This window comes from Fukomys damarensis, unplaced genomic scaffold, assembly GCF_012274545.1.
Source record: "Fukomys damarensis isolate Sample0158 unplaced genomic scaffold, DMR_v1.0_HiC HiC_scaffold_21, whole genome shotgun sequence".
Classification (NCBI taxonomy): Eukaryota; Metazoa; Chordata; class Mammalia; order Rodentia; family Bathyergidae; genus Fukomys; species Fukomys damarensis.
The window spans coordinates 28,212,901-28,328,866 of NW_022900933.1; the positions used below are offsets into that span (position 1 = coordinate 28,212,901).

The window sequence follows — 115,966 nt, forward strand, 5'->3', positions numbered from 1 at the left end:
TTTTTTTTTGTCTGGGATCCAAACTATCTCTGATGAGAGTCCACAAACTAAAAGCATCCACGGGTAACTTGCTAGGTCCGTGTGCAGCATAATAACCCTGTAATTCTTTCCCTACCCTACTCCAAGTATCTAAGTTTACAGTGCCTCCTTCAGGGAACCAAGGACAAACCATTTCAACAAATTCTAAAAAATTGCACAATTGCTGGTGCCCTACTCTAGCACCACCAACACACAATAAATCTTTAAGCATATGTACAAAAAGTATGCAACTATTGCCGGCTCCCATTTTTAATATTTACAAGAAAATTCACTGCTCCTTACCTTTTTGTTGAGGCCTCGTTCTTCTCTGCAGTGTCCTTCACTGGATCCCTCGATCCTCAGGTCCCTGTTCAGGTGCCACTTGTGGCGGTCCAGCCGTCACAACACAAACATGCCTGAGTTGGGGAGTGAGGATTGAGAAAGGAAAGAACACTCAAGCCTGAGTGGAGACCAAGAGAAGTCTGATTTAGTTCACAGAAACAGCTCCTTTTAAAGGCACATCAACAGGAAGCACCTGACTCCTACGGATAACGTCAAGATAACGTCAGATCTTTAACAGGAAGCACCTGACTCCTACAGATAACATCAGATCTTTGGCTATCTCTTCGAGTTTCTCCCATGCAGGGTCAAAAACAAGTTTAACACGTGCAGTCCTTAAAAAGGAACAAATGTTAACAAATGCTAATTAGGAACATCCTGACCACACATTGTGTCAACACCTTGATTATAAAGAAAGAAGTGATCTTTCAAGTGTCAAATGCCAGTGGGCCATGACTGGCTCCCACAGTGGTTAATGCCCTGTGATAAAGTCTTTCTACTAAGCTTAACCTGGTGTTTTCTGTCTCCTGACCAGACTCTGACTGATTCAAGAACCTCACAAACTCTTTCAGAAAAATTAAGGAGGGTACATTTCCTACTGATTTTAGACCACATCACCTTGCTCCCCAAAACAGACAAAGAAATAACAAGAAAATAAAACTAGACCAACATTCCTCATGAGCATGGACACAAATGCCCTTTGCCAACTGCTGACAAATGGAATCCATAAATCTGTAAATAGCATAACAGACCCCATTTGGTCATGACTAACCAGGAATCTAATGTTTTACCTAAGAAAATCAAATAATATGACATATATTGCACTAACAGAATAAAGGAGAAAGTCATATAACTATTTCATTAGATGTAGAAAAGCATTTAACCAATCCATTACCTATTCATAATAAAAATCTCAGCAAAATGGAAATGGGAGGAAACTTCCCAGATAAAGGAATCTATGGAAATAATCTAGACTATAACATTAATTGTGAAAATATTCTTCTAAAATCAAGAACAAGGTGTAGATGTATGATCTTGTTACTCAACACTGTAAAGAGACCAGCCAGTGGAATAAGTCAACAACTACCTCAGAAATAACTACCTCGGCAGACATACTAGAACAGAAATAAAATTTTCTGCCTTCACAAATAGCATGTATCAGTCAGTATTTACTGGAGAAACAGGTATATCACTCGATATATAAATATATAAGAATTCACAAGATTAGCTTACAACGGCCACCCACAGAGTCGAATGAGGAAGAGTCCAGAGGGTCTGTCTGCATACTGGAGACTGAAGGATTTAGTCGAAGGTATGAAGCTCACTGCAGTGTCCCCAGCAAGGGTCCCCTTAGCAGGAAGCCAAAGGGTCTGTGACAGAAGGCCAAGACTATACCACTGGAAGGAAAATGAGTCTACACGGGAAGTCGAAGGATCGAACTGCACGGGAAGTGGGAAGTGAAAGAGTCTGCCCACCAGGCAGGAGATAACACCCAAGGGAAAGCGGGGAGGAAGCCCTTCAAAGGAATGGAAGCAGCCACATCCTTCCTCATTTCTCCTTATACCATCTAGGTGAGAGCCCTACAGTGGATTTCCCATGCCCTAGGGTGGAGATGCTTAGTTGATTTAACTAAGCTTCTCTTAACCAGACTTCTCAAACTGACACAATCACTCAACCATCACTTGGCATAAATGTATACCCTGAAAAGAATTTTTAAAAGAAAAAAATGCTAGAAAAAGTTAATTTCGTAAAGCAGAAGGATTGCAGGCCAATATATAAAAACTGTATTTCTATGTATGAGCAAACAATTTAAAAAAATAAATAAAAACAATTTACAGTAGCATCATAACATAAAACATTTAAAGAGAGCCAGGGATTTAGGGCAGCAAGGCCCTGAGTATGATCCCCGTAAAAGGAAAAAAAATTAAGGATAAATTTTTTAAAATTTGTTCAAGATTTGTACCCTGGCAATTACTGAAATTATAGACCTTAAATGCATGAAGAAACATAACTGCTCCTAGACTGAAAAGTCCTTATTAGTGATATCAGTTCTCTCCAAAATGACCTGTACTTAGATGAACATAACAATCAAAATTCAACAAGCTCTTTGCAAAAATAAAGAAAATAATTTGTAAAACATTGATTTAAAAAAAAATCTGTATCTGGAATATCTAAAGAGCTCTTTCCAACTCATTGAAAAGATATCATAATTTTTAAAGGAGAAAAATATGTGGACAGAAATTTCATAAAGCAAATTACATGAATAGCCAATGAACCCCATGAAAAGACACTCAACATCTTTAGTCATTAGAGAAATATACCTACTATACAATCACAATTTAAAAATAAAATTAGAAAGAATGATAAAATGAAGCATTGATAAGAATATGGAGTAATTGAAACTCAAACGGTGGTGGGAGTACAAAATCATAATCGGTTTTGGAAAACAGTTTGGTGATTTCTTATAATAAAGTTAACATAAGACCCAGCAATTTTACTCCTCCGTATTAAACCAGAAGAAATAAAAATATATGTTCACCTGAAGATTTGTGTGAAAATGCTGATAGTTGTCTTTCTTTGTAATACCAAAAACTGGGAGGAGAAAAAACAAATTGTAGGAAATCCATACAATGGAATACTCTTCCAAAACAATAAAGCAAGCCACTGACACAAACATGACAAATCTCAAAAGCATTATACTTCGTGTGAAAGAAATTCACATATGCTACATATTATGCCACTTTTATGCCTGGTAAAAAGAAAACTAACAGATTGGAACCATATCAATGGTTGCCTGAGATTGGGAGTGAAAAGAATTGGTTATATAGTTAAACAAAAGAACTTTGTGGAGGGATAGAAATATTCAATATCTAATTATAATGTTGGCTGCATGGGCATATCCATTTATCAAAACTCACTGAACTGTACACTTAGAGGGAACATTCTATTGTACATAATTTATACATATATTAGTTTTTTAAAAACATTTTGCAATCTGAATCAAAAAATCACTTAGATTTGGCTTTAATTTAAAATTTTCCTCTATAATCTGGTTTATTCTAATAATCAGGTTCTCGTCTTTAAAAGAAATAAAATACACATCATCACTTCTTGGCCTTTTGGCTACGATCAAGTGTAAAAGAAATACTTCACTGTAGCTTCACCTATGTTACACTATCACAAATTCCTGAGTACTAGAACTAGTTCCTGAGTAATTATTCCTTTTAAAGAATTCTATGCTTAATCACATAATTGATTTGCTCCTAGGAACTATGTTAATGCTCAGATATAAACCACACTAATGAGAAACATGTTCATATGTAAATACACACACACACACACACACACACACACACACACACACACATTGAGGCTGTAAAAAAATGCATCTTAACCATATAAAACATTAGATGAGGGCTGGGGTTTTAGCTCAGTGGTTCCACCACCTGCCTCACAAGCACAGGGTTTTGAGTTCAACCCCGGTAAGAACAAACAAACAAAAAATGAGATGATCCAATTCTGTGAGCTGGTAAAAGCTAAGTGTGTTCCCCTCCTTCTGCATATAAGGAGATAAAAGCATTTGGTAGCTGTTTGATCTGTTCCCAAGGCAACATGTTAGGGCAGACCACAAAAGTCACAGTGAAATGAGGCCCGGGAAACCTGCTACAACTTTGCCTCTGGACCCACTTACAGCACTGGTAACAATGAGAATTCTTCATTCTTGCAGGTACCCATGGAAATATTACCAGGAAGTTCCAAGTGTTATGAAACTAAAAGTTGGAATCAAACAAATTAAAGAATACAAATAATCTCATTAATTTGTTATAATTTATTATTGCAGAAACAATATTAGAGGTAGTTTACTAAAGAAGCATTTTTCAAATCATCCTATTCATCATTCAAAAACCATCATTTTAAAAATTAAAAAAAATATTAGAGTGTAAGGACAGCATGTTGAAGTAGTTTTCAAAAGCAACACTTCATATTCTTCAGCTTTCTCTACGGTAGCATCATCCTATGATGAGGACATGAATTCACTTGGTCACATGGAGAACACTCCAAAAAAACTCCAACAGGACCAGTGAAGAGTCTGAATTTTATGAGCCATATTGCATGATGTTAACAATGTATATTCCCTTTGGAATTATTTCTAATACAATCTTTCTTAGGATCAAGCAAAAATATATCTTTCTCCCCATAAACTCTTCCTTATTTTTAGCCTCCAAAGGCACATCTAGCAATCCATAACACACAAATTGGCTCTGAACCAAATCCAAAAGGAAGAAAATCAGGAGTGTTCTGAACAAGCTGTATTAGTGTGAGACTTCCACGTGAAAGTTGTCAAACTGTGCAAATTCGAATGAGCGAGTTCCAATCGCAGCCCAGCCATTCTTCGGGTATTTCACATGGATATTTTCCCACAGAACCTTGCCATTCAACTTGCCAGAGGATACATTACCCTAGAGTAGAGAGAAAACACATCTCTTGAACATACATAGAAATGACCCTCCAAAGTCTGTTTCTTAACAACAAAGGGTCTACATAAGTAGTGGGGTAAATGTCTTTCTCACTCAAGATTTACAACTGTGAAACAAAATTCTGCAAGTTTAAGCAAAAGAATGAAATACAGGAAAATTTTTCTGGGCAATCTAGTAGGAACTACCTATTTAAATAGTTTCCATGATATAAGAAATACTCCCATATCTCCTTGTGCTCCACAAAAATGTAAAACCTACAAAAATGCAATACTTTTGCTAACATTATTATAGTTTTAGATGAAAGCTCACTAAAATTTTAAAAAGAAGAAATGTGTTATTTTTCTGAGGTACACATACAGGCCTGTGGCTAACAAGCATCCACTCTTCAGATATGATTATATTAAGGCCAAACATTGGACTCTTCCTCATTATTTAAGATTTCCATTAAAGACCCTTCACCTAGCCCAAAAGAGAAGAGACCAGCCTTACTATTATTGTTTTGTCCCCATTTACAGCCATGTCACTACAAAGCCATATGGAACTCCTATTCTTAAGTTAGAAAAATAGTAACCATCAATTAAAATGATGATGGGGCAGGTATAGGTGTGTGGAAGGAGGGAAGTATCCATAAGGTTTGATTAATTGGTCACTGACAAAGGACAAAAGGAATATACTCACAGCACACCTACTCCATCTGAACACTGAAAACTAGCTCTTCTTAAAAGGTGAATGGCTGGAGATTCAAAGTACTAGGCCCCCCAAATTGTTATGTTTTAAAATTATAATGCAATGGGCCATAATTTGGTTCTTCTCTTTTATGAGCAGAGATGCTGAATTTTAACAAGATTAAAGCTCAAAGACTCAGATATATACACCAGCAGAGCTGAGACTTGAATTCAAGCTGTCCAACTTCAAATACTAAGTCGTTATTATTGCTACACACCTGCATGGCTGTGTTCAGCTCTGAACGTGCTTACTGAACATCTTTCTGCACTTACAGGACAGTGACTACGCACACTGAGGCAAAGAACTCACACACACAAACTGTATAAAGCACATCCACTCATTTACCTCTCACATATCTCTCCTTTCTCATTAAAACAGCACAGCTGAGCAGCTACAACAGGGATCACAGAGATTTACCATCTGGTCCTTTACAGAAAAAGGCTGTCAACCCCTGTGCTAGAAGAAAATGTGCTCTGTGGAAGCAGGAATCTGTTTGTCTTCTTCAAAGCTGTGTCCCTAGCCCCCTGGAAAGTGCATATAGAGGATCACACCTGTAATCCCAGCCCTTGGAAGGCTGAGGCAGGAGGATTGCTGTGAGTTCAAGACCAGCCTGGACTACACAGTGAGTTCCAGGAATGCTTAATAAAAATGTGCTGATTATAGCAGCACAGTTCGTAATAGCTAAAACTTGGAAACAGCCCATCTGCCCATCAATTGGAAACTGGATAAAGAAGAAAAAAAATTAAAATAAAAATGTGCTGAGAGCTGGGCATGGTGGCTCACACCTGTAATCCCAGCCCTTGGAAGGCTGAGGCAGGAGGATCGCTGTGAGTTCAAGACCAGCCTGGACTACACAGTGAGTTCCAGGACAGTCTCAACTACATAGTGACACCCTGTCTCAAAAAAACCAAAGAAAAAAAAATGTGCTGAATAAAAAAATGAAACACTTAAAACAACCATACAGAAGTTATCTCCACTTTACAGATAAAGAAATAGAATGTAAGAGACATAAAATTATTTGCTGGAAGTCTCAGTAATAGAGGAAATATGAGTGCTGGTATGTCTGGTCCCAAAGGCTCTACTCCTGGAATTTTAACTCGATTAATTAAGTGCTTATCACATCAGATACTGTAGCAAACTTTCGTGTATATTATCTTATTTAATCTTCATAAGGGTTTCTCTGTGATATTCTGGATGAGAAAATGTTTTATTTCATTTATGCAGGAAATATATTCCATGTCCTGGGAATTTAAGAGGAACAAGACAAGGTCTTGCTTTTATTACACTTATATTCTCAAAGGAGACACACAAACATATACACAATAAATAACACACTAAGTAGGATGTAAAGAATTAAAACAGGTTGATATGCTACATCCCAATCAGATCTTCAATATTTGAAAAATGAGTATTGTCATTTGGGGCCATTGAGTAGGAAGAGAAAATAAATTCAAAAGTTATCTGAATTTTAATTTTGATCACAATCTAAACAAGATTCTGAGAGGACTGTATTGAGAGAGAGCAGCATATTACACAGAAGATCTCTGTAGCATCCTTTGAAAACTCTCTCAATCAGTAACTCATAATCAACCGTTGCCTTCTATGACTACTGTGAAACTGCCTCTATGCTCTGATTATTCTGGTATCTTCTCTAACAAAAATACTCACGGAAACCAGCTTCTACAACACTGTGCTTCCAGGTGATGGTCATACTGCTCTAAACCAGAGACAGCAAGTGTTTTAGAGCTTTCAGTGATACAACCTGCCCACTGAAACACTGTTCTAAAGTGTCCAAAATAAATTTGTGTGACTTTGCATGTAAGTTTTGTCTCATGTAAAAAGAAAGATACTGCACCAACTGTACCGTAGTTCAATTACTGATGTTACCAATTATTCCTCAGTTTAAAAGACAAAAAGGAAACTTAAAAATAATAGTCTGACAAAGTGAACTCGTTATGTAGGTTACTGAGACATCTTCATCCTATGGACAGTGTACTACTGGTCCTATGATGCAGTCTCTCTGACTCGTCATTAACATATTTTCCCCCACTTATTTTATAACACAAAATTCTAGAAAGATACAAGAATGCTTTTCTCGAGGCATTCTGATCAGCAACACTTACCTCAATTGTTAATGTAAGTGTGTACCATTTTTTTGCTGTCACTTCAACATATCCTGAGGAATATATGATCCATCCACCTGTAACACAAAAGATTATCCTAACAGATACTTTTTAAAGTCTAAATCACAGAATCATATCAGTGGGGTGCTCACGCAGCATTTGCATATAGTAAAGTCAGTCTTAATAAAGAACTACCCCTTCATTTCCAGCTCTACAACTGATTCAAAATTCCATCACACATTCCAAAAGCATGTACAGAGCATGTATTGAGCTCTCATTCTGAACCATAAACTTTTGTGAGTTCACAACAGAACTAGTGATATAAAGCTAAAAACTAACTCATAGTGTAATGAGTTGATGCCTATACTTCAGAGTACATTTAAAACTTGCTTAGACTGAACACAGACAGTAAGAGCAAGCAGTTCAAGACTGTCAGACTTCCAGCTGGTAGAATTGCTTTGATGGTAATAGTGTTAACTTAGATGGAGAACAGGATGAGTTAATTTTTAGATTCAGTATACTTAAAATACCTGAGCAAAAGCCAGGAAAAGATATCAAGCAGGCAGTTTGAAATACAGAACAGTGAGGACTGAAGATACAGATTTACATCCTAGTTCTAATTCTGCCACTAGTTTTAAGACCGAGTAAATCAATTAACCTCTCTGGCTATCTGTTTTGTTCTGGAAAATCAATGATAAACACCGTAGATCAGTCTTGCTATAGGTATGCAGTTGCTACTCTGATGTCCATACCACCTACTCCTTTATTTTATATAGTGGTGCTTCGGCTGAACTTAATTTGTTCTATGATTTTAGAAAAGATGACCACATTTGTGTTTGTGTGGGAAAGATGGCACAGTCATGTTTGTCTTCTGATGCAGTCTGCAAACAAAAGCAAAACTGTGCCAAATGTTTCTGTTTGCAAACCAAATTGTTTGCAAACAAAAGTATTTGTGAACCGAGGTGTGATTATGTGTTATTTTACAGCCAAGGCAAAGAAAAGCAAACCATAAAAAGGAGAAATTTTTAAAATTAATGCAAGGTGAAGCTCAAGTGACTGAGAATGAAGAAAAGTCACCACCAGAAAGGTCTGGTTTCAACAACGGAGTGGGCACTAAACCCAAAGGGAACTGGATGCAGTTTCACTTTAGCATACCCTGAGCACCTGCTCTACAGTAAGTACAGTTCTAACAGGACAAATACTATCAAGATGAATGAAACAGTCAAATTCTTTCAAGTTTTAAGTAAATTAACAAAGAATGTCTCCATTTTAAACATATCAGTCCCTTTCCTTATATCTCAACAAGCCCCATAGCAACACTCTTATATCTGCTTTTCTTCATGGCATTCCCTTAGCATTCTCTCTATCTGATCATTACCTCACTCAAATCCTATGCTCATCCAACAATACCTAAAACACTTTGCATAATCATGTTTTCATTTTTCTGAGCCACACATCTCTTAAACATACAATAACTATAATTCTCAATTGTTTGGTATTTGCTTACATGTGTTAAATCTCTTCCCAATTAGATATACAAGCATCTTGGCATGGAGCTCTTTTATCGCTTCTACCAATGACAAGCAAATGTCCAAAGTAACACATCACATAGTAAGTCATGTGCTATTAAAAAAAAAAAGTCACCTACCTAGATCACCAGTAACTCTATACAATCCATTTGCAAAAATCCAGAAGAAAACTCCTCGGGCAACTCTAACCAAGAGACCACCTTTACTTACTCTCCCTGCAATGAATACACCTCCCTTCTCAGGGGTTTCTATGTAAACATCGCAGCTGATAGTCAGATTGGTCCTGCAGAATAAAACACATAATTAGTACTCTTAAATTAGACTCTGCAAATAAGCCACATCATGGCAAATGCTTCCAAACTTCTAACTGAGGCAGAAAGTTACTTGCCAGGCTTGAGCTTACAGCATAAACAGGACTCAAGAATTTTCACTGATGACAATGGTAAGGTTTATGTGACTTAACTCACTTTGTTGCTTCTTTTAATAAGTTACAAGACAATGTTTATGATTTCTAAGATCAAGAGCATACTTTCTGTCTCTTTATAATAAAACAACTTGTCATGATCTCAATTCCCAATCCCCAATTGTATTTCCCTCTCACTATGTAGATTTTCCCACTCCCACAAATATTCTTTCAAACTCAACCACTAGTCCTTTTCTCCAGCTATACAAATAATTTCAACAAAGTCCAATCTTCTGTCTGTTGATCATCTACTGATATTTCTCTTTGCTCTTCTCTTCTTACTGACTTATCCTCTTCCTTTTTCCTTCCCCCCATCCCACATCCCAGTCTACCTGTCAGTAGAAGTAAAATACAGTTTGTATGGGCCACTAATAAGATAGTGAAACTGATACCAAAAAAGTTTTAATGTATGTGATGGGCATGACTGATCTATACCTGGATTTGCTGATGCTGATATAACTGGCAGGGATTCTCTCCTTGCAACACAGAAACCAGGTCTGACCCAATTACACTGAAGAAGTAGATAAATACTAAAACACAAACAAAGCCAGCATCACATCACTGAAAAGCAGAGCCAAAATAAAGAGAGCTCCATACTAGCAACAACGTCTTACAACTCTAACTGATCCTCAGCCCTCAGCATAAGAAAAACAAAACAACAGAAACATGAGAAAACTACACAACAAAAGACCTCCAGAAATTCCCCACTCACCCAAAGCAGATACAAGGGGAAGTGATGGCAAGTAAATTAAAAAACAAATGTTTGAATTACACAAATTTTTTTTTAAAAAAGGCAAAGTAGATTAGTAAAGTGTTTTAGGAGCTGAAAGATGACATAACTAAACAGATAATAGATTTAGTAAACAAAATGATGGGTAATCTTAAAGAAGACACAAATTAAAAGGTAGCTGAGCTAACCAAAATGATTTCAAACATAAATAACCAATTTAGTAAAGAATTAAGAGTTCATGAAAAGGTTCCAAACAGAAATCCAAGAGATAAAAAATTCTATGGAAAGTATGGGCAGCAGAAGTGACCAATGTGAGAAGACAGCATCAGAACTAGAAGATGGGGTTCCCACAGATGACCATATACCAGAGATACCTCAAAAACATCAGGAGATCCATGGGGAGTGGATCCAGCTGCTAGATGACTCAAAGAAGATTAACATAAGATTATCTGGAATAAAAGTTAGAAGGTGGCATGGATGGCATTAAAAAGCATCTGTTCACAGAAATAATAAAGACTTTCCAAATGTGAGGAAAGAATTCAATATATCTAAGCAATGTATACAGATTCCCACAGAGGTACAATCAGAAAAGAACTTCTCCATGAATCATCAGTCAAAATCTCAGAAGTCCGATACAAGTACAAAATCTTAAAAGCTATTAGAGGAAAGCACCAAATCACTTACAAAGGCAAACCCATTAGATCACACGTCTCAACACAAATCTTGAAGGCCAAGAAAGCTTGAAGTGTTTCAAGAACACTAAAAGAAAACAACTTTCAACAAATACTAATTAATACATTCTCCAAAACTATCCTTGAAAAGTGATGAGGACATTCCACGCCAAAGAACCTTAAGAAATTCATGACTATCAAACCAGCACACTAAAAACTTTTCAAGAATATCCTAGACTGAGATAATAGAGTTAACAACACCAAAATAACTAATGGAATGAATACACAAAACAGGATTAGAAGTTAAGCAAAAGGGAAAAAAGAAAGAAGTCAGCAACATTTTTAAAAAACTGCAGTCACCAGAATAAGTCAATACTTATCAGTAACTGATCAATGTAAATGATTTTAGCCACCTAATCAAAAAACAGATTAGTAAATTTAATTAAGGATCTAAACCAATGTGTGCTACCTACAACAGACACATTTTAATAAAAACAATCATAAACTAAAAACCAAAGGATGGAAAACAATATTCCAAGCAACAGGAGCCCAAAAGCAAGCAGGAGTAGCTATCCTATTTTCAAACAAAATGGATTTCAAGACAAAACTAATCAGAGGAGGAAAAGGTCACTACATATTGGTTAAAGGAAGAATTCACAGGAAGAGATAACAATTGTAAATATATACACCAAATACCAACACATGCAAGTGCATAAAACAAACACTACTGTACATAAAAGATCAGATCAACACAATCACAGTGGGGATCTCAAGACACTATCACAAATAGGTCAATTAGACCAAAAATCAACAAATAGTAGAGTTGGATTACATACACCTTTGAACAAATGGACTTAACAAGTGTCTACAGAGTGTTCAACCCAACAAGGTGAAAGACATAGGCATATGTCTTTGTGAGCCTTTCTGAGCAGAACCCAAATTGCACAAGAAATAACACAACAAAGGAAACAAGCAACAAAGTGAAGAGGCAACCTGTAGAATAGGAAAAAAAAACCACACTGCCTGCTATACCTTGGACAAAGAACTAATATAGAGAATATATAAAGAATTAAAAAACAAATTACACCATCCCCCAAACAAAAGACCCAATTAAAAAAATGAACAACCAAAATGAACAGAAGTACTGAGGCAACACCAGAAGCCTCTGGGAAAACATTAGCTACTTTGGAGCCAATTTTTACATTTAAACCTAACAAGACTTAAAAAGCCCTCAAAATAAGATCTAAAGTCTTTCTCTGAAAAGTGAGGACTCCATGTTGCTTCTGCAGCAGGGCTTTACAGACCAGAGCAATTAAGATCTGTTACGGGTCCAGAGATTTAGCTCAGTGGTTCCACCTCCTGCCTTGCAAGCTCAGGGACCCAAATCCTATACCCGGTACCAAAAAAAAAAAAAAAAAAAAGACCTGTTAACGTGCACCCCACCCTCACCCCACTCCTCCAACCACTCAATCCATCTGGGATGGCCCCTGAATGTGCAGGTCTAACAGCTTCCCAAGTCATGTTGTTGTTGTCTGTCCCATGCTTCTCGGTCTATACTGGGGCAATGAGACTTTGCTTCTAGGCTCCCTGACTCATAGGAGTGTGTCAAAGGAGCGGAAAGATTCAATAAACCAGGGACTATCAGAGCTTTGACAACGAGCTCACCTCTGTGTTTCCTTTTAAATATACTATCAGATACAACATTTTCTTTCTGGGATAATAACCAACATGATCTCTGAAAAACATTCACTTTCTATTCAATATCTAACTGCTCATGAAAAGAAAAAAGCACTTGCGTCTCACCGAGTACTAAAGCTAGTAATCTATCTAAAGTAAAATTACAAAAAAATATATTTAGAAAATTGGGGAGGCCAACATTAGATCTAGAATTATGTGGTCTTCGCATTCCTCTGAGTTTCTTGGAGAATTTTGCACAGTGGAATTGTATTACATAAAAGAAGACAGCTAGATGGAGGGAGCATCTATAATAGGCACACATTCAGAAAGATTCACAATTAATTACCTAATTACAGCTGGGCTGCTTTACAGGAAGATTAAATAAATACTAAGGAACTGAAGCCAGTCTCTCCACATACACCAGAGGAAGCTTTTCTCTCTATAGATGCACCAAAAAGCCACTAAGGGTTAGCACTGTCATGTAAATCCCCCACCTCTTTTCTGACTCATCAGAAGTTTGATGATTCAACAAATATTGCCAGTGCCATAAACTTATTCTATTTACAGCTGGAATAATAGAAAATGAAACATCTCTTTTTCCAGAATAAGTTGATTCTTGCATCAAAACCTGCCAGGCAATTTTGTAAATAACATATGAAATAGAACAAAAACATGGTTTATTTTTCCACAGCCATAATCTCTCAGTTATGCTGAGGGAATAAGAAACAGCTAGTACATTAAGAAAAGTTGATCAAAGGGATGGAGAGGTCAGACGCATGCAAGGGAAGATCATTTTGTGATTTTTTTCACACTGTAAGCAGAGCTTACTAACATGATAGAAATCCTCAAGTAGCTTCAGCGTAGTCAAATTATTGTTCTGGTATTCAACAGAAGTTAAGTACAGGAGGAGAGAAGGTTCACCAACACAATTCCATGAACTACATACTATTACTGTGCATGCTTAAGAACTGATTTTCTAATATAGCACTACAGAGACACTAACTCAATTTTCCCTTGCCTACTTTAGAAAGAAGACGATGTTTAAAATGAACATGGGTCTGTATGGTTCTCTGAGCAGATGTGGCTGCCTCAAATAGGATGAAGTATTGTGAAAAAACACAGAATAAATAGAAGAGACCAAACTACAAAGGATGTTAGAAGTCAGCATAGCAGTATGGAACCGATTTGGTAGCAGGAAAGAGACACATATTCCTGGACAATGGAATGTCGTGGTGAAATGGAGTTTAAGAAGATAAAAGCAGTCCTTTCTGTAGGCATCACTGCTTTCCCGGGTTCTTTTTCTTCAGAATGTATCACTCTTCTCTATCAACACTCCCCCATCTCCCTCTTCCTCACTTCCTCACCCTTTGTTTGTACTCTTCCATAGATCACGGTCAAGACTGAATATTACTATTTAAGAAATGTAAAATCTTTAAATATATAAGGAATTCCTTTGTTGTAAAACTTTGGACGGTGCTATATCTCATCTCTTTAATACAATTAAGGGGCCTCTCGATTGTTCTGGAGTCTCAGAACAGAAGTCTTCAGAATGTAAGTCTGGAGTCCTCAGAATACAGAAAGCTCGAGTTTAGAAAGAGTTCTCAACAAGAGAACTGTTCTCTACAAGAACTGGGAGAGAGTTCTGTTCAGAGGAACAGAGGATAGGTGTTGTCACAGAAAGGTTAGAGGTTTCTATGGTAGCTGGATTTCACACTGATCTTCAAAGTAATGAGGCCTATGGTTTGGAAACAAACCCAGTCCCATCTTACAAGACTATTCACCACACATGAAGAAGTCACACATTCCACTGCCATGATCAGAAAGCTCAGGAAAAGTGTCTCCCTTACAGAAAGTGTGATAAACAATATTTCTGTTTTGTAAGAAGACAAGCTACCACAATGCACCTAAATTACCAAAGAATCCTTCACTCTGCCTCAGTAATATTCCAAGGTGCCATAAAGGCTTGAGACTCTGGATAACTCAGTTTCTCAAGACTTATGTCAAAGCTTGGGACTCAAATAAGGATTTATAACTGGGAGTGAAGAAATATATACAGGAAAAAGATGGGAAGCTGAGGCAGGAAGATGGTGAGTTCAAGGTAGTCTGAGTAACATAAGAGACCTAATCTCAGAAGACAAACAAATAAGTAAAACAGAAGGGGAAAAGACCTGCTGTAGCGTTTGGTAGACAGGTAGTTCAAGAATCTTTCCAGATTAATTGTCTCATCCTTGCCCAAATTCCAAGCTTCAGATATGTCTGTTTGGTGCCTTGGAATTATTTATTATCTTTAATCCTAGAATACTTGTGCGTGTCTACATGACTGTATTTCCAAAGTGAAATTATACTAATTATAGAGAAAAATGGAAAATAACATAAGTCAGCACACTGGTTTCATAACTAAATTGAAACAAAAAGTGAAGATCTGGTATTACATTTTCAGTGAATAAGAAGTACAACTTGCCTCTTTACTAAACACGTACAGAAAAGAGTTGAAATCACTAGCCAACTAACACTAATTTGCTTTTTACTATTGCCATCTCCTGTTACCTGTTAAGTAGATTTTCTATGAAAGCTGAGAGTGTAATTCTACTATAGATCCAGCAGGTGGCAAAACTAGATCAACCCATCAACTCTCCAAAAAAACAAATACACATCAGCCTGTAAATAAATATCAAATTATAACTCGGTTAAAAATCTTCAATATTTAAATAAAAATCAAATTTCTCGTATAATAATAGCTATTAAATTGAGTAAATGTGAAGGCAAGATATTGAGGCAGCAAAGCAACGTGCTGACTTGTAACTAGCTAGGATACTCAAGGTCTGCCACATGGGGGTTGCATTCTTACACAAGGAGGACTCCAGAAAACTCTCTGCTTCAGAATGTACCTGACAACACTACAAGGCTACTTCAGCCAGATCTACACTGAGGACATCGATCTTACACACCACTGGTAGTCTCCTAGAATGCTGATCGGGCTGGAAGCATCTGCAGCCCAAGTAATAGGTCGCTGATTGAGAACCTGGCGTAGAGTGAAGCGATGCTCTCCAGGGTCTTCGAGGTTCATGTAATACTCAAATACACCAGTCTGGTCAGCAAAATTCGGAGCTTCACTAAAAAATGGGTAATCTGTTCAGAATACAATAAATGATCTGTTTAGTAACAAAATTGTCACAAAATCTCTCTCTGATATCTTAGGGGATATTTTCAAATACGTTGAAATTTTTAAAATACATAAATAATACTTATAATCACCGTTTAGAGTTTAGGTCTAACAGCCTGATTTCTGGATCATCTCATCTTCGCCCTTTGTTATATCATTCTATCTTCAAACAGTTGAGGAGACTCCGGTACAACTGGGCTTTATACGCCAAGCAGCTGGAGGATCATTTCCTCGGAGAGGAAGCTGACGCCCTGTAGCAGTGGCTGGCAGGGACAGGCTGGAGTCTCTAATCTTGATGGAACAATCCTTCCCACCATCCAGCCGTAAGAAGACTGAACTTGCTCCCTAGCAATACCATTCCCTTCCTATTTACTCTCCCTACAACTACAAACTTTAGGAGCAGGTTACAAAGCCACCTGATCTGTCTCTGAGGCAACTAATTCTATATAACATCACTTATGAATCACAAATTTTGTTGCTTGCTACATGATCTAGAAATACAACCACAATGACTGCTTTCTAACTTTTCAAATGGTTTTTCTAAATTATCTATAATCAAAGCTTTTCTAGCAGCATTAGCATAGATCTTCCTAACCTCCAGGAAAGCTGTAGTATAAAACTCCCAGGCACAGCTTTGGGTACATAACAATTTGGGTTATCCATATATCACATAACTACTTCTAAGCACCCAATTCACTAGCACCATGGAAAGACAACACATTTATGTGGCTTAATCACCACACAAAAGGAAAATGCCAGTAAGGGATACCAATCTTAACTTTCACTGAAAAGAAGTTCAATTAACAGTCATTGTAACTATGAACTCTATATTTTTTTCTAGCAGTGAAAAATACAGAGTCCTAGTCAGGCATGGTGGGGCATGACTGAAACTCCAGCAACTTGGAAAGCAAAGGTAAGGGGATCTTGAGTTTGAGGCCAGCCTGGGCTACACAGCAAGTTGGAGGCCAACCTAAATTACATAGTGAGACTCTGTCTCAAAAAGGTCAAAAGAAAAAGAAAAAATAGGGCCCACAAGTTGAGATGTACCTTAAAGTAATACAAAGGTATCATTTGATCACCAAGATTTGAGAACTAAATGACAGCATTTCTAACAGCCATCCCATCATGTATCCAGTCCCATGGACAGAAACGGACCTACTGCTGCTGCTATGGGTCCAGACTACATAACATGTTAGTGAGGAACACTTACCAACATTGAAATTATCCTTATAGACATGTGGGAAAGGCTGGGATTTGGGAGGCATTGGGTAGCTTCCTTTGCGACCTGTGGTGAGGGTAGTGAGTGTAAACAGCTCGTCCTCTTGCAGTTCCAGGGTGAAGGTGCCATTGCTGTCAAGGAGCTGGAAAAGAAGACACGGCTGCAGTCAGGGCCACACGCTATGGCTCACCCTGGCTAGAGAAAAAGAGCTCTTAAAAAGGAAACTTAAAAGCCCAGCTCGTTTCTAGTAGGACTTTTAAATACTTGTGAAAGACACACCAATAAGGCCCTTTGGATCTTTTTTTCTTAAGTGTTTTCATAAAATTTCACTATAGAAAATATTTTTAAAGAATTCCACTTCATGGAGGAAAGGGCCAGATGATCCCCTCATCTATTTCTATTAGCCTGTTCTTTCCCATTATACTTTAAGCTCTTTAAAACTTGTATTCACTTCATGAAAAGTGACATGCTTATTTTTCTTGCAGGAATTTACAAAGGGAGAAAAATCCATGCAATCTCACTCTTGACTCAACTTCTAATCACAGAAAATCTTACAATTAAGAAAAAACCCTGTTCATGATATGTTCTAATATTTCAATTAGCAAGTTAGGGCTGTTACATTTATTATCTTGGCAACCTAATCTCTTTAACTTTTCCCCCTTATCAATAAAATGAAAGGGAAAATATATATACACTGTAAAGTTGCTGGGAGGATTAAACAATATAATGCTCTCTTTTTATAATTTAATATGTAGTGGGTAATTACTGATGGTGACTAGTTAATTATTTGAGCTTTAATAATTATCAGAAAAAGGAGCAGATTTGTGTCAGAAGTAATACCCTAGCTTGGGACAACTCAAGTCTTTGAAAAAGAGCCTTTCTTGAGTAGGCTGCTGTGCTATAAAGCTCACTAAGGTTAGGTGTACAATGCAGTGGAAAAGGAATTCAGCACATAGTTCTAGGTGGCCAGCCATGGAGAGACAGGGGGCAGAAGCTTCAGAGGAAGCGACACAGAAAATGAGTTTTAAAAGATGACAAATATATGAAGAGAAGCTATTCTAATAGAAGGAAAAAGCATGTGAAAAATGCATAAAGTTTAGTGAGTGAGGAGAGGCCAGTTTAACAAGCCATGTATCTGGGAAGGAAATCCATCTTCCACCTTATGAGGGGTAATGAGGGCCATGTGCCGTGCTAAGGAATGTGAACTAACAGCAGAACATTACTGATGCCTTCTGAACAAGGTATTACGACAATCAGATCCACATTTTACACAGATTACATCTAGTAGTAGTGTGATAGCTGTTCTGGAGGGAGTCCAACTCGAGGCTGGAAAAATGGGAAGTAGTTTGAGAAATCCAGGAGAGCAATAATGAGGAAAAACAGGCAGCCACAATGGAATGAAAAATAAGGACTGAGTAAAAGAAATATATGATGACTAAACTATCTGTGTTGATCACCAGTAGAACACAGAGGGTGAGTGAGAGAGAACATGGAGTAAGACTTGAATTTCTCACTTGGGCAGACAGGTGACGACAGCATGCATGAAGACAAACTAGCATCTGAGAGCAAACATCTACGAACAGATGGACTTCTATAATGCCACAAAAACGTTCTATATAAAAGAGAGAGGGCAAACGTATGGTTCAGCCATAAAATCCTACAGAAACTAAAAATCCTTATATCATTAATCAAATTTCTGTTCCTTTTTACTACTTTGCTGTTGTAGTAACTAAAATATAGAAAGTTATTTTAAAACTACCCATAGAGAATCAAGTTGTTTAAAAAGAACTCTCTCGGATGGTTTTCCGAGTTTGGTATACCACATCTGTAGCACTGGTATTTCACCCTGGGGAAAAAAATACAAGAAACAATGATTGACTAATTCATCACATTCTAAGGATCTCCATAAGCAGTTCCCAGCAAGGACAGAGCAACAGCAATGCACACTCAATTTCTATTTACCAAAAGAACCATCTCGAATTTTAAGTAGCAATATTTCTGGAAATGGGAAGACACTCTCAAGCAAAAATTTTATTTCCTATAAACACTATACTGGAAAATGCTAAAAGAGAGATTTTAGTGTCTTTGCTTCAAAAATACTCATTATTGAACACATAAAATCTTTTTTAAGAATTCTCTGGTATAAAAACAATTAGTATGACATTAGTAACCAGAAAGGATATTGCATTTTCTTAGTTGAACTATAACAAGTAGAAAATAGCAAGAGCTGGGGATTTAGCTCAGAGGTTCCGCCACCTGCCTTGCAAATGCAAGACCAGAGTTCGATCTCCAAAAAAAAAGAAAAGAAAAGAAAATAGTAAGAATATGGCAGTTTGGGGGTTTTATTTGTTTTTTGTTAAGTATAGAATATTCTCAAGAACAATGCTTAAAAGTTCCTTAATGTTTACACCACCAAGAATAATTTTCTTGTAAGTGTGTTTCATAAGTATTCCTCAAAGCCACAGAGAGCTCTACTTCCTACTGTCTTCTCCCTGATTAACAAAGTCAGAAGACATCAGGAAAGGTGTCCACTCATTGGCAAATTATTATTAGTTCCTAATACAAGACTTCACTTAAAAGCTGTGGGCCTGTGGTAGAATATATAAATTCCCAAATCAAAATGAAGGCATATATCTGTACTTACAAAAGATCCCTTAAGATCAAAGGTAGCCAATTGTGCGGACACATTGTAAAAAGGAAGAAATGGTCGAATACACTTGGAATGTTTATGACTCTGAGGAGACAAAAAAAAAAAAAATACGCAAGCTATTTTAGAAGGGAAAAACTTATATAACAAATACCTCAAGATTAATGGAAATGCTATACATTAGATAACAGATATGAATATATTTCAGATGTTAAGACCTTTTCTAATGTAACTTTAATGAATGTATATTGTATGCCTACTCAAAGCAAATCTGTGACTTTTTAAGTGAATCAAACTTCGAATTTACAGCTAAACTCTAGAGATATTCACCCTTGGAATTAGTTTTTTGTTACATTTTCCAAGTAAGATACATCAAACAAAAAAACAAAAGCTTTGATATTTTCACTGAAAAGGCATCTTAAATAGTCCTCATAATGCTGTCATCTTTTACTGTTGTAGTCATTGTTGTAGGCTGGAATAGAGGTAGGTATGAGACATAATTCCTAGTACTTCAGAGGATTCAACAATCACAGAGCACATACAATATAAGGTTCTATCCTAGGCTTTGCAGACAATTAAAAAATAACTGTCATAACTTCACATTTCAATACTGCTAAGGATGTAAGCGATTTGGACAACACTGTCAAGTAATTCGCCTTCATTGACATATACAGGTCACTCCATCCAGCAACGGCAGAAGGCACACTCTTTTCAAATGCACATGGAGCACTGACCAAAGTACACCACAGTCTTATCCAAAGAAGTTTCAATAAATTAAAAACAATCAAGTAACACCAAATATATTTTACCGTATTAGGTTAAAATGGAAGTGAGTAACAAAAAAAAAAAGTGATGAAACCAGACACAGCTCTCACAAAATAGTAAAAGGAGTACATCATACTGAAAGCAAGAGACACCAGAAGGCAATTCAAATTCACAAACAAAACATATTGGTAATGACAATTATGGAATTATAAAGATGAAACCAGACAGCTCTCACAAAATAGTAAAAGGAGTACATCATACTGAAAGCAAGAGACACCAGAAGGCAATTCAAATTCACAAACAAAACATATTGGTAATGACAATTATGGAATTATAAAGGGTAATTAAAATGTGTATTTCTTTTCCCTTCCACTCATAACAGATTTTGAAAGCAGTTTTTAAGACATATATTGTAACCATATTGTTGGGCTTACAAGACACAGATATAGAATACCACTGCCAATAGCAGCAAAAAGGATTCAGAAGGGAAAAAAACTATATTTGGAAAGAAAAAAATAACACTAGACAATAACTCAGATACATAGAAATGAAAAGAATGATAAGAAAAAAACACAGTATATACACTTTTACCCTTCTGTTTAAAATATATAAATGTGTATATAAAGTAATAATTTAACAATGTTTTGACAGGTTTTCAACACATATGACAAGTACAATAATAAAAGAACAAAATAAGAAAAGGGACTAGAGCAACATAAAAATAATTTTTCCAGATCTCATTGAATTCAGTTAATTTAAATCCAAAGTGATTCTGATAAGATGTGTGTGCTCTAGGACCATCACTAAATAAAAAAAAAGCCTCACAAAAATACATTGAAAAAAATCATTAAAGGAACTAAAATGTCACATCCAAAGTAATTCACTTAATGCAACAGAGAACAGTAAAGGAGGAACATGGAAAAAAGTGAAACTTACAGAAAACAGAAACTAAAAAGACTGCTCTACATCCAACCTTATCAGTATTAATACTGTTAGTAGATTAAATAATCCAATCAAAATATATGATTTTCTTTTAAAGCAGCGAGATCCAACATATGCTATTGAAAGGAGATATACTTCAGATTCAAAGAAATAAGACAACTGAAAGTAAAACTGGGAAAGACACAACAGAAACCACAGAAAGTCATAATGGCTAGGACAATAGCAGACAAGGCATATTTTAAAACACAAGGAAAACTAAAACTAGAGGTAGAGCATTTTATAAGGAACAGGTCAATTCATCAGAAAAATGTAAGGGTTATAAATATATTTACAACCAGCAAGAAAATCCCAAAATAATATGAGACAAAAAAAAGATGAACCATTCAACAATAACATAACAACTGCAGAGTAATATTTCTTATAAATGGGCACAAAATCATTATAAAATACTCCAACTCCAACAAAAACTAAAAAGGATTATATGTGATCATAAAGTAGGCTTTATCTCAGGAATACATGAGTGTTTCCATATATAAAATTCATGAAACCTATTATACCATCTTATTAGAATAAATGGCAAAATCATGTGAGCATGTCAATAGAGGCAGACAGCATTTAAAAGATTCCTCAAACTCTCAAACTAAGACTAGCAGGAAAGTTCCTCAATCTGAAGTTTTCATCATTTACAAAAAACAAAAACAAACGAACAAAAAAACATAGCTGGCATTATATTTAATGGTGTTTCTCTTTAAAATCAGAAACAGGAAGACAATACACAGTCTCACTATTTCCATTGTACTAAAGATATTAGAATGGACAATTAGAAAATGAAAAAGAAAAGCATCTAGACTAGAAAAGAAGAAATTAAATTATTTTTATATATAGGTGACACATTCATACATAGAAAAAATATATAATTTTAACAAAAAGTAAAAGATACATTTACTTAAAACTACAAAATGTAGAAGGAAATTAAGGCAAAATGAATGGAAAGGCAACCTATATTTGTGCACTGGAAAAAAATGTCTGATACGTTATTTGTTTTCTTTTTTATTTTCTTTTTTCTGGTACTGGGGATCAAACTCAGGACCTTGTTCTTGCCACGCAGGTGTGGAACCACTGAGCTACATCCTTCAGCCCAATATCTGGTATGTTAGAATGGCAATACACCCCAAATTAATCCACAGATAAAGTAAAACCCCTACCAACTCCTGATTGGCCCCTTTTCAGAAACTGCTAAGTTGATTCTAAAATTAATTTGGAAATGCAACGAACCTGAAATAGCCAAACAATCTTTAAAAAGAACAAAGTTGGAAGGCTTACATTTCTGATTCTAAAATTGAACACAGACTACAGTAATGAAGACAGTATAGCATTCGTCTAAGAACAGATACACAGACCAATGGAACAGAATGGAGATTTCATAAATAAACTCTCAAATTTATTTTCAACAAGAGTGCCACATAATTCAAAAGGAAAGAGCAGTCTTTTCAATAAATGATGCAGGAACATTTGGATACCTACATGCAAAAGAGTGAAGTTGGACAAATATCTAACATCCATTAAGAAATTATATGGATCTCGGGCTGGGGATTTAGCTCTGTGGCACCGCACCTGCCTCACAAGCACAAGATCCTAAGTTTGATCCCCAATATCAAAAAAAAACAAAAACAAAAACAAAAAAGAAAAAGAAATAACATGGATCAAACAAACATCTAAATGTAAGATTTTAAACTATAAAGACTATTAGAGGAAAACGGTATAAATCTTCATAGTGTTGGATTAGGTTACAGTTTCTGAGATAGAATACTAAAAGCATAAGAAAGAAAAAATAAGCTGGACTTTATCCAAAATTTTAAATTTTTCCACTCCAAAGGGCACCATAAGAATGTGAAAGACAAACCAAAGAATGGGAGAAAATTATATGCAAATGATATATACAATAAATCCAATGATACTTTTATACAGTATATTTATGTTTTATATTATCTATTATATTATCTATATTATATTTTATTATTTACAGTCTATTATAAAACATAGTATATATTATATCACAATAATATATATTTTAATATATTATAATGATATATATTTTAATGTGTTATATATTTTAATATATAATGATATACATTTTAATAATATGTTGTTTTATATTTTATATAATTATATATATAAAGAACCCTTGCAACTCATCAATATAAACACAAACATCCCAATTTTAAAAATGGGTAATGGGTATAAATCAACATTTCTCCAAAAGATATATACCTAGCCAATTAGCCCATGAAAAGAAATTCAACATCACTAATCACTAGGAAAATACAAACCAAACTACAGTACAATAAAGTACTACCTCACACCCTCACACATGCTGGTGATGTAATGCTGTTAAAACAAAACAAAACACAACACAACACAACATTCCTTGCCCTCACCTGTCCACATTCAGATGAGCAGGAAAAAAGGCTTTGATTTGACTCTTGCATGAAGTGGGTTTTGGGTACCAATTAGTTACAGATTCTTTTCCCCTCTGGGACAATTGTTCTTGTGTTTGTTTCCATTTGTGTATGAACTTAGCTTGACATTTTGCCTGTCAGAAGTCTGTAAGTTGTCACTTTCATTTATGCATGTACCCAAATATAGGTTATGGGAGACCCAAGAATACAGCCAGTCTGAAGTGTGGGTTGCGCCCCTTTTGCAATTAGTGTAATGACTGTTGCCAGCTCTAAGTAGGAGAATATCTGTCATTCTTTCTTTTGCTGTCTTTGGGCATGGTCTTGAGTCTTGGGAGGGCTGCTTCTTTTTGTCTGCTTTTATGAAAAGTCCTCTTTGGTCCATGGAAAGTCATAAAAGGCTTAATTTGATTCTAACTCACCTGTCAAATATCTTTGGTTTTAAAAAAGTTGAACACTACCTGCAATATTTACTATTTGTTCTCACTGAAGGCTAATTATAAGATAGTCTCAGATTGTTTTTTTTTAGTATTTTAAAAATATTTTTAAGAGCTCTATGGTCAGGAGTTAGCCAAATTGTAGGCTGATGTTCAGATAGGAGATACATACATGTTTAAGGCTTCTGGGTTATATGGATTGGATCTTACTTCTCCCACAGGAACTTCTTGGACACCTGAAACCCTCTTCTCAAACCCTTTTGACTACACATGCTGCAGCTCTGTTCATCTTCCTCTTGTTTGAACTTCACTGACCTCTTTAAGAAGCTCAAGACCTCTCCAAACTGGTACCTCTAAGACCTTTCCATTTGCTTCTGCTCCTTCTTCCTGCTTTTATCACCATTAATCTTCTACTTTCTCCCCTATGTCCTTAATATGCCCCACTCCAAGCCCTTACCTTCTCCCTTCCTTTTACCTTTCAGAACTTTTCCCTTCCTGCTATAGGCGTGGAGCTCTTTGAACTTTAGAGACCTTTCTTTTAACAGACTAAAATCCCCACAAAGCAACTACTGTACGTGTGATAAAAATGGAAAAAGCCACAGTCTACATGAGATTATGTATCAGTGCAAGCAAGGGGAAGTCCTGAAGGTCTCCTCCACATGTATTTGTAAACAGGTAACTGATTTTGCCCCATTTGCCAGAAATACAAGTAGAGTAAAGATGACAGCTAACTGTTTTATATAAACCAGTGAGTTGTAATGCTGTATTTTACTGGCTCATGGCTAAAATTTTAAAACAAAAGCTGTAAGACCATGGTGTGTGTCTGTGTGTCTGTGTATGTCTGTGTATGTGTATAAAACCAAAAAATAAATGGGTTCTGTTTTGTATTATTCTATGTTTCCAATACTAAAGAAGTGAATTAATCCAATATCAACAAAAATTTACCATAGTTTCAACGATGACAGTGAGGTTACCTAAGCCATCAGTCAGAGCTACATAGCTTCCTCCTTTCTGTAAATGGCCAACTGTCTTCAGGTAATACCAACCTGGTTGCATAAACTGAGTTGTATGAGCTACAGAAGAAAGGGAGACAAAAGGGGAGGGGACGATAAGATAAATAAGAGGAGATGAAAATGGAAATGATAAGGTTGTTTTAAAAATAATACCTATGTACCAATTTTGAATCTGATAGACTCTAACAAGCTATTTTCTATATGGAGAAAAATATCTGCCAAACTTATATTTCAATTTTCAAATAATCAACCTAGTTAAATGTTGAAACTACAGGAAGGTTCTTCAAATGACAGACAAAATACATCAGAAGAGTGTATTACATATCAGTTCACCTATGTAAGTGGGACCAACAGTTTCAATCCTTAAGAGGTTAATGATGCAAGTCCAACTCAACTTTTCTCTGCATTTGGAAGAACAATTTAAGAAATTAAGGATAATGTCACAATGACATAATTAATATGATTACAAATCTCTCTGAGAAGGACTACAAAAAATGGGTTTAAAATTAAAACAAGTTTACTTAGAATTCATAATTTTTTTCTGAAAGCATTAACATTTTATCTGTAAAGAAATGTTTAAAGCTCAGATTATTATTTTAAAACAAAAGTCATAGGTTGTTAATATTTTTACCAAAAATGCAGGAAATTATTCAATTAATGACAGGTTTTAATCTTTTATTTAAATCACACCATTAACATTATATTACTTCATGAAAAAGTGAAACCATGTCATCAATTGTATGATCTCAACTTCCCTTGTGACTAATATAAGATGCTGCTGAAAATATTCTGTTTAAATGAAAATGAATGTATTTACAAACTTGTCTTTGAGCTGTGTAAATTATGTCTTGTCTAACCAACATTCAGTTGACTTCCTCCTCCTTATAAGAAACTCAGCTTGTCTCCATTTATAATTCATCTCAAATTTCTTTAATCCCTCAAATTTGTGCTGTGCTAAATTTTTCTTTGAATTAGTTCTAACATCTGCCTGGTTCTTTTATATCACATGAGTAACAGAATCTTCAGCATGTGCTAATTTTTATCCATATGAGTCATGATTTCATTATTTTCTGAAAATTAGCCTATAATAACACATACTAGTAGATTAAAGCAATAATCTAAAGCCATGAAATTTCACATCATACTTATAATTACTTTATTATATAATGATTCAATAACTATATTTGTTAATCATTTAATGGTTGTCATTCATGAGCCTTAATTTTGTTAGCTCATTCTTCTAATCAATAAATCGTGCTGGTGTTAAAAAATAAAGTGCCTCCAAGACAAATTTTAGATACTCTGAGTTAGGAGTTGCAATGAATCTTTACAGATTACACCATTTTGTTAGCAATTATCCTAATCTGTGACTGCAAACCTAGGTGATTATTTCTATCTCCATCACTTGACACTCCATGTCCCTCCTCCTTTCCTTGTATTTTCTAAGGGTGTGGTCTTAGAATAATCAAGTATGAAACACAAAGAACAGTCTAGTTACACAAAATATTCTTCTAAAGCATGGGCAAATCTCACTTAAAATATGGACACACACACACACAGATTTTGCACAATCTCTTCTACAGGTTTTCTGTCTTGTCTCTTAGGAATTAAGGGAAGATGGAATCTGGACTGTACCTGATACCCAGATAGGAGATTCCACGACATAATGCCCACTCCATGGCTCCTGGGCTGTCATCAATCCACACCGCCCAAAAGGCAACTCTTCATAATAACTAGCCACCAAATTCCAAGCAATCGTGCTGAAAGATTTGTTTGATAAAAAGAAACACCAAAACAATTTGTGATGAAAATGCAAATGCCTACCAGCCTAGAGTAAAAAGTCTATATCATAATTAGATATGTAAATGACCACAAAATGACAGTTCAAAAGTGAGAAAACAAAAGTTGCCTTAAGATCACTCACAATGTAAAACTAAAAAAAAAAAAGACACAAAAACCAGCATTGTATACATCTGAACATTTTTATGCTGACTCACATAATGAAAAAACTACATATGTATTTTTTAATGTAAGGTCCTATAGCCAGAAGAGGAATCACACCCTATTCGTACCAGACATATCACAAATTTGATCAAATAAAAGCTGAATCCATACCTGCTTTCCTTTTGACAAGTCAGGCTTATTAATGCCCCAGTCTCATGACATAATTTTAGGAACTTGACTTTGAACTGTTGCAAAGTTTTACAACTGAAAACTCTTAAGAGTAGACTGTGTGGATTCAAATCATGGTTCCACCACTTGACCTCTCTGGACCTCAGTTTCCTCATCTATAAAATGAGGACATTAATTGTACCTACCTAGCTCACCAGGCTGTTGGAGGATTAAATGTACTACTATGTACGAAGAATATGAGACTATGTATTCTATAATTTTATTTCAGTTACAACTACTAATTGCATCAGCTGGTGGTCTCTTTTTTGGCCCTAACAGTCCACAGCAGATACTGAACCCTAAGATTCTGACTCTATCGTTCTCAGAAAATCCAAGCACAGACAGCAAGTTCCCCTATCTGGGTGGCTCACAGCTTAAAAAATAAACAGCTTATTCATGGAATTTCATTTTCTGATCAGTCCTTATCTATCGAAAAAAAATCAGACAGGTATTCTTAGCAAATCAAAGGCTTCTAATTCTCTCAACACAAAGTAGATACAATAGTCTGTATTTAAAAAATATATATCAGCAAATCTACAAGTTCTCATGATTTTGTTCAGTTTGCAAGATGTCTGGTATCCTCTCTAGCTAGTGGAAGAAGTATAAATGGAGAAAAGCTTTCTGGCAAGCATTTTCTATAACATGTATAAAAACCTTCCAAATAAATATTCCAAACATTTCATTTGTAAGAATACACTCTAAGAAATAACTGTAAATGTATACAAAAACAGTTGTACACAACTGATGCTTTCAGTTTGTATTAAGCTATTAACTAGAAACAACTTTCACTTGTAGCAAAAGGAAAATATTCAGAGATGTATTTTCTACATTGCTGTTTCCCAAACTTTGGCAGCATCAGAATCATCTGCAGCACTGATTAAACAAACAAAATCCCAGATGCCTTCCCTATGGTTGGTTCAGTACAGGCAACTGCCTAGGAATCAGCATCACAAGCAACTCAAGTGCTTCTTTAAGGCAAAGCAAATTTGAAAAATACTGCTTTATTTACAGAATATACATATGCAGGAAAAATTATGAAATAGAAATATACTTCTATATGAGGAAAATTTCATAATGCCATGTTAAGCTTACCTAACAGATTATACAGTATGGTCTAATTTTTTACTAAAAATATATTCGTGTAAATGAAAAAAGTATCAATTTTAGAGTCAGTTACTTCTGGATGGTAAGACTATAAGTGATTTTATTTCATTTTTTTGGATTTCTGTCTGAAGAGTTTCTAAATTCTCCACTATAAATACACATCATCTTAATTTTAAAAAAGGACATGATAAGCATCTTTTCTTTCAAAAAGAAAAGGAAATTTCACAACGTATAGGTCAATATGCTTTAATATCACAAAAGTATATATAGTGGTTTGTTTTCGGAACTCCATCATTGCTTTAGAAGGTTAATTTGAATCTAACCATAATTAATGTGTTGTCAAAGCATTTAAGAGAGTCATCTCTCAGAAATAACAAGTTATTTTCTACCTTAAGAACATGTTTTATAAACAGTTCAACAAATTAATAGCTACCATAAGAAAGAAGTCAGACAGACAAAATGAAAGTGGTTAGTCCATAAGACAACTGGTCTAGTCTTTCTGAAAGGTCGCTATCACACACACACACACACACACACACACACACACACACACACACACACACAAAGTGGTGAAGAAGGGAACTACTATACATTAAAAAATGACTTGACAGCCATAAATTTTTCCCCTGGTACCGGGGGTTAAACCCAGTGTGCCTCACACATCCTAGGCAAGTACTCTGCTACTGAGATACATTTCCAGCCCACGTTTTGCACAGTGGCAGTATCGCAGCCAATGAAGTTTATCAAAGGCACAATTATTGCTAATTGAAAACTTTTCCAGAGCCCAAGGGCCATAACTTCTAAATGCAGTGCTTGTGTTTGACTATATATTTCTTTTTTTAAAAGGAGGTGCTATAAATGACATTTTGAAGGACAGTTATGAAAATCTAAATACAGACTAGATGTGAGAGTATTTTTAAAAGCTCATATATATGAACATGACATTATAATCATGTAGGAGAACATCCTTTTGCTTTGAGGACACACAATAAAATGTTTAGAGGGCAGCGCCATGACATATAAAGTAATTTATTTATAACTGTTAAACAAAATACATATAGTGTTTCAAGATTCAGGTAACTGCATGTATTTTACCATATAAAGTATATGTAAACAAAACCCAACATTACTTAATATATAAGTATTACAGAAACAAGTATAGATTTGATGTAAAGTAGGTTTAGATAAAGGGATAATTGAAGCAAAAAAGATAAAAATGTTTAGAATTATTGAATCTAGGTTGTGAGTATACAGAAATCTACTGTACTTTTTTAATTGTAATTCTAAAAACTTGTTAAAACTAAAAATTTTAGAAATTTATAAAAACTCAATGGTTTTTAGTAACTTACGAAGTCATATTGCCATTGACATAATTCTGATTTAATATGCGCCCCCAACAGCCTGCACCATCGTCACTATTTAAAGTGCTAAAATCTTCAGAAGACCAAAGTTTCTTCTCAGTCAGCTTTGCACGCTGTGATACACGGGTGCCGGGATAATGAGCCCTAGAAAACAGGGTAAAGGTAAGCAGGAAAAAGCAAAATATTTTACAACAGTAAAATAACTAAATAAATAACTTGAAATGTAAAGGAAGTAGGGAAATTAACTTTAGTAGTATATTTTGTTTAATATATCCAAAATTATCATCCAATGTATAATCAATATAAAACAATTTTAACATTTTACTTTTTAAATATCAAATCTTTAAGATCCAGTGTGTATCTTATAAGACCACATTTCCAGAGCTCCTGTAGGCAGACACCTGTGGCCACTGTCTACTGTACTGGTCAATACAAGCTAAGGCTCTACTTTCAGGAATGGTAGAGGCTGACCATGGAGAAGAGCTGTTCAAAATAGAATCCATATTGAACGAGGGAGCAACATTTAGAGTGAAGGAGTGAATACTCAACAATAGGAATAACAACAGCATAAACAGATCCCAGAAAGTATGCACAAAAGAACCTATGACACTGTCCCATTTAAGCACGCACATGATGAATTGGGCAGGCAGGGAGGTATGTTTCTCGATGGAGGTGGGAGCCACAAGGCCTTAAGTATCTCCTGAGTAAAAGTCCAATGCACCACAATGACAAGAACTGGAAGCAACTCAAATCATGACACATGCACATGCACATGCGCGCATGCACACACACACACACACACACAAAAAAAAAAAACTGAATGAGGTCACAAGATTCCTTATCAGGGAAAACACATGACAAGAGTCTACAATCACCTAGGTCATTCTGACCCAGCAGGGTGGTTTCTGCAGCCTGTCTGCTGCCAGAAAACATAATAAACAATCTCAACAAAAACCTTTCCTTTATATCACAACTCTCACACAACATATTAATATGTGACTATAACTTCTTGTTACCAATAATTAAAGTCCCATGCTGTTCTTGTCATCCAATACAACTCTAACAACCAGTTTGCCTTCTTTTCTTTTTAATTTATAAAAACACAATTATAACAATCAGTTCACCTTTCTTTTTTTTAATTTATAAAAACCATACCTAAACTTGACTTTTAGGCCGATGTTGTTATTAAAGAATAGACTGATAAACTGGTATCTTCCTATAACTGAGTGCTAACCAATTAACAAGACCTACATCTATCTGACAACAGGAGTTAATCTTACAAATATAATGTTGGCTAAAATAACAGATACCATAAGATGCCATTTTAATAACGTTTTTAAACAAGCAAAATTAGTCTATGGTGTTAGAAGTCATAGTAGTTACCATTGGGGCAAAAGTGAATAGAAGGGTTTCCAAGGGAAAGTTTCCTGTGAACTAATAATTTTCTAGGCGCTGGTTCAATCAGTGTGTTTATTTTGTGGTAATTCACTCATTTGATTTGGGTGTGTATATATGTATGTATGTATGTATGTATGCTGTACTTGATTAAAAACTTTTTAAGGAAGTGAAATTTTTTAAACAGGGAAATGAGAAACTAAAACAAAACTTATTTTTAAAAAGAGAAAACATATTACAAGACTAAAAAATTTATTTTTATTTTGAGGGTGGTACCAGGGATCAAACTCAGCACCTTGTGCTTACAAAGCAGGCAGTAGAACCACTGAGCTAAATCCCCAGCCCCAGGATTAAAAAGTTTTAATAGAAAGAACACAAAATAGACACTAAGTAAAACACAGTAAGGGAAATACAGAATATTAAGGGTAAAATTACAGAAAATCAAACAAATACAGAGATTTTTGCAAACTATGAGAAATACAAAATAAAGGCATATGGAAAGGAGATCTACTGGAAATCCTAAAAAGAAAATCAAAATAATGGGGCAGAATAATTGATAGGGCATATAGTATTATCTAGGCTTAGTAAATGGTATAAACTATCAGATTTAATAGATAAATAAAAATGCTCTTTAGACATAATGGGAATTATGTCACATTACCTATCAAGAAAAGAAACTTAGCCTGGATTCAAATTTAATGTAAGTAACCAATGGAGTAAATTTATGATATTGATTAAGGATTATATCTAGCCAAACTATCCTTCAAGGATAAAGGATACAGAAAAGCAGTACTAATGAACATTAAAAAACAAAAAAAGACTGTTTCTATGATAACTTTCTCAGAAACCTAGTAGATATTAAGCTTATAACCCAAGAAATTAAGAGAGAACTTCAGCAAAAGATTCTTAAAATGAAAACTAAGTATATTTAATAGTAGAGCTACTGTAAAAGAAAGAATAATTAAATAGCATATGCATAGTACATGTCTGACTAATGTACAACTAATACAGCTGAAACAATAGAAAGGAAGGGGGTAAAATGTCAAGTAAGTCTGTCAACCAGACTGTCTAAAAGTAAAAGCTTCTAATTTATAACTGACAAATCAAGACAGTAGAAGCTTATACTCACAGAAGAGCATAAAGGTTAACACTAAGATAATTATGCAAATTAAGATTCCATAGTAGGAGAAAGAAAGCCAGGAAGTAGTTATCAAATAAACTGAATCTGTAGTTATCAAATAAACTGCTTTCATAAACCACCAGACAATATCTAAAAAAAAGAAGAAACAGACTATTAATTTAAAAGTTTCCCAACTTCACCACTACTGACATTCTGGGCTGGATAATTTTGTAAAAAATTAAGAAAAGGAAACTATCCTGTGTATCAGAGGAATGTTTAGAGGCATTCCTAGCCTCTAGCTATAAGATGCAAACAGTACCTCCCTATCTAATTGTGAAAATTAAAAATATCTCCAGACACTACCAAATGTCCTTAAACTAGAACACAGAAAACAAATCACACAGCAAAACATTTTGCATTAATAAATACATACACCATGCAATAGCAAAAGACATCAGGGTAACAGAGAACATAAACATTTTATCAAAAAACAGAAATAAGTTTAATTCATTCATTAAAATACAAAGATTTTTCAGAGCAGCTTTAAAAAGAAAATCTAATTCTATGCAAGCAAAGCACCTGACACAAAATGTCCTTCAAAGAGAGTGAAAGGCAATATAAATGAAAAGAAGTAGGAGTCTCTCAATCAAATACAAAACAGTATGCAGTCCAAGAAGCATTAAATGAAACAAAGCATGAAGCATTAAATGATATTTTCTAATGATAATAGTTAACAAATCATAGTGAAGATAACACATCCTTGTTTTCCTTCAAGACGTGCTATTTATAAAAGTTGTAATGATAAAAGCAATGCATTTCAATTTTAATGTTTAAAATCTTTAAATATAAATGCAAAAACATGTTATTTCTCTTGCCAAAAAAGAAAAAATAAGCCCATATCTAATCTAATCGTTTCTCTACCAATTTCCAGTAAGGACAGGATAGATGGAACATGTTAAATTAAACTGCAAGGATGAAATTGGTAAAATTTTAAACTGTGAGAAATTTTACAACAATCAAGTTTCTTCAACAAATAAAAGGGGAAAAAAGAGCAACAACTTAAAAGACAAGAATTTACTTAAATATCAACCAACATACAAACCCTAACTGGCTCTAGATTCAACTAATAAAATTATAAAATAATAATTGTAGATATCTGAAGATGTCAATAACCTATTACATTTTTAGGTATAATAAAGGTACTGTTGATGGCAAAAGAAACTGTTATCTTTCATTAAATTGAATTATCTTTCACTAAAATGTGGTAAATTTTTATGGAGAAATAATATTTGAAAATTGTTTCAAATTAATGAGGGGAGGGAGGAAAAGGGAGAAAATTGGACAGATGTGCAGATGGAGAACTGGCCAAGAGATCTTAGATTTTTCAGGTTGGTATTCACTGTATTAGTCTACCTATTTTTCTGATACTTTCAAAATTTTTCATTAAAAAAAAAACATTCAGAGAGAAAACGAGTCTTCACGTGGGAAAAGACCAAATACCATGCATATAGGTATTGTTTTTCAAAGGTTTATAAACTTAGACAGAATGGGTAAAATACAAATTCACTTTTAAAAATATTGCTGAGTCCAGTGAGCTCAAGGCCCAGAGAGCTGAAAGAAAAAATGGAATAAAGAACAGGGTCAAATCTATGCCACCCTAGGGATACATGACAAAAGTCAGTCAGTGGACATATCAAACCAACTTAGGAACTAATTTCGCAAAACTGCCTTTATAATTTCTAAAGTTAAGTATTACTCTGCCGTTAATATAAAGAAAGTCTTATTTTATCACTCCAAACATAAACACATTTTTTAAAAGTTTCGTTTTCATAAAAAGATCCTCAAATACATAATAACATTTCAAAGAGAAAGCAATGAATTGTGAGCTATAAACGCTTTCGTTTAGTAAATACCTTACCAAATGAGCAACAGACAAAAACAAAACACGGTCAACACGAGAGCAACCAGAAAACTGCTAGTTTTAAAGCATGCCTTACCCAATAACATCAATCACCTTCGAGAGTTGAGGGTCGCGTAGCATCGATGATGAAATAGGCTCCCACAGATTATCACTTGCTATGATTTTCACTCGCTGGAGACCTTGAGAGTCCAGCATCTCCCTCAATACCTTTTGACAGATACACAGAACACAGGAAAAGTTACAAAGGAGCACTTAGCTACTGAATTGTGATTAAAAAAGCTAACGCATCTTCAAAATCAGTATTCTAAATGATGTTTTCAATATTTTCCCAATAGAAACTTGTCTCACAGGGGTTGTTAGAGGGATTTTCCCTCTTACTTTAAAATTATATTTAACCATAGAAGTTAAGGAAGAAGAGGAGAGAAATGTTAAGTTAAAAATAATCAAATAGTACCACTAAGATAGCAACTGTTATTTTGGTGTGCTTTCTTACAGTTTTTCTCTGCAGTCACAGCAATAAAACTGGGGTCATATTATATACAACATTTGCTAAAATATTTCAACTTATCATTTTACTTTACATAATTCTCAATGTCTTTAAGTATTCTGTCATTATTGGAAATACTGTAGTTCTTAATATTTTGTACCAAACTATGGATAGAAATTAGAAATATTCCATTCTTACTATCCAGTCTTTGGCATTTATAAAAAAGATAGGAAATCAGGGGCAACCCACTTTCTGGTCCCCTCTTCTGTCTGTCTCTCTTAGGCAGAAGCTATCTTTCTCTCTATAAATTCCTCCTACTCAAAAAAAAAAGAGGAAATCCAATCTATCTATAAAACTGTTTTCTGCAAAAATTAAAAGAAAGAAGCTAAGTTCTAACAGAAAATAAATTGATAAAGCGAACATTGATCACCTTCACTGGTACTTAGTACTACCCAGGAGCCCAGCAGGACTCAAAAAGAAGCATAAGAGGGAGTCCTCACCCTTAAATGGCAAATACTGTCAACAGGACACTTAAACTAACAGGGGCAAATAGAAAATCAGAAAGTAGGTACAGTACATATCAAAATATAAAGATTATCTATATGTAAAACTAAGGCAGAGAAAAGGACATCATTTTACTCAGGATCAAAAGAATCAGATTTCACAGCAGAAGTAATACTTGATAATGGATATAAATAAGGTCCTTGCCTCAAAAGGCCCAAGTACTTTAGATTGTCTGGAATATGGCGTCAGATGCTCAATAACAGGAGTTGAATGAATTAAGCAAAACTACACATTCTAAATTTTCTGAACTACAGAAATTTTCAACTGATATGCTCTTTTAGGAGGCAAATAAAAGCTTTAACTAAATCCATGTTACATTTTACAATGGATGGTTTCTTAAAACTGATGTATATTTTAGAAAATGTGATGAGAATAAGTAGGAATCCATAGTCATCTTTCAAGCAAAATCAATTTAGTCCAAGAGTATGCTGGAAACATCAGAAATAGATTTTAATAGTAGATATAGATGAACTCTCAAGATTCAATAGGAATGAGAATCTCTATCTCTTTATTAGGAAATCAACTTCTGGGAAGATGGTGGAGTGGTGAACAGCAAAGAAACAGCCTCACTGAGATTTGGTGTCCAGACACTGGAATACAGCAATGTGACAAAGAGAGAAGTGGGTCCCCAGGACCCAACAAGAGAAGAGAGAGACTTCAACACAGAAGATGACAAATGATGCCTTCTCCTTGGGTCCAAACTCATTGCATGGGGCATCTTGAACCTCCAGAGGCATGGTAACTACTGGAAGGCCCACAGGAATCCACAAACACACACACCAGTAGAACAGAGCCGTGGATGCAGAGGACTACAGTGGCTGGTGAGTTATTCAGGTTCAGACACCTGCCAGGAGAAGGCGATAGCCGATAGCCGTCTTGGATAGAGGCCAACTCAGTTTGAAATTCAGAGCAGCTGTGGGCTGGCTCCATCTAGTGGCTCCAGTGTCAGGGTAAGGCAGAACAAAGTTCAAATTGAAAGGTCAGGAAGCTGAGTTCAAGTTGTCAGGGTTCCAAGTTCAAACTGGCAGGAGGCAAATGGAGTGATGCAGGCTAAACAAATCAGGGTCTAGCCTCACAACCAAAAACCAGCCTGAACTTCACTGCTACCAAAGGTGCAGCCTTGCTGGTATTATCCACTAACCCACTGTAAATCTATGGCTGACTTGGCTGGGATTAATCGACACAGATCTGGGCTCTGTCTGCCCGTTCTCTCTACCAGTGACAGCAGAAACATGCCCTGAACTGCACATTTTTTCCATTTTTATTTTGTTTTTTATTTGTTTTGGGATTTTTCTGATTGTTCTTGTTTCTACTAGTGTGAACACTGTTTCTAGGTTTTTTATTGTTGTTGTTCCATTCTGTTTTTGTCTTTATTTCTTCCTTCTCTTTTCCTCTTCTCTTCACTAGTTTCCCAAAATTTACTTAATCTTCCTTTGTCCTCCAGCCTTGCTTCTAATTTCTTCCTCTTCTTCTATGTCTCCATTTTTCTCCCTAAATCCTTTAAAAATTTTCCCCCATGGTAAAAGAACCCGTCTTGAGGGCATATTTACTGTATACAATTTTCTGGTTTATTTTAGATTTTGTTATACAAGCACAAATACAGTTCAAATGGTTAAAGGTGATAAATTTTTTTAATTGAGTTTATTGGTACATTTTAGGTATACAGTACAGTTACATTCATTATTAGGATCTTGTGCCTTTACATGACAGGTCTTGGTTTTCATTTTTTCCCCTTGTCCCTGCCCTCCCTTCACCCCCTTCTTCCCTCCCCATTTACAAACATTTTATATCCATTTTTTTTCTAATTTTTTTCTTTTCCCTTATTACCTTTCCCCTACCCCTTCCCACTTTCCCTACACCTTTAGCCCTTTTCTTCCTATTTCACATTGTCACTTATCTCATTAGGATCTTATGTACTATTATAGTTTTTCACACCAGAGAAACTATTTGGTATTTATACATGTGTGACTTATATATTTCACTTAGGAGTATATCCTCAATATGTATCCATTTTCCTATGAATGACTCTAACTTCTCATTCTTTATGGCTGAGTAGTATTCCATTTTATAGAAAAACCACATCTTCTTTATCCATTTTCCAACTGATGGGCAAATGGGCTGTTTCCAAGTTTTGGCTATTACAAACTGTGCTGCTATAAACATAGGTGTACATATATCATTGTGATATGATTCTTTTAATTCTTTTGGAAAGATACCCAGCAGAGGGATGGCTGGGTCAAATGGAACCTCTAATCCCAGCTCTTTGAGGTATCTCCATATTGATTTCCATAGTGGTTGCACCAGTCTGCACTCCCACCAACAATGGAGAAGGGTTCCTTTCTCCCCACAACCCTGCCAACATTTGTTATTGTGTGATTTCTTGATAGCAGCTATTCTTTGTGGGGTGAGGTGGAATCTCAGTGTTGTTTTCATCTGCATCTCTTGAATGACTAGTGATGTGGAACATTTTTTCATATATTTACTTGCTGTTTTTACTTCTTTGTCTGAGAAATGTCTGTTCATTTCAGATGCCCATTTTCGAATTGGGTCTTTATACTTGGGGGACTGATTGTTTTGAGTTCTTTATATATTCTAGATAATAATCCTTTGTCTGAGGAGCAACTGGTAAAAATTTTTTCTCTTAGTTCTGTTGATGGTTTCTTTTGCAATGCAGAACTTTTTAAAGGTGATAAATTAATAGTTACAACAGTGTTTCTAGACCATGTTTGATTCTATTATTAGTGCTAATTGTACTACTTTAGCCAAGGTGACATAATTCTTCTAATCTGTTGTTCTGGTAAGCCAAGACCAAGATGGCCTAAGGATCATAAACAACACTATAGGGTAGTGCCAAAGAACCAGGGGCTGAGCCAAATAAGCTCCAACTTCTCATCCCCAGTAGGATTTTGCAATAGACTTAAAACCCAAAATCCAGCTACAGTTGGAAGATAATGTCTATTTCCTAAGGGTTCTAAATACTAGCAATAAAGCTACCTGCCATTAGCAACTTAGAAAGCATCAACCTAGGAATTACACTTAAAAAAAAAAAAAAAAAAAAAAAAAGAAAATGACACAACACTTAAGCAAAATGCAACCCTAAACTTCCACTCACCAAAGGTAAACACAGGGGACAATGAGGTGGAATCAATTGAAAGCCACCCACCTGAACTCTCTGAAGTAGTAACAGCAGAAGGAACAAAGCAGATGAATGAGGCTTGAAAAAAAAATCAAACTATAAATAATCCCTCAGACAACTACAGAGATGGTGACTATAATGGAAGACGTGGTGAGTGACTCTAGAGAAGATATGAATAAAACAATAGAGCTTAGTAAGATAACAGAAACCATGAATGCCCAACACAAGAAAGAAATGGAATCTATGAAACAAATGCAAACATATCCAGCGGATTAAAAATTCCAATGAAAGTCTATGCAGCAGAATGAGCCAATGTGAGGACAGTATGTCAAAAGAGAAGACAGGATTGTAGATAGCAAGTATGAAGAGGAAGATTTCTTAAAAATAGCAAGGGATCATGAAAAATCAATCCAACATTTGCTAGATGATGCAAACAAGAATAACAAGATTGATCAGAGTCAGTGAAAAAGCAGGAGATAGCACAGATGACATAAAAAAAAACTCTTCACAGAAATAATGGCAGAAAACTTCTCAATAACGGAAAAAAACTGACATACAGATAAATGAGGAATACAGAACTCCAATTAGCCATGATTAAAAAGAATCTACACCAAGGGATATAACGGTCAATATTCCAAAAATTCACCACATGAGCATTAAAAGCTGTAAGAGAAAAGAAAAAAATCACCTATAAAGAAAAGCCCACCAGAATCACAGTAGACTTTCTGAACACAAACCTCAGGTCATGGAGGTTAGAGTGAAGTATTTCAAGCCCTAAAAGAAAACTACCTCCAACTCAGATTCATGTACCCCACAAGACTATCTTTCAAACTTGACTTTTGTTCTTGATATTCTCATCAGCCCTGCATGTGGAGCAGCCATAACATTGCACCCACAGTCCTGTGCCTGAATTTGATAGCATCTTCATTGCTCCATGTACACACCCAGTCCATACCACTCACCACCATGCCCTTACCACCTCAAAGGTACCACTAAGTTATGTGGTTCTGGCCTTGATGAACCCTCTCAAATCTATGCCCTCTCTTTCCTGCAATTACAGATTAGTTAAAATGTGCAACCAATCCAGTGAACATGTTAACTTTCTGAAAGGACTCAAATTGTATTACTTAGGGGAAAGTAATTGAAAAGTAAATGAGTGAATAGCTCAACCTGAAAAGCAAAATTTATTTTCCAGTGATAGGAGCTACTATTTTTAGCTTTTTGCCTCCTGAAAATCAGCAATAATAGTATTTAAAATATGAGGGTTTGTAAAAATTAAAATGATATAAGCATATATGAAAAGTGGCTCAAAAATAATATTTGTAAATGCATATGCTACTTCTTTGCTGATCATGCTTTAACATCTGAAATATAAACATTACTGAGGTTTTAATTTTATGCTACAATTAGTGTAATATATAACTGTACTGCCAAAAGTATAGTATTTCAACTATAAACTTCCCACTAATTTCTGGACCCATAGAAATTATTTATGAGTATCTTTAAGACCTTAAATTGTACAGACCTTTATATAACTGGTATCAAATGACCTTTCATTCCAAATCTGCAAAGCAAAAAATAAAACAGTCTAAATTGAAAGTTTTCAAATATCAGAAAGATGTCATTATTAAGATGCTACTTCTCATGCCATTTTTATCTCATAATATTTTTCATTTTTCTTATTTCACAGAACATGCTCCCATAGAATGTACAGATACTCATAAGACAACATAAATTTTTTAAATTAAAATGTTATCTTTAAAAATCCCCAAATACTTGGTTAGTATATTTTTAAAGCCATTTATTCCAGAGATTTACAACAATGGCATACACATTCATTGAACAAATATTGAGAGAGCAATGCATGCCAGAACTATATTAGGCACTAGAAAACAGACAAGGATTTCTCTGTCATTCTGACAAGATCTCTATGATCATAACTGAAAGCATTAATAAGGAAACTGTATAGAAGAAATTTTTTAAAGCACACAAAGGATCACAATGTACTAGAACACAAAAGCAAAGTTTTAATGAAGGATAAGAAGAAACACGCATAAATCTCAGGTTTATCATGGAGTTTCAGGAGTTGAAAAAGAAATTCTATGACTTTGGTTTTTGCAGTTAAAAGAGACTGTTAATAATGGAGAGAAGTCTATAACCAAGGAGCAATTTTTAATCAAAGAAGTTCCTTATCATGTGATTATCAAGAGTCTAAATTCGATATAAATTTCTCACTACTTACCAGAAACACTAATTACTACACTATAACAAAAAGTTATTAGATCCAATCCTATACTGAGTTGCACTGTGGGTTTAAAATGCCCTGACATTAAAGAAAGCTCTCAAATACAAATTAATTTTCAATTATAATTTGTAAAAGGATAGCAAGAACAAGGGAGTTCATGCTTCTGCCTTGCTACAGCCTTTGGTTCAGGCTCATGTCCTACTCAGCCTGTGATAGGCAGTTTATCTGCTTCAGGGTCTGACTCTCAAACTGAACTCTAGAGTTTACAAATCTTGGTATCCTTAGAACATCAGAGTTCTGCGACACAGTAGGAGCTCAAGTACATGCTTGCTCATAAGCTAGGTCATGACTTCATTAAAACTATCAGTTTGGGCAGACAGCATATTAGTAATGTTTATGGAGACCCACCGTGTATATGCACAGGGTCCTGCAGGGTATATTGCTCCAGCCTGCCAACACACTAGCTCTGAATATACACATTTTATACTTTTGAAATTACTAAAAGATGTTGTGTAACCATTTAGGATGTGGGAAGGAAGATTTCACTCAGCCTGTCAAATTTGGGCCACCACCTGTATTTTTACAGCCTACGATCTAAAAGTGGATTTCAGTTTACATTCTAAATGGTTCTATAATTACCATAAAACATGTTTTATGCTGCCGTTAGACCTATGAACCCCAAGATATATGCACTCTAACCCTTTTTTTAAAAGTTTGTAAATGCCTACCTTAAGACAATCATGGAAGGCTGACAGAACAAAGTGAAAATAATCATAAACTATACAGGAAACACAGTAGTGTGCAAGAAGCAGAGAAACTCTGGAAAGCTTTGAAGCAGAACAATTTGAGTTAACGGGCTTTGAAAAATATTTAAAACATACTTTGGAGAAGATATACACTCAGGAGTTTCAAAAGTGGGAAGATAGAGATGAGTAAAGTTCAGTAACAAAAAGTCATAATGAAGTTAATTTATGCTTTCATCAGCCACTATGAGAACAAATTAGTTTCACAACACAAAGTGGTCGGTCAGCACTGTTGCACAGTCTTTCTTAAATTACTTTTAAAAATTACAACTTCCAAAATTATTCATATAATAAATATATTACTAACTCCAATATAATCTATGTCCAATTCATGGTAATGCTTGGCTCCCAAAATCCAGCTCACAACATAGTAGGCAGTCAGGTGAGTATTTACATAAGGCCAGTTGAAACCTTTTCCCAGCCATCCAGGGAATGACCATGGCAACCCTGGAGAGAGAAGGGGCAAAGGGGGAGTAGGTAAAACTATGCCACACTATTGAAAACAAACCAAACCAAAAAGCACCCAGGTAAATAAACAGACACTACACATCTGACCAAGTAAAATATTATATACCACACACAAATTATTGAAATCTCCTCTACTCTGGACACCATAATTTCTTAATGGTACATGGAGTCAGACCCTATAGTTCTAAATGCTCTTTCAACAAAAGAAAATAAAAAACACAATAAGCACCTTACTCAAAGATATTCAGTAATGCAAAGAAGTGTACATTTTAACCTGTCCACTCTCTGTTGCTATGTTCAGTATTTACTTATTTATTTTGGTACTGGGGATGGAACTCAGGACCTTGCGCTTGCAAGGCAGACAGTGGAACCACTGAGATAAATCCCTGGCCCTGGCATGTTCAACATTAAATTTCTGTTCTCTGAGGTCACATCTAGAGTTCTGAAAGTCTTATGCTAATCTATCCCTATGAGGTAAGTATGTCACAAATTTCTCATTTCGTGAGTATATGTTCTTACAATTTAAGGCCACTTAAAATATTTATAGGCAGGCAATCCAATTTGGCAAAGTTAAGCTTGTCTTTGCATGAATATAAATGCCAATGGCTCAACAAGGAAGCATAACTTCATTATATCCCATAAGTCCATAGTCTTCCAATAACCCTAATAAGTAAAATTTTTAAATCTGAATAGTAGAAAACCACTAACTGCAGTTCTAAATCTCTGTCACTAATACATAGTTCCACGTCTGTTAAATATATTGCCAATCTAGTTCACCACTGGAAAAAAAATCAAAATCAAATGACAACATGCCTATTTTGCTAAACTAAGTGTATTACATTTTAAAAATGACATTAAAATAAAGGAACATTTGAAAACAATGAAATGCTAAATACAGTCCAAAGGCCTACCATGTGTTAAGTCTTTGTTGGGACAAAAGTTTAGCATACCAGATTTTCTGAATGTAAATGAGGCTTGAACTTGGACACAACCCACGAGGAAGCATGTGCCCGATTCAATAATGCTTTCATTATGTAAAACATTTCTGGAGTCTCTCACAAAAGTCTATTTGAAAGAATATGTTCCCTCCTCATAGTTGTTTTTTTTAATTGAGAAATTATGACTCTTTTCCTTTGATTGCTAAAGAAATTATTTTTTAAATAAACTGAAATCAAGTCCTCAAAATGGATCATTAATTTTACTTAGTCTGTTTGAAAACACCAAACTGATTTCATATGATGAACCTATCCCATCACTCTGGATGTCTGAAATATTTCACAGGCTCTGTAGGCATTGCTACAGAACAGTGAAATGAAGACAGTACCACTTGAGTAATTAGCCAATGATCCTGCCACTAGAATCGAAGCCCAATATGCACAAGGACTGAGGACTGGACTGTTCGATATCCCAGTCCCTGGAACAATGACTTGTACATCACTGAGGTTTAAAAACAAACAATGCTCTTATATGTCACTCTTCTAAAATGGAGGCCTACTGCTACATATAACCTACAGGTTTGTAAATAGTATTGCTCTTATACAAATTCCGATGCAAGATTTTACCTAGTTACATAGTTTAATCACCAGAGTGGAAAGGCAGAATGGAATTAGTTTTAAACCTGATTGTTATACCAAGCCAGCAAGAGAACACCAAGTATAGGGACACAAACAAAACTGAAGTTTATTACACACGTGCAGACTCCATTCTCTAAGAGAAGTGAAGCCCTGTTACAGGATTATGCATAGGTTTTATAGGTTTTTTTCAAACAAAGAAGTTCAAACATAGGTCAGGGCTTTCTCACAGCTGTAAACACATTTACTCATCCTACACTTATCTTATAGGGGTAGTGTTTTATGGTCACCTTTAACATACCATCTGTTCCTGGGCAGACTTGTTAATCAAGTTTGCAACTAGCACAAGAAGGTTGTTGCAGTTTGAGCAGTTTTCCCTGATGTTTGATAAGGGGAGGGGTACGTAACAGTCTCTGGGGCCATTAGCCAGCGAGCATGAAGTCACTTTAGCTCAGTCAGGTCACACTGATTTTGCAACCTACCATCTGTGTCCTTTGGTCAGTGACCTAAACAGGTAACAACTTCCTCCAGGTGTATTATAATGAGCCGACACAAATACAAAGGCAGAGAAAGATTATTCCTGCCACATGTTTTGTTGCTGCTAACATATTGGTAATATTAACAACATTCTTAGTATTTTAGTATTAACAGAAATACCACCAACATGATTCAGAATTTGAAAGTTAAAGAAAAACAGGCTGCAAGAGCCATAAGTATAATACATCACCCATAAGTATAATATGAGGGTTCCTCTTCTTAGCTTCCTTCATTAACCACCATTCGTACCCTCGAAAATAATTCTCATCTAGTGCATAGTGCATGTGGGAAGGTTCAGTACCATCTGAATAGGAAAGGAGGAGAGGAAAAGGAGAAAATAATCCATTAATGGTATTTCTGTCACCTCTTACACACACAGACTTCACAAGGTACTATTTCAATTTTTTTTTTTTTTTTTTTTTTTTTTTTTTTTTTTTTTTTGTACTGGGGATCAAACTTGGGACCTTGTGCTTTCGAGGCAGGTCACACCCTTAAATAACACCTTACATGTTCTAAAAAAAAATTAAAATCCCTGGTCCGAACTATAATTTTATTTCCAATCTGAAACTGTGCAAATAAGAATAACCTTATATACTTGAAGACAGATAATCAAAGCATATTATTTCATCGTTTTTCATTATCCTAACACTATAAAGGTCTCTAGTAATAAAACCAAAACTTTCTATGTTATGGGAAACATTAACACCTCACATAACTGAAAATTCTTAGGACTATAACCTGATGGACCTTTTGGTCTTTCTGAGGTTTTTCAGATTCCCCACATCCAATCTCAGGCTCACATTATCTCAACTTCTAGCCTCTCAATTACAAATGTGAATCTCATCTCCCCCCATTCCTTAGACCTGATCTTTAATTCCATCTTCATGAGCCTACAGCATATCTTAATGTAAAAGTCTCAAAAAAAAAGTAATAAATACAAATCATCTCTATAACAATAACAAAATTCCATACTAACTCCCATTGATAGCTGAGGTAAAAGTTGACCAAGCACAGCGGCAGGCAACTGATGGCAAAGTCCTCATGTGTTCCCACACTTCAAAACATCTGTTCTTGCTAGGTAGGGGCTTACAAGGGGGAGGACCTGGCCCACTTCTTCTCAAAGGTAAACATCAGAATTCACAAGAATTTTCTGCTTATGCATCTCTACCCCTAACCAAGTTTAAACAGATTAAGCTGGCCAGTCATTACCAACTCTGTCTAAAGAACTTTGACAATAAAACAGATGTCTTCTTGCCGTAACTTGGGAAAAGTTTCTATTATCAAGATGTTCTTTTGCTTTTGATTTTCTATTTTCTTTTTCTTTCTACATAGATTAAGTAAATGCCAATACCACCACACAGGTATGTATCTGTTAAAAAGTTATTTCCAGATCACTAGCAGGAAGACACGTATTGAGAAGATATTCTAGTCTAGAGTTAGTTATAATACAATCTAACTTTTGAGTAATTAGCTCACTCTCATCATGGAAAGAATTATTTTCTCTGCTTCCTGGAAAGTAGAGGCCTATAAACTGCTAGCTGATGACATGTTCTACACAAACCTGATCAAATTGATAACCATGAAGATTGAAGATTTAGTGGTAAAAACATAGTTCTGAAGCCAGGCATAGCAGTGCATGTCTGTAATCTCAGCACTCTGGGAGTTTGAGGCAAGAATATTGCAAGTTTGAACCCAGCCTAGGCAATTTAGAGATTTAGTGAGACACTGAAACTTAAATACAATACAAATAGTTTGTTTTTAATACAATGAAAAAACTATATCTCTAAAATATTCATTAGTTATATTTTACCACATATTTTGAAGTTAATAACACCTTATATGTTCTTTAAAAATTAAAATATTCTTTTAATTTCTCTATAAAATTCCAAACTACCTCTATGCTCTCTAGTGTAAATAATTTTTAGAAAACTGTGGCATTTTTAAGTCACTGATTACTTCAACTAAATAAGCAACCAAAAGTCTGAAAACTTTTTTGAAAAATTCAGATTTCTATATACTGTAAATGTTTTAAACAATTACAGGCAGAAGAGAAAAAGTAAGCAATAATCTACTAGCAACTATCCACCTCAGAAGAGCTGATATTATTTATATGCTAAAATCAAAGTCCCGAACTTTAAATATAAATTAAACTGTTGAAGGAAAAAAAAAATCTTATTTCCCCAAATACTCCTACCTGTTGTTTGTCCGTCACCACCTATTTCAACTTTTAGAATATGCAAAGAGGCACCAAAGTTTGGCTGTGGGAAAAAAATTAACAGCATTAACACTACATTTCAGCTTGGCTGTGGAAAAAGTAACAGTATCAACACTGCTTCATGGTATAAAACCTCAAGACAATCACTAATAACAGCCTTTGGTTTTACAGATGAGAAAACAGAAACAAAACTTCAAAGAGCATCTTGTTCCAAAAGTAATTTGCCTTTTTTTTTCAAAAGCTAAAATTGTGAAGTGATACATTCTAAACTGAAGTTCATTATGTAGTGTCTACAGTATCACTGTATATCATTGTTTAATGAAATAATTTTCTCATTACCTTAAAGAGAAAATCCAGTATTTCAGAACGATAGGGCTCTGGGTAATTTACTAGAAGTCGGGAGGTGGCCTGAAAAACAATTTTCCAAAAGTATGAATGAAATAAATCCCAAAATGAAGATGTATCTATAATTACTGCAAAAATACCTGGGATGCTCCTACCTAGCCAGTTCTTGGACAAGAGGAAGCTGTGCAGTCATTTCCTAGGTTGTTTGCCTGCCTTTGCTTTGTCAATCATTGCACAACTAGAGCTGTTTTTTGCCAACCTTTATAAAAAGATTCTCTTCCACCGAGATAAGAGTTGGGCGTGAGTTAGGATTGCTAAGGCTACTGTTGAACATTATGAGTACACACTTATTGTGACATTTAAATTTTTCTACCTTGAGATTGTGAGACCAAAGTAAAAAGGGCCTAGGAGCCAGTGCTCTAACCCCCTCCCAAAGCCCCTACCTTTGTTCAAATCCTGGCTTAGGAATGTAAGGCAATCTGGTACGGTTTGAAGTCCAGATCATGATTAATGTGTAAATTAGTGATTCTAGACTATGAGATAAAATCTGTACCATACGTAGAGACCCCAACTGTCGAACTGTTTGGTCATCCTGAATGTCTTGGTGGCCTTTGAAACATCCTATAGGTATCTGTTAATCATCGATGTGTGACTGCCGAGTACGTGACTGCTGACCACCAGCTCCTATCAGCAAACCATTAACCTTTGTCCCCTGCCTGCAAGCTTAGAATATTAACCCCCCTTTTTACCCCCCTATAAAAAAGATCTCAGGCCCTGAGCTGGCGCCTCTCTGAGCCAGCTACTTGGTTCTGAGAATGCCGTCTAGCCAGACTAATAAAGGTCTGTTTACCATCTAGCCTGGTGTGTTCCTTCCTGGGTGACTCTTGCTGATCATCAAAGCTCCAGGGGCCTCGCTGAGCTATAGGACTCAGCATCATGAAGACCCTTTCAGCTGTTCACGCTCCAGAGAGTGAAGGTGAGACTTTGGTTCTTACAAGATCCTTTGTCAATAATATCCCAGGGCTAAGATGAGTGGATGAAACTCTGATAATTTTTACCTTAGTGTCTTACAGGAAAATATTTTAAGCAGCAACACTAAAAAGAGCACTAGTTCCCCCATCCTTTACAAGTTGTGTTATTATGAAGAAAGGTCAAACAAGGATCCACGCCTGGCTGTGCTTAGGGAACTCCAGAACACTGCATCCCTGGCTTCCTCTCCCTATACATAGCCCAGTGACTTCAGGGAGGGAAATGTTTTCCAAGACTCTCCTGCCTTGGGCTGGGACCTGGTTTAAATTAATAATTTATCCTTTATAAATTCCTTACATGATTAAAGGCTCTGAGGAAACACTGTCTTTCTGGTGGTACCTCTCTCTACTCTTTTTCCCAGAGCCTCCCAGTCCCTGCACTGAGACACAGACCCATCTCCTCTAGCTCAGTACATTCAAAGCAAACAGAACACTTCTACCTAAATTGGCTCCGAAGCAAACACTTTTTCCTAAACTGGCTCCTTGTCCTACATTTCCTATCCTATTAAAGAACATCTGCCAAAACCAGGAACCTATGGTGACCCTTTCATCAAAGATTCCATCTATCTTCAGTCACCAAGGCATCCTTAATGTTTCCCAAATCCATCTCAGAACTTTCCAATCTTATCAACTTAATCCAGGCCCTGCTCTCTTACTAAAACAGCACAAATAGCCTCAGGGCTCCCTACCTGTTGCCCTATCTTCTACTCTCCAAATCTTCTACTCTTACCAAATTAAGCTGCTTAAAGCACAATTATAACCATGAAACTACTCTATTTAAACCAAAGACATCCCCTTTCTCAACAGCTTTCAGATAAGGTTCATATTGCTCAGTTTTTCACACAAATCCCTTAATTATTTAGATACTAATTATGACATTTTGCCTCTAATTGTTAGGCAGGGAGTTAGACATTAGTGGGCCTGAAGGACAAAAGGAGTGGGATGCTAGTCCTTAAAGAGACAAAGATGTCAAATACTTTATCAGTCCTCTGACACCTGGCTAACTGCAGAACAAGACATACCACATACCGCATTCCTCCTCCCACATCCTACAGCCCAGTGACTTCTGGGAAATGTTTTCAAGGATTCTCCTGTCTTGGGCTAGGACCTGGTTTAAATGAAGAATTTATCTTTTATAAGCTCCTTACATGATTAAAGCCTCTGATAAAATACTGGCCATTAAAAAAAAAAAAAAAAAAAAAAGCATCTTGCAATTCCTAAGTAACTTCTAAGTAAAATGGCTATAAGCATCATACTGCCCCAGTGCCCCAAGAGTAACTCTTGGGTGCTTACAAATGTATCCAACCTCTCACTGTGGGCAGATGCCTTCATGACAGTGCCTGTATTCTCACTTGAAGGTGTAGCTCTTTCTATATCTACTTTATAATAAATGTTTGCTATACTTCTGCATGGTCTGTATGTCTTGATTGAATTCTTTCATCAAGAGCAAAAAGAACCAAGGACCAAAGAAGTGAGGGGATGGTTTCTCACTGCATCCAAACCTGGCTTCTCAGTAAAATAATCACTCTAACTACATCTTCTGTCCAGACTTATCAAATTGCTATTTCATTTCCTTCTGCCTGGAATATGCCCTACATTCTCATTTAGACAACTCCTATTCATCCCTTAGCTGTCATCTCAAACTCCACCTCTCCAAGGAAGAATGTCCTCCACCTTGCCCTACTCACCTAAGCACATCTCCATCTCAGCCAGCCTGGGTACCAGGTCCATAGCTCAGCCACAACCCTTCTCACCCTGCACCTAAACACTGCTTTATTTTTCTGTCTCACCTCTGAATTCCTTGAGGACACGCTCTGTTTCTTACTCAAGTTACATTTTCATTTGCTGTTGCAATGAACATTTACTCAGTATCTATAATGCTATCTTGTTCTTGCTGAATTGGTACAAACAACACGTTAGCTTCAAATCAAATGGAGCTTACAAACTCATTCTATCCTTTACAGGTCATGTATGTGGCCAGGAGCAAAATACTGTAAAGTGAGTTATTTTATTCACTCAGCTGTTGCAAGACTAAAATATCTGTAAAGAAAAATTTAGCAAAATTCCTGGTACACAATAAGTTCTCAATAAATCACAGACATTGTATGTACCAGTGATGGGTAAACTTTTAGAGACCCAGTGCCAAGCTGAAACCCAAAAAAAGGGCCAACACTGTGATTAAACCTGAATACTGAAGTTTTCATTTAGAAAAAATAACTCATATATTAACATCTTTGTCTTAAAAGAAAAACACAGCAACATGCATGCCACAGGTCCGCCACCACTGGTATACACCATCTTTTTTAGAAAAAATTATATTGTTCTCAAAGAGCATACTGCCTAGCAAACACTCAAGTATCAAACTTAGCATTCTTTAAATGAATGAACAGTTTATAGGCCCACTAACATATCCTTGATCCTAGTAAGCAAGTCTTTTGCATACATTATGCCATTAGAATTATGCATTTTGCCATTTGGGGAGTTATTTCGTTGTCTTTACACTTTTGAACACAGAAAGTTCTAGCCTTAGATTATTATCATGTTATTACGCTATTCCAAATTGATAATCACAATCGAACCCAAAAGTATTAGTGAATAAATAGAAGGCCTGAAACTTTACAAGACCAGAAAGAAGTCTTACAGACATTTCTCTTTTCAAAGGCCTTGAAATAACCTTCCCTTCCCTAGTCCCTAAAATTTAACATTAACCAAAATTAGCCATCTGCCAAACATCATCCCAAGTACTTCACATCTATCCTCAGGGTCAGGACTCAGAATGGACCAATCTTTCTGAGCCCACATTCTTAACTACTACCAAAATGCCCTGTCCTATGACATGAAAATTACATGAGCCCATTCTAAATGCTTACTGCCACAAACTGTGCTGGGTATAAAGGGTTCAAAAAAATGCTAATTATAGCGCTGAAATCATTTTCATTTGTTATTCATTAAGCTTCTAAAAGGAATAATGCATTATGCTTAGGCACACTAATCATTGTTGGGTATCTTATCAGATTAGGAGCTTCCAATTTTAGGTTATGAAACTATTCTTTTCATTATAATTTTAAATTAAGCCAAATAAACAAAGATTTCCATTTTCAGGAAGTTTATGTACAACATTTAATAACACTTGTAAAGGTAATAGAAGGAGAGATCAGGGCCTCATGTTATGAAATACTGGCTATTTCAGGTTAATACCCAAAAATAACAAAAAGGAGACTGATAATAGTAAAAAAAATAGATGTCCACCAATGTGGGTCATTAGCCCTCAGGTTCCCCCTGAAATACATATCAGAACTTGTAGATAACATTTTGAATTAGAAAACAAAAGTGTAAATATCAATAAGGCAGATTAAAGGAAAAGGTTTTTTTTCCCCCAGATGAAAGGTCACGGCCACAAACAGGCTACAGGCTGAATCACCCAGGTGCAAGCAAACATTCAAGATTGTTCTGTGTTGAATTTAAAGACACAGGTTCTATCTGACTCAACCTAACAAAATCAGAAGTTTAAGAGTTCATCCTTACTATTTTCAAACAAAATTACCTCTAGATGTGATCTCGGACACAGGCAAAAAAAAAAAAAAAAAAAAAAAAAACCTTTATCAAAAGGCCTGGCAACACAAACCCCACTGACCCAACAGTTACAAACAAAGAGAGGCAAAACAAAGACGAGGGTTAGGCATGTGGAATAGGGCAAATACTGTTAGGAGCCAAGAAAGACCATGCCACTGAGGAAAGCTCTCACTCGTGGAAGCCACCGACTGGCATGTCCAGGGAACTAAAAATGTCCTGCTGCGGCCATTCACAACAGCATACAAAGCTACAATTAGCCTCCTGTATCCTTTCAAAGAAGGTATGCCAACTAAATGTGCTGAGCTATTCTAGTTGGAATCCAGGAACAGGAAATCTGAAAGTATGAACTTTAGTTTAAAATAATGTACCAATATTGCATTGTGACAAATACAACCATTCTAACATGGAATGCTAATAGTAAGAGAAACTGGCGATGGGTTAGACTAACACAGCATTGTCTTCATAACCCTTCTATAAATAAACCACTCTCAATTTAAGTAAAAAAAAAAAAATCTTCTACTGAGGTCTTCAAAAGGGAAAAAATATCTCTCAATACCCAGGATGAGAAGTCAGTAGCAGTGTGTTTGTTAAAAACGTAGATTCTCAGCTAGCTCCACAAATACAAAATTACAACTGGGAAGACAGAATCTACACGTGAAGCACACCCTAAAAGTTTGTTTGCACCCTAAAAGTGAAGGGCCAACATTCCCCACCTCCTCACACTGGGGAATTCCCTCGGTGAATCACGAGACCCCCCGGGGTGGGGGTGGGGGTCACTCTTTCAAGCATCCCGCCCCACAAGCAGGACAAGCTTGACCCCAGCAGGAAAGAATCCTAAAACATCACCACAAAGGCTTCCGGCTCCTCGGCCTCTAAGGAGCGACTCTCCCCGAGCTGGAGCCCTGGCCTCGACCTACACCTGTCACGCAGTCTTGGATCCTCATCAGTCAAACCCAAATCACTCTCCAGATTCAGTTTAAATCCCCATCGCCGGTGCCCTGCCGATGGCTAACGGCCCGAGGGCATTGAAATAATGGGCAATGCCGCTGGGGCTTGGGGAGGGCTGCACCGGACGTGATGGGACGGGACGGGACGCGGCGGCGCCTAAGTTTCCAGCGCATCCCCACCGCTCACCCCGCCGCCGCTGACCGCGCCGATGCCGTCGAACTCCCGGCCCAGCCCGTCGGAGTCGTCGAGCACGTAGGCGCCGCTGGACGCCAGTAGGGCGCACAGCAGCAGGGGCACTAAGATGCGGCCCGCCGAACCAGCGGCGGCCGTCATAGTCCTGACTTCCACTCCGAGTTGCCTGGACGTCTCAGGTGAACTCTCAACCATTGTGTAAGTCACATGACTCCAGCGCCGAGGGAGGCGTGTTCTCCGCCGCCATGATAGAGAAGGGAAGGAGGGTGCTGACGCCTATACCGCCATTTTAAGTGCGGGCAGCAGGCTGCTCTGGCAGCTGCTGTAGTGTAGATAGTAGGCGGAACAAGCTTTCTCCCTGGCACTTGTGTCAGGGATCCGGTTTCCTTCAGGAGTACTCGCTTCTCCGTTTCTCTTCTAACCTCACGTGATGGAACATGTTAGCTAAAGGGAAGTGGCTGCAATGACTGGTCTTACCATGGACTTGTCCCAACATATGAGGATGCGTCTACCACATACCAGTCTGTAGCAGATCAAGAAAGAGGACCAGGCTTTTAGCTCCTTAACCAAGCCCAAATTCAGCTGTCACCCTGGTTGTGTCACTTAGTTTCCTACGCATGGGAGAACATAACGATTAAATAAGGTAATAGGTACTCAGTAAACCTTAGTTGAATGCACTACTTCCTCAGCAAGTGAGAGCTGAAAATGTTCATTCTATTAACTACCATGTATAGCCAAGGCATTTAAAAGCCTTAAAGGAGTTAAGAATATATAGGCCTGGCATACTATTTTGAAATGAGAGCATGTTTTAAAAATAGCAGGTGCAAGATCATTCTGATCTTTATTTTGTTTCTTAAAAGCAAGGTGAAACTTTCGTAGGAAAGATGTCCTCGGCATCAAATAACATTCTTAGCAAGGAGGGAAAGTAAAAGCCCCGGGGAATCTCTGCAATCAAATCTTGGTAAACTAGCCCTATACACTTTTCTATCCAATTAAATATACTTCTTTTCATATTACCCTTTTGTCTTACATTTCACAATTTAACTGGTCTTTTGTCCAATTCAGTGTACAAGTGATTGACTGTAACCAGATTTTTGGGTCTTCATTTCCTTATGAGGGCTTCTGTGCCGTATAAACGTGAATTAACTTGTTTCGGACCCAGCCAGGACACTAAGAAGATAGAATCCCTTACAGCCTTGTAAACCATATTTTGAGACAGTTGAAATGATTCCAAGCCGATAACACTAAACAGGGAAATTGTGAATTGCTCTGCAATTTCTGCCATGTCTGGGATCAACCTGAGATTTCTGATTCCCCTGTTAGTGATGCAAAATAAGAGACTCTGAAGGATTACAGAAGAAGTTTTCTTATCCAAAAATCCCCCTTAGCAGAAGCTAGTACTAACACAAGTCCCGAGACTCTGGAATGTCGAATGGCAAGGAGAAACACAATGGCTTTAAAGCTCATGGGGATTCACGTGCACAGCTGGATTTGGAACATGATTGTTTTGTCCCTTAACCATGAACATTTACTTAAGTTTCAGGTCCGGTTGTATCAGATGATCAAATCTCTATCTGGACAGTCCCGTAAACCTCATCAGGCCTCCTGCACTCCCTAGGATTTTACTTGACAACAGTTATGTGTGTTCTTTCTCTCTTTTTAAATTACTCAGGTTCTATTAGACTTACCAAAGGCAGTCCTGGTTTGTATCTGTAGTTCCAACATGATTAACAGTGCTCCTTCACTCTCAAAAGTGTTCTGATTTGGATAAGTCACAAAGTCCCCTCTATATGGGCCATTTTTTTTTCCAGTTTCTTATTTTCCTAGTATGGCACGTATCTGAACTTTCTGTTTGCCACTGCTGCAACCATTCAATGATACAAGTCACTAATTCTCCACTTCTATAGATTTAACTTCATGGAACTCACTCTGATCCATTTTAACACAAAGTTTTAAGCATAAGCTGGAGCAACCCTGGTTCTAATCCATAGATGATAATCAAGTGAATGTGATACTTCCCACTAACCCTAAAATTTAGTATCTGTGACATGCTTTAGCACATAAGGCCAACATGCTAATGGTGATTGACAGGGGAAAACATCATGCACATAAAATTAGGAAGCTAAAACCAGTGCCCAGCCTATCTCATATCCTGTGGCAGTACATCATTGTACCTTGCAAATGGAAGATAGGCTACAGATATTTGTGCAATGCAGAGAAGAGGAAACAAAATCTTTAACAGAAGGAGTAGCCTCCCCACCACCAAGTACCACCAGTTCTTATTACTTCATTTGCCAAAGTAATTGCTTCTTTAAAAAATATTTTTTGTTTCTGATTTCTAATCTACACTCAGGAGATCATTAAGCAAGAAAGTTTATAATAAAAAAAAAGACAGTGAGTAAAAGTTGCTCAATATGTGAGATAAAAGGAAATCGTTATCAGAAAAGTGATCGTGTGCTTGGTTTCCCCTGCATTTTGTGGTTTCGGGGCTACCATGATCAGGTACTAAGAGTAGTGTCCCAGTTTTCATATTTCAAATAAGCTTTAAAAATAATGACAATTTTCCTTTTAGATCAGAATTTTTTCTGAGTTCACAACTATACTTCAGTTACCATAAATTTCTCCATTTTCTAAAGCCAAAAAAAGTACTTAAAATTAGAAGATCTTTTGAGAAAAGTGAGTGATCTTGCCTTTTAAGGAAAATATAGAGAAAGTCTGATCATCTGTTGTCTCACTTGAAGAAATGGCTTTGCTACTAGAAATCTGAAGTAGGATTCAGAAATTCAAAGGAAGAGGCCAAGTCTTCTTTCTATTTGTAAATCTTAAGCACAGGATCTAAAACTGAGTATATATTCTGTGTATATTACTTGAGTAGAAATTTAAAATATTACATATGTTCACATAAGAAGGTAACATGGATGGATTATTTTAAGAAAGAGTTGGAGGCATTCCTTGTAGGAGTCGCCTAGAGCATAAAGGACATTAACTAGTTTCCTTGCATAATCTATCCTGTAACATCTGTTTTGATCTTGTTTTTCAACTGTGGACATAAGTTGCTTGATTGCAACTGTTAATGACATCATCCCATTCAGTGACATCCTCTCTAAAATATGTGAAAGGTTTTTGTTAACAAAGACAATGAAAATTGTTCAGGGAACAGAATCTATCTCATTCAATAAATTACATGTTACTCACTGAACATTTTCTAAAGAGTACATACAAATAAAAACCACTATAACAAAGTGTAGTGGTTATAATATTGAAGCTTCAGAGTACTTGACTTTAAATATTTCTATTACCTACTAGTGAGTGATTATGGCTGAGTTATTGAACTTGTCTGGATTTCAGTTTGCCCATCTATAAAATAGAAGTGATGGTGGCAATGTATTAACATGTAATTCAGTCAGGTTAATGTTCATATAAAACTTAGAAGAATGATACTATGTGTTATACAAATGACATATAAATTTAGCAGTATAACTTTTGAGTTTATTTTTCATATCTAAGGTGATCCAGGAAAAAATGATTATTGGTATTGGGCTGACTTTTTGTTTTATTAGACGGCATGGCATTGGGTGCATTTTGTTTTGCCTTTATTTTGGTTTCATCTCTGGGGCCATGGGGAATGTAATCATCCAAACCCATGTTCAATGTTCCCCTCCATGAGATGAATGAAGGAGGCAGGTCCTCCCTCTTCCTGCCCTCAGCAGTGCAGGCTCTGACGATTCCTTGAACCTACAGCTTAGACCTTGGAGTTGACCAGATGTACCAGCAGTTGAAAAATCGCACTGGAGCCATGAAAAGGTCCAGAACGGGTAGGGGCAGAGAGACTCCATCAGAGGTAGCTTCAAGAGCCAGGCAGAGTGGAGTCAGCAGGGCCATTCTCATGTGAATGCCAAGGCGAGGTGACCTGCCTGTCTCATGGCCCTTTGGCTCAAGCAAATTTTATAATACAGGTGCTGAAGCCTCTATATCAATTCTATACCTCTTTCTGATTTTTTTCTAAATCGTCCATTTTCTGCTGAGAGTAACCAAGGCATTTTCTGTTAATCTGCAGCAAAAGAACCTGACTGGTCCATCAAGTTACAATGCAGGGCTAATGTGATCACTACAAAGCATTCTCAGTTTCTGTGTCTGCCTTTCTCTTCTTTGAAAACTGCCTTCTTCACTTGTAGTTTTGTTGGTAATCGTTACTGCATAGATTTTTTTTTTTGAAAAAATACAATTCTGGGAAGTTTTGCTCTTCTGATGTGCCATACCTTTAATGTATATGTTTAGTCTCTTTTCTTTTTTCTTTTTCTTTCTTTTTTTTTTTTCACTGCTGTCAGGAAAGAATTTTAGAGTTCACCCATCTCTAAGTCCTTGACATGAAGAAAATAACAGTTAAGAATCTCACCACTGACTGAAAAGATTTTTTTAAAACATCTAATAAAATCCTATCCAACAGAAATATAATGCAAAGCACACGTTAAATTTGAAAATTTCTAGTAACCACGTTAAAAAATAGGTGGGATTAGCTTGATGACATTTTATTTAACCCTAAATAACTGAAATAGTCTCGCCACAATATATAACTGACTTCAACATTTATCTTGTGTTCTTTTCATACTGAATTTTCAAAGATCTGGATTAGATTTGATATCTGAATTTGGATTAGTAACATGCTGAGTACACAATAGCCATGCCAGTGGGTTCTGCTTGTATTGGACTTAGGGTTATTGGACTGAGCGCATCTCTGATATGCCAGCTCCTAGACTAGGCACACTCAGTAATGCCCACTCCTGGCTGCCAAAGCTGAGGCTGATGAACATTCACTAAGAATCTGCGCTGGTTTGCTAGGACTGCATAATGAAATACCACAGCCTCGGCAGAGGGAGCAGCTCAAAAGCAGAGCACTTGCCTCGCCTATGCGAGGCCCTGGGTTTGATCTCTGGCACTGTATCTACATGTCAGTTCATCAACACATCACCAACCACCACTTCCCACAGTTTCCGTTCACCACTATGGTACTTTCCACTTGTGTGAATTCAATTTCTTCTAGATTTACATGTAAATGGGATCATGCAGTATTATTCTTTCTATGTCTGACTTGGTTCACTTAAAATAATGTTCACAAAGTTTGTCTTTTTAAAAGCCTAACAGTATTCCATTATGTGGAATCTCTTGATCTGTTCATCCATTGACTCCATTCTTGGCTATTGTATATATTGCAGCAATGAACATAAGAATACAGATAGAAATCTCTTTAACTTATTAATTCCATATAAATTCTATTTCCTTTGGATATATAGTGGGATAGCTGGAGTATATGACAGTTCCATTTGGAATTTTTTATTAGGGCACATTAGTTTACAGAATAATGGGTTCATTTAGCATACTTATAATGCGTTTACCATACACTGATCATTTCCACCCCCATTACCTGCCTTGCCCTCCCCTCCCCACTCCCAATTCCCTTTTTCTTCTCTAATAGTCTGCCTTCAACTTTAATATCAACTCACTTTTCCCCCTAGATTCCACTGATGAGAGAAAACAAGCAATATTTGTCTTTCTGATGCTTGTTTGTTATATTTGACATGACAATCTCCAGTTCCGCCCTTTCCCTGCAAATAGCATGATTTTGTTTTGTGTGTGAGTGATATATAACACTCATAATAATCCATTTGTTGACTGGCACCGAGGCTGTTTCCATATTTTAGCTATTTATGAATTTTGCTACAGTAAACATGAGTTGCACATGTCACTATTATATGCTGATTTTGATTCTTTTAGGTATATACCAAGAAGTGGTATAACTGAGTCATGGTAGTTGTAGTTTCAGTTTTTTGAGGAACCTCCATACTTATTTTCCTAGTGGCTGTACTAATTTACATTCCCAACAAAAGTGCAGAAGCATTCCTTTTTACTGACATCCTCACCAGAATTTTTGTTTATTGTATTCTTGGTAATAGTCATTTTGACTGGGTTGAGATGGAATCACAGTGTTGTTTGATTTGAATTCCTATGATGACTAAAGATGTTGAATATCTTCTGGCCACTTTTGCTTCTCTTTTTTAAAGAAGTGTCTGTTTAGTTCATTTGCTCATTTACTGGTTAGGTTATCTGGGTTTTGGTGTTAAATTTTAAGTTCTTCACTTATCCTGAATATTACTCCTCTATCAAAAGGGTAGATGGCGAAAATTTCCCCCTGTTCAATCTGTGTACTATCTCTTCACCCTATTTTTTTCCTTTGCTGTGTAAAAGCATTTTTATTTGATGCCATCCAATTTGTCCATTCTTGCTACTATTTCCTGTGTGGTGTTCTATTCAGGAAGTCATTGCCTCAGCCTGTGTGATCTATATTTTCTTCAAGCATTTTCAAAGTTTCAGGTCTTATGTTTAGGTTGTTAATACATTTTTGGTAGTTTTCTGGACAGGATGAGAGACAGAGATCTTTTTTTAATCTTCTATAAATGGATATCTAATTATTCCAGCACTATTTGTTTAAAAGGCTCTCTTTCCTCCAGTGAAAGTTTTTGTCACCTTTATCAAAAATCAGGTGGCTGTATTTGTGTGGGTTTTTTTCTATATCCTCTATTCTACTCTATTGGTCTATGTATATTTTTGTGCCAGTACCACACTGTTTTTGTTACTATGGCTTTTTAAGTATATTTTAAAATCCATTATTGTCCTACCCCCAGCATTGCTCTTTATGAGCGCTTTGGATATTCTGGAATTTGTAGGCTTCAATATGAACTTTAGAATTGTTTTTGTAAACTTTCTGGAGAATGTTATTGGTATTTTGATGGAGTATTTATAATTTTTTATAAACTTCCATATAGTTTTTCATAATGACTATATTAATTTATATTCCCACTAGTAGTGTATATGGTTCCTTTTCTTCCATATCCTTGCCAAAATTTGTCTTCCTGATTTTAGGAAATAGTCATTCTAAAAGTATGAGACAATATCTCATTGTGGTTTTAATTTGCATTTCCTGGTGATTACTGATGTCGAACTGGTTTGTTTTTGTTTTGCTTTTTTGCATCTGTGTGTCTAACTTTGAGAAGTGTTTATTTAGGTTTACTCCCCATCTTAGGAAGATATTAAAATTGTCTCATTATTGAGCATAGTTCCATGCATTATTTATAGAGATGACATCACCAGTTAGATGTATGGTTTGCAAAACTTTCTCTCATTCTGTAGGTTGTCTCTTCCCTCTACTGATTATTTTCTTGAATGTGCAGATGCCTTTTATTTGAAATAATTCTGTTTTGCCTATTTTCATTTTTGATGCTCTTACACTTGTGGCCAACTTCCAAAAATTGTTGCCCATTACAATGTCTTCTGTGTTTTCTTCTTGTAGTTGTACAATTTCAAGTCTTTCATTTAAACTTTATTCTACTTTGACTTTATTTTTATGTATAGTGTGAGAAAAGAATCTAATTTTTTGTGTGTAAATATCCAGTTCTTCCAAAATTACACATATTTACTCACTCTGTGTTCTTGGTGCCTTTGTCAAATCATTTAACTATAAATGCTGAATTTATTTGTAGGCTCCTTGGTCTGTTCCATTTATCTGTGTTTCTTCTTTATGCTAGTACCATGTTGTTTTGATTACCTATGTAGTAGATTTTAATGTAAGATATTGTGATACTTCCAGTGCTATTCTTCTTGTTCAAAATTGCTTTGCATATTCAGGGCCTTGTAATTCCATAAAATTATAGAATTGTTATTCCTATTTAGGGGGACAGTGTTATTGAGATTTTTGTATTTATTTATTTATTTATTTTATTGAGTTTATTGGTACATTTTAGGGATACAGTACAGTTACATTCATTGTTGGGATCATGTACCTTTACATGGCAAGTCTTGATTCTCATTTTTTCCCCTTACCTCTGCCCTCCCTTCACCCCTCCTCCCCTCCCCATCTACAAACACTTTATTTTCATCTTTTCATTCTCTCACATTTTTTTCTTTTCCCTTCTTGTTCTTCCCCTACCCATCCCACCTTCCCTGCACCTTTAGCTCCTTTCTTCCCACTTCTAAATGTCAGTAATCTTATTAGAATCTTATGCATTGTTGCAGATTATTCACACCAGGGAAACTATTTGGTATTTACACATGTGGGACTTATTTATTTCACTTAGGAGTGTATCTTCAATATGTATCCATTTTCCTATGAATGAATCTATTTTCTCGCTCTTTATGGCTGAGTAATATTCCATTTTATAGAAAAACCACAACTTCTTTATCCAGTTTCCAACGGATGGGCAAATAGGCTGTTTCCAAGATTTAGCTATTACAAACTGTGCCGCTATAAACATGGGTGCACATACTTCTCTGTGATATGATTCTTTTAGTTCTCTTGGAAAGATACCCAGCAGAGGGATGGCTGGGTCAAATGGAACCTCCAGTCCAAGCTCTTTGAGGTATCTCCATATTGATTTCCATAGTGGTTGCACTAGTCTGCACTCCCACCAACAATGGAGGAGGGTTCCTTTCTCCCCACAACCCCGCCAACATTTGTTATTGTGTGATTTCTTGATAGCAGCCATTCTTTGTGGGGTGAGGTGGAATCTCAGTGTTGTTTTCATCTGCATCTCTCGAATGACCAGTGATGTGGAACATTTTTTCATATATTTTCTTGCTGCTTTCACTTCTTTGTATGAGAAATGTCTGTTCATTTCGGATGCCCATTTTTGGATCGGGTCTTTATATTTGGGGGGACTGATTGTTTTGAGTTCTTTATATATCCTTGATAATAGTCCTTTGTCTGAGGTACAGCTGGTAAAAATTTTTTCCCACATTGTAGATTGTCTCTTAGTTCTGCTAATGGTTTCTTTTGAAGTACAGAAGCTTTTTAGTAAGATGAGATCCCAGTTGTTGATTCTTTCTGCTAGTTCCCGTGCTACTGAGGATTTGTTCATAAAGTCTTTTCCTATACCAATGTCTTCCAGAGTTCTGCCTAACTTACTTTCCAGCAAGTTTAATGTTTCTGTTTTAATATTTAGATCTTTAATCCATTTGGATTTTAATTTAGTGCATGGCGAAAGATAAGGGTCTAATTTTAATCTGTGACAGGTTGATATCCAGTTTTTCCAACACCATTTATTAAAGAGGCTATCTTTCCTCCACTGAGGATGGTGAGCTCCTTTGTCGAAGATGAGGTAGCTGAGTACATCTGCATTTGTTTTTGTGTCTTCCAGTCTGTTCCATTGATCCTCAGGCCTATTTCTTTGCCAGTACCATGCTGATTTTATCACAGTGGCTTTGTAGTATAGTTTCAAATTGGGAATTGTTACACCTGGTGCCATGTGACTGTTGCCTATAATGGCTTTTGCTATTCTAGGTCTCTTGTGGTTCCAAATGAATTTTTGGATTCTTTTTTCTAGTTCTGTGAAATATAGTGTTGGAATTTCAATTGGCATTGCATTGAATGTATATAGCAGTTTCGGTAGTATGGCCATTTTCACTATGTTGATTCTTCCTACCCAGGAGCAGGGGATATCTTTCCATTTTTTTATATCCTCTTCGATTTCTTTTTTCAGAGTGCTGTAGTTTTCAGTGTAGAGATCTTTTGTTTCTTTTGTTAGATTGATTCCTAGATACTTCATTTTTTTGGATGCTATTGTAAAAGGAATTTTTTCCCTTATTTCTCTTTCTGTCTGTCTGTTATTTGTGTATAGAAAGGCTATTGATTTTTGGGTATTCACCTTGTATCCAGATACTTTACTGAATCTGTCAATTAAGTCTAGAAGTTTTTTGGTGGAGTTTTTTGGATCTTCAATGTAGAGTATCATATCATCAGCAAATAATGATAGTTTAACTTCTTCCTTTCCTATCTTTATTGCTTTAATTTCTTTCTCTTGTCTAATTGCTGTGGCTAATGTTTCCAGAACTATATTGAAGAGAAGTGGCGATAGTGGGCATCCTTGTCTTGTTCCTGATTTTAACATGAAGGTTTTCAGTTTTTGGCCATTCAATATGATGTTGGCTGATGGTTTTTCATAAATAGCCTTTATTAAATTGAGGTATAGACCATCTATTCCAATTTTTTGCAGGGTTTTTATCATGAATGGGTGTTGAATTTTATCAAATGCTTTTTCTGCATCTATTGAGAGGATCATATGGTTTTTGTCCTTGACTTTGTTAATATAATGTATTACATTTTGTTATTGAGATTTTGACATGAGTTGCATATGCAAATTGTTTTGAGTTATATGGACCTCTTAATAATATTAATTCTTCCAATCTATGAATGTAGGATATTTTTCCATTCATGTCTGTTTTCTTCAGTTTCTTTCATTGATGTTTTATAGCCTTTAGTTTACAGATCCTTTTAATTCATTATTTTAAATTTATTTTTTTTAAATTAGTACATATTTGTCATGCACAATGATCACATTCATTGCTGGGAATTTTTACCTGTACCTAATTTTTTTTTAACTTTTTATTCCCATCCCCTTCACTTCCTTTCAACCCCTCTTTTCTCCCCAATTTATAAAAGTTTTATTTCCATTTTTTTCCTTCCATTCTCTTCTTTTTCCTTTTCTTTTTCTTCCCCCTTCCCTTGTTCCCCTTCCCATTTGAACATGTTCTTCCTACTTCCCAGTATCTGTCCTCCATTATGCTCCTTATTTACCCTTTGAGTTTCTCACACCAGAGAAACAGTGTGATATTTATACTTCTGTGTCTGATTTATTTCACCTAAGAATATGGTCTCGAGATTGATCCATTTACCTAATAACAACTCTATCCTTCTTTATATCAGAGTGGTACTCTAGTGTATATAAATACCATATTTTCCTTATCCATTCATCTGTTGATGGGCATATGCTCTGTTTCCAAGATTTAGCTATTATAAGTTGTGCTGCTATAAACATAAACATGCATATATCACCACAGTATTAGCTTTTAATTCTTTTGAGAAGATATCTAGAGGGGTGAAGTCTTGGGCTGGGGATTTAGCTCAGCGGTTTGGTGGCCTGCCTTGCAAGTGCAAGGACCCGAGTTCAATCCCCAGTACCAAAAAAAAAAAAAAAAAAGAAATGCTAGAGAGGGGTGAAGTCTGAGTCAAATGGAGCCTCTAGTTTTAGTTTTTAAAGAATTCTCCACTGTGATTTCCGTAGTGACTGTATCAGTTCCCCACCAGCAGTGGAAAAGGGTCCCCCCCCACATCTTTGCCAGAAATTGTTATTGCTTGATTTCTTGATGATAGCCATTCTTTCCAAAGTGAAATGGAATCTCAGTGTTGTTTTAATTTGTATTTCTTGATTGACCAGGGATGTTGACCATTTTTTCATATATTTACCTGCTGTTTTTATTTCTTCATCTTAGAAATGTCTATTCATTTCTGATGCTTAGTTTTGGATCAGGTCTTTAGATTTGAGTTCCTTATGTATTCTAGATGTTAGTCCTTTGTCTGAGAAGTAGCCAGAAAAAAATTTTTCCCATTTCATAGATCATGTCTTCACTCTGTTATTGGTTATTTTTGCTGTGCAAAAGCTTTTCAATTTGATGTGATCCCAGTTGGTGATTCTTTGTAATATGTCCTGTGCAATCCATATTTTGTTCATAAAGTGTTTAATTACACCTATGTCTGCAAGAGTTTTACCCATTCTATCTTCCAGATGATTAAATGTTTCTGTTGTAATATTTACATTTTTTATCCATTTCAATTTTAGTTTAGTGCATGGTGAGAGATATGGATCTAGGTTCAATTTTTGTTGTGTGGAAGGCCAGTTTTTCCAGCACCATTATTAAAGAGGCTATCTTTCTTCCACTGAAGGTATTTAGCCCTTTTATCAAGCATAAGGTAGCTGAGTGCTTTTGGAGTTGCTTCTGCATCTTCTGTTCTGTTCCATAGATCCTCAAGTTGATTGTCTTTGCCAGTGCCATGCTTTTTTTTTTTTAAACTCTGTAGCTTTGTAGTGTAACTCCAAATTGGGCACTGTGATGGTCCCTGCCTTGTCCTTGTTACCCAGAATCGCTTTTGCTAGTCTAGGTCTCTTCTGGGTCCATAATGATTTTAGGACTGTTTTCTCTAGTTCTGTGAAGTATGCTGTTGGTATTGTGATTGGTATTGCATTAAATCTGTATAAGAGTTTTGGAAGTATAGCCATTTCACTTTATTGGTTCTGTCTATTCAAGAAGAGAGGCTGTCTTTCCACTTTCTGACAGAGTACTATAGTATTCTTTTTCAGAGTACTATAGTATTCAACGTATAGGTCTTTCAGTTCCTTTGATATATTGATTCCTAAACATTTCATTTTTCTTAATGCTATTATGAAAAGTACTGTTTCCCTAATTTCCCTCTCAATGAGTTTGTGATTTGTGTACAGGAAGGCTACTGATATTTGAATGTTGACTTGTATCTTGCCATATCACCAAATTTGGATGTTAATTCTAAGAGTCTTTTGGTGGAGTTTTGGGGTCTTGTATGTAGAGTATCATGTCATCAGCAAATAATGATAATTTAACTCCTTCCTTTCCTAGCCATATTCCTTATATTTCTTTCTCTTCTCTAATTACTCTTGCTAATGTTTCCAGAATTATATTGAAAAGGAGTGCTGATAATAAGCATCCTTATTGTGTTCCTGATTTTAGAGTGAAAGCTTTGTTTTTGACCATCTAGTTTTTGATGTTGGCTACTGGTTTGCCATAGATGGCTTTTATTAGATTGAGGTAAAGACCTTCTAATGAAATTTTCTGTAGAGTTTTTTTTTATCATGAATGGATGTTGGACTTTGTTGGTTTTTTTTTTCCTGCATCTATGGAGATGATCATATGGTTTTTGTCCTTGGTTCTGTTAATATGGTGCATTACGCTTACTGATTTTTCATGTTGCACCATCCTTGCATCCGAGGGATGAATCCTACTTGTACATGGTGTATAATCTTCTTGATGATTTGCTGCATTCTGTTTGCCAGTTTCTGTAGTGCTAGCTTCAGCACCACTATACTGTTGGCCAGTTTCTCAGTTACATTTCCTGGTTGCTGAGACAAAATACCCAACACCCAAACTTTAAGGGGGAAGGGTTTATTTAGCTCACAGTTTGCAGAGGTTTCAGTCTATAATCAGCTGGCTCCAAGGCAGAGAAGAAACAGTTCATGGTGCACACAAGGTAGGAACAGCAACAAGGGAGCTTAGCAGCTTCTTTCTGCCCCTTTTATAATCTATTTAGGCTACTGAGATTAGGGCAGTGCCAAACCACTGGGCTGAATTAGTAATCACACACCTTTAATCCCAGCATCACACACTGTAGAATCAGCCACCTCTGAAAAAGTCCCATCTAAGACTGCATGAGGCTTTGGTGGGGGGTATCTAAAACAAGCTGTAACAACCAGTGTCTTTTTGAGGATTTTTGCATCTATTTTCATTAAGGAGATTAGCCTATAGTTCTATTTTTTTTGACTGGGTCCTGCTCTCGTTTCGGTTTCAGGGTAATGTTTGCTTCCAGAAATAAGTTTGGGAGTATTTTTTCCTTTTAGTTTCATTAAAGAGTTTGAGGTGTAGGGGCATTTAGATCTTCTCTAAAGTTCTTGTAGAATTCAGCAGTGAATGTGTCAGAACCTGGGCTTTTCTTTGTTGGTAGTTTTTAATTACTTCTTCAGTTGCATTGACTGGTACTGGATTATTTAGAACTTTATATCTTCTTTGATTCAGTTTTGGTAATTCATATGTATCTAGGGATCTGTTTATTTCTTCTGTATTTTCCATCTTATTAGAGTATAGGTTCTCAAAGTAGGTATTAATGATTTTCTGGATTTTTGTAGGATCTATAGTGATTTTGCCCTTTTTATCCCTAATTGTGCAGATTTGGGTCTTTTCTTTTTTGAAAAAGTTGCCTAGGAGTTTGTCTATTTTATTTATTCTTTCAACGAATCAACTCTTCAGGGCTGGGGATTTAGCTCAGTAGTTCTGCTGCCTGCTTCACAAGCATAAGGACCCGAGTTTGATCCCCAGTACCAAAGAACCAACTCTTCAATTCATTTTTTTCTTTGTATTGCTTTCTTAGTCTCAATTGCATTAATTTCTATTCTGATCTTTATAATCACCTTCATCATATACACTTTGGGTTTAACTTGCTCTTGTTTTTCTAGGAAATTGAGGTTCAACATTACACCTTTATTTGACCTCATTCCATTTATCTGATGTGAGAATTTACCAACATAAATTTCCCTCATAAGACTGTTTTTATTGTGTCTCCTAAGTTCTCCTAAGTATATTGTATTGGCATTACTGTTTAATTGTGGAAACTGTCTAAGTTCTTTTTTAATTTCATTTGTGATCCATTGGCTGTTTGGGAGAGTGTTATTTAATTTCCATGTGTTTATGTAGTTTTGTGGTTTCTTTTGGTATTGATTTCCAATTTCATTTCACTATTATCTGAAAATATGTTTGAGATCATTTCAGTTCTTTTTCATTTACTTAGGCGTGTACTATGAGCTAGTATGTGGTCTATTTTGGAGAAAGTCCTATGTGCTGCTGAGAAGAATGAGTATTTTGCTGTTGTTGGCTGGAACACTCTGTAGATATCTACTAAGTCCATTTGTTCAAATGTTTAGTTCAGCTTTGATATTTCATCATTGATTTTTTTTGTCTAGTTCTTCTATTTGTGATAGTAGGGTACTGATGTCTCCCATTGCAATTGTATTAGTGCTTGGTTATGATTTTTTATATCTATTAGTGTTTGTTTTATATAGTTGAGTAATCCTCTATTTGTTGAATATATACTTATGATTGTTATATCTTCCTCTTGGATTGTTCCCTTAATAAATAATAGTGACCTTCTTTGTCTCTTCTGATCAGTGTTGGCTTGAAATCCACTTCGTCTGCAAATAGAATAGCTACCCTTCTGATTTTTTCTGGGTTCCTATCATGTAAAATCTTGTTTTCCATCCTTTGACTGCTGTCTATGAATTTCTTTTTGAGTTAAATGTGTTTCTTGTATGCAGCATATTGTTGGATCTTCTTTCTTGACCCATTCTGCCAATCTGTTTCTTTTGATTGGTGAATTGAGACCAGTAACATTGATGGCTACAATTGATATGTATTCACTTATCCTTGTCATATTATTTTCCTGTTATTGACTCTCCTTCTTTCTTTTCTATTTAATTGCCTGCCTTTTCTGGTAGATTCATTCTGTTGGGATTCCTGATATTGTCATCATTGTCTTTTCCTAAAATATCCTTCAAAACTTTCTAGAATGTTGGTTTGGTAGTCAAGAATTTTTTCAGGTATTCTTTATCATGGAAGGCTCTTATTTCTCCATCAATTTTGAAAGATAATTTTATGGGACACATCAGTCTGGTTTATAGGATATTTTCTTATAGAGCTTGAAATTCTTCACACCAAGCTCTCCTTGACTTAAGGGTTTGTGCTGAGAATTTTTCTGTGATTCTGATGGGTTTTGTTTTTTGAGTGATTTGTTTCTCTAGCAGCTTTTCTCTAACAGCTTTTAATATTCTGTTTGTGTGTTGAATTTCTGGAATCTTGACTATTATATTCCTTTTTTTCTGATCCTATTTGGAGTTCCATATGCCTCACATATTTGTATCTCAAATTAGGTTTCTAATGCTTGGAAAGTTTTCTGCTATTACTTCTGTGAACAGATTTTTATGCCCTTTGTGACATCTTCTGATTCTTCACTGATTTCAATTAGTCTTATTTTAATCTTCTTGGCATCATGTTGCAGCTTTCAAATGATTTTGCATGACACTTTTCTATTTTAAAGAGATCTTTCATTTGATGATTACCACTTACAATCCTGTCTTCTAGATCTGATATTCTATCCTCACGTTAGTTAACTCTGCTGCCTATACTTTCAGCAGAATTTTTAATCTCCTAGATTTCTGTTTGAATTTGTTTTATATAATACAGTTCTTTTCTATGTTGTACATTCATGGTTTGCATGTCATTCCTAAGCTCTTCTTTTTTTAAATTTTATTGGTACATTTTAGGTACACAATACAGTTACATTGATCATTGGGATCTTGTACCTTTTCATGACATATCTTGGTTCTTATTTTTTCCCCATCTTCTATTTTTTTTACTTGTATTACTCTACATTCACTAATCATTTCCTTCATTATGGTTATCATCTCTTCAATTATCTCTTATTTTTATTTTGTCAAGAAATGCATTGATCTATTTTATAACTTCTGCTACTACTATTTCAGAAAATTCAGCTGGGTGGCTTTTTATTTATTTCGCCTCAATGTCCCTTAGTTTGCCTTGGATGAGTTGGGGTTATGGGCTGCATTTGACTTCTTTGTTTTCTCATTTTCTATTTGTTTGTTTGTTTTCTGCATAGAGGTTTGTAAATTGTTTCTGGTAGATAGTTTTATTACTAGTATTGAGATCTCTTTATGAAATGACTACTTTTCAGACATGTCTTCAAGGCATAGTTGGCTTTGGATTGAGTATGTCCCAGGATCCTACCTTTTCAATTTATTAGGGATTAAAGATTGCAACCTATTTGGCCTATCACCCAGTTCTTTGGTACTGGACTATAGTATTGTTTACAACCCCCAGACAATCTATATGTATTGGCATACAAGGAAAATCAGTTGATCACAACAACTGTGTCATCTTGGCTAAAGTAATGCAATCAGTAATAACAATGGCATCAAGCACAAACTGGAAACTGTGATAACTATTAATTTGCTGCCTTTAAGCATAGGGAGAAGATATATAATTATATAACACAATCTAAGACAAATCAGAGAATTATATAGAGTAAATTTCCACTCAATAAAGCAATTTTACCCTGAAAGTAGAAAATTTAAAAAGGATAAGAAGATAAAATAGAGACATAAAAGAAGAGAAAGAGACTAGAAGCAAGGATGAAGGACAAAGGAAGATTATCTCAGCTTCATGAAATTGGTGAAAGAAACAGGCGGGAAATAAAGAAGGAAAAAACAAGCCCTAAACAAAATTAAAAAGCTAAAACCAATGTTCATGATCACAAAAAAATAAAAACAAACAATAAACCAAATGAACAGAAGGAAAATAAAAAGATAAAAAGAAATATCTCTGAGATTTCGAGCCTGTGATTATCTCCTAGCTTCTACAGTTTGTGGCAGGGCCCAAATCAGGGTATGACTTTGCTCTCTCGGGTAGACAAAAAAAGCAGTCAGAACCCAGATCTGTGCTAGATAATCCCAGCAAACCATCAGTAGGCTTAGGGCAAAGTGACACTTCTGGGACTTTCAAATCCACAGAACTTCAGACTGAGCCTGGCCTCTGCTTGTGGAGTTGGAGCTTGAGTCATTTAGCTTATAGCACTCTAAGTTTTCTTGATGCCCTGACCATGGCTCCCTGACCCTGAACATCTTCTGTGGTTGTCCCTCACCCAGTCACTGTGGCATTTAACACTGGGAGCCCTGAGATAAAGTCAACCCATGGCTGCTCTGAGTTCTGGATTTAATTGGCCCCTCTCTAAAATGGCATCTGATTGAGGGAATAGTGTTCCAGGGAACACTGCAATCATTTGGACTGGAGTCACTCACTAGCTGTTGTAGTTCACAGCAACTACTGCTCCATTCCACTGTTGCATTTCTCCCTGAAAGCCTCTAGAGTCACCTGCTTTCACTATGTCCTTGTTGATTCAATCCTCCTTTCTCACACCATGAGCCAGGAGCTGGGGGGAAATGTAGTTTGCCCCTCCTTTTTCTTCATCACCCCCCCATACTAGGGATGGAACTCAGGACCTTGTTCTTCTGAGACAGGTGTGGCACCACTGATCTAAATTTCCAGCCCTGTGTTCTGTCTCTGATTTATCTTTGAGCTCTAATTTTCCCTTCAGATCCTTTCTGGGTCCCAGGAATCCACTTCTCTCCTTCTTTTCTTCCCGAAGTTATTTTCCAGTGTCTGGATTCTGAATCTTAGAGAGGCTTATTTGTTGCTGCTTACCATTCCACCATCTTCCCAGAAGTCCTCTATAGGTCTTTTATCTTTGATTAAATTTCTTTCTTTCTTTATGCTATTATAAATAGAATTCTCCTCTTGATTTCTTTTTTCTTTTCTTTCAGATAGCACATTTTTAGCATTGCCATTGATTATTTTAGCAAGGCCATTGATTATGTATTCTATGACTCTACAATGATATTCATTGTAACAGTTTTTTGATGGAATCTTTATGGTTTTTTATAGATATGTAACATCACATTATGTGCAAAAAAGGTTGATTAACTTCTTCATTTTTAGTTTGGATGACTTTTCTTTCTCTTGTCTAATTGCTCTGGCCAACACTTCAATGCTCTGTTTAATAGAAATGAAAAGGAGTTTCACTGTCTTGTTCCTGATTTTAGAGGGAAAGCTTGCAAATTTTCATAATTTAGTATGATGTCTCATGTGAATTTCTCATATAAGGCCCTTATAGTGTTGAGTTACATTTTTTTCTACACCTAATTTATTGCAAGCTTTTATTATATAGATAATGAATTGTGTCAAACATTTTTCTCTATTTTAGTAATCATGATTTTTATCCTTCATTTTGTAAATGTGCTGTTATCACATTCATAAATTTTAGTCTGTTGAACCATCTTTGCATCCCTGAAATAAATCCCACTTGGTCATAACGAATGATTGTATTGATTAGGATACAGTAGAGGAGCTGATACATGTGTGTGCATGTGTGTGTGTGTGTGTGTGTGTGTGTGTGTGTGTGTACATATCTTAATTCATAAAAGCGTCTATTTGCAAACAATTTGGTTCATGAACAAAAACATTAAGAAAATTTGCTTCTGTTCCCGAACTCCACCTTGGGTGAGGAACACAAATGTCATCATCTTCCCCAGAATTGTAGAACAAATTAATTTCATGAACCAAAATACTACTGTATTCCCTTTTTATGAATATAAATATATATATTTATAAAAGAGGATCGATTAGATTGGCTTATAGGATCAGGGGCTGGATAGTCCCACGGTGGCTCCATACTATTTGCACTCTGGAGAACCAGAGAATCCAGAAGCTCTTTAGTACAAGAGGCTGAAAGCCTTAAAACAAGAGGAATCAAAGCTGCAGACCTGATCTAATCCTGAAGGCCTAAATTTCCGTGGAGAGTTGTCAGTGTGAGTTCATGTCAAAAGGTGGAAGAAGTTGAAGTGTGATGTACACAGGTAATAGCAGCAGCAAAGGACACACCTGCTCAAGCAAAACTGAGCTTGCAAGCACTAGTGAGCATCCTCCTTCTACTCTCATGCCACCTGGACTGCAAATCTGGATGGTGCTCTCCACAGTCAGAATGGGTGTCTTCCTCCACACCCCCATCCGTTCACTGACCATGTACAAGTGTCTCTGAAAACACTTTCAAAACTCACCCAGACACACCAGAAGTGGGCTTTCCTGGTTTCCTAGGCATCTCCCAATCCAATCAAGTTAAGTTTATGATAAAGATTAACTGTCACACCTATTCTTTTAATATGTTGTTGAATTTGACTTTCGAATAATTTGTTGGGCCTTTTTGAAACCATGTTCATCGGGAACACTGGCCATTAACTTTATTCTTTTATTCTCTGGCTTTAGTATGATAATACTAGCTCCATAAAATTGATTTGGAAGTATTCCCTCTGCTTCAATTTTTTGAGAGTTTGAAAAGGATTAGTGGTAGACCAGTGAGCCATAGATAACACACTCTCTTCCCCAGATAACCCAGTTCATCTGAGTATTTGACACCTATCCCATCTCAGTTTCCTATAGATGGTGGACAGGTATCATAGTCAGGATGAAGGGCTGCTTCTTCAGAGACTTACCACATTTAAGCTCTCAATACTTCCTCTCTCACAACCCTGAGCCCCACCCTTATTGAGCAGGAAATTTTCTTTATATTCGTGAGGCCCAGAAACTTTGCTTCATCTGAACAGATTCTTCCCAAACATATCATCTATACCTTACATCTTTCCATTACCTTGAGTTGCCTCTATTTTTTGAAACTTTGAACTCATATTTCTCTCCTTCACCTTTTCTTTCTCTCCTTCCTCCCTATAATCCCTTCCTTTGAGGCAATAAACTCAAAATATCTAACTGAATTTTTAAGGGTAGGGCTGGGGTTAAAAAAAAAAAAGCTGAGAAAATAAGGTCGTATTTCTCAATATTACCCTGCCATATTTTGTGGCAGGTTTATTAGTAAAATTGTACCAGATAGGTGATATGTCTTCACAAAGGACCCTTCATCAGCAGAATAAATTACACTATCTGTTCCATGAGAAGCAGGAACCAGGCAGAGCTCCTTTTCTGTTGTGTAGCCCAAGTGTCCTGATACTAGCCAGTTTAGGATGCCGAATTTACTTTGGAAAACTGGATAGCTGACTGGCCAGGATCACTGACCCCATAAAAGCCAGCTCCTGCTAACTAGCTTTGTCTCATTTTCATGTTATTATGTCCCAGTGACTCAATGCTCTGATATTTCCAACTATTCGTTAGACAGCCCTGTGGATGAAATGTACTACTGTTATGTTTTTTGGATGAAATAAGAACCAAATTTCATAACTATTGGTAAATTTCTTATACTTGGCAACATTCTAGCATAGGTCAGCAGTGATTTTTTTTTTTTTTTAGATATATATCTACCCAGAAGAAGTGAAAGTTTGTGTTACTCATGTTCTTTAACTATATCCTTTTTGTGTGTTTTGAAGAGCAAAACATATAGTATTCATTACAGATGTGAAAATACTCTTTCCCTAAAAGCAGAAGTATAGGCTATGTAGGTAAGACATTATAAAATCTTGAAATATATAGAAACCTTTGATATGTGGGTGTGCAAAACCAAGCAGAAATTAGAATTTTGGATTGTAGTCATGAATAAACTGAATTAATTATTTTCATTTTTATACGGCCTTGAGGTTTTTATTAATTTTTCACATTGTGCTTTAAGTTTTCAGCAATTTAGTAGCAATATAAATTATTCCAAATTTTTCAATTACTGTTCCTTAACTTACTTTTCCAATTCCTGTGTACTTTATAAATATATTATTTTTATTACTCTTATTGAAAGGCCTACAAAAGAAATATAAAAAAACTCTACATTTCTGACATGTCCTGATTAATTCCAAGATGAAAAGTCCTTATTAATCACAAGATCACCTTCTTCTCTAGGTAGATAGAAGATCTACCACCAACTGCATTTAATGTCCTTTTACAAATCCCAACTCAGCATGTTCAGATTATAGTTTTTAAAATGAAAATGTCTCATTCCAAATTAACTCTACCTCTGTAGAGTAAGAGTCTTCCTCTCATTTCAAATAAAAGTTTAGGAGGACAAGTTTCAAAAATGATGTGTAACTGCCTTATATCTCAAAAGCAGGAAGTTCTGAGCTAATTTCACTTCATATTAAGCCACTTACAGACTTAGCAATAACTTTTAACTTGTTAAAGTACTACATGAGCTTTTTAACAATCTATATTATTCTCTAATGAGTTTCCAAGTTTCATATAATTATTTATTTGCTTAAGACAGCTAATTCAATTGATTTCAGCAATCTGTTTTTTATTATCAGAGGAGATCTAAGAGAGAAGATGGTTCGAGAGTCAAATATTATATATCTAATCCCATTGCTCCTTTAAAAAAAAGACTTTACATAGGTAGCTACTTTTACACCCCATCCTTCCCACTCCTCTTAATGCTATTAAATCACACAATATTCAGCATTAAACACCCCTTCCCCATTCTCCTTCTGCTGTATTTTTCCCAAGAACTTGGTCACCCTGTAGATCTACATCGTCTCTTATCCTATAGATCCTACCTTACTGTGCATCTCTTGTGGTACTTATTAATGTAGTCATTGCGTCCTGGTTATTATTGAACAGTTTTTTCTCCTTTACAAGCTGAGAAGCTCCTGTTCTGTAATAGCCAGGCCCTATATGTCTCCTGGCATGGTGATCTAACAATGTAATAGATGTATTTATTGATGGATGAACAAATGAATGAATTTACTTCGTATATATTCTATTAAGTAAAGCCCATAGACAGTGTGCACTTCTAATTAAGATGCAATGGGAAAAGTAAGCCATAAAATTGTGGTACAGTAAATAATAAAACATCTTTTAAAGTACTTAAGAGACTTTTTTGTTGAAACTTGGATAATGTGAGCCTTCCCATTAAAATACTGCTTCCTCATTGGTTGTGATGAAATATGAGTGCGATTTCCTGTGCCCTCAGCATTTCTGGTTTCTCTTCTTGATGCAAGCAGACTTATCACGCACCTCTGTGGGCAAAACTCATCAGTCTAAGAAGCAAGGGTAAGTATAAGATTTTAAAACAAACAAGATTTTTAAAAAGATCACATACTTTGGTGTGATCATTGGCAGCAGTTTAGGTTTATCTGGTTTAAGCAATATAAATGTAGTAATACAGAGCATTACAGAAAAAGAGAAGTGAGGAAGATACATGGTTTCCTCCACTTCAAGCAGTAGTCAGAGGCTGTCATATTTTAAATTTAGAACTACCGGTAGTTAGGTAAAGCCCTGGTTATTCAAAGGGGAAATGTTTGTGGTCCGTTTCCTCTTCAGGAAATGGTGTATTTTGGCAAACTGCACTGTTTAGGGAGAATCCTACCACCTCTTGTCTGTGGAGCTATCTGGCATCATCTCCTCATCATACAATGGTCCAAAACATGTTTTGTACCTATCAGAAATGAAATGAAATGAAAATATAATGTTTCCAGTAGCAGTATCAGTTAATAGTTATTTGTTAACAAGTGATTATCACAGTGCCTGAAACAGATAGTTTTAATAAATGGTTATTAAACTGTAAAATGAAAGGAAGCATCTCTTGTAACATGATAGGAAAACGGTTTCCTTTTATTCTGATTTGTATTCTTTTTTGTTATTCCTGAACAGATCTTTCTCCTTTACTGGAGATAAACGCCTGTTTGGGTAAAGACCCAACAAACTCAACCAAGAGCTGGAGATATATATCTATATATCTATCTAATCTATATATTTAATATAGTATATATAGGATGTCTTTTTGTGGCACTTGGTATAAATTAAAATTAAAACTCCTCAGTGCTGATTCTAAAAGCAGCTTTCTCAAACTCTGATTAAGTAGCCAAAATAACATTTGAAAAGATGTTTGAATAATAGGAAACATACATCACATGAAATTTTAGATCCACACCCATTGAATTAACGAGTATCATTGGCAGTGCTTGGTATCACATGTGAAGTGTTATAGTACAGATCACACAGTGCCTCTGGCTCCTCTCCTACACTCCGTGACCAAGTGGCCAGAGATAGTCTCCTCGTAGGAAATGTAGGGGGCAGCATAGAAGAGAGCAGATTGCTGATGTTGTCATTGAAACAACAGCATCAATTATAATGCAAGGAAGGCTTACCAAGTGCTAGGCACTTTGCTCTTGTGTCATCTCACAACACCGCTGTAACGTGGGTACTAACACATGTGAAAACTGGGACTTAGAGAGGTGAAGAAAGACACAGAGTCACAGAGCTCCTGAGGGCTGTGAAGCTTTCAAACCATTAGCAGAACCCTCCCCATAACCGCAAGGTTCTGTCGCCCCTGTTGCCTAACAGAGATCTGTATCTGCTTCATCAAACTGACCAGTCTTGTGGTTGGTCTCAGCAAGGCAAGAGAGTCTTTCACAGCTGCAGAAATTCATTCCATTGAGAACTTCATGCACCTTCCCAAAATCTTTTTTTCCATTTTACACATCTAATCTTTTTTGTGAAGAAGCAAAGCATACTTATTGAGTAATAACGATAAAGAAGAAAGGAGTGTCTTGCTCCTTCTCTGATTTTCTTCTTCCTGGTCTCAAGGGAGGATGCATGCAGGTTTCAAGTGTATAAACTAAGTCTGGACATGGGGTGCACTCATCAGAATCCCCTCAGCCGCTTAGCTGTTCCTTTCTGTGTCTCAGACTTTCTTCTCTAGTCATTTTTCTTCTTCATTTATATTCTGTAAAAGTTTCTAATGTAAGGAATTTGGGAGGGAAACTTCTCAGTGGCAGTTTCCTGAAAATATTCTAATTTTTGTTCTGGTGTTTGCAATTTGGTTCCGTTGGGTATACAACTACCGGATGACATACATTTTCTTAGACATCTGGGAACATTAATCCTCTGTCTCTGGTTTCTGTTACCGTTGGTGATAAATCCTTTGTCAGTCTAAATTTTATCTTTTGTAGTTACTCCATCTGTCTCTCTGGCTTTGCTGATAGTTTGGTTGCAATGTATCTAAGCATAGGTTTCTGATTTTGTTGTTTTGCATCCTATTTGGGATTTGCTAGGCTTCATGTATCTGAGGATTCTGTCCTTCAATATTTCTGAAAAACACTCAGCCATTACCTTTATAAATATTGTCTTTTTCTTACTCTCTCTTTTCTACATTCATGGAATTTCATTTATACATATGTCAACCTGCTAACTTTTTCTCTATGACTCTTTGGTATTTTACCATTTCTTTACCACTGACAATTATGCCTTAGTTCTTTACTTCTATCTTACAATTCACTACTTCTTTCTTCAGCTGGGTTTAAACAGTTGGTTCATTTTAAAAGTTTAAATTGTTGTGTTGTTACCAGCCTGGGGTACATAGTGAGTTCCAGGTCAGTCTCAACTACATAGTGAGATCCTGTCTCAAAAAATAAATAAATAAATAAATATGGACATTGTTTCTTTCTAGAAGGTCCATTTCAATCTTTTAAAAATATGCCTCATAAAAAATATAAAATATTTTTATATCCTCTTGTTCCTTATTGATTTGCTCCAATCTCCTCCTTTATTTCTTTGAATATATCAAATACTCATACTAATTTATCTGTAAAGCTCTCATGGATTTAGCTCTCCTCTCTCTTGTTCCTGCTCAGTCTCACACATAGTGGCTTATTGCTCTGTGTGTGTGTGTGTGTGTGTGTGTGTGTGTGTGTGCGCACACGCACTTGCATATATGAGTGTGCTGTAACAAGTCATATTTGTTAGAAGTCTGTGGGATTCTTTGAAGTCTAGGGTGAGAAAGCCTTCCTCAAGGGAAGATTTGTGTTTATTTCTTCCATGTGCCCAGAATTTATTTGTTTTTCATATAGTCCCTCTTAATTTTAGAAGACTTTCTTTAACTTTTTGGATTATTTATTTTCTGAATTGCTTTTTATATAAGAAGAAAGAATTAAAATAATACTTCTTAGGAAGGCTTAGATGGTGCATCTGTATGTCAAACAGATACTGTTTATCGAAATGCTTTACAACTTGCACGGTCTTTTTTTTTTTTTTTTTTTTTTTTTTAATGGTACTGGGGATCGAACTTGGGTCCTTGCATTTGGGAAGCAGGTAGAGGCACTACTGAGCTAAATACCCAGCTCTTGCATGGTCTTTTGATTCCACTTTTTAATTTTTTAGCTGTGATACAATTATTTATGCAGAAAAAAGGGACACATCCTAAGTATACAGCTTGATCAATTTTTACAAACTATATTCATAGAAAGGGTACAGCTTGACAGTTTTTCAATCTGGGTATGGTTCATGCAAACAGCACCCATATCAAGAAACAGAACATTACCCAAATCTCAGGAGTTCCCCTTATGCCCTTCTCAGCATTTCCTGCCCCCTCCCTGGGGTCCGACTCCTCCTCACAGCATAGATTAACTTCTGTTGTTTTTATCAGTACATACTCTTTTGTTTTTGTCTTTTCTATCACTCGGCATTACGCCTGTGAGCTTTAGCCATGTTATGGCATATAGAAATAATTTGTTCATTTTTATTGGCATATAGAATTCAATTGTGTTACTGCACCTCACTTTACTTATGTATTTTAATGGGCATTTTAGTTGTGGGATATTACACATAATAGCACTGTTGTGTTACTGTGAACACCAATTTTAGTACACACTGTTTAGTAAACATGCATGTATTTATATTGAGCCTATACCTAGAAGGGGAACTACTGAGTCATGTGGCATGCCTAAATACCAGCTTTCCAGCCGACAGTATATGAGGCTACAGATACTGTACGTCCTCACCAGTATTTGGTATTCTATATCTTCCCTTCCATTTATTCTGGTGAGTGTGTAGTAATATCTCCTTGTGGTTTACTTTGTATTTCCTTGATGACTAATAAAATTGAGCAAGAGGATTGCCGTAAAATTGTTTCCAAGTGAAAACCTGCCCATATTCAGTGAACTTTTTCTTTAATGGCCCCTCCCAGAAACCAGGCTGAGAGATGGGACTTGCCAACTTTTCTCTGCTGTCTGCAAATGTCTGTGCAGTTTGATATCTTATCTTATCTTGGCTTGGTTTAGCTTAGCTTAGTTTAGTTTATTTTCTGCTCACCCTTTCCCTGGAGGCAGGGATTCTAATGTGTGTGGAATGGTAGAGGAGCCTAAAGTTTGCATTTTTTTTCTGATCTAGAGCCTCTGCCTCTTCCTCCAGAGGCACATTTGCCTCCAGAATATCCAGAGCTTTCCTAACTCGCTCATGTCCCTCATCTTGGCTCCCACTTCCTTTTATCCATCACAACTGTTTCCTCTCTGGCAGATTCTCTATTGAATTAAAAGGCTGTTTTTCAAATTTCATTTGTACTTTTAGGTGAGAGAACAAGATCTTAGGAGTTTATGCTGTCTATTTTATTTAAAGAGTGAGATATAGCCAGGGATTTAGCTCAGTGGTTCCACTGCCTGCCTTGAAAGCACAAGGACCTGAGTTCAATCCCCGGTACCAAAAAAAAAAAGAGTGAGATATAATATGTATTCTAGGTATGACTTGCTCTACCAGTAGAATCCTGCCCCTTGTCATGGCAGATTTCTTTTGTCCTTAAAATCTATCTGACTTGGAAGGGAGTGGTTCTGATGCACTGCATAATGGCCCTGCAGAGTTTCCCTTGCAGATTCCAGTCAACTAAATTATCCAAACCATCAAGAGCCCCCGCTTACAAAGGAGTTCAAAGGCATTTCTTTACTCCAGGTTGAAAAGAAATATGAATACTCCACCCCTGTGTGAATTTTTGGTATGATAGCTTTAAAAATAAACCTAATGAAAGTGGAACTTGATGATCCCAAGATTTTACCTAGAAATGAAAATATCCTACTTATGAAAGTGTAAGAAAGACAAAATGTGTTAGCTCACAAAAATAGCAAAAGATAAACAAAAAAAAGGTAGGGTTACCTAATTATGTATTGAAGCTCTCAAACTGCTATATTTTAAAAGTCAACTTTATCATTTTTAATGAAAATATTTTCCTAGGTAATAAGGCAATTTTGAAAGTACCTTTTACCTAATTTGCATTTGAAATTAAACATTTAAAATTATATAACCCTAGAGTTTATCACACACCAAAAGCACTTACTAAATAATTGAATTTTCTGTTTAGCTGCCAAAATGATTCTTAACTTTAGTTTTGGTTTTTAGTTCGCATCGGGTAAGAAATATAATTCCCTCTAATGTAGCATCCCTTAGGCAATTCTTATTTGAAATAGGTAAAGTGTCTCACATTCAGTTTTGTTTATTAAAGTCAGTTAAATTTTTTTCCATTTTAAGTACCATCATTGTAATTTAATACATTTTAAATATCTTCAATAACTGCAATAAGATTGCTTGAAATCATTATTGCAATGAGGTACATATCATATAAACCTCTACTCTGTTCTACCTCATGTTTCATTACAGAACCGAAAGCACTTTAAAAAGATACCAGTCTCTCTGAAAACAAAGCCTTAGGTCTATTCACGTTGCTCCAATCTCTTGTGAGATTCATGAAGAAAATTCAAGTGGGACAACACTCCCCAGAAGCTAAGGGATTCCCCAGTTGACCCTGGAGGGTTCTATATCAGTGATCTGTGACTGTTAACACATGAACTTCCGTTTATTAAATCCAGCTGATCATTTTAGCTAACTTCCAAGAGCCTGGGTTCTGATTTCCAACTACTGATAATCTGTATGATGTACTCCCACCCTTTCAGAGCATTGATGAATTAACTAGAACTTTAGAAAGCACAGGAAAATTGAAAAAAATGTTCTGAGTAAAAGAAAATTTGATGCTGAAAATAAGATTCAATGGGGCAAAACTTATTTTCCTGTTTACTTTCTAGGCACTAATGTTATTGCTACCTTAAAAAAAGAAACAATGAACAGCACATGCACTGAAGAACAACATGATGTGGACCATTATTTATTCCCAATCGTCTACATCTTTGTGATTGTAATCAGTGTCCCAGCCAATATTGGATCTCTATGTGTGTCTTTTCTGCAAGCAAAGAAGGAAAATGAACTAGGAATTTACCTCTTCAGCTTATCATTGTCAGATTTGCTATATTCATTAACTCTCCCTCTGTGGGTTCATTATACTTGGAATAAAGACAACTGGATTTTCTCGTCTGCCTTGTGCAAAGCAAGTGCTTTCTTCATGTACTTGAACTTTTACAGCAGCACAGCATTTCTCACCTGCATCGCCCTCGATCGATATTTAGCAGTAGTTTACCCTTTGAAGTTTCTCTTACTAAGGACAAGAAAATTTGCATTCGTGGTCAGCCTATCCATCTGGGTAATGGAATCCATCTTTAATTCTATCATTCTGTGGGAAGATGAAACCTCTATTGAATATTGTAATGACAAAAAGTCTAATTTTACTTTATGTTATGACAAATATCCTTTGGAGAAATGGCAAATCTACCTCAACCTGTTTAGGACATGTACAGGCTACGTAACACCTTTGGTTATCATCCTGATTTGCAACCAGAAAGTCTACAAAGCTGTGCGGCATAACCAGGCCACAGAAAATACTGAAAAGATAAGAATCATAAAACTGCTTATCAGCATCACATTGACGTTTGTGCTGTGCTTTACTCCCTTTCATGTGATGTTGTTGGTCCGCTGCATTTTAGAGCGTGATGTCACCTTTGATGACCACAAGTCTGGAAAGCAGACATACACCATGTATAGAATCACTGTTGCGTTAACAAGTCTCAATTGTGTTGCTGATCCAATTCTGTACTGTTTTGTAACTGAAACAGGAAGATCTGATATGTGGAATATATTAAAATTCTGTACTGGGAAATGCAATAAATCACAAAGAAAACGCATACTTTCAGTGTCTACAAGAGATACTATAGAATTAGATGTCCTCGAATAGAATAAAGAATTGGAGGGGAGGAGTTTAAGGTGCATGCCATTATAAAATCACAATTAAATTTTGAAAAGGAAATCTAGCATGGGAGGGGACTAAATGTTCTAACTGAATATTTTAATCCTGTCCAATGGAAATGCTTTTATAGTTCATTGTACAACTCCCTCCTTGACTTTAATTAAACATGGCATATTAAACAAAATTTAATATTTTCCTAATGATTCAGATCATTATTGTTAATGACATCTGTTTTTGTATCTGTGCTATATAATCCATCAGAGGATAATATATATATATAGGATCATTAGTCTTTAAATCAATGGACTTTGTGTCTGGTTTTTATGATTTTTCTTGCTCTTTCTTTGGATATCAGTCTAGCAGCTGTCAATTCTCCCAAGTCAATGTAACTGTGTCCAACAACCCCAGTGACAGACTGCTGCTTCTGATCTCGTTCATTAACGAATATTAACTGAACCCACTGTGCATACTAGGTTTTGCTGTTGATTACTGGGATTACAAAAGAAATAGTCTCATGAAATTAACATCAGTTCTAAAACCTCATCACTGAGAATTTAAGATTCCTGTATAAAGTGAAGGTAAATTGGCTCTGAGTTTTTGTTTTGCTTCTTCTTTTAGTTTACAGTTGTGTATACAATACTTGGAATTACTTGTCTGACATTTGATGTATGAAATCTTACATTCAGCAGTTTATTTTTGGACTTAAAATATTCAGAGAGCCAGGAGCCCAGGTTCAGCTACTCAGGAGGCTGAATCAGGAGGATTATAAGTTCGAGGTCATCCTGAGAAACTTAGCAAAAACCTATGTCCAAAAAATATTCCAAAAGTTTTGATATATTCTTTTGAATTTTTATTATGACAATTTCTCTGCCTGTTGCAGGTAGGCAGTAGGTAAACATTTCTCCTAACTAGTATCTTTTAAGACTTTTAAATTCTTCTTTGCTTTAGTCTTTTAATTCTTTTTATTCCATGTCTGTTCTGTCTACTCCAAAGGTAACCAGGCTGCAAATGTCTTGATACCATGTGGTGCCCTCACTTCTGAAAACAAAGTCCTCATAAAATGACCAATTTTTTTTTTTTAGTAGCAAATTTCTCAACAAACACTGGAGATTTAGCTCGGTGGTTCCGGCACCTGCCTCACAAGTGCAAAGACCTGAGTTCTATCTCTGGTTCCAAAAAGAAAGGAAACAATCAGTGAGTGCATAAATGATAATAACTTTCCACTGTTATGTCCACCTTCCTTTGAGGCCCTCAGTGCATTTTCTTGTCATAGTGACTTTAGAACATGAGCACAGTGTGTCTGGGTTCTCTGACACATACTCATGTAAACTAAAGACTAAACATGCAATAAAAAAGAGTAAAATAGTTTGAACTGTTTGCTTAATTGCCAATAAATTATTGGCATCATATGAGTTGACCATAAATGAAAATGAACCATCCAGAAACAATTTTGCCCAAGTCTGGAAGCTCAGGTATAGATTAAGTGTGTTGTCCCAGATCACACACTTTGCTGAAAGCAGTGCCAGATGTCAAACTCAAGAACCCTGAATTCTCTCCACAGTTGATTTTCCCCTTCATGAGTATTTAAAAATATTTCTACCCTTTCTTTTTTTAGGCATGATAAAAATATACATAAAGAATTTATTAATATAATTGTTGAATTTAGGTCAGAATAAGGGTAAAGGGGGAGTTGTTTCATTATTCATACTTCCAGAAGTATAATAAATCATATAGTAATTAAAGAAAATTAAAGGTAGTAATTAAATTAATTGTTACAGAGACCTAATTAAGACTTTTCTTCAGTTGGTTATGTGAATTGGAGACAGGGAAAATACAAATTTGTGCTACACTTAATAAGGATGTTATAATTAGTGATTAACAGCAAAACACTGATCTAGGATGTTATAGAATTCCTTCCCAAACAAGCCAGGACAGAAGCTTACATTTTTCCTCAGAGCAGGGCTAATATAGAGAAGCCCAGATTGAGAGGCTGCTCATGAATTAGAACCAGAGTCCTCTACACATGATCTCAAATGATCAATACTGGTTAGTTACTCCTTTCGTTTTTAAACGTTTTGGGGGTTCCTATTTAAAGTCCCTGTTAAGCTGAAAGCATTTCTGGAAGAATGAGACCTGTTAGCTGTCACTGAACGAGACTTTGTCATCAGAAGGCTGGACTGGAACAGCGGAGCATCCACTTAGTAACTGAAAATTTTCTACAGTGTCTCCAAGCCTCCATTTCTGCAGTCTTAGGAGCAATGATTAACATTTACTGTTAACAAGAGGACATGAAAACACTTTGGACACTGCAATGAGCTGTCTGAATGTCTGTTGTTAGTATTGCCATTGTTTTAGGGATTGTGGGCAGCTACCCGAGAGGTAGAAGAGCCCCACAGGAAAATAGCATGTGAACTGGGAGGAGCTGGCTCCAGGACATCGTTTCTGTGGTCATTTCTTCCAGATGATTCAATGTACCCTTTGAGGTAACTCAAGGGCCTTCACAGTTTCTGGTTCTGTGCTATGTTTTCTTTTTTCTTCTTTTTTTTTCTTTTTTTTAAGGGGGGGTTTGAGACAGGGTCTCACTCTGTAGTTCAGACTGCTCTGCAACTCACTGTGTAGCCCAGGCTGGTCTCGAACTTGCAGTGATCCTCCTGCCTCAGCCTCCCGAGTGCTGGGATTACAGGCGTGTACCACCATGCCTGGCAAACTGTGGGATGTTTTCAATACTGCCTATTCCTAGGCATTCAGGATTCTAGGGAGACACACACTGTGGATATCAACATACGGGTATATATATGGGTCTTTAACTTGTTTACATTTTTACTTTTTATTTTCTTATCTAGCATGTTATTCTTTAATATAACAAACTCAAAAGAGACATCTTGGAGAGGCCAGAGAAGAGATTAAGTGCAGATCTTTAGAACTTCCATTTTCTTTACCTAGCCTGGGAACTTTCATGGTTGCATGAAGTTACATTCTTAACTTCTGAAATAATGCATCATCTGGCTTCTTTTCTTTACTTTTAACTAAGTCAGTGGCTGGAGAAGACATTTTTAAGATTATCTTCTCCTGTCCCTCATTCCTTCTTTCTCCCTGGAAGTGGCTGCCAAGGGAGCTGTGGTAAGAAAACAACTATCTGCATTTTTTCATTGCTGTATTATTCTGGAAATGTCTAGTTCTAACTGATGTGTACTCATATCCACTGAGTAGATGCCTCTTGGGAGAAATAATGAAAATGTAACATAAACCAGTATCTGTTTTCAACCTATTCTTCATTCATAGTGAATCACTTGATTCCTTTTAAGTAAAAAAGATACATGTACACTATTATCTCTTATTCTTTGGTCTTTCCCACGGCTTAAAGATGGAGCATATTGTGATTAAATTTCTGATATTTGTAACATTATGCACCTGCTTTGAAGAAATAAATTGAAAATAATAGAAGCTGGTCAAATTTGGGGAGAAAGGGGAAGTGGTGGGGGATTAAAATATTTACTATTGGGCCGGGGATTTAGCTCAGTGGTTCCGCCGCCTGCCTTGCAAGGGCAAGGTCCCAAGTTTGATCCCTGGCACCGAAAATAAACACATAAATAAATAAAATAAAATAGTTACTATTCTTGCTGTATCATTTGTTGCTAGCCAAGAAAAACAAAAACAAAAACAAAACAAAAAAACACATGGGCATCCTATATGTGGCCACTAGGTGTCGGAGATGTTCCGTAATATTTTCTTATCCAAGAAACAAGACAAACCCCTGTGAAGCGAAAAAGAGGGAAAATGCTGAAATTCCGTTTGCATCGTTTATTCTTCTGCTCTCTGAAAAGCTCAGCAATCACAAGATCTTTTCACTTAGTTTAAACTGCGGCCATCATTTCAGTAATCTTTTTTCTTTCCAAACTGGTTAAAATCGATCAAACCACATGTAACAGAATTTAAGCTAAATTGCAAAATATCTACAAAATTGTGGGTCTACTCTTGAAGGCTTGTGTTTATTTAGTTGTCCTACCTATATGAGAAAATAATAGTCACCTTTAACATAGATGCCACACATAAACCATTTGAGCTATAAGGAGTTTGCAATTTTGCCTACTATTATGAATTAATGTCTATGAAAGTCGAGACGTAATTCAGTATATGAATAGTTTTTAATTTTAATTTGTTATTATTAGAGCTCAGCATAAAAACATTACATCTGTTATTCTGAACTGTTTAAATCCATTTGTCTCCAAAGAACAGTAATATAATCATGTTCAAATTTAACAGCATTTGCATATCATTATGCATATAATGGCCTGTAATCTATTTTTCTTCTGTTTATAATTTTCTGAAGCCTTTTATGAAGTACCAGTAGATTTTTACACATTAAAAAAGAGGCTAAGATTCCTCAAATAACGTTGCAATTAGCTGTTCACAAAGCAAATCATGCACATGGCCTATAGAAGAATAGAGAAGTTTCCATATTGTTCAGTGCCAGCACTTGAATAAAAATACAAATTTCATTGACTAGGAAATGTGTGCTCCATTTCAAATCCAATACAACCAAGAAAATTACTCCACAATGGATAATTCCCCTCAAAAATGCCCTAAAATTACTGGTCCTATCTCAAAAATTTATTGACACTAACACATTATGTTTGTTTTTTGTTTTCTCTTTTTGGTACCAGGGATCCAACTCGGATCCTTGCAATTGTGAAGCAGGCGGTGGAACCACTGAGCTAAATCCCAGGCCCAACATTAATATACTATGTAGCCTTGAAATTTTGATGACAGAGAAGGCAGCAGGACATCTCTAGCTTGGGAAGTCGGCACCCTTCAGTAAGCAGTGGCGAAACCCCTGGTTAAACCCTTGCCTGCTGTATTCACGGATGCAGATCGTGTCTGCCAAGACTCTTCCCTCAGGGAGTTGTTAGAAAAAGCTTAAGATGCTGGAGTCTTTTGGTTTCTTCTTACTGCCTTCAGTAAATAATAACAATGACGTGACCTTTTTGAGCGCTTTCCCGGTGTGCTTCCAAATCCAGAAATACTGCTGCCCGAGGCTTGCCCACCGAAGCAAATGTGTTAAGTTAGAAAGCAGGAATTCAGGATTGTTGGTGAGTCACCAGGGAAGAGAGGCTCAAAACCCAGATATTATAGAGAAACAAAGGGATTCGTAACATCCTTAGGTTCTCATTTCACATCAACAAGGAGGCCCGGGTGACTTAAACTTGGGTTTTTTGTATGTTGGGAAAACAAGGACCAGTTAAGATGTAATGGAAGCTCTTATTATGCAGCCCTGCTTACCTTATAGGTAGCAGCAAACCTTTGGGAAACACATCCCTGTGGCACCAAAATGGAAAATGGCATAGGGGGTGCACACTGTGTGCTGCTCAAGAAATCCATGCCAAGGGGGGACACCATTTCACAGCTGTTGTAGATTTGCACAGTTATCGTTGCAGTTTGTTTGTTTGTTTGTTTGAGACAGAGTAGTTCAGCCTGCCCTGGAACTCACTGTGTAGCCCAGGCTGGTCTTGAATTTGCAGCGATCCTCCTGCCTCAGCCTTCCGAGCGCTGGGATTACAGGCGTGTGCCACCTCACCCAATTTATCATGGCAGTTTTAAAGACAATGGCAGGGAAGTACCTGTATTCTGACAAAATCAGCATGAAAATTTCCAACAACTGAAATGACAGCTTTTTCAGGTAGGCATCTCCTTTTCTAATTTGTAGAGTGGTTAATTGAGCAGCATGACCCTGCCTCTCCCCTCACCTCACAAGGTCAAGTAAGCCCTTGCACCCCAGAGCCAGGACGGGAAGAGCTAGTGGTCAGTGGAGAATATTTGAGCTTAAATGTGGTCAGGATACACAAGATGGCCAAGCTCAGGCTTCTCACATGAGCCTTCCGTTTGCTAACAAGGCAGCACACACGCCATGAGTATGTGGCATTTGGTGGCCAGCTCCTCTTGGCTGGGGTCCCTCCTCGGGCCTGGGCAGAAGTGGATGAAATGTCCTGCTGTGATAAAATGGTGTGCCCTAGGAGAGATCTTGCAGAAGGCTAACCTTACCACTGCTCAGGCAGTGGGGTGGGTGTTTTTTACTGCTCTTAGGACCAAGCAGGAGTCTCCTTGAGATGAGATGCCCACATCAGGGAGTTGGAAGACAAACTAGCAGCTGCTCTTAAATCATGTTCAAAAGGAATGCATGCCGATGAGACAACAGAGCTCATAGCCAACTGGGACACTGAAGACACCAACCTGCAGGTGCATAACCGCCACCAGTATGGGTGGGGAACTCAGTCCATTCTCTACTTGCCAATGGCCAATAGTTTTGTTCCTCTGATGACCACAGAAAGCTCCTGTGCTCATCAAGACCTCCTGCCCCGTCCTGGGATGGGTCGGAAATTAGACTGTTGAGCCTTAAAGTAGTATTGTGCAGACTCCCACATCAGCAAAGTGAGGGGCATATATGCAACAGCACAATATTCTGTCTACCACCCCACTGTGGGCAGAGCTACAAGAGGTCCTGGGACCAGTGATGTACATTGTACTAGAGGGCCAAGATTCCCAACTCTTGGAGGGAATAAATCTAGACATAGGTTCCTATAAAGAGGGTGGGGCTATTTATTAGTGGCTTGTTGCTGCAGCCCACATTGCTATTGAGGATTATAGATGCAGTCCTCCACACTTCTTGCCAGGGGAACCACATGGAAGATGACTGGTGGATTTTGAGGCAAAAACAATGGAGTGAGGTGGAGTGTGTGGTCGAGGTACCCAAGATAGCCAAGCTCAGGCTTTTCACCTAGGCCTCCTGCTGGCTGACGAGTCGGCACACGTTATGTACCCCGCATATGTACAGAGAACATGTAAACAAGCAGTCTGTTATATAATTTTTGGTAACTTTGTGGCTATATAAGGGGAGTGGGATTCTTCAACATTGCTATCCATGCTATCGAGGTAGTAAAGGCACATCAGACATTGCCTCGACTCTGCTTCTTTTCTTTGGGCTGCCCGAATCTCAAGTGAACCTTTCTGGCCTGGACCAGTGGCAGAAGAGTAGAGTAATATTGATCCATTTAACCCAAAACCAAGTCAATCTAAAGAGACAGTCCAAGCCAGAAGAAGTGGCCATATGGTCAATTTACAAGTGCAATGATTTTTTGCACAGTGCAACCCACCGGGTTGATAAATCTGGACAGGGAATAACTAAGTAACAGAAAATAAGGCTACTTTTTTGTGTGTATGCATAATTCACTTGTAGTATGATCACTGTTCCCCAGATGGGCAAGCTTTGACTGAAGGTAGCCTGCCTGGTACAGAGAAAAGAGACTTACCTGTCTTTAATCCTGTGCACCTATGATCTATAATGCAGGTGAAGTACAGGTCCAATCCCCTAAGGCAACTGCTCTCACATTTAATGTTTATAAGAATCCCTCCTCCAGAGTCTTAGTTTAAAAGTTCTTCCTCGGTAATGTAAAGTGGAGGGCCCTAATCACTGAGCTGCCTGATTTAGAGTCTTAGGAGGTTCCCTCATATTTTTGTGGATGGCTTATTAAAACCACCTTCTTGGCTCCATCCACAGAGATTCTGATTCAGTAGAGCTGGGGCGGGGCCTGGGAAATCTCACTTTTGACAAGTCCCCTGATGACACTGATGAGCGAGAGGCACACTTTGAGACTCTTGGCATTAACATAATGCAGCCTTCTCCTGGATAGTGCTTTACTAGTCACAGTCTACAGAAGAGGTACATTTCCTTTCAGTGAAGGCGCTACTAGCAAATACCCTGCAGACAAGGAGTGTATTAGTGGATAGCTCTTTCTCCAAAGTTAAGAGAAAATTCTTTGCCATAGCAAAGACTCAAAAACTTCAAGCAATAGGATTTGGGGCTATGGCTTCTAATCTGCTGAACCAAGAAGCAGAAATTAGACTGAAAGTTGCCAGGTTCTTAAGGGAGATGTGTGAAGTTTCACCCCTGTCTGATCTCACAGCTCAGGGATGCAAATCACATTTGTTTCCTAGGCCAACCAATGGTGTGTAAGTCCATCTCTTTCACTGGGTTAAAAGCTACTTGAGTGAAGAAATCATGTTTTATTCACCTCTGTATCTCCTCTGAGACTGTCCTCAGCTTCCTTTCTAGAATTTAGCATAATGCTGTACATATTCTGGATACAAGAGTCATATTTAGGTGATATTAAATTATCACACTTTTCTTTCTCATTTAAATGATGTTCTTCCAGATGCATTTTAAAACCTGATTTATTGCCCAGGAAAGAAATATGGAAGTATAAGTGCTGAAATAAAGAAAATATCTCTTGGGGATGCCCTACAGAGCAGAAAGATAAATTAGATGTACCTTCTGATTCTAGAAGAAAGCACGAAGCAGGGAAATAGGAAGCAAGAAAGAACACATGCACCTAAGGTCAACTTGAGAGAGGAAGGAAGAAAGGAACGAAGGAAGGAAGGAAGGATGGAAGGAAAGAAATGAAGGGAAGGGGAGGGGAAAGAGAGGGAAGGGAAGAGAAGAAAGAGGCGTGAGGAGAGGGAGGGGAGGGGAGAAGAGAAAGCACAGATGCTAGGATCCATGCTCCATTTCCTATCTGGGATTTGGGGACAAGACCACATTTCAGGGAACACCTAACTCAAAGTGGGAAAACTGCAAAAAAATTGAGAAATAGAAATGGCGGTATGCCATAATTAAGCAAAAAGATAACTGGAAATGGGTCAGCTCCTGTAGAGCAGGGCAGCAATCCAAACATTCTCTCCTGATCCCAGAGGTAGAAGGGTAAGAAAGAAAGATGAGGAACAGGGTGCTACCACAGAGCTCTGTGAGAGGAAACTTGACCCTGTGGCAGAGGCTTCAGGGTAAACAACCTAGGCCCAGAATGGGGTCAAGGACACAGTTGACACAGGCAGAATCTGCAACTCAGGAAGCACCAGGGTAAGAGAGGGTAACAGGACAGGGATACACTATACTTCCACAGGCCACCAGATCACAAGTGCTGTGTGCATCAGCAACTTCTGTCCAGAGAATGCCCAATGGATAGGCAGGATATCTGCTCAAAGGCCAGAGAGAACGGTCCATTATCAACAAGTACATATCATCCCTTTCCTCACCACAGAAAAAGGGAAGATAAGCTTCCCTCTTTCTCTGGGTGCCATCTTATGGAAGATTCCATTTTGTGCAAAGCCAACATGAGAAATATCACCAAAAATAGATACAAATTTTAAGTTTTTGACTGATATTTTTTCAAAAGACACTTAACCTTGAAAGGACTCTCTTCCAGCAGAGAACAAAATACCTTCTCTGAATTTAGGGTTACTTTTCAGTGGGTATGGGGTTTTTGGGATAAGATGACAACAGTTTCTTTCCCACATCTAAGTGAGGTATGTAAATGTGTGACCACTAGACAAATGTTACACAATTAATGCAACCTAATGCTGTGTTATTTGTTCTATATAGGCTAGTTTATTTAAGCTAAAATTTCACCCTCTGAAAGACAGTAACAGAAAAGAAAGCTGTTGCAAAGAGCCTAGAAACAATAACCCATTCATTGAACTGTGGAGAATTAATAGATGAATAATGAAGAAGATTAAAGACTGTTCAAAAATTTCCTTCACCTTTACTTTGAAATTCACTTGTTTCTCTGGTATGCCTTTCATAAAATGAATTCATCAATCCCTTTTAAGGCAGATACACATAAAGACAGAATGCTAATAATCATAATGCCTAGTGTGGCATTTTACTTCTGATAGACATTGAATATTTATTTGGTCATTTGAGGTACTGACTAGATTTGAAAAAGATATCAGGAAAATTACATAGTGTAGTTGGCTGATTGAATTCAAGCAAGGAAAATGAGATCTCCTAGGAATACCAATGGGGCTAACAGAATATGGCTGTGATTCATAATAGCCTTTATTGGATGGGTGGCAATGGCTGCCTGTCTCCGATGGTGGATGTGCTAGAAATGGAGAATGAGCTCACTTTCCGGGAAAACTTTCTTCTTAGTTTCTACTTCCTTAGAACGGGAAGACTTCCCACTGTTTCTCCTCTATATTCAACTCCAGAAAGGCATTTGAAGAACATCCAAAGGAAAATCCTCACTTTATAGATAAAGAATCTGTGCCCAGGGAGACAACATAATTTTCCAAAGGTCATGCAAATTTTCAATAACAGACTGAAATTAGTTTCAGGTGTCACCAACTAGGAGTTTTTCCTTTACTGCAGACTCTCCTGGATGAAGGAGATAGATTATACTGTCCGTGAGAAAATGAAAAGATTACTGACTCAAGAGGAAAAATTCTAGAGGAAATTTCCGATATGGATGAACTCAAATGCTCTACCCACATTGTCAGGAAGACATTTTTGTCACCACTAAGTTCTACCTTTTGCTATTTGCTTTTTATATGATGTTGAAGATTGTTACCAGCACCTCCAGGGTTAGGTTGCACAGCTTAGAAAATCCAGGAGAAGAGAGATTCTCTTTCGTGGCACTTCTGGAAAGATAATGATTCTACTTTATTCTTGTCTTTATACCAAACCTGTTTCTGGAGAGCAGGACCAGTCTCATCCTGACTGCAGAGATTGAATGGAGAAGAGAGTGTGATTTTTCAAAAGAAAACCAGGATGTTGTTACCAAATGGTGGAGAGAAATGAGACTATTTTTATGACTGTGACTTTCCAGGTATTTCTGAGATGCAAATACACCTGTGTTACCAAGCACATACCCTGTATTCATCTCACTTGAGAGATGTTGGCTTATTTCCTTTTGTAAGAGGTACCAGTTGGCCTTCTTTGTAGAGAGAATAGGTGCTTTCAACATTATTCGCTCTCTGCAGTAACATCAGGAAGGATGCTGGCAGTCAACAGAGGGCTCAGTCAGATTTGGACATTACAAGGAGAGTAATAGATATTTACAAGAACACAGGCATGGTATAAGAAAGCCATGGGATTGATGCAGTACCTAGGGGTAGTAACAATTAAATACCCAGACACTCATGGCACTAAAGAGGAAAGAGGTGGGAGTAGTTAACCAATTGAGAGGCACAGAAAGCTGTCTTCATAGGGCTGCTGGACTGAAGCTGTAATCACAGCTAGGACACTTTATATGAGAGTTGAAAAGAAGAACACATATCCAACTTTCCTTATCTCCTTCCTTCCAGGTCTGTGCAGGAATCCATTATTGGTTGAACCACTAGAAAGCCAGAGGCTAGAAATCCTGTTGTAAGTCATGAAGTCAGCCTTCAGGAGCACAAAGCCTCCCAGCCAAGGATCAAGAGTGAGATTGGAGGAAAAAACAAGTGTTAAGTTTCTGAGTTATATTTACAGTCTGTTCACGGGCCCAGGCAGGGCGTATCTGTGAGCTTCTGAACAGATGCTCCTATATAACTTCTTGCACTGTGACATGACTACTAAACACCTATGTTAAACATCGTTTAGGTAAAGATGACAATACATGGGGTTGTGAACATTCTTGACTATAGCATCACTGGGAGTCCTAGCTGGGAGAACTCTTTGGGCTGTTGTTCTTTTGTTTACAAGCTACTTGATCTTGAACAAATAAAATAACTTCACAGAGACTGTTTCCTCATCTTTAACATGAGGACAATAATATCTTCTCTGTCCACCTAATAATACCTATAATTTAGTGCAAATGAAATATTGGCTATAACAATGTTTGGGACTGATAAACTACTAATTTTCTTCTGAACATTTTAGCCTTAATATATGAGCATAAGATATATAGTAATATGTTTTTTTTAAGGGTATGATTTGTTTGCAATTCTTATGTTAGGAAAAGTTTTAAAATCCACTTGACCTCATTCTACAGGATTTTTCGCCATGTAAAAGCTGGGATGAATTCATGACAAATTAGCTTTCAGCTTATTCCAGGCTAGCATTAAAGAAATTACTTACTACGATTCTGCTTATTGCTAAAAAATTAATCAAATTTGCTTCCTGACAAGTGAGTCACTGTGCTCATTATCTGTTTATGACTAAGCAAAAGCACAAAACATCCCCAAATGTCCCAGTGAGTTATGAAAGTCCTCTAAAAGCAGTGCATTAGCTATGGATCTTCCTGCTATCTCTCTCCTGCAGTTTGCTGAGAATGTTTTTCATAATAGAACTAGGCTTATCACAATTTATTTCTGCCTTGCTGGCTCCTAGGATGAGTGCCTAGAGTTCTGAATGCCAGATTGGAAGCTATAATTTAATAAGAAATACATTGGAGAAAATAGCCATACCCACTTCCTCCCCTCCTACTTCCCTCTGGTTCCTTGACCTTCAGCCCTCCCTATTTATTCTGGTTGCTAAGGCTCCTTTAATCAGATGTCTTCCATGTTCCAGGTTTTTAGGGATTCAGCCATGATAGCTGCCATATCTATATTGATAGTGTCTTAGTTACTTTTCTCATTGCTGAGACAAAATATTCAGCACTCAAAGTTAAAGGAGGAAAGATTTATTTAGCTCATACTTTGTAGAGGTTTCAGTCCATGGTCACCTGGCTGCAAAGCAGTGGCATGGCAGAAGAAAAACAGTTCATGGCAGGCAGAAGGCAGCAAAGCAGCAAAATAGTGAAGCAGCAACAGCAGCAGTTGCAGCAAATGACAGCAGCAGCTCTCTTCCTGCCCCTTATATTCCATCCATCCTTATCCATCCTTATGAAAGTAGCACTCACACTCAGGGTGGGGCACCCTTAATCCCAGCATCACACACCCTAAATCCAGCCACCTCTGAAAAGCCCTACCTATGACTGCCTGAGGCTTTGGGGAACATCTAGATACAAGCCATGACAGACAGTATGGATTGGTGGTGGTGAACATACAGCATGCATGACTCACTGGCCACACAGGGGCCAAGTCATCCCAGCATCACCCCATCAGTGAAGCATTCAGGTTTAATTGCAGTGTTGATACTTTGTGATTAAAAAAGAGGGTTTGGGGTTGCACTTTTGGTGCTCTGTCTAAAACTTTCACCATCACTGGTATAGATTGTGGCAGGAGAGTTGCATCTTTTAAAGTGACATTATGAAAGGTGAACAATTTAACAAAAAAAGAAAAGTATATAATTCTTTTATTAACTATTTAACACATTTTGGTCAGGTGCTTAATTTTTACTAGATGCTTGAAGTACTGAAACTCCCACAGTCTGACAAAGTATCTAAAGTTAAACAATAAAATATGATGAGTGATGTGGTAATAGTCAAAAAGTGTATATAGGGATGAACACAGCTCAAAATCAGATGACTGAGGATAATTTCCTGGGACATCTGCTGTTGCCTCTGAGACCCAAAAAGCTGAATATGCATTAATCAAGTGAGGTGGGTGTTTGAGGCTGAAGGCCAGAATGTACAGTGCTTCATTTTATGGAAATGAAAGTAGTTTAATATTATTGGAGCTGGTTGTGAGAAAGGAAGTAGCAAAAGATAAAGGCTGGAAAGAAAGACAAATGAAATCTTAGAGAGTGCATTAGCTAAGATTGATAATTTGAATTTTTCTATGAAGATCAATAAAGTAGTCATGAAAAAAAATTTAAGCAGTGGATGACATGACCAAATTGTACTTCATAAAGCATACCCTTATCTCAGTGTCTGGATGGGGGGAGGCAAGTTTAAATGCAGAGTTATTTGATGCTGGTAAAGAAGAGATGTTGCAACAACCATTCAAGTTCTTTGCTGGCCTGAATAGGCAGGTGGCCTCTGGAATGGCACAAATGGACTGATACAAAAGGTACTTAGAAGGAACAGTGAGTAATTTATCTGCTTGGCATACATTTTTCAGATAGCATCTCACTATGTAGTTGAGGTTGGTTCTGAGCTCACTCTTTAGTCCATGCTGGCCTTAAACTCATGATGAGCCTCCTCCCTCAGCCTCTCAACTGCTGGGATTAGAAGGCGTGAACCACCACACCTGGCCATATATTTTAAAGAACCAAGAAAGAAGAGGGATGATCTAAAAGTAGTATCTGGTGAACCATCAGTCTTCATGTGAGCATGCTTCAGGGAAAGTATTTTCTCCTGAAGATGGCGGATTTTCACCTAAGATACAATTGGAGAGAATGTTTATCCTGACAGTGGAGTCACCAGAGGGCTCCATGAGGGCTGCATGAGGTTTGGGATAGAAGATTATCCTAACCTGAATTAGATCATACAATCCCAGAGAGGAGTGAGGAGCAAAGGAATCGCGGAACATGAAGCTGTGTTATAGAGCTGACTGCTGCTGAGTGTGACTGGTCTCTCAATCCCATTGATGATTGGGTGTCTGCTGAGAAGTTGTATAATCTCACCACAGGAAAAATAAAAAGAGGAATTTAACCACTAGCTGTAGTCTGTCATTGGTCAAAGGTTTATCTCACAGGGCATGAACTTCCCTGTTCTTCCCTAGTGCCCACAGCAGCCTGTGATAAGGGTCTCATCAGGGTGGCTCTGGGGCAGGAGATAAGAAGTTGCAGTGCTATCAGCTTGCCTCTGCAGACAAGTGCTCAAAACATATCCCAAGATCAAGTCATCTCAAGAGTAGCTTAAATGAAACAGGTGAGACAAGGAATAGAAAGTAGTGTATAAAAGATGGCTAAGACAGTCCTTTTATACTTCATTTTGCCCCATCGTCATGCCCAGTTTCCCAAGAAGAGAACTCGTCCAATTAGTCATGAGATCCCTTTCAATGCAATGACCAACCATAATCTGCTTGAGGATAAGTAAAACAAGCTTCAGTTTCCATTGTTCTGGCTGATCTGAAACCATAACTAATATTTATCTAACCTCTAAGGTCTTCCAACAATCTATATTTCCCTCACCATCAACCCACTCACTAACTGTCTGGGTTAATGCCCTGGTGGGATGACAAAGACTTTTACTTTAGGGGCCTGAGCCTTTATTTTATTTGCCTTTATTGGATCAGAGTTGTCACAGTACAGAGGAACCTCAGTTTACGAATGCTTTTGTTTGTGAACAGTTTGGTCCACAAACAGAAACATTCGGCAAAATCATGTTATTTGTGATCTCTGCAGCAGGTTACACAACCACAGCCATCTTTCCTGCATGAACATGAACATGGCCATCTTTTCCAGAATCACAGAAGAAATTAAGTTCCTGGTACCAACATATATCAACTTGACAATGCACAACTATGTAATTACTGGGCCCAGAAGCACCAAGATATAATATGTAATGTAAAATATTATAATATATAGCATATAATATTATGTATTTTGAAACCCTTGGATTCTGCATACTCCTCTTCTTATTAGGTATATATACTTATGGGTACCTATTTGTTCAGGATAATCAGGGGCTATTACTGCTAAAAATAGAGTATCTTTTCTTCTCTGCTACTTATAGGCATAAGTTTTGTGTGGACCTCTACATTTCTTCTGGTAGAATCTTTCTTTATCTACTGTGACTATCAGGCCTCCTAATCCTACAGAGGCTAAGATTGCAGAATAGGAAACATAAATTATGTAAATGCTTAGTTCCCAGTCCTGCGTAATTAAGCTACTGGGACTACAGCACCCTATACTTTTCATCATCTTAATACACATGTGTGCATGCACAAACACACCACACATAACCATACTATATCCTAGAAGATTGCATTCCAGACCTATTAAGTAATTTCCTTAAGTCGATCTCATAAATGAAACTTTAATAGGATTTTTACCTCTATTAAAATGGCTGCTTCTGAGTGATTGGGCACAAGAAACAATTAGTGAATCCAATATGCATGCACCCATTATTTTATCTTACTGTATAACGTATCCTTTGGTGTGAGGTGATGTTGTATGAGATATCATATCAACAAGTCAAGCATTCTGTAAGCTTTTGGGTGGTAGGCCAGGAGAGGGATTGCTGACAAGAAAATAAACACATATTCAGACTAAGGATCAATTCCTATACAAATTTCTGTACCTTTCATCACAGGATAGAAGATAGCCAATTGTAATCAATCTATGCCAATAGATTAATTTCTGTTGCTGATAGGTTGGGCCTTCAACAGCAGAGTTGGAGGAAGAGGGGAGGGAAGAGAGGGAAAGAGGATTAAAAAATTAAAATGTGTTATGTATATGTACCAACTCCCCAAAAGGATTGTAACTGTTACATAATTCAAACACATACTAATAAAAATAAAAACTAAAAGAAGCACTAAAAAGCAGCATTAGCTACATCAGAGGGAGCCCATCTAAGTCTCTGTTCTTGCCAAGTGACTACTTTGCATTTGGGCCCATTGTCTAGTATCGAGGTTGTCAATGAGCGAGGCTGGCTAATACAGATGGCCAGAACCTTCAGTGGTGTGTGTTCTCTCATAGGCAGTCATATCTGCATATTTGATCCAGGATCTGTAGTTTGACTACCCCTAATCTACAAGAATGCATTCTTAAAATTAAGAGATGCATATAAAGTGCCAGAAATTTGTGCTAATCTGCTCCATTGAAGGTACTCCATTTTGCATGTAACTGACAATGGGAGTTGTAACCCGATTAAGTTTATAATAGCACACCATTGTTTGCCATGATCCCTTTCTCTCCCCTCCCTCTCTCCCTCCCTCCCTTTCTTTCTTTCTCTCTTTCTTTCTTTCTTTCCTTGTACAGGACCTGAGTAGGTCTACTAAATGGGAGTGTAGACAGGACCAGCCCTTCTGCGTTCCTTAAATCTTTAATGGTAGGGAAATCTCTGCAACTCTTCTTGGGATGCAGATTGCTTCTCACCATATACAGAAGTAATTATGTATGTAGGGTTGTGTGCTTGTGTATGCATGCACACACACGCGCACGTGTGTGTGTGTGTGTGTGTGTGTGTGTGTGTGACAGCAGAGGTTTCACATGGTACTTCCTACCATAATGATCTTTAGTCAGGGACAAAATGTGAAGGTTCATCCAGATGCTCAAGATAGAGTATACTTGATGACTAGGGAAATAACCAAGATAAATAGGTCTAAAATTTCATTACTCCCCTGGCATCTATATGTCACTACTCTAAATTGAAGTCCATGAGGAAGTTCTAAGTCCACCAGAAATACCAGATTCCAGACTTAACAGTGCTCAAAAAATTATGTATTTTCTTTCCCCCAATATAAAATACTCTGCCAAATGTCTGCAGGTCCCTATATGAAAGGACTGGGTGAATAGTTAGTATATGTATATGCATTTACAGGGGCATTAAAAGGTTATGTTCAAGGTAACTCAGCTTCTCTTCAAACATAAATCCTGAAACTAGAAGAGGAACCACAAATTTCCATTGTGGTAACTGATGTCACACTTCTGCTCAGTGGTTTTTAATATTTGGAAATACAGTAAGACGAGTCAGCAAAACTACCCAGCAGTCTAGCTGTCTCATGTCTAGGGACACCATGGTCCATTAGACAAAACTGAAGATCCCTCTTGAGACATTTTGATTGACAATCTGACTTTGTCTGACCACTACAGATACTATGTCCATACCTGTGATAGTTGGATATTCTGCTCTGCTATTCCAAAATCTTGTCACCCCCAATGATAAAATGGAGCCAGCCTTATGGCGGCATCTCTAGTCATCAGTTCTTTTTTTTAACAAAGACAATTTTAATTGAACTTTTAAGTAGTTGTCCGTATATTTCTGAGCACTGATTGCATTTCTTTTTGTCTCAGCTAAGGGAGTGTTTCCTGCAGCCCCTCAGCAAACATTGCCAGGTGAAAAATTTCTAGGTCTTACATTCAAATTCAGTCCAACAGCTCCATCTCTATCATCTCTGATCTGTTTTCAGTGCTACATCAAGAAATATTAGCACTTCCACCTCATTTACTAATGGTCATCATCCTGTACAAGACTTAAGAATTCGTAGGATAATTTTGAAATGTTTCCCACCATTGAAACCCACAGCTTGGGCATTGAGCAGTTATGAATGAATTCTGTCTTAACAATCAATGCTCTCTGTCCAGTATTACATCTACCTTCCTCATCCCAGGTCAATACTCTTTAAATCCCTTGCCCCAGGTCCTGCAAATTCTTTGCGGTATAGGCTATTCCTTTTGGAACTTTCAGGAGTTGTATTTCCCTGATCAGATTGTGCTGAGACCTAACTTTGAGAGAGGCCTAGAGGTAGTGAGGAATGAACAAACTGTGTCATGCTGCAAAGCAGTTACCTTGGGTGATGCCCTTTCACTGTAACTAGAAAATAGGAGGTTGCTTCCCTTTAACACTCTTTTTCTTTCTTTTTTATCTTTATTAAATTTATTGGTCCATATTAGGTATACAATAGTTACATTCATCATTGGGATCTTGTACCTGTACAGGACTTATCAGGTTCTTGTTTTTCCCCATTCCCTAGCCCTCCCTTCACCGCCCCCACCCTTCCCTGTTTACAAAGAATTTGTTTCCATGTTTTTCCTTTTCAGATATTTTTCTTTTCCCTTTTCACCTTTCCCCTGCCCCCCCTACTTCCTCTACTCTTTTAGACTTTTCTTCCTATTACATATTATCAGTGATACATTTTAATCCTCATTTACACTTGTACTTTTTCACACCAGAGAAACTATTTGGTATTTACACATATGTAACTTATTAATTTCTCGTAAGATTATGGCCTCAATGTTCATCCACTTAGCTATAAATCTCTCTAGTTTCTTGTTCTTTATGGCGGAGTAGTATTCCATTTTACTTTTTTAAAAATCACACATCTTCTTTATGCAGTCTGCAGTTGATGGGAAACTGGGCTATTTCCAAGTTTTAGCTATTACAAACTGTGCCACTATAAACATGGGTGAGCTTATATCGCTGTGTTATGATTATTCTAATTATTTGGGAAGATACCCAGCAGAGGAATAGCTGGGTCAAATGGTACTTCTAGTCCCAGCTCTTTGAGGTATCTCCGTATTGATTTCCACAGTGGTTGCACAAGTCTGCACTCCCACCAACAATGGAGAAGGGGGGTTCCTATCTCCCCACAACCCACCAGCATTTGTTATTGGTTGATTTCATGATAGCAGCCACTCTTACTGGGGTGAGATGGAATCTCAGTGCTGTTTTCATCTGCATCTCTCAAATGACCAGTGATGCGGAACATTTTTTCGTATGTTTATTTGCTGCTTTTACTTCTTAGTCTGAGAAATGTCTGTTCATTTCAATGCCCATTTTTGAATTGGGTCTTTATATTTGGGGATGTCTGTTTTTTTTAAACTTCTTTATATATTCTAGATAGTAGACCTTTGTCTGAGTAACAGCTGGTAAAAAATTTTTCCCACATTGTGAGTTGTCTCTTAGCTCTGCTTGTGATTTCTTTGGTATTGCAGAAGCTTTTTAAAAAGATTAGATCTCAATTGTTGATTCATTGTGCTAGTTCCGTGCTACTGAGGATTTGTTCATAAAAATCTTTTCTTATGCCGATGTCTTCAAGAGTTCTACCTAACTTATCTTCCAACAAGTTTAGGGTTTCTGTTTTAATATTTAGATCTTTTATTCACTTGGATTTTAGCTTAGTGCATGTGAAAGATACAAGTCTAGTTTTAATCTTTGACAAGTTGAAATCTAGTTTTTCCAACACCATTTATTAAAGTGGATATCCTTCCTCCAGATAGGAAGGCTCTTTTGTCAAAGATGAGGTAGTTGAGTGTGTCTGGAGTTGTTTCTGCATCTTCTAATCTATTCCACTGATCCTTTAACACTCTCAAAGTGTTTGCTTCAGCCATACTGGAGAATTCACAGGTGTCAGGATGGTCTGCCCAACTACCTCTAACAAAGCCACACAGTCCCACAACATGACTGATAAGACCTCTTTAAGTTATGCATTGAGTCACCTATGCAGCTCTGCTACACTTACAACTAAACTCTGGATTTAATTTCAGTACAGGCTCGAAAGAAGTGAGTCTCCTTCAGTGTTACCGTGGAACATTCTGTCTTCTTAAGAGTATTTTTATTTAGCTTTTGGCTGCCATGAGCTTCTCGATTTCTTGTGCCAAGTCAAGGCAGTTAAGAGAATTATCCCAGTTAAAAATTCTTGTAATTATCATTGGTCTCATAACATTGAAGAACAACATATTACAGTACTCCACCTTCTGCCTGCACCTCACCCCAATTAACCTGGGGTGAATGACTTAGAAATTGTAATGTGTGACCATTAATCATGATATGTCAACTCAGATGGATAAGAAATGCCTAGCAGATTAGTGGAGCACAGTTCTGGTGTGCCTGTGAGTAACTGACACATAGACCAACAAACTGAGAGAAGACATTCCTTGGGTGTGGGTGGCATCATGTAATTAGCTTACAGCTTGTACAGCATAAAAGGGGAAAGAAGAAAGTGTCCCTGTTTTAGAAGAGCTTCAGTCTTCACCATCACCTTTGGACATTGGTCTCCATTTTCTTCAGCCTTCAAATACAGATCACATAAATGACTCTACAGTAAGCTTCATGATTTTGACCTTGGACTGGTGCTACAACCTTTTTCCGTGGCTTCCATCTTCATGGGCTGAGGAGCTGCTGGTTACTTGACTCTCTAGCACAGACACCCACTGTGGACTCTTCCACTTCTGATCCTACAGGTAGCCATTGTAGAGTCTCCCACCTCTCATCCTGTAAGCCTAGTTATTATATGTATATTTTCTATTAATTCTGTTCCTCTAGAGAACCCTAACTAATAATAACACTACTTACTGCAGGTCACCAATTATCTCCACTTCACTTAGCGTTAGTAACAGAGTACTTCATTATTGCTATCAGATCACTAAGTAATCTAGCTTGAAAAATCCCATCAGACAGTTTGATTTATAGGTCCCATGCTGATACCAATTGTTTCAGACTAGGCTCCCTCCAAAAATCATACCTTAAAGCAAGGAACTAGAGAATAATTCCAGAGATCAGAAGTGAAAGAGAAAAGAAAGAAGGACATAGGAAAGCTAATGAGGATTTGTTAGCAAGCAGACTACTAGTGAGGAAGTAATTGACTGCTCAGTGACCAAGAAACCATGAAAAGCTGCATCTCCGCATGGCAGAGAGAGAGAGAGAGGAGAACACTTTATCTGCTAACTAGTCTCTCATGTCCCATTGGTCAAAGCCTCACCTTGGGGGTACATGCTTACTTCCTCATACTTCTAGGCTCTACCTCCCTGTGTGCTGAGGACAGGTCCCCAGCAGTATCAATAGGGGAGTCTTAGTCAGGAGATGAGAGGCATGCGGCTTAGGTGTGAGATGAAGGGCCTTCAGGTTAGCCTGCATGAAATCAGCCAGAGTCTATGCAAACATGGTTGTCATAGGTACAAAACAAGAGAAGGTTGGTGGATATAAAGTTATGTATGACAGATTCATCAAGGGAGAGAAAGCACAGACAGGTGTGAGGTGGGAATACAGGAGAAGCCAAATGGCTATGATTCAATTGAACACTTAGGCCTTCAGAATAAATTGGCTGACACATGTATTTTGTGTGGTAGGCCCAAATGCCTCAAAATTTTTACATTTGGATACCTTCAGTTTGTAATAGCTAAAACTTGGAAACAGCCCATCTGCCCATCAGTTGGAAAATGGATAAAGAAGATGTGGTTTTTCTATAAAATGGAGTACTACTCAGCCATAAAGAATGACAAATTAGAGTAATTCATAGGAAAATGGATACATATTGAGGATACATTCTTAAGTGAAATAAATAAGTCACACATGTGTAAATACTGAATAGTTTCGCTGGTGTGAAACTATAATGGTACACAAGATCCTAATGGGATAATTAATAATGTGAAATAGGAAGAAAAGGGCTAAAGATGTAGGGAAAGTGGGAAGGGTAGGGGAAAGGTAATAAGGGAAAAAAAATAGGAGAAAATGAAAAAATGGAAGTAAAGTGTTTGTAAATGGGGAGGGGAGGAGGGGTGAAGGGAGGGCAGGGACAAGGGAAAAAATGAGAACCAAGACCTGTCATGTAAAGATACAGGATCCCAGTAATGAATGTAACTGTATTATATACCTAGATTGTACCAATAAACTCAATAAAAAGAAAAAAAAAGAAATTTGGATGCCTTTAAGCAGAGCATACATTTTTCCCATCTTCCAGTCTCTACCAATGCCCTCCATACTACACCCAGAACACTTCTCCACACATTCTCCTCCCTGGCTGACTTCTAAAGTCATTTGGGATTCAAACCCCTCAGTATTGGGTTATATCCTGGAAACAAGACATGGATTTAGCAGCTGCAAGTTTTCCAGTTGAATTATTCTCAGAAGCCTGTGGATGGGAATGACTCATGTCTCCTGGAAAAAGTGACAAAGGCTGAATTACCTCACTTCTGAGATTTCCAGCACAGGTGAGCAAAGAGGTAATGAAATTAGTTGATTCCCAGAACATTGGGCACATGTTGGAAAGAGCAACAATTACATTTGAAGAAAAGACTTAATTCTTTCAGGGGATTTAGAGAAGGAGAAGACATTGGATACTTTTTTTTTGAGACAGGGTCTCACTATGTAGTTGAGACTGACCTGGAACTCACTATGTACTGGTCTGGAACTCGCAGCGATCCTCCTGTCTCAGCCTCCCGAGTGCTGGGATTAAAGGCATGCACCACCACACCTGGCTCACATTAGATATTTTTAAGCAAACTTTTTAGTGAAGGAGTTTCATTCTGGTTCTGATCAAATACAATGATGCTGTCTATGGCCCCCTTCCTGCCATTTTTCTTGCTCAACAGTGGTCTTCAATTCAGTAGTCATTTTACCTCTATTCCAAAGCAAGATGAGCTATAGTTGCTACACCATCAAAGCAGAGGTTGAGGTCTATTATTTGTGCATATTGATAATTACTCCATCCTGTTAAGTGAACTGCCTAGATTTGTAAGGGATATTGGATTTCATAGGCACATTCCAAGTTGGATGGTAGATATTAAAGACATTAGGAAATTTATAGAAGGTATCATGGACATATCTGAGGCTTGCTCTGGCCCAGACATTTTATTGGGCCCTGTTGATGCAAAGAGAGTTAAGACACAAGATGCTGCCTTTGGAGAGCTGGGAATCTAGAAGGAAAATGCATGATATTATATGAGGTCCCGGGCAGAGTGTTGTGTAGGCTCCAAGGAAGGAGGAAAGGCCTCATTGAGAAAGTAGCATCTATTCTGGTCTTGAAGGATAACTTACTCCTGAGGCTCACATGGGGAGACAGAGGTAGTGCCTAGCAGAGAGTCAAGGACAAGACCTGGAACCGCTTTCCCTCTTGTCTAACAGGGCTGCCTGGACCCCTGTGGTCCCTGATCACCACCTCAGCCAGGATGCTACTGCAGCCACCTTCATTAATACTCATGGCCAGACCCTGCCTTCCCAAACCTCAGAGACAGGTTCATTTTAATTGCTGCCTACATGGGAGCTGATTAGCTATCTCTGACTGTAAATTTCTAAGTGTAATGTTGTACTAATGATGGTATCAGAAAAATACCTAAATCTTCTAGATTTACTTTCCCATTCTCATGAGTCTGTAGTTAGAGGCAGGTACAGAAAAAAATCACGGTCACACTTTTCTGAGTGTCTGGAAGGAAAGCTGTGTCTGAAGAGCTGTGTGGGGCCGGGTGAAGGGCTAAGTAGGCACTGTGGCCAGTCGGGCTTGTTAAGTCCTGGTGGGGTATTTAAGTGTTTTCCACTCCTGATGATTCGGTAAATGATGGCAATCTCCACTCTCACTGACTATGTTCTAAACAATGATATTGTCCTCTGATGAGCACACCTGAATTGCCTGGGTGCTTGGAAAATTGATGTATGGGCTCCATCCTTTGAATGAAAATCTCTACCAGTAAGGCTCAGATATTTGCATTTTTTAAATTCTTCTTATGACTGTAATATGCAGCCAGGGCTGTTGTCATACTTCTAGACTACCAGAAAGAAGAAAGTGTAGAGGAATGTACATTCAGTGAATATAAACAATTATTGTCATCTTTCTTAATACATAATATATATTATAGCTTCAATATCATATATAATATAGATCTCTTCTATATATATTCAATATATCATATATAATATGCATCTCTTCTATGTGTTCAATGTATAATATATATCTTCTACATATATCATATATATTTTATACTTTTATATGTAGATATATAACCGAAAGCCCATGCAGTCATAGGAGGGGCTTTTTCAGAGGTGGCTGGATCTAGAGTGTGTGACACTTGGATTGATCATGGTGCAATGCTGGGAAGAAAGCATTAAGTGTGTGAGCGCTGCCTGCCCTAAGTAGCCTGAATAAGATACAAGGGACACAAGGAGCTGTGGTTGTCCCTTGTTGCTTTGCTACCTTCTGCCCATCATGAACTGTGTCTCCTCTGTGATGCCACCCTGCCTTGGAGCCAATGGATTATGGACTGAAACCTCTACAAATTGTGAGTTAGGTAAACCTTTCCTCCTTCAACTTTGCACATCATGTATTTTGTCTCAGCAATGAGACAGGTAACTAAGAGAGGAAACATGTAATTGGAGTTCTTCTTAGAGGAGCATTCCATTAATTTGATACCAATACTTTGATAAACTGTTTGGGGTAAGAAGCAAGTTCTCCTAAGAACATGCTCAAGAAACAAAGCAGTTCCCCAAATCACATGTATAAGTCAAGGACAGGAAACAGATGGTCTTTGAGTGAGTGGATAAAAAAATGCAAAAAAAAAAAGTGAGAGCATAGAAAAAGAAATAGGGAAAAGCAACTTACTGTAATCCTCAAGCTCTCCATGGCCCGCACTCCTAGTGCTTAGGACAGATTTCTTGTTGCTGCAGAATGTGAGTGGAGGGTGTCTGGCTGAGTGATGTGGGAAGTTATGGAAGGAGATGGGAGGTCAGGAGTGACTCTGCAGAGGTCTAGATCTTGTTGGTAATAATAGCTAGTATGCACAGAAAGCAGACATTCAGGAGTGGGAAAAGGAAGAAGATGTCTTTACCTTGTCACAGAAGTGCTGCTCTCAAGGGTTACACTGGGGAGAGGCTCACAGGAACAGCCACATTGGTGAGGCTTCACAGAACTGGCGTGACCAAAAGCAACCAATCCAAGTGCTAAGTTCCTGAAGAGTAATTATAAATGAGAACTTTAAAAGAACATCCTGTGAAGCCTGAGTTCCAAGAAAGTGAAGTAAAAAAAAAAATTAACAGGGGTCTCATGAGCAAAGAAATTTGGGAAATGGGCTACATGAAAGGATTTCCAAGGCACTTAATATGCTAATGTGCTCGGTAATATTCCAAAAGATGAAGTGTAGAATGTGCCTCCCTCTGCCTGTTTTCATTATGTCTCTCAAAGACCCCTGCAAGTCACTTTGGGAAACACTCTGGCAGATCTGTGTGGGGATAACTGCTACTACGTGGAATTATTTAATAAAAAATGGCAGGACAGATGGGGTGTTTCCAAGTTTTAGCGATTACAAACTGTTGGAAACTGGATAAAGAAGATGTGGTTTTTCTATAAAATGGAATACTACTCAGCCATAAAGAATGAGGAAGTAGATTCATTCATAGGTAAATGGGTACATTTTGAGGATACACTCCTAAGTGAAATAAATCACACATATGCAAATACCGAATAGTTTCTCTGGTGTGAAAAACTAAAATAGTACTCAAGATCCTAATGGGACAATTAGCAAATACGAAGAAAAGGACCAAAGGTGTAGGGACAGTGAGAAGGATAGGGAAAGGGGAATAAGGGAAAAGGAAAAAAATATGAGAAAACGCAAAAATGGAATTAAAGTATTTGAAGTGGGAAGGGGAGGGTGAAGGGAGGGCAGGGACCAGGGGAAAAAATGAGAACCAAGACCTGGCATGTAAAGGTACAAGATCCCAGTAGTGAATATAGCTGTACTGTCTACCTAGAATGTACCAACAAATTAAATTTTAAAAAAATAAAAGTCAGCTTTTTAAAATAAAATAAAAAAAGAAATGACAGGAGACACAGACATGTAGGACACACTGATAACTTCTAAGTGTACCTGCTTTTTAAATAAGAGGCAAAGTGCATTGTTTTCCCTCTTAACACTCTGTCATACAGAAACAAGCATTTTTTAGTTTCCTTTTTGAAATTAGTATATGTTTGCAGTACACAATAATTACATCTATCTTGGGGAACCAGTACATATACACATCACATCTCAAAGCTATTGCCTGGGTCAGGGGCAGTCTAGGGATGTTTATTCCCAGATTATGTTAACATAGCACAATGACTCTGAAACTAAAATTCCCTATTGAGAGTTGGAATAATATATGTGAGGCTGTAGGAAGTAGAATAGTTAAGGATTCATCCTGCTGAATTTCTCCTGTGGTGTATTGATGATGTGACTCTGTAAGTTAAATGCAAACTGAGAAGCAGCTGGCATCTCATAGCGGGAGGTTCGAAACACAGAGTGCCACTGGGTCAAGGTGCCTTTTCGCAAATGGAAGTTTGTGATACATATAGTTGCTTATGAAAAGGAGACAGGAGACCTGGATTCTAGTCCCAGAATACCACAATCTTGCTATGTGACCTTGGCCAAATTCTCAGTTGCCTCATCTATGAAATGAGCATCAGGAGATCTTGAAAGTCCCTTCTAGATTGGATGTATGTGTATCTGGATAACTGCACAGCCTTAAACGTAAACTATTTCAAATTTAATAGAAAAAAGCTTGGAAAGCAAAATGTATGCATGTATGGCAATGTCATAGTCAGACTCATTAATTTATATACCTAACATTAATATATATACCTAACATTACCAAAAAAATTAACCTTAAGAAAACAAAAGCTTTGGAAAACTCAGGACCTGCAAAAGGGGACCTTTCTAGGGCTCCAGAATTTTTACATCTATCATTCTCAGTGAAGGTAGAGGTGGAGATGGTGCAAGACGTCCTTCCTTTGAGAACAGTTTCCTATCCTGTGAGCTTCTGAGGCATCAGTCTTTCCTGGGGCACCTTTCCTTCCTCCACTGGATCACACAAAACCTAGCTGCATGTTGCTGGGAAACATGGTGAAGCCCTGTGTCTTCATCACGTGGTTTCTGCTGAACTCTGGTCCTGGAGTGAGTGTTATGACGCCCATGAATTCAGCCATGGTGGCTCAGGCTATGGTGCCCTGTACCTGCTCAACCCTTCCTTGAATCCTAGTTTCCTGACTTAAACTTTGATCGTCTTCTGTCCCTTTGACCTTTGCTTCTTCGTGTTCCACTGAAGAAAACACAGTGTAGAAAATATTTTTCTGGAACTTGTGAAGAAATCTTTATAAATGCAACTTTTCCACAACCCCCAAGAACGGTCAGTGTTTCTTTTCTTAGAAACAGTAAGCCCATACTAGACATATCTAGAATATCCCATTAATTCTACTGTTCTTTTCTCTCCTCTCTCCCATCCAAACATGTCTATTTTTTCCTTGATTCTTTTTTTATGCCAATTCAATTTTTATTAACATGTTTGTAGTACATAGTGGTTACATTCCTTGTTTGGAAGTGGTATATGAATATAACATATCTTAATTCCTTTTTGCATTCCCCTTCCCTCCCTTGCCCATCTCCTGACGCCCTTCCCATTTGAGAAAGATCTATCTTCCTACTTCCTGTTATCTATCTTTGCTTTGTTTTTTGTTTAGCAGCGTCCTTCCCCTCTGGCCTTAGCAATGAGTTTAAGGTAATTCTCAAAAAAATCAGCATATTTGAAGAAGAACTTGGGATACCAACTCATTATGTTGAAAAATAATAAAGGGGAAAGAATTAATTACTCATTCTGTCTCTACTATATGGATTTTATCTTCATAACCAAATAATGGATAAGGGCGGAGATTCTGCATAGAAAGATCCCGGATAATTCATTAAGAAGAAATGAAATTTCTCTTTTCATATTCTACAGAAGCTCTCAATATTGAACAGCAGAAGATAACATCACCCAAAAGAAGCAACCAAAGCCTATGCCTCCTGATGAAAGAGCACAATGTCACATGATCGTCTTGCCAAAGCAAATAAGCCTGAATCTCATCCAACGCCCATTCACCGGAAATACATAGGATAGAAGACCGTGGTAAACTGCACTGTGATGATATAACCAGCAAAACCCAGAACGTGATAATCTCTACAGGTTAAATAACTCATTAACAAATACTTTGCAAGAACTAAAAAGGGTGTAGAGCAAAACTGTAGACTAAAAGACAAACTTCAATCCAGACAAAATTAAACCACAGTGTTTATGGATGAATCCATGGGTGGTAAAATTACTCATCAAGATGGGGGAGTAATTACATTCAAAGCAAGATTATGATTTCTTTTAAGGAAATAATTTCTTTTAGGAGATAATAATACTATCATTCTAAACATGATTAAGTACTACTGAAACTAGTTACTATCAAGGAGCCCAGGGTTTAGTAATCTTGCCCAACTCCTACTGGGTTTTAAGAGGGGAAAAACTAGTTCAAATCTCACGTACATAAATAGCTAAACCTTTTAAACCTTTCATTCCCCAACCCTGTCCTTTCAGTAAGAGGAGGAAGTCTGCCCCTCTCCCAGAAGAAAGCCAGTGCCATTTTCCATTCCAGTTAAAAAAAACTCATTTGCATTCATAAGGTGGAATCTGCCACAGGGCCTCCCAGAAAAGGAATCATAATGGTCCTGTTAGAGTATTTCAATAATAATTCAATGTAAACAGTAGCACATGAGGCAATGAACAACACCATCATCTGAATTCATTTATATGTTTAGGGGAATAAAATCACTTTTTAGCTCTTCAAAATAATGTCCAGGTTAGAGCTGGCTTTATTTTATGTCCTAAGCCGGAATTGACCTTTTGTGCTGAAATGCATATGAAAATGTATGGTTTCTCCTAAAACAGTTGCCCTGTTAGGGTTTTCTCCCCTTTGAATCCTGTCTTGATACTTTCTCAAAACAAAAGTATCAGAACAAAGAAAATCTTAACTTTCAGAAACGAGAAACTCCAAAAACTCTCAAGGGATTAGTTTTCCCCATCTGTTCCTTTTGTGGCACCCAGATCAAATCCTAAATTTTATTTTTATCAGGTATTTATTATAACTAATCTATGTCACTGATTAAAAAAAACTCCTTCATTTGGCCCTTGGCTTTGTCTCTAAATCTTATAACCTCCCCTAATTGTTTTTCCAATGTAATAATGACACTTGAAAGACATTAAGCCATCCTATAGGAAGAATTAGTGCCTTTTATCATTGTGTGAGACGGAAACCACAGACTGGCCACAACATCCACCCATTCCTCCTTCCTGCACCCACAGTTGGAGCAGATTTCAGTGTCTCCCTGCAGTTATTCCAGGTGACTAAGCTCTCCCCAGTGGAATGTAAACAAAAATAACACGTTCCACCTCCAGACTGCGACCATTAGAAACCACTCCCTCGTGCTCCTCCAAGTTTTCCTCTTTTTAGCTGGAAAGATGATGACCCTAAGAAAATCTCAGCAGCCAAGAGTTGAAAATTGCAACCTTACCACCACACCTAAATCCCTGGAAAAACCACTCCAGAGCTGCTGTTGACATGAACCCTCTCATTGTGAGAGGAATATATTTGTTATTCAAGCCACTGGATGTTAGTGATCTCTTGGTTTACCACCTTTCCTAATCAATATGGGGATAAGTACCTAAAAGTGACTGCTATTAGTAAACACCTAAAATATATGGCATTAGTTTAGTGTTCAGATTGAAGCAGGAAGATTGCTATCAAAGGCTAGAATTCAAGAGCCTCATGTAACCTTGGGAAAAACAGTTTTAAAAATATTATCCATAATAACCTAGAAAGCGGACCAAAAATTTATTGAGCCTTTAGCAGCTCTAGGAAAAGCTACTGGAAAGAGTCAGAATATTAGTGTGTGATGGCTGCTGTTTTGTTGCTTTTAGCCAAGTATTACAAGAAAGAAATGAACTCAGGTTAGAATTGGCTAAATTGTTAACTGAACTGGAACCACAAAAAAAAAAAAATCAAGTCTCTGGGGATTAGAAAAACTGATAGTTTCTATACTTCAAATATTAAAAGATAGGATTTTTAGGTCAACAAAGAGATCCAGCCCGATGACAGAGACACTATCAAATGTGTTACCTTGCCACCTAAGCCTTTTTTTCAGAATTCACTAAAGATTCCAGGATGGTGAGATAGATGGGCTCATGAAAGAAGATAAACTTATAACTCAAATATGGAAAGATAAGATTCTAGGTCAAAACAGAAGACTTGGCCCAGAGATAAAGATAACATCAAGGGCATTGCCCAGGGACCCAAGACTGTTTCAGACTTCAGTGAGGATTCCATACGGTTAGGTAGATGGCTTGGCCAAGAAATGTAAACCTTATAAAAGATCTAGAAATAATTTGGTTATTTACTAGCACATAAACCAACTAGAGACAAGTAGGTCAGAAGCCTATCAAGTTTTTTTTTTTCAAGCTTTTGAGAAAGCTGAAATGCCCAAGAAACCACAAGCCTGAATCTGTGAAATTATTCTCATGCAACAGCAGCAAGTGGGCTCTGAAAGATGTCAATTCCTAATAACATACTCATCAATATGTAGTTCATATGAGGCCTAGAAGGACAATGGACAAGAATGTTCTCCAGGAGGGCAAAGCCAGGGACCATAGACAAATATAGGCAAAAGAGTACCCTGCAGAGGACAGAACCAGAGTCTATCAAGACATTTTCTTCTAGGACTTAGGAGACTTTTACAATATCTCCCCAGTAGGATTTGTTTGTTGCTGTGGACCAGGGACAGCTTTGGGAGTTTGACGTCATGTACATTTCTGTACATTGGCTGAGCATCTGGGGCCAGATAACTTGTCATATAGTTCAAAGGACAGTGGACCACCTTGAGCGTATCTGCATCTTAAGAAGTCATCTTAGTTCCATCTGGAAACAACAAAATTTGAAACAGATGCAACAGGGAAAACTGCCTTCTTCCCTCAGGAGTATGTGGATATGTTTTATGTAAGGGACAACGCTGGCCCAAAGGACCAACTATGATAGAGATGCTAACTCTAAAATCCATTCCCCCCTTTCTAGGCAAGCGGCTAGATTTCTCAGTCTCCCCTACAGGCACGTGGTTTGGCTTTCTTCAGCAGTACGAGTGCCATGAAGAGTGACATTTCTCTACTTGGCCCATAAAAGCCTCCTACACTTGCCTCATTATGTTCTTCCTCCTACTGGCCGGCTGTAGGCAAAGCCCTGGCTGACCTCCAGATACCACACGGTGAGGGACGGAGAACAGAGTTGCCATCAGTCCTAATCCTGTTATAATGAACTCTTGTTTCTTAAGCCACAGAAATCTGGAGTTTATCTTACCTGCAGCTAATACACCATGTTAAAAAGTATCATTGTCTATTTCTGCAGAATATACCAATACTTTCAAGAAAGGCTACAGCTGATGCATTAAATCCAAGACCTTTTCACAGTCCTTTGCTGTCATCTATGTTGGCTAGATTAGATTGCACGGTCCTTTCTTATGACTACCTCCAACAAATGCAATCTTAACCTTTTTATCTCTTTTCTCCTTTTTTTCTCTCCTCTCTTTTCCCCTTTTATTTACTCTCCCAACAAAACCCCAGTTCTGGTTTCATCTAATTCTGCTTATTGTACACTCACAAGCTTCCAGTGACCGGTTTCACCTTAAATTCATGACTGATATAAGGGAGATCTATACGACTGCCCCAGCAATCTCGCTACATTTCCATGGTTCATTCATTCATCTAGCCTCTTACATAGTTATTTCAGACTTTCTCTTCTCTCCACTAATCTTTAGTTCCTCCACCTCCTCCTTGCTCTCAGCTGATGGATTCTCAGTAAAAATACAATCAGGGATGAATTTCCTTTGGCTCCCACCACCCCTCTCTACTGCCTATCTGCGTCTGTTCCCATATAATTTGCTTTCACTCCTAGTGAATTGTCTGCGTTCCTTTCTAAAGCCAAAACTTCCATATGTGCACTAGGAACCATTTCTTTTCATCTACTTAAGGCTCACCGCTCTTTCCTGCATTATCAAAATTTCACTCCATTCTGGACCTTTCCCAACCACACACAAAACATCTTGAAATATATCCCATCTTTACAAAAGTAAAGCAACAAGAATGCTTGACTCTCCATTATCCTCCAACCACCACTTGCTAGCTTTCACAGCTCTATTCCCCAAGAATAACTATTTAGAGGCATTCTCTTCCTTTCTCTAATCTCATTTCTTCTTAAGCCCACTCTGGCTTTTCTCTTCATCAGCTCACTGAAACAGCAATGCCAGATCATCCAGGATCTTCATGCTGCTAAATCCAATGTTCATTTATTAATCTGTATCTAACTCAACCTGTCTGTGGCATTGGAAACAGCATATAACTCACTTTTTGTAAAAAACACATTTTCTTTTGTCATCTTTCTTGATTCCTTGTCTTTTTTCTTTTTCACTTGTCACTCTTCTTCAACTCTAAAATGACCTTTAAAATGTTAGCATTGGTCCTTTTTGTTGATTCTTTCCTACCTGCACTCATTCTCTAACAGATTTTTGTCAAATTTCAGAGCTTTAATGCAATGTCTATACAGATGGAACCAAAATTTCTATTTCTAAACCAACCATCTCTATTTAATTCCAGCCTTGCCTCTAAAAGGGACTTCTTGACACCTATACTAAAATGTCTATTTGTTATTTTCAAAATTAATATGCCCCCCAAGTCAAATCAGTCTCATGATTTTTTTTTCTTTTTTCTTTCTTTCTTTTTTTTTTTTTTAACCAGGGATTAAACTCAGGACCTTGCACTTGCCAGGCAGGTGTGGTGCAACTGAGCTAAATCCCTGGCCCTAATCTCATAATTTTCTTTATCCTTAAGCCTGCTCAACAAAAGTAACTTCATTTTTCAATTTAAGCCAAAATCTACATCATCCTCAAATCTTCTCTGTCACTAACACCACAAGGCAAGTATATTAGCCTTTCCATTTGTCTTTACCTTACATGCTATCCAGACTCTGATTACTTCTCACCATATCCTCCATTACCATCTTCTCTTACCTAGATTACTATGACCGCATCCTGTAGCCAAACTGCTCATTCCCTCCCAATATCCTTATCGTATCCTTTCATATTAGAATTTTCATCTAGGAATCTAGTATTCCAGAATGTATAGTACATTTTCCAACAATCTTTGCAGTTTGGAGTAGCCAATGGTCTGTAAGCAGAAATGTCTATGAAACTACTGGGAACCTTCCTTAAAAGATAGCTCTTCCCCTTCATCCTGACTTTTGGCCCAGAGATGGCTCCTTAGACCACAGGGAGGCACCCTTAGGTTAACTCTTCTGCGTCTGCACTCATGCTCTGGTGAGTCCTGAGGGCAATGAGCTATTTGGCCATGTACTGTCTTGCAAGCACATTCCTGCTGCATGTCCATCCACTTGTGGCCTTTTCCTAAAAGTTTCTTCATGCTGTTACCTTGTGACTCCCTCACTTTCCTCCAGATGGTACCCAAGACACCTTACCAAAAAGGCCTTTTCTGTCCACTCAGTCTACCATCACCATCACCACCAGTCCTGTAAAAACTGGGCTACTCGGCTTCATTAGACAAAGCAACTTCTCTGATGATACTCTGCCCAGATCCTCTCAAGGCACTTTTGGAACTGAGCCAGGATAAGCACCAAGGTGGGGCTTAAAAGGGCTTTAATGGTTCTTCCCATAAAAGTTCCAGCAGAACTCTGCCCCTATTCCTTGACCTGGACAATGGATATTGTGTTTGTTTAATGTAATTTGTTATGCAAATTTAGCTTCAGACACCATCACTCTCCATTCCACCCTTCCCAACCCTCTTTGCCACGGCCAGCTAGGTGGTCTTCTTTCTAAATAAAAAGTTTAAAGTTGCTATTGGCTATAAACTGGATGGTATAAGTCACAGCCACAGTCATCCCCTGCTTCGACTCATTACCTATTGTCAAATACTAACTTGCTTTACAAATTCATAATATTTATTCGGCTCTAGGAGGGACATGACTAGTAAACAATGTAAGGTATTTTAGTCCTTCCAAACTTATACAGAGAAATTAAAAGCAGTAAGAGATTCTCAAATGAATGACTTTTCAGTGTAACATCCCAAGCACTGAGAGAATCAATCTACATAATAACTTTCTTTTTTTTTAATTCAAGTAAATCTTTATTTTTTAATAATATTATTGATACATTTTACGTATACAATATAATGACATTCATCGTTGGAAATTTGCACCTTTACACAATCAATCTGGGTTATTTTTTTTTATTGAGTTTATTGGTACATTTAGGGATACAGTACAGTTACATTCATTGTTGGGATCATGTACCTTTACATGGCAAGTCTTGATTCTCATTTTTTTCCCCTTACCTCTTCCCTCCCTTCACCCCCTCCTCCCCTCCCCATCTACAAACACTTTATTTTCATCTTTTCATTCTCTCACATTTTTTTCTTTTCCCTTTTT

General features: G+C 37.1%; 2 protein-coding genes and 1 pseudogene across 4 annotated transcripts; 2 read left to right on the forward strand and 1 right to left on the reverse strand.

Moving 5' to 3' along the window:
* Window positions 1-4,202: 4,202 nt before the first annotated feature.
* Window positions 4,203-52,807, reverse strand: Galc (galactosylceramidase). Of its 3 annotated transcripts, none has more exons than XM_010616256.2 (17): window positions 52,576-52,807; window positions 46,835-46,903; window positions 46,475-46,538; window positions 44,471-44,584; window positions 42,012-42,151; window positions 40,182-40,220; window positions 34,546-34,676; window positions 30,022-30,177; window positions 27,032-27,156; window positions 25,329-25,456; window positions 19,781-19,870; window positions 18,896-18,982; window positions 17,128-17,278; window positions 15,703-15,883; window positions 9,333-9,496; window positions 7,685-7,761; window positions 4,204-4,817 (listed from the first exon to the last, which is right to left on the reverse strand). In XM_010616256.2, the coding sequence occupies exons 1-17, from the start codon at window positions 52,774-52,776 to the stop codon at window positions 4,671-4,673; spliced, it is 2,064 nt and encodes a 687-aa protein (XP_010614558.1). In that variant the 5' UTR covers window positions 52,777-52,807; the 3' UTR covers window positions 4,204-4,670. The 3 variants fall into 3 exon arrangements, with proteins under 3 accessions (XP_010614559.1, XP_010614558.1, XP_010614561.1); XM_010616259.3 differs by lacking the exon at window positions 52,576-52,807 and adding an exon at window positions 47,691-47,920 and having other exon boundaries at window positions 4,205-4,817; XM_010616257.2 differs by lacking the exon at window positions 18,896-18,982 and having other exon boundaries at window positions 4,203-4,817; window positions 52,576-52,790.
* LOC117287188 lies at window positions 29,377-29,570 on the forward strand (annotated as a pseudogene).
* Window positions 52,808-74,739: 21,932 nt separating the features above from the next.
* On the forward strand, window positions 74,740-81,813 carry Gpr65 (G protein-coupled receptor 65). Its single transcript, XM_010616260.3, has 2 exons — window positions 74,740-74,808; window positions 80,601-81,813. The coding sequence occupies exon 2, from the start codon at window positions 80,636-80,638 to the stop codon at window positions 81,638-81,640; it is 1,005 nt and encodes a 334-aa protein (XP_010614562.1). The 5' UTR covers window positions 74,740-74,808; window positions 80,601-80,635; the 3' UTR covers window positions 81,641-81,813.
* Window positions 81,814-115,966: the final 34,153 nt, after the last annotated feature.

Bases quoted from the DNA above. Each gene is read 5' to 3' on its own strand.
- Galc (XM_010616256.2), bottom strand. From the start codon at position 52,776: ATGGTTGAGAGTTCACCTGAGACGTCCAGGCAACTCGGAGTGGAAGTC. The intron at 40,221-42,011 runs GTTAGTAATATA...TTTGCTTTGCAG, and splicing joins TGGACATAGATTATATTGGA to ATTTGGAATGAAAGGTCATT. The intron at 19,871-25,328 runs GTAAATTTTTGT...TTGTCTCCTCAG, and splicing joins CTGTCATCGTTGAAACTATG to AGTCATAAACATTCCAAGTG.
- Gpr65 (XM_010616260.3), top strand. From the start codon at position 80,636: ATGAACAGCACATGCACTGAAGAACAACATGATGTGGACCATTATTTA.